This window comes from Glycine soja, chromosome 3 (genome assembly GCF_004193775.1).
Source record: "Glycine soja cultivar W05 chromosome 3, ASM419377v2, whole genome shotgun sequence".
Classification (NCBI taxonomy): Eukaryota; Viridiplantae; Streptophyta; class Magnoliopsida; order Fabales; family Fabaceae; genus Glycine; species Glycine soja.
In genome coordinates this window covers 38270025-38381097 of record NC_041004.1, presented here as the reverse complement: position 1 = coordinate 38381097, position 111073 = coordinate 38270025, and the positions used below count along the sequence as shown (strand labels likewise).

General features: G+C 32.3%; 11 protein-coding genes, 1 long non-coding RNA gene, 1 other non-coding gene and 3 pseudogenes across 14 annotated transcripts; 9 read left to right on the top strand and 7 right to left on the bottom strand.

The window, feature by feature from the left end:
* The first annotated feature begins 8609 nt into the window (after nt 1-8609).
* On the top strand, nt 8610-15637 carry LOC114406830 (RNA demethylase ALKBH10B-like). The gene is made up of 7 exons (XM_028369660.1): nt 8610-9353; nt 12458-12588; nt 12729-12846; nt 13240-13341; nt 13495-13610; nt 13727-13881; nt 14442-15637. The coding sequence occupies exons 1-7, from the start codon at nt 8891-8893 to the stop codon at nt 14917-14919; spliced, it is 1563 nt and encodes a 520-aa protein (XP_028225461.1). The 5' UTR covers nt 8610-8890; the 3' UTR covers nt 14920-15637.
* A 781-nt stretch (nt 15638-16418) lies between these two features.
* LOC114406827 (BSD domain-containing protein C22A12.14c-like) lies at nt 16419-18079 on the bottom strand. The gene has a single exon (XM_028369657.1). The coding sequence runs from the start codon at nt 17902-17904 to the stop codon at nt 16612-16614; it is 1293 nt and encodes a 430-aa protein (XP_028225458.1). The 5' UTR covers nt 17905-18079; the 3' UTR covers nt 16419-16611.
* An 80-nt stretch (nt 18080-18159) lies between these two features.
* LOC114406829 lies at nt 18160-19495 on the top strand (annotated as a pseudogene).
* Nucleotides 19496-20085: 590 nt separating this feature from the next.
* LOC114406828 (protein RESISTANCE TO PHYTOPHTHORA 1, chloroplastic-like) lies at nt 20086-22143 on the bottom strand. Its single transcript, XM_028369659.1, has 4 exons — nt 21684-22143; nt 21305-21515; nt 20668-20837; nt 20086-20588 (listed from the first exon to the last, which is right to left on the bottom strand). Exons 1-4 carry the CDS (start codon nt 21993-21995, stop codon nt 20562-20564), a joined length of 720 nt encoding a protein of 239 aa, XP_028225460.1. The 5' UTR covers nt 21996-22143; the 3' UTR covers nt 20086-20561.
* A 392-nt stretch (nt 22144-22535) lies between these two features.
* Nucleotides 22536-22617, top strand: TRNAS-UGA. Its single transcript has one exon. It is a non-coding gene; the product is annotated as a tRNA-Ser (tRNA).
* Nucleotides 22618-27172: 4555 nt separating this feature from the next.
* Nucleotides 27173-30622, top strand: LOC114406826. Its single transcript, XM_028369656.1, has 4 exons — nt 27173-27926; nt 29649-29856; nt 29953-30082; nt 30203-30622. The coding sequence occupies exons 1-4, from the start codon at nt 27280-27282 to the stop codon at nt 30472-30474; spliced, it is 1257 nt and encodes a 418-aa protein (XP_028225457.1). The 5' UTR covers nt 27173-27279; the 3' UTR covers nt 30475-30622.
* Nucleotides 30623-33149: 2527 nt separating this feature from the next.
* Nucleotides 33150-36694, top strand: LOC114406822 (probable indole-3-acetic acid-amido synthetase GH3.6). Its single transcript, XM_028369654.1, has 3 exons — nt 33150-33644; nt 34810-34923; nt 35012-36694. Exons 1-3 carry the CDS (start codon nt 33364-33366, stop codon nt 36345-36347), a joined length of 1731 nt encoding a protein of 576 aa, XP_028225455.1. The 5' UTR covers nt 33150-33363; the 3' UTR covers nt 36348-36694.
* A 19-nt stretch (nt 36695-36713) lies between these two features.
* Nucleotides 36714-40974, bottom strand: LOC114406825 (annotated as a pseudogene).
* Nucleotides 40975-44591: 3617 nt separating this feature from the next.
* On the bottom strand, nt 44592-49091 carry LOC114406823 (sugar transporter ERD6-like 7). The gene is made up of 18 exons (XM_028369655.1): nt 48752-49091; nt 48475-48537; nt 48079-48168; nt 47918-47977; nt 47762-47827; nt 47587-47652; nt 47359-47434; nt 47149-47213; nt 46966-47058; nt 46766-46846; nt 46351-46435; nt 46104-46147; nt 45952-46014; nt 45779-45838; nt 45644-45697; nt 45486-45545; nt 45058-45172; nt 44592-44905 (listed from the first exon to the last, which is right to left on the bottom strand). The coding sequence occupies exons 1-18, from the start codon at nt 48908-48910 to the stop codon at nt 44790-44792; spliced, it is 1416 nt and encodes a 471-aa protein (XP_028225456.1). The 5' UTR covers nt 48911-49091; the 3' UTR covers nt 44592-44789.
* A 2066-nt stretch (nt 49092-51157) lies between these two features.
* LOC114406821 lies at nt 51158-52680 on the bottom strand (annotated as a pseudogene).
* Nucleotides 52681-57316: 4636 nt separating this feature from the next.
* On the bottom strand, nt 57317-62965 carry LOC114406820 (probable LRR receptor-like serine/threonine-protein kinase RKF3). 2 transcript variants are annotated; one of them, XM_028369653.1, is made up of 3 exons: nt 62772-62965; nt 61779-61809; nt 57317-59360 (listed from the first exon to the last, which is right to left on the bottom strand). In XM_028369653.1, exons 1-3 carry the CDS (start codon nt 62916-62918, stop codon nt 57502-57504), a joined length of 2037 nt encoding a protein of 678 aa, XP_028225454.1. In that variant the 5' UTR covers nt 62919-62965; the 3' UTR covers nt 57317-57501. The 2 variants fall into 2 exon arrangements, 1 of the variants encoding a protein (XP_028225454.1); XR_003665513.1 differs by lacking the exons at nt 61779-61809; nt 62772-62965 and adding an exon at nt 59523-59827 and having other exon boundaries at nt 59267-59360.
* Nucleotides 62966-67879: 4914 nt separating this feature from the next.
* On the top strand, nt 67880-71149 carry LOC114406819 (receptor-like cytosolic serine/threonine-protein kinase RBK2). Its single transcript, XM_028369652.1, has 7 exons — nt 67880-68851; nt 69152-69403; nt 69490-69644; nt 69930-70009; nt 70093-70228; nt 70351-70500; nt 70831-71149. Exons 1-7 carry the CDS (start codon nt 68515-68517, stop codon nt 70936-70938), a joined length of 1218 nt encoding a protein of 405 aa, XP_028225453.1. The 5' UTR covers nt 67880-68514; the 3' UTR covers nt 70939-71149.
* A 2282-nt stretch (nt 71150-73431) lies between these two features.
* On the top strand, nt 73432-79703 carry LOC114406818 (autophagy-related protein 18g-like). The gene is made up of 9 exons (XM_028369651.1): nt 73432-73972; nt 74832-75290; nt 75431-75835; nt 75935-76180; nt 76292-77125; nt 77202-77359; nt 78183-78319; nt 78650-79171; nt 79285-79703. Exons 1-9 carry the CDS (start codon nt 73799-73801, stop codon nt 79287-79289), a joined length of 2940 nt encoding a protein of 979 aa, XP_028225452.1. The 5' UTR covers nt 73432-73798; the 3' UTR covers nt 79290-79703.
* A 6095-nt stretch (nt 79704-85798) lies between these two features.
* Nucleotides 85799-87548, top strand: LOC114406817 (probable LRR receptor-like serine/threonine-protein kinase At4g36180). Its single transcript, XM_028369649.1, has one exon. It carries the CDS (start codon nt 86076-86078, stop codon nt 87252-87254), a length of 1179 nt encoding a protein of 392 aa, XP_028225450.1. The 5' UTR covers nt 85799-86075; the 3' UTR covers nt 87255-87548.
* Nucleotides 87549-91305: 3757 nt separating this feature from the next.
* LOC114406816 (pentatricopeptide repeat-containing protein At2g30780-like) lies at nt 91306-93447 on the top strand. The gene is made up of 2 exons (XM_028369648.1): nt 91306-91756; nt 92214-93447. The coding sequence occupies exons 1-2, from the start codon at nt 91352-91354 to the stop codon at nt 93333-93335; spliced, it is 1527 nt and encodes a 508-aa protein (XP_028225449.1). The 5' UTR covers nt 91306-91351; the 3' UTR covers nt 93336-93447.
* A 9035-nt stretch (nt 93448-102482) lies between these two features.
* On the bottom strand, nt 102483-105238 carry LOC114406815. The gene is made up of 2 exons (XR_003665512.1): nt 105108-105238; nt 102483-102811 (listed from the first exon to the last, which is right to left on the bottom strand). It is a non-coding gene; the product is annotated as an uncharacterized LOC114406815 (long non-coding RNA).
* Nucleotides 105239-111073: the final 5835 nt, after the last annotated feature.

Below are 111073 nucleotides of genomic sequence, written 5' to 3'. Positions count from 1 at the left end.
ATTCAGTTTTAAATAATTTAATAAAATAAATCAAAAAAAAATTTTGTAAAATCACAAACGTATTGTTTGTTCATAAACTATTTTTTCATATTTACTATAGCACACAATAATTATAGATAGATAATAAACAAACTATCCCGAACACGTCCTAGTCAAATTAAAGCTCCTATCTCTTTGCCTATGTTTTGGGGACCAAACTTGTAATAAATCACCGCTTGTTTGACGTTGAAAAATCTAAAATTTAGCGGTCCCAATTGCTTGTGAGTATATTGAGTAATGTTTGGACCTGAATGATGATGAAAAGACTGTTATTCTACAAAAGCATTAATGCACACTATAGAAAGAAGAAAAAATTGATTTGGTGAAACATTTATAAAATTTTATTCATTAAATTTTATTTTAGTACATTAAATTTAAAATATTTTATTTTTAATTTTTTATATTTTTCAATATATTATTTTTATACTTTTTAATTTTTCATCTAAAACATTTAACTGTGAACGGTTTTAAATTTTAAAATAATAATAACTAAAAAATTATTATTATCTTTATTTTATTCTTACAAAAAAATAAACCACCATAATCCTCACTTCTTCATCCTTCAACCTGATTCTCTAACAAAACTAGGTTTCATTTTCTTAGATATGGGTAAAAAATGTGTTCTGTGTCGCTACGCCTCTCTGTCTCCTTAGCACAACAAAACCAACTGATTTGCTCTTGTCTCTCTCTCCTCCGCGCGCGACGCGCCACTACCATTGTCGCGTGTCGTCGTCACCAATCACTTACGCGAACGACCCCTGAACCAACACGGCGTGCAATCTTCTCACAAATCAGATCCTCGACCACCATCGTCATCGCACCACACGCTGCCACCAGATCAGCTCCACGCGACCTCCCACCTACCTCGTCGCCGGTGCACACCACCATCAGCACCCTTCGCGCGGTCGTGCGACTGAACCCCTGCACCATCACCAAAGGGGGAGGGATTGGATTCTAGGATTTGATTTGTTTTGTGGAGAAGTCTTCTTCGAAACATTAGGGGAGGCAGAGTGTGTGGTAATTAATGATTTGGTTACGTGGGGATGCATCAAGGTGGTGGTTTTGGTTTTTGAGATTGAAGGAGGTGGTGGTTGCTAGTGTTTGGGGAAGGAGAAAAGTTAGAGATTCAGTTGTCTTATTTTTTAAAAAATAAAATAAAATAGTAATGGTTCTTAAACGTCATCATTTTAAACTAATTATTTTAAAATTTTAAAAAATAACAGAGTTAAATATTTTAGAAAAAAATTGACAAAAACTATCAAGATAATACATTTGAAAAACATAAAAGATAAAAATAAAATTTTTTAAAACTTAATATATCAAAACAAAATTAAAAACAAATTTAATAGATTAAAAGTCACATTAGTCTTAGCATTTCATAGATAGAGTTTAATGGTAATGTGGTAAATCCACAAAAAAAATAGTAATGTGGTGTAAAAGAATTTACACGGTCAAGTATAAATCAATTAAAAATTATAGCAATGTAATTTTTATAATAATTATTATAAAAATCAATAAATTAATTATTTACCTCAATTCTATAATTATGTTAAAGAGTGTGAGTTTGATAAAAAAATATTATCAAAGATTCCAAGGGTCAAGAAGGTGTAGGGATGACAAAATGGACTAGGCCAATTCGATTTGGCCCGTCGTATCATTGACTCGTCAAAAATAAGATGAGACGACATGACTCACTTAACAGGTTGGACATGCTGATCCATCCCACGTGGGCTAGCAGCCTGACCCACCCATTTACAAAAACTCTTAAAAAATAATTGATAATATAAAGTATTTAAATTAACAAAATAATCTTAAATCAAACAAAGTATTTAAACAAGAGAAAATACTAATAGTTTTTTTGTCATAACTAATAATAATAAGTCTACCAAATAGCTAAATCACAACAAAGAGTCATAAAATATAAAATAATATAAAGTAATTAAATATAAACAAAACTAAAAGACCATTCCTACCTTTTTTATATTTTTCTAGTAGTCTCATATATTAATATGATTATTATTCATAAAGATAATTAATATCGTGGACTGGTAGGTCAATCCACCTGCACCTGACTCTGGCCCTGTGGGTTGGCGGGATGGGTCACGACGACGGGTAAGCCAAGATCTCCACCCCTTCCCGTCAAATTAACAATGGGCTAGCGGGGCAGCCTGCCTATCCTAACCCGTTTTGTCATTCCTATGCAGGTGGATTTTGGATCATTTGGCATTTAAACCTATCATAAAACATTTACATTATCAACCACATTAAAAATTAATTATATAATTTTATGAATTAAAAATAAATAAAAATCTCTAAATTTTTTTGCTCAATTACATAAGCTTTACCTCTCAGACAACTTGTATTATAATAAATATTTTAAAATAATCTTAACTACCTTAACATATCTTAATTACCTCTAAGATTAGGTTGTTATATTTTATTTTAAAAAAAATAGTGATGGTTTTTAGTTTCCATTATTTTAATTTATTTATTTTAAAATTTAAAACACTAATAAAGTTAAATGTTTTGGACAAAAAACTAAAAAAGTATCGAGATGATATATTTGAAAAACATAAAGAAGCAAAATAAAAAAATTTAAATTTAATGTACCAAAATGAAACTAAAATCTAATTTAATGCATCAAAACTAAAACTTAATTACCTTAACATATGTCATGTAATATTGAGTGTACTTACCAAAATCCAGAGTTAACACACGTCAAGGTGAACATGGTTAAAGTGGGCTCCCAGATTTCACACATCGACTTTGAGAGGAACATTTGTTAAGAGGACGGGAGGGAGGACCTCCAAAACAAAGAACTCTAATACTCAAGAAAGTATATGAGTTAGGAGATAAAGTAAGTACATGCTTAAATGTAAGCTCAAATGAGCAATAGAGAGAGATGTGCACATGTGTGTTGCTCGTGTGCTGAAGTTTATGGGATGTGTTGAGGGTTCGATGGAACCTGATATTTATAAGAGTGGAGTGTAGTTGCGGGTCCTTCTTTGTAGGGGCTCTTATAACCTTTGTAGATAATTCTCAGTTTATAGATAATAGCCGATAACTTGTAGATAATGTTAGAGATAAATTGTAGCTTATAGATAAAAGTCAGTAGATAATTGTACCTTGTACATAATGTGTGACTTTGTAAATAATTAACTACTTGCCAATAGACAAGGAAATTAAAATATATTCAAATATTAATAGATTAGAGATAACTTGTCGGTTAGGGAGCCCAACTACTAAGGGTTGAGTGTCCGCGCTCCCATTGCAAGACTGACGTGGAGAGTTAACACGTGTATCAGAGTGTCATGTAGGGGGTCATGTGTATTTTGTGGACCCTAAACAGTACATAAGCCCCAAACCTCTGAGTCAGTTTGCGGGTGAAAGAGATTGTCCAATATTGAAAGAGAGTATCTGATGTTCGAGGTTGTAGTCTTGACAAGTAGAAGGTGACGAGTTTGTCAAGCCCCCAAGCATGGACGAGTGTTCATTCGATGCCGGGTGTGGTAACCCTGATAGGTGAGAGAATTGCAGGTCGATGTGGCTTGTCAAGCCCCGAGCCTGGACAAGTGTTGTCCAGGCTGCTTCTATCAAGTTGTCCGGGATGAACATGTCTTTGGCGTGTCAGGTGAGGGAAGCCTCTAGATTTGACAATTCTGCCCTTTTCTAACCGTTGTTCGATGCACGTGCAATACTTTTGCATATGTGTCACTAAAAAAATGTATAACGCCTTGAAATTTCGCTAACTATAAATTGATGTTTAATTGTAATTATCGTGTTATTTGATTAAATGATTAACTTGAATGAGTTCAGGTGTGGTGTGAATTAGTCATGTGTGATTTGCTTGATGTGGATGTTGAGTTATGTAGAGTTTTATTAAGCTAAGTTGAAATTATGAGACTTCAAATTTTACCTAAACCTATTCCGATAAAATTACTATCCTATATTCATTAATCGTTGGATCGACTTCAAATTCTGATTGTAGGTTCCTAGCACATATCCCTACAGTTTGACCGTTAGGATTTACAAAATACCATTTTTCACCTCTTGCGTAGTGCAAGAAGCGCATTAAGCGCAATTCCAACGCGAGAGAGAATTGCGCTGAGCGCGAATTGTTGCGCTTAGCGCAAGAGGAATTGTGCTCAGTGCGAATTGTTGTGCTTAGTGCAAATCCTAACCCGAGAGAAATTGCGCTTAGTGCCAAAAGTGGAGTCCCGCTTAGTGAGACGAGTTTGCTAAGCGAGATCTAGAGATTTTAAATACATTCTTTAGCGTGAAAAACACAATTTTTCATTTTTTTCTCTCCAAACGCCCACCCAAGCCCTAACACCTCCTCCACTACCACTAGTGGCCACCACTAGCCGTCCCTGCTTGTCGTCAAGCCAACACATCGAGATGAACGTTTTAATCGGAGTGAAATCCTCAAAATCCACCTCAAGAATTCGATGGAGAACAGTCTCTCAATCCTTTTTTTTCATAGATTCTCTAAGGTTATCTTGACTTCTAAACCTTTCTCCTATTTAGTTTGAGCTTCTCTTAGTGTCTCTTGTGTTTTGGATACTGTAATAGGATGTTTTTACGCTTCCTTTGAAAAACCCCTTGAAAATGAGACGTTATAAAAGTTATCTTTTTATAAAATTGATGTTATTTTTGTGATCTTCGTTGAACCCCGTTCACATTGGCGTGATCGAAATTTCAAAATAACGTCTCCTTTTAATAGAATCTGAAACGCCCCATAGCCCTTTATGTTTTGACCGGGGAAATTGACTTTGAATGTTGTTATTAATCTTGTTTTTTAAATCTATTCTAAATTTCCTTCGATTTGGTATATAGAACGTTGTGTTTGGACTGACGAACGCGAACGAGAGAGGTCTCTTAGCGACACAAAGAGGAACTGACGCAGAGCTCATGATAGATGAAGGGACTTTATTATAATTTTATGGCTTTGATACCATAATAGGGGTCAGGGAACCCAATTATGAGAATGTATATTTGCCCTGTGTGTGTTGGTTTTCAAGTAAAATAATGTTTTTGACTAATGAGATGCGATACATTTGTTATTGATAAATGACATTAATGTTTTTATTAAACTTGTGTTGTCTGAAGACTTGGAGAGTGTAAATCTCAGGCATGAACTATATATTATGTATGTGCGGAATGTGATTTACTGATGATATTGTGATTGATGATACTAATTTATATGAGGTAACATTGATGTTTATGATAATGTTGATAGAGAATGATGATGTTATTCAAGATGATATTGATAATAATTGATACGAGATGATATTGGTGTTTATGATAATATTGATATGAGATGATGTTGTTACTGATGATTATGTTGATATGAAATGATATTGTTGTTGTTGATAATGTCATTAAGATGAGATGATGTTGATGTTGAGAATGACATTGAGATGAGTTGATGTTAATGTTGAGAAGGACATTGAAATGAAACAATGTTGATGTTGATAATGACATTGAGATAAGATGTTGTTGATGTTCAAAATTTCATTGTGATGATGTATGTTGTGTATGTACATGGAGGTGCAATGACCATGATGGATATTCCTGGAGAGGAAAATAGAGTGGTTAAAGAGTTTTAAACATCTCTGGAGGTGGATGACTTAGAATCTTTAATTATCTACCGTCAGTGCATTGATGGTGCCCATGTTTCATACTTCATATTACATGGAAATAGTATAAACTTTGTTAGTAAGTACTTATAGCTTCTCATGAGGGAGAATACTTGTACTTGGGGACATGTCACTCGGTTTAGAACTCCCTTGAGACTCAAGCTAATCACCATGGGGGGGAGTTGTCCGTGCACGATAGGATGACCTCGACACTCGTTGCCTAGTTTTCTTAAATGGGAGTGTCGTGTGGACAAACTTAGGTTATTTCTTGATGAATGATACCACATTAAATTTGAGAGTTGATGTCAGATGCATACATCATACTGAGCATGATTGATTGGAATTTTAGATAGATGATGACTACTTGTTGAGTGTATGTTGGACTAAGGGATGTTTGTGTACGATTATGGTATTTGTTAATGTTTTCTTACTAATCATGGTTCTTTGATTTTTGTGTTAATTTCTTTTATAATAAACTCACCCTTGCAATTTTTGTACCGTGTGGTTGGTACATGTGATGATCATGAACCTTCATTCATGGGAGTAGACAGAAAACAATAGAGTATGTGAATTGAGGACGTGATGACGTTAGAATTATTTTGAGAGAAAGTTGTGTTTTGTTAATCAACTTCTCTATAACAGGTTCTATAATTCTTTTTTTTGAATTGAGGATGTAAATCATAGATTTAATTATATGTATGAGCTAATTTACTTTCTGTTATGTGAATGATGTGTACCGAGTTAATATATATATATTCATTGAAGTAATTGTGCATTATTTGGTGAATGTATATCGCAAAAAAATGTACTCTCATTTTTCATAAGCAAATTAACGGAGTTTTCATTTAAAAATTGAAATTTATGCGGTTTAGAGTGGTGATATCATAGTGATGAGATGAGTCATTATAGGGTGGGCACGTACTAGAATCGTGGTGCGTGGGTGAGTGGGGGTGCATCATGGTACGAAAATTTAGGAAACCACTTTCGCTCTCATTAGTTACTGAAAAGTCCGTATCCCTTTTAAATGGAATGGACGTTTGATTTCGAGTCACCTTTACTTTGATCTCTTGCTTCCTTGCCTTCTCCTCACAATCCCTTTTCTTCTTCCTTCATTTTCTTCAATTATTTAAGGTATTTTGCCTTCCACAATGTCTTCATTCTTGTCTAACTCTGCCATCGACATGAGTGGTAGTGATTCTGGGATCTCGATTGAGCAATCCATGATGGACCGAGAGGTCATTTCTATTGGCGGTTCCTTGTTGGAGGATACTCCTTGTGGTGCCTTCAATAGCGAGTTTTCCTTTTTGGAGAGGGTGAGGGCGTCGCGCCATATTGGTAGGGGCACTTCTCGCCCTCGCGGGAGGGTGCGACCTTCCACTACTTCCGATGAGTCTGTCTCGGTTAATGTGATCCTCCTACCTTTTGCTTTTCGGGGTTTGAGGAGAGGTAGTGGTGGTGGAGATGCCAGGGCATCTCCCCGTTTGCAATGTAGCCATAGCACTAGGTCGTCGTCATCCACACCTGTCGTCGTTGGGTGTGAGTGGGTGAAGGACGACATTTTAAAATATAAGTCATCTTTCACCTCTGTTGCTATTCAACACTAGGTGACACAGGCAAGCCCTTAAGACTTTTGCAAGATAGTCATTCAGACTTGCGGGAGTGATGACTTCACTTTCTTGAGAGCGGCGTCGATTAGTTTGCCCTTCTTCTTTATGTATAGGTATCTATTTGAGGTCCTGGGTCTTATTCTCTCCTTGACCACTTTCCAATGTGCTCTGCTTCAGCACTTGTGCCTTTTCTTCAACATCTAACCCAATGTGTCGATCTTCTTGTTTTTCTTCTAAATGAAATTAACTGGCAAGATTGGTTGGGTTTCCTTGAATAGTGTGTCCAAGAAGTTGTTTGAGTTCGAATAAAACGTCTTTTGCCATTTTAAGGACCATTTCTTTAAGGTCCTAGCTACTGATGTCGTGGCTAATGGTTTGCCACTAATTTTCAATAGGGACAAGGAGCTCTGCTTCTATTGGTAATCTTACCATACCAAGTCAAGTCGTTTGATGAGGATCTGTTGACCCTTGTGGAGAAGGTCGACAAAGCTATTTTGGAGTTGTTGTCGGCTTCACTGGACGAGTGGGCCATTTTGTTTTTTCCCTCAACGAGCTCCCCTTCAATGCCTTGGATGGTAAAGTGCTTAATCTTGTCCTCTTTTATGTTTGAGGTCGATGTCAATCGAGACTAACACTTGCTTGTGTTGTTGTTGCTTGTTTTGTAGGTATTGTGGGTGAGTTTGCCTGAAGGCCACTCGTGAAGCAGGTCGGACCTGGGAGTGAGACTGTGCCACCGTCTGCTTCTACTCTTATTCTTGGAGAAAGAGGTCAACCTGCTAGTGAGGTTGGCCTTGTTGTTATTTTTGCTGAGGTCATACCTAGCGCTCATTCCTCTGTTTTGGCAAAGAGGAAGCTTGATGATGGTACTGGGTCGTCTAACTGTAAAAAGTCAAAGACCTCTAGGAAGCTAGATAATGGTGCTGAAGAAAGTGCAACAACTGCTTTAGCCAGTACTGTTGTGATGCCGTTGTTCATTATTGTAGCACATTTGTTGAGTGTCAGTGTGGCAACCACTAGTACTCGTGTGGTGCCCCTCCTTCTTTTACAACTTCAATAATCCCTCCCTCTACTATTTTGGTGACGACATCACCTTCTTCATCTTCTCACCCCGTGTCTCCTTGCATCAATGGGTTAAAAAAAACGAGAATCTTTTAAAAAAAATAAGTTTTGATCATACACTTAAAATAAATAATTGAAATTAAACTTAATTAAAAACTATTAATTATTATCCATATATAGTAAAAAAGAATAATTATCTTTTTAATAGCTTTAACCTTTACGTAGCATTTTAAGCCAGGCACATGAAAGTGTGGTGTGATTGTGCCACGTTACACGGTAGGAAGGTCTCGAGTGTACGGATTTGGCATACAACACAAAAACAGAACAGGAGAGGGACAATAAATCCCACTCCTCTTTAAACCCCCCCTCTCCCCTGCACTGCATCTCATGAGACTCACTCAATTCTTCTTTCTCTAACTAAAAATCAAAACCCTTTCCATTGCAACAATAATAACAAATTATCAAACCCTGTTTTATTTTTCTTCTCTCTCTGTCTTGTATTGTGTTCTGTGTCTGCGTTTGTTTTGAACCATTTTTCCTCAAGCCATGGCGGCTGTCCCAGCATCGCGGACCGATCCACCACCGGCAATGGTGGCGCCGCCGCCGTTGTTGGTCTCCGACTCCTTCGCCAAGGATGCCATTCTCGCCTGGTTCCGCGGCGAGTTCGCCGCCGCCAACGCCATCATCGACTCTCTCTGCGGCCACCTCGCGCACCTCGCCGCTGCATCCTCCGACTACGACGCCACCTTCACCGCCATCCACCGCCGCCGCCTCAACTGGATCCCCGTCATCCAGATGCAGAAGTATCACTCCATCGCCGACGTCACTCTCGAGCTCCGCAGAGTTGCCGAGAAGAAAACGGAGACCGAAGCCGCGAAGAAAAGCGAGAGCAGCTTCGACGAGGAAGGGAAATTGGAGAAGCAAGCGGTGGAGAATGGCGGAAACGACGGTGGTGACGACGATGCCGCGCCAGTGTATGATTCGCCGGACAGTGAAATTACTGATTCAGGTAATAATAATCAATTCCACAGTGATCTCCTCTAATCTTTTTTGTTTTTTTTCTATTCAATTCAGTGCTATTAACACGATTCACCTTCAATTAATCGTCTTTGATATTTTATGATACTCTTTCGCGATTCATCTTCCACCTGTTGCCGGAGACTTAATGGTTTAATGTTTTTTTTTTCATTCTTAAAGCGAGATAGGAGATAACACAGTTTAATTTTTAGATTATTCGAAGTTACTACTTATGTTTTGTTAATCACGAAGGGTGAAAACTTTTTTGTGTCTCTTCATAGGAGCAAACTTTTTGGTTTTCTGCTTTTATATTTCTTTTTCACCACTTTTTCATAAAACAATTATATTTATATCAGGAAAAAAAGTTATTTTCGTTCCCTGCTGTGTGGCGAAGAAAAATAACCAAAGGATATTTGCCTATTTGGCATGAAAATTAGTTTATATATTGAAGTCAATTTTCGGTTGCGCAATGATAGACCGCAGACGTCGTTCAACGTTTTGATGCCCTTATTTTCCAATTAATTTTCAAAATCATCGCCAATAGGGTTTTTTTGTCTCTCTCACTTTTCCCCTCCTTCTTTTTAAAATGTTTTTGTAACTTTTGATTTTCTTGATAAGTAGATGTTATTAAACTAATGTCACGCAGAGAATATGTTTGATAATTTATTTTCATTACATTACCTTTTGATTTTGAATTCTTATTTTTTCATATTAGTTTTATTACATTTTTTCTAGAATTTAATTAAAATACGCGGACAATGTATGATATATCTTTTTTATATGATTCTAAAAATATATCTGATTCTAAAAAAATGTAAAAATATATCTGTTATTTTTTTATCTTATATATAAATATTAAAATTCATCTTAAAAATGACAAAAAATATAAAAATTATTATTAGTATGGTTTCATCATAATTTTCAATTATCATACCGAGTGTTTTAAATATTTTTCTATTAATTAATTCCTTAATTATTTCATTTATTGTAAAAAAATTGACATTTAATGTTTTTTTTGACAAAAAAATAAGAAAATTAATAAATAATTTAATGAGTAACAAGTTTACTAAATTATTCTTATTATTCATCATTTATTCTTTCACATCTCTGAATTGATTCTATTATATTAATAAAATATTTAATACTTTATTGAAAACCTAAGTCCCCAACTAGTATGGAAAAAATACAAGATAAAAAAGAATTGAGATGTCTTACTTTAATACATTCTTTTGGCTTTTTCTTATCATTTTCCTTATTTTCTGAACACGGTCTTGGTACCTTTGGTGTCACGGTTAGTTGGGAGCATGGTGGCAGGGGCGAATACCACAACGTTGATAGGGGGAGACATCTAGAGATGTGTGCATTTTTTAATTCTTATTAGTACTAGAGTCGGCTGAAGTGAACGATACTACGAGCCGGTTGCATAATGATCTTGTTTTGACGTCACGTGAGTGGTTCCATCTAATGGTATCGTACCACGTGCGGGTTCGGGGGCTTGAATGAGTGGGTAGTTGAGCTTTGACATATTAGGTGCTATTACCTATGAAACACCCTGGTGTGGTGTTCAGTGTTGTGGAGTTTCCTTGATGGGGTCCAATTTGGCGGGTCTCTACTCTGTCGACTCATGCTTGGGTGGAGGATCCGATGAATGGACTTCAATTATGGGTTAGGGTGTTAGGATTTAGGAAAATACTCAAAATAGAGAGTACTAATAATGAAAAAGAATAGAAAAGGAAAACAAAACATGTTCTGTTTAGGAGTACTAATAATGCTTCTACAATAATTCCTAGTGCATGATTGCTTATGGACCTGGATCCTTGCGGTCAAAGTTTCCTCCTGTCATCATCTTTTTTTAATACTTTAGCTCCTTGGTTAATCATAATAATTTAATGGTCCTATTTTTGTTGTTGAGAACATTTGATTGAAGAGGCTAGTGAGGGTCCAAACACCAAACTAGTTTGGTTACATGTTTTGAATGTGCATCAAAAGACATTTTTACATTAAAATACATATAAAAAATTAACTATATATTTAAGAAGAGAAATTAAAAAGGTTTTTTTTGGATGAATTTTCTTCTTCTTCTCTAGTGCTGTGAAATGGGAGAGAAGAAGTTTATTATCTGTTTCCTTTGTTTGGATTTTTATAAAATTTAAATAAATTATTTATAACTTAAAAAATTAAAATAATAATAAATATTTTATGTAAAGAAATAAATAATTTTTTGGGTTAAATTCAATTTTTTAGTCAGTATAATATTTTTTATATCATTATTATTTTTTTATACCTTTCTCATTTAAGTGTCATTCACTTTTTTTGTATTTCTATCTATTTAAATAATACTTCTTTTTTATTCAATTTCTATCTTTTTTTTCTCTCTTATTTTTTTTTTGTTTCTTGCATATTTGATTCTTCATCCAAATAAAGTACAAGAGATAGAATGAAATATGTGAGAAAAGATGAATAATGTGACAGAGATAGATAAAAGGATTTATTTTATAAAAAGTAATGTAAGAATTTGTTATACGTGTATTATTACTCTTTTTTTATTTTGTTCCGAAAAGAACAAAGCATGTTTGAGCAGCCGGTTGCGTTCATACCCTTACTGGGGACATGTCATCGTACTTTTGTTTGTTCCAATGGCTCGCCCATTTTGTCACTATTAACCGTACTCTGTGCTTGGGGGGACATTGGTATTGGTTATGCTTGGGGGAGGACTAACGCATGGTTACTTTGTTGGAAGGCGGCAAATGTTTCTCAACAATCACACAGCAAAAACAATTGTTAAATGATGAAATTTCAGTTTATCAATCTTAGCTAATGGTGACCATGACAATGTTTGGTTTATTGCTTACCCTTGTTGAAATATCTCTGCTTCTCTCGGTTAACCATCACTTTACAGGATAACCAAAGGCTTGAAGTTAAACTAACCATGCAACCAAAGATACGTATAATGAATCATAGCTATCAACTATACTGGTGAAAATATATGTTGAATTTGGACTAAAATGTGTTGCACTTTAATATGATAAGTCAATCCATCCCCCCTTTTGGTTGAGTGCTGAAAGTTGCATGGATTTTCTTTGGTCTGGTGTGCAGGATCTCAGGAAATGCAACCCAATGTGATGAACACCAATATATGTTCCAATCATGAAGAATGTGAAGGACGTTCTTCACAGATAAAGCTGACTAAGGGTTTCACAGCAAAGGAGTCCGTGAAGGGGCACATGGCAAGTTCTTTTGTTTACAACCTCAATAGTCAATAAATTGTTTTTAATAAAGAAGCATGGATTCATAGAGCTGGTATCACTAGTTTTTGTAATAAGAAGTAGCTGGATATTGCTGAATGACAGATGATTGCAATTAGCAGGTGAATGTTGTAAAAGGATTAAAGTTGTATGAGGATGTTTTCTCTGAATCAGAAATCTGCAAGCTGACTGATTTTGTGAATGAGATTCATGCTGCTGGCCAGAACGGGGAGCTCTCAGGTAAGTCACCATTAACTCGTTATTTCCTGCACTTTCAATTACTTTATATCATGCTAATTTTTAGGTTTCTAATCATCTCGGTCATCCTCAACCACAATGAAATATGAAGACAGATGGAAGCTGTTTATAGTTTTACTTGGGACTTATACAATGGCAGCAAATTTATTTCAATTTATTTAATAAATCAAGATCAGGTTCTATGTTATCCATAATAATAGGTCGAGAGTTTTTGGACTGATTATTATCTTTCTTAACACAGTTGTGGTTGTATGTCTTCGTTGTAATTTTTTCTTGTTTGTACCAATCACAAGACAGATTTATGCATTTAAAGCAAGTTGTTCTGTTGTATATAGTATTTTACGTTCTAAACTAATCTTCTTGAATAAAATGTAGGTGAAACTTTTATACTATTCAACAAACAGATGAAGGGAAACAAGAGAGAGCTGATTCAGTTGGGTGTTCCGATATTTGGACAGATAAAGGACGATACCAAAAGTAAGAAGAAATTATTAAAAGGAAGATTTGATAATTTGACAGTCTTTCTCCACCTTAACAAAACTGTAATTTGGTTCTTCTAATCTGATATATTAAAAAACAATCTAAATTATAAAGATAGTAATTCGGCTTGTTTTCCTTTTTTGTTTACAGACAACATAGAGCCGATTCCAGCACTTCTTCATGATGTCATTGATCACCTTATTCAATGGAAATTAATTCCAGAGTACAAAAGGCCAAATGGTTGTATAATCAACTTTTTTGAAGAGGTAAACATGTCGTGTTTTCCTAATCACTTTCCTTGTCGTGTATTAGTCTGATCTCTGAAAGGTACTATAAGCATTCATTTCTACAAGGGAGTAACCTACAATTTTATAATTTGTAGGAGGAATTTTCTCAGCCATTCCTGAAACCACCACATTTGGACCAACCTCTATCCACCCTTCTTCTCTCTGAATCAACTATGGCTTTTGGGCGTATCCTTACGAGTGAAAATGATGGGAACTACAAGGGGCCACTCATGCTCTCATTGAAGGAGGGGTATATATTAAACAACTTACACTCTTTAGTGGTGTGGTTCTAATCCACCATTTATTTATTTTTAATATTCTTGTCATATTTCTGGATATCAAGGCAGAATACCTTCAACATTTATTTGACAGCATGTAAATGAATAATAAGCTATGCAACTTTAGAAGTGACACCTAGTTTCAATTTTTGAGAAGTGGCACCTAGTTTTAATATTTTATCATTATCCCTTTAGAAGTCTCCACTCTGATCCCGGAAAAGCTCATTTTTCCACATATATCCCTTTCTCATTCGTATAGTATATTATGTATTTGAAGTGGCTAAGTTCTCCTTCTTGAATAAGTATTAAATTCTACATTAAAGGTCTGAAAGCTTCTGAGATGTTCTTAAGGAATGTTAGATATGGAATTATGGATATAGTGACAGGGGCTGTTCAATATACCCTGATAGGATTGGCATTTAACTCAAGCCTTATTATTATTACTTGTTTTGCATTTCTTCAATTGCTTTCTTTTGGTCCATAACATTGTAGTATTTTACAATACGTGATTAGATGTTGAAACGCAATGCAGGTCTCTTTTAGTGATGAGAGGAAACAGTGCTGACATGGCAAGGTACGTAATGTGTCCATCCCCTAACAGAAGGGTGAGCATCACCTTCTTTAGAGTGAGACCAGACTCCAATCATTGCCAATCACCAACTCCTACCATGACAACTGCGATGACTCTTTGGCACCCAAGCATTTCTAGCCCTTTTACTTTGCCAAAGGGACCTCTAAATGGCTATGAGGCTATGGATATGATGCCCCAATGGGGATTACTTAGTGCTCCAATGGTCATGCTAACTCCTATGCGCCCTATGGCAGTAAATACTCGCAAACTTCCTCGAGGTGGTACTGGGGTTTTCTTGCCTTGGAAGGGAGCATCCAGAAAACATACAAGGCATCTTCCACCGCGCGCTCAAAAAGGACGCCTTATGGAATTACCCTCCCCAGTTGAATCACACATGGGAGAGTCCACTTCTGAACCCAGCATTGCTGTTGAAGGATAGGTATGATTTTAGTCTCAAAGCTGCCATGGGTTTAAAGAGATGTGAATTGCCTCGGTTATTTGATCTGGACTGTGGAGTATTTATTTTGTTGTACAAACGGGCACAGGGATTGTTAGAAGAGTTTGTTAAATTCAATTTTTTTTCTCTCACATTTCCCCTTTAACTTGCTTTTTAGATAGATACCTTAGAATCTAGTATGCACAATAGTTTTTCGTGCGTTCCTATCAGCTTCAGGGATTTGGAGAAGTCTTGCTTCCAAATTTGGAGAATGTGAATTATAAGAATGGTCATTTATATTTTCATTTAGAGGTTTAATTTGAGTCTGCTGTCTGCTGGCTGTTGAAGCTGCTTCAAGACATATGAGTATTAAAAGTGGTTCAGGATATGGAAAGCAATATTAATAGAGAATGGGAGGGGAAGGTAGTAAACATTCCTCCCTTTTGTGTGCATGATCTCTTGATGGATTCTGTTTTTCCTTTTCCTCAGCAGAACACCGGAAAATCAAATCATTATGAGGATGAATGGTTATGATCGTCTACTTAATTTGCCATTATGATATAGGAGGGTTAATCTTTATAGTGAAATATTTTGACTTTATAGACTTGTATAGATAATAAGTACCCATCTCTAATGTATTTATTGTTAATTTGAATTAAAGTAACTTATAATTAATAACAGTTTCTACTGAAATAAAAAGGATTGCTCTAAATGCTTCCGGTGAAGATTTAACTCTGCAGTACTCTTATCCTCGATGGACATTTCAAATTATTTAGCATCTTTCTGAAAGTTCTTACTCAGAATTAATATATTATCTTCTAAAATTTGAAAGAATATATATTTCTGGAGTAAATGAACCCACACTACTAAATCTGCACATCTATATGCTGTATGCATCAGATATATCAGCTATTTTGGTGAATTTTTCTACTATTTGAAGCAATACAATAAAGAAGTATACCATAGCCTCATGTCATTGTAAAAGAAAAGCACTTCAATAGAACAAATAGTTTCGCTAAGACTAATGGTTAAGAAATCAATAAATATAATTTTTTTTATATATTAGAAATCAAGTAGGGATGCATTGATAACATCGTAAGTTATACTATTTTTCCATATCAACTTTCCACATTTGATTTTTTGGGCTAGTTTGTTTAAATTTATTTGTTGAAATCAATACTTATTTTAATAAAATAAATAATTTTATGTTTTTTAGTGTGTTTGTCTACTCTGCTGATTAAAAAATGATTTTTAATTATTTTAAAAAATAAATCTTATCTGTTTTTTTTAAAATATTTATATAAAAAATATTTATTTTAAAATTAATTTTTTAAAATTAAACAAAATAAACCACTATCCATCACGTGAAATGGTTAATGAAACCTCGAAACTACTTAGGTAGTAAATGGGCCAGAGAGTTGAAAGACTTTCCCACGTGAAGGAGCTATTTCCAATTGGTTTCAAAATGCACGGATTTTCTTGAGTCACCATACATTGAAGTGTATCCAAAACATTTGTTAAAAATTAAAGAGAAGGGATATATCAATTAAAATAGTTGTTTTTCATACATTTAAAATGTGTAAGAATGAGACTTCTAAGAAATTTACACAAATATAAAAACAAAAAGAGAATGCTAGTTTCTGTTATGAAAACCACACTTACATGCATAAATCTCATGAAAGTGAAGCTCATATCTCATGCCTTAGCATGTTCATCATCATCTTCAATGTCCCAACTCAAGTCGTCTTCTTCGTCTTGCTCTTGAGCAGCACTGAGGCGCTTCCGCAAATCAACTTTGGTAGGGCTACCCGTCCGAACTTCCTTCTCTTCATCAATTCTACTAAGATTCTCAATTTCATCCCACTCAAGATCCTCCTCCTCTTTCTTGTTCCCCGAGTGCTTATTTGCAACCAACGAATCTTTTCCATCATCAACTTTACTTTCCATTATCACTTTCTTACCAGAATCCACACCAGAATCTTTCCTCTCATCATCTTCATTGATAGTTTTCTTACTACTTCCATCACCCATCTTCTCAACAACCTCTTTGTTCTTGTCAACCTTTGATTCTTCGACACACTCATCTCCCTTGCTTTGCAATAAATCACCTCTCTTTTCTTCCTTAGACCCCTCCTCACCAGACTTATGCATCTCTTCCACATTCAATTTCTTTGTTCCATCACCATGCAACTCAGAATCTCCCTCTTTCCCCTTATTCTCATCCCCATCACCATCATCATCATCATCTTCAACATCCCAACTCAACTCCTCCTCTTCCCTCGACATTCTCCTCACGAGTCTCGCCCTCACATCCTCAGCTTTCTTGAGCCTATAAACTCTATAATAATACCTACACCAAAACGTGTCACGGTCAACAACACTGGGAACAACCCTCTTGAAAACACTCTCCATCGCCTCACTCTCTTTTAAAAAATCCTCAATTTCATCACTCTTCCCTTCCAACGAAAACCCTGATTTCCAATCAGTATACTCATCCGAATCCTCAGGCACTTCGGTGTAGGTGCTAACGTCACCCTGAATTGCACGAACCTGTGCGTCAAACCTATTATAATAGCGCTTCGAATTGAAACTCTTTTTTTCTTCGTTGCCGCCGGGGTTGTTGTTTCTGTTATTATTATCGGAATCGAGATATGATTTGATGTGAGAGGTGCCTTTGACGACTGTGTTTCCGAACTGGTCGATGACGTGGCCCACCGTCTCGAGGGAACCGTGAGCGACCTCAATCTCCTTCTTCAAACCGGTGCCGAATTCCTGCAGGTCGCGACGGTAGGTATCGATGATGGATTCCGATTTCGCGCTTAGGGTTTTCCATAGGCCGCTGAATTCCCACGCGCCGCCGTCGCTGGTGGGGGAATCGGATAGGTGCTCGGAATCGCGACTCGCTTCTTCTTCGTCTTGCGATTCGGTTTGGCGAGCATTGTCGTCGTCGTCGTCGTCGTCGGAGAAAAAGGAGGTGAAGAAATTCATGAGGAATGCAGAGACAGAAAGATTAGAATGTTTTGTGAATTTTTAAACATATGAGATAGGAATCAATCAGGTAGAGTGCGCGTCGTGGAGTAACCAGCAACTAACAAACAGCCCGTAACCGAAGGCTGAGGATAACGCCCAACAACACAAAACTCTGAAACTGATTTTCTGCTTAATATAATTAAAATCTTTTAATATTTTTAAAGAAAAACTTTTAATAATTAATGATTATATAATAATATATAATATAATAGATATAGTACTACTGGCAGAATTACTATTTGTCTCATGCAAAAATGTGTTTAAATAAAAGGGTGCTTTCTGCCCCAATTAAGATGAAATGTGGAAATCCTCTCATTCAGAATTATTATTTATTCATGCTAGAGGCGGAGGACAGCTGCGGATGAGCTAAACATGCGCTGCATTTTCGAGGAAAATGATGTTGTTTGTGTATGTCCAGTTGTGTTGTGTATAATGAAAAGTACGTACTTTGGATGAAGGAAATGACAGTTGATTATTTTCTGGACCTATGTATTTGACACAGGCCGAAGTTTGTGGTTTCCAGCATGATGGCTTACACCTTCAAGCAAGGAGTCGGAAATATGGAAAGGTATGCTTCTGTTTTTCCCACAAAATGTAGTTGCACATTGCATAAAGTTGGAGACAGTAGTAAATGCAAATTTCTTTATGAAATGGGCGTTGTTGCATACAGATATAATAGTACACTTCTTCTAAGTCGCAATTATGTTTTTTTGATTGAGATATGAGGTAGTCCTTTTGAAATGAGGGTAAATATAGTTCTAGTTGCCAGGGTGGTTACATGAATTATATAGATGGCACGTGATATATTCTTGTTGTTTCTTCAGTTTTTTACTATTACTAATGTCTTTCAGTTGTATGGCAGCTTAATAGAGGTCAACTGCTTATAGTCCCACCTTATTTAGTGAAGAGACAAAAACAACATTTCCATCATCTTGAGGAGTTTGGTATTGATTTGATACTTGGCTGTAATGGATTCATATGGGTTGGGGAACATGTTGAAGCCAAAGATGACATGGTAGAAGATCAAGTGAGCCAATCTGATCCACAAGTTTTATTGCCTAATAACATTGTATCAGTCTTGAAGAACAAGAGAAAACTTACACAATATTGGAGACAAGAAATTACATATGCAGAGCTGCTAATGCTGTTAGAGTATTGTCAACCTTAGGCTTCAATATTACATTGGAAATCATCAAGGGAATTATTGATCTAAGCCTATCTATGAATCTTGAAATGCACGATATGCTTGGTTCTGAGTTTTGTGTTCTGGTTGCTGAAAAAGAGGCTGAAAGGAGAAGCTCAAGCAAAAGGAAGCGGTAGATTGTGAAGTGGTGGTGCTTTTTGACCGGACTAGTGTAATTTAGTTTACAATTTACTAAATTGGTGTAACTCCAAAAAGTAAAAATTCCCAAAATAGTGTAAGTCACATTTGAGATAGCAAAGTACAAAAGGGACTTCATATGGATGAAGTAAGGAAATGAATGTTTAAACGAGTTGTACTTGTTGGCTATGACTTTTTTATTTTAAATATATCTACATATTTGATAGAGATAGCTAACTATTTTTTAATTAAAAAAAGGAGAAAGGGTAGTTGTATCTCCCAAATACAATTTTCTTATTTTAAATTTTAGTATATAAATATGATTTGTATTTTAAATTTTAATAGATAAGTATGATTTTGAAAACAGGACTTGCCTAAAATTCAAGCCTCCTTGATGAATTATGCTGCGCAGGAATTTCCATGTTGAGCTTGCAGTTAGGTGTTTCGTAGCTTTCTCAGGTGCAGTGTTTGCATGCCCGTGCAATTTGTTTGGGTTTATCTCTTATATGAGCTTGTCAAAACCCGCTTTTGATGAAATGCATTGCCGGGGAAGTCAACCCAGTAGCATTGCCATGTTGAACTATCTGTTTGGCATTTTGGTGCCTGCTCCATTGCAGTGTTTGTTTTGTTGTGCAATTTTGTTGTATTTGAGAAGATGAGTGAAAGGGATTTGGTTTCCTGGAATGCGATGGTTACTGGATATGCTCGAAATGGCTGTGTATGGCCTTGTTCCTTTTTCATGTCTCTAGTCTTTTGCATTTTCTTTTGGTTGTTCGTTCCTGCTTAGTCATCTTAACCAAATTATGAACCTGACCACAAATAACAACCCTTACTCTTCATTCATCAGATACAAACCAGGATACATCTGTCTTCTAAATTTTAATTTTCGTCCAGTTAAGAAAATACGTTACAGCCATCGAAAATCTCAGTGGTACAAAAATATATGTATCATGACTTCACATTTCATCTTTTGGAGGTTCTTGATTACATTCGGGAATTTCAAATTTCCTGCAACGTGAGACACGGCAATAATACAACATGCTAAACTTTTTAAAGAACCTATAACATTCTCTTCATTTGATGTTTAACGAATGCAACATGGTATCTTGCTCCCCTAGTAGATGCAAAGGCTACTCAAACTTTTAACACAGAAATCACTCATCCATGAGTTGGGGGCCATGAAGTGCTACAAGGAATGTCACATCTCATTGCTGCGTGTTATACAAAATTGAGATCCATGAGAAAGACAAAGCCAACAAGCATTGATAACTTTTACTAACCAAATTTGGGTTCCTTAATCCGTTCTCTGAAGCCATCCAAACTGCAAGAGACACGCTTCAGATTACAAGTTACATGAAAGTAAAGCTAACAGTAAATCTAGACTACTTGAAAGTATGCACCTTCCATGCGTACATTCCCAAGAAGGCTACTACATCTGCGGACCAAACAACAGCAAAGGACTTCCAAAAGAATGGGATTATAACATTGATCAATGGGACGAGGAGAAAAAGATAGTTGAGAGCTTCTTTCTCATTCTTTGAGCAATCTCGAGCTCGTAATGAAGGAATTGCTGCACAAATACAATGGATTGTATCATCATAAATTCTTTTACACTAACTAAAGAACAACTTTGAATTTGACTCTTCTAAAGGGAATAAGAGTAAAATAAGTACATGATAAATCAATTGGTGACATTTCAAGTTTTCAACATTTTATGATTTGTTATGTATCTGTATCTAATACTAACCACTGATTCACTCATTAACAATTAAGATTACTTTGTCCTCTAAGGTGACAAAATCCAACAACAATTAGTATGAACGAACAACTGATAATATTTACATTTGGCTTCAATTTCAAACACAAAACATAAGTTCTGAGAAATACATCATCTTTAAAAGGTTCTGAAAGTTCTCATAACTGATCACCAAACATCCTACACAGAATGGTAAGGGGCAAAGCATGCAGCAGCAAGCAAGTGCTTGTTGTTTCATACAACAATGAATTCAGAACGAAATTGGAAGGTAAAAATCTTACTGAACATCCAAATGGACCACATTCCCATTAATCTCCAAATGTCAGGTTCATCAGAAGGGAATATGAGATTAAAAGACAAAGCTCCTCCCAACAACATTGAAACATACCCTTGAACCTCAAAAACACTGTACAAAACAGTTCCAGGCACTGCAGGGTTTTTTGTAGCCGTGGAAGCCCTTGGTGCAAAGGTAGCAGCAGTCTTCTGAGCAACCTGTCACATAACAAAACAAAAAACATCAAAATCATCATGCAGAGGTTTTAATTTCAAGTAATTCTCTAAGAAAGGATGGATTTTAACGAACTGAGCACTCTTAAAATTAAACTTAGATTGAAATTCAAGGATGATTCAGAAATGGGAAGTTATAAGTTAGAAACCAACCTTTTTAAGTTCTTTGTCAATTGGAGCAGAAAAAGTGGACGTGTTTGTGTTGTCCTCGTTGGTGTTCTCTTCCACTTTATTCTCCTCTGAAAGTTCCTCAACCACCGTTTGCGTGTCTACTTCATCGGAAGTGGCACGTGCGGAGAGCGTGGCCCGAACCGGAGAGTGTGACAAGAAGTTGGTAGCAACTGTGGAATGGAACCTCGGAAGGTTAAGGTTGGTGTTGTTGTTGTGTCGAAGCGGAGAGAGGAAAGAGTAAGGGACCCCACAAAGGTAACGGTTTGTAGAAGGCGGTGAGATTAACGTGTTCATTTTTTTGGATTCTGAAATCAAGTTCTGCAATCGGAAACTGAGAATCGACGACGGTTGAGAAGAAGAAGAAGAAGAAAGATAAGGAATGTGAGGTGGAATTGGAACGAAGCAAAGCAGTGACGTCTAAACGACAACGTCCAGAAACCCGCTTAAACTCTAACGGTCTGAATTTACTTGTTTTACAATAATAAATAAATATAAAATGAAAGGTAAACAACGTGAATTTTTTTTATCATTCTAGTTTTACTCTTCTCTTTCTATTTCATGAATGGTTCCATAAGCAATTTTTGGTAGATAATTGTTTTGAAATGAAGATACCACAACCCAAACTTCAAAAGCTTAATCTCATTGCTTCAAATTCTTCATCTACATTCTACAGTTGGATGATATGTAAAAGAACATTACTAAAGTATGACATTGATATTATTTGCAATAAAAGATACTTAGCTCAATCAAGCTGCAAATGTTATTGTTGTGCAACATTAAACGTAATCCACAATTATTGTTAATATAAGACACGGATTGACATGTAACAATAATGTCGATATGTCCGAGTGGTTAAGGAGACAGACTTGAAATCTGTTGGGCTACGCCCGCGCAGGTTCGAACCCTGCTGTCGACGATTTTATTTTTTTTTAATTTTGTTTTTCAATCAGTTTGATTGAAAAATCGAAGGTGGATTAGGTTAATATATTCATATGCTTCATTTTTCTTCTACCTCTCTTAATTTCTCACCACATTACTTTTTACATACCAAATTCTCTTTCTTTTTTTTCCTCTCGTGCACTCCATTTTTTTAATAGTAACATTCAAGGCTTGTACTTAACAATTTTCTTCATAATAATGATAACAACATCCAACCCTGAAACGCTCTCCAGACTTGCCTTCGGAATGGGACCCATCCAGTACATGTTGTCTGCTAAGAAGGGTTACATATACATATCACCACATTCAGTTTGGGTATTATAAAATGGACCTATTTTATGACAACAATATGGGAAACTTATGATTAAATTTAAGGCTGCAAGGGTGTAAATTTGGGACTATTGAGCACAATTAATAGTATTGGGGCTCTGGCCCTTGTGGAAATGAATTTAGCCTTATGCAATAATGACTCTCTTTGACGACTTTGCATTATTATTGTTTTGAGAGCACTCAACAATTAACATAGATTATAGATATAGTTGTCCTTGATTCGGACATGCTTAGCTAACCTCATGAATGATGTCAACTTAGGGGTGCTCAAGCTCAACTACCAGTCTTGTAGTTTCAGCTCGAGAGAAAAAGGTGAAAATTTAAGCAAATGATAGTGTTCATTTCAGAACAATCATTGAGGCAATGAATGAGTTCTATCTGCCAATGCACGAAATCTCAAAGAATATTTCACCTCTGATTCATGTCATGTTAAAATGGAATTATAATGATGGCTAACTTTCATCGTGGAGCTGATAAAGAAGTGTCCGTTATAGAAATGCTACATTCTTACATTGCATTTGCAAAGGCAAAATGCTGGCGTCATATATTATATATGTAGGACACACCCACTGAACAATACATGCACGTTCCCTAATAATGCATGTTTACCCCAGCTAATTCACATCCTACTGTTATACGCTGTATACCCATTACAGAGATTCTCCCCCGGTTCGTGAGATTATATTAGTTTGGGTAATGATACATGAATCATTTTCTGTTTTAAACATTGTTTAATTTAAATATTTTATCAATCTTGATCATTTTTCTCCATTTCTTTCATCTCATCACATTAGAAATCTTTATGAGAAAAAATCATCCAATCACCACTTATTATATACGATAAGTTTGTTGATTTTTAAAATAATTTTCTTAAAATAATTTAAGTAATAATTTATGATTAGACAGTATAAAACTATTTTATATTGTTATTATATAAAGATTAAACTCTCTTATTACACCTATTTTTTTTCCTTCTTATTTCTCCATGTGTAAGATAACATAATAATATAATGTTTATCAGACATTTTTCAATTATTTTTGCAATTGAAACTAGTAGCTTTGAATAAATTATCTTATCATCAAACACTTCATAAGCTAAAGTCCATGTGTAAAATACGGACTTTTCTTTAATTTATTTATTCATAGTAACAATTACAAGGAGGAATACCTAATAGAATGGAAGAAAGATGCAAAAAGCGTAAGTATTAAAATTCGTTAACATTCAATTGAACATTCATAAAAAAGTTAATTAGGTGACATGATTTTTAACATATAATTTTTTTTACACATTATTAACATATATTAAATATTCTAGTGAAAGGAACTTCCAATGGCCAGACCCGGAACTTTGTTTAAGAATAAAAAGTTTGTCAATATGCCGAGATCTTTCTGAGCTTTGAAGACCAAATTTATGCATTTGGCATCTTATTTGATACGTCAAATCCAGCTAGACCCACATATTAGTTCATAGCATTAAATATACATTACTTTACCTAATCTTCATTTTTAAAACAATGATTTAAGTGGGTGCCATTTGTCGACATTTTGATGCCCCTCTCCTTAAAATCATTCATACTACGTTATTCAGGCAGATAAGTACCTATGAGCCTGTTGAGTGTTGAGCCGCTGATTCGCAATCAACTATTTGTACATTGAGACCCCTGTTCATGTCTTTCTTTTTCAATCTTAATCCCATGCTTGATTTTCTACAGAAAGTGACAGCACGTGATCTATATTACATTTTACATGTTACATGTTGCTGTGCTATAAGTTTACAAACAGACCTTCCTGTGTTAGTTTCATTGATGTCTTATTATGAGTGGTGGTCAAATCCTATATTGTGTGTATCTTTTTATTGTAAAACTAGGACTGCATCTTGATGTAAAGGGGGAGGGGTATCCCTTCTACTTCCATCTTTTAATAAATTTTGCTTTAATTTATCGAAAACAAAGCTCAATATTAGGCTTCAATTAACTATATACAAAAGTCAAACACTTGGATATGAAAATATCTAAAACAATTATCATTAATAGGAGCAAATCACAACGAGATTATTCATCATACTTTATCTTTTAACTGTTGTCTTTTCCCTTGGTATATGGAGCATGTTTACCCTGCAACTATTTGGATACTAGGAATTGTATTGGCAAAGTCAAGAACATCATTAATTAAATTACAGAAGAGATTAATGTCTGGTGACATAAACTAAAACGTAAGAATTCTTTAAAATAAATAAATAAATAAAAACGCAAGAAGCTTATCTTATATATAGTACTAGTATATGATACCCTACATTGCCTAAAAAAAGTATATATGAGACCCTACATTATCTCATTTTTCTTATAGAATCTTCCTAAAGGAAAGGTTAATTATTTTTTTCTTAAAGTATTTCTATATTAATATCACACATGTATTTATAATTACTTATCCAGTTATCCTCTATCCTCTTATGACACAAAGCCAATGTTTGATGTAAAATACTGAAGAACGCAAAGGAAAGGTGATGAGTTGAGGCTAAGGTCCCCTTTCCAACTAAAGTGATGAAGTATTTTATCATAGAAAATCTCACTTGTCGATCACCGGTCCTAATTCTTTTGATTATTTGGAACAATGGTAGGCTCATGGGAGAGGGTACCACAGGTTTCACTTTCACGTGACTTGGTGTTCCAAACAAGAATCTCACTTCCATGGCCATGAGCAGAGTTGTTGGCTCACAGTCATATTATTATTACTTGTTTTTCCTTAATTGGTTTGTTGCATTGTTTCAATCAAACAAGGAAAACTAAAAGAATAAGAGTACTTTTAGCTAAAAGGCAACAACACTAGCTGAGAAATTTTGCATAAGTCACTTACGTGGATGCAACAAATATAACATTATATTCATGATCGATTTGTGCATTTTATATGCATATAAATTATACTATGTTGAAAGTAAACTTGTTTCTCTAGAATGCTAAAGGACACTAGGGTCATTTGCTAAATAAAAACAACTGAAGGTACTCAAGGTAGCCAATTATCTGTTCCGGACCGGAGAAGTTGGGGCCTGACATTGTCAATATGGTATGTTCGAGTCCCACCCATCTTTCATTTTCAGCCAAATAATGTCACCTTTATCCAAAAATAAACTAAACTACTCTGTATCATTAATTATGCATGGAAAAAAAATGTAAAATGAAATAAAATTAAACGGGTGCCAACTGCCAAATGTCACCAACTTATTTCCACGATTCCACTTTGGGGAGATTCTTAATCTTAAGTACTTCATCTGTAAGTTTTACAATGATTCAACAAAATTAGGACATTTTTAGAAACTATTTACTAAAAACACGATTTCTTTAAAATATATTATTAAACTATAACTATTTTGACCGTTGATCGGATTAATTCATCAAATTAACAAGTGAGTTCAATTATATGTAAGTATTTTTTTTAAAAAAAAATAAGACTAAGATTGCATGTGACTTTGTCACATTGAACTCACCAATCAGATTAGTAGATTCATCATTTGATATCCTAAGTTCACATGACATGTCACACAAACTTCTTGTCCAATAAGAAATTTTATGAATTGACAAGCTATCACTTGCAATGAAAAAAAAAAAAAACTCATCTTTGAGAGACATGACAGTGCCTGACAGGTTGTACTAATAGTAGTGGCAAGTTCAGTGCATGCATGTCATATGTTTGACACAGAAAAATGTTGACACTACCAACGGAAAAAAAATAGAAAAAAAATCACTTTAAAAAAACTAAAAAAAGAAAAAAAATGTATTTTCTTTTTATTGGACAAAAGGTTCATGTGATATGTCATGTTGGAGTCTCTTATTAGAATAACAGTTTGTATGCGTATTATTATGATTGCAGAATCTAATATGAAATACACATAGACTCTGAATTTAAACTTACAAAAATAAAAATAAAAATATTGATGTGTCATTAAGCTCACTTGGCAAACCAGTGAGTTAACGAAATCAACCATTTAAATAACTCAATTTGATAAAATGTTAGAGATTAAAATGTATTAAAAATGGTAAGAATAGAGATTACTATAATGTTTTTATATAAAGAAACTAGAAGGCAAATTTTTGTAAGTATATATAAAAAGCAAATGAATAATTAAACCAAATGTTTCCAAACATACCCTTTTAATAATGAGTTTGTAAAAATATCATATTTTGGTAAAATTACCCTCATCTATGTCACAATTGCTCCCAGTAAAAATAAAGAAAAACTTAGGACTAGTCTCTACTCTCTAATATCACACTCACACCCATGCTTTGAAGCACAAGCGAGAGTTGAAAACTCCATCATGCTTAAATTCCTCAACAAGAACCTTCGCCGCCTCAGCTCCCACCTCCGCTGGCCACCACGACATCGTTCCAAGCCCACTCCCAAACCTCCTCCTCCTCCTCCCAAACCAATACGAATCGCAACGTTCAACGCCGCATTCTTCTCCATGGCACCGGTGCTTCCCGAAGCAGACGGAAAAACAACCACCGCCACCACCACCACTTCAGACGACAACAACAACATAGGACGACCACGAAGCATTCTGAAACAGTCCAAGTCTCCGCTGCTGGGGAAGTCGTCGAAGCTGAGAGTGTCCATCAACTTACCCGACAACGAGATTTCGCTGCGCCAAACGAGCTTCTCGGAGCATGAGAGATCGAAATTAGGCTCCTTCGCCGAGGGAAGAATCGAAGAAGGAGGAAAAGAGAGGCAGAGAAGAACGGTGGTTGAAGTTCTGAGAGAGCTAAACGCCGACGTTTTGGGGTTGCAAGACGTGAAAGCGGAGGAAGAGAACGGGATGAAGCCTTTGTCGGATTTGGCGAGTGCTCTGGGAATGAACTACGTCTTCGCTGAAAGCTGGGCTCCTCAATACGGCAACGCCGTTTTGTCTAAGTGGCCCATTAAACGCTGGAAGCTACAGAAAATCTTTGATCACCACGATTACAGGTAATTCATTTATTAATTACCACTTAATTAACATCTATCTATCTCATCAAATCTTAATTATTAATTAATCAAATTTCTTGTTGGAATATTTGCCACTTACTATTACTTTTTACTAATGCTAACAAATATTATGGGTTGACTTGGTTACAGAGAAAACAAAAAACCAGAGATTTGATAATGATAAAATTGATGTTAGATGTCAAATACTCACTAGTTTAGAATAAATTTCGAGAATACTTAAATACCTCTTTCCTTCTTGTATTTGTAAGATCTGATTTCTCTACTTTCTCTCTTTATGCTTATCTCTCTTTGTGTTTGTGTTGTTCTTGCTTTTTTAAAATTATACAATTTTAATGATTTTTAAAATTAAATGTTATTATTAAATATTAATATAATTGTTATGAAGTGTTATTTTTTCATGAGACAACGTAACATAAGGATAACAGAAAAACTAAATTCTTATTTGCAACTGGCGCTGTTGATAAGAAACACGCGTACCAACTGTGATAATAGCTGTATGCACTTAGCAGCGATGCAGAATGTCCTCAACTAAGCTTTTGTGTTGTCTGTCACCCATGTTATGTTATGCATGTATGTTCCTTTGAGATTTGAGATTGACATTTTCCTTCAACATTCTTGTGAACGAATTTATGGATGATGTAGACTGACACCAATTGATTGCTTTATTTATTTACTTACACCGCAATATATATTTAAATGAAGCAATATCAATCTTTACAGCTCTGCCTCTACACAAGACTTTCGCCCTTTAGTAGTATTTTTTACTTCACTTCTTGGGTCTTGTGCAACAAACTTATTTAATTATACTACTGTTTATATTCTGGCCGTTTTAATGCTCGTAGTCTATTTCCTTGGAAAATACAAGGTTTCATTTTAATTTTAATATTTTATTATTCCCATATCGTAAATTTGTTTATTTTATTTTAAATTTTTTTATCTTACCCTTTAATTATCTTTTTTTTTGTGATATCACCCTTTAATTATCTAATTTTGTTTCATCTGTTAACCTAACATCTAACATTTAATTATAGAATATCACCTCAACATAAATGTACTGACACAACATTTTCATTAAATATTGAATGTGAAATTAATAGATAAAACAAAATTACATAATTAAAATAATAAACAATTAAGTTCACAATTTTTTTTTGGAAGAACCAAATTTGTCAAATGACGATAGTAAAAGAATACTAAAATATTTAATCCAAATTATAACCATGCTTCTGCAACAAGTTGCTCCTGTTTTTCTTTTAGGGGCAGAGACGGCATAATAAAATAATTTTATGGTTGGTAAATTTGTACATGTACAATGCAATGTACGTACAAATTTTCATCATTTTGGAATATCTATTGCAGAACTAATGCTGCCGTTTCAAGAAAATAGCTAGATGCCCAATTTGTCTGATCTTGATGGAGAGAATATTATAAAACTGTTCTTACTCAATTTCATAATGATTTGAAGAAAGAAATTTGTCTTACTTTACTGCGAAGGTATTTGTTGCTAATGACCATATGTTAAATAATGATTATGGAAATATTAGTGGAAATCCAGCCTGTGAAAGGTTAAAACTTGAAAACAATTTAGCTAGAATAAATACAATAAAAGGAAATGTCCTTGGAATTTGAGGGTTAGAGAATGACTGAGCAACAAGGGTGAATGTGACAATTAAGCAACAAATTGTAATTTTATGGCAACAGGAATGTTCTGAAGGCCACTATCGATGTACCCCAAGAAGGTGAACTCCACTTTTACTGCACCCACCTTGATTATCTTGATGAGAATTGGAGAATGAAGCAGATAAATGCAATAATTCAATCTAATGATGAGCCACACATTTTAGCTGGAGGCCTTAATTCGCTTGATGAAACAGATTATTCCCAAGACAGATGGACAGATATTGTAAAGGTACATATATCCAGCAGAATCTCAATTTTTTTATGTAAAGGCTTAAAATAAAACAAAAAAATATTAATTTCTATCAATTGGTTCATTTGTATCTAGTACTATGAAGAGATGGGAAAGCCAACACCGAAGGTTGAAGTTATGAAACATCTCAAGAGCAGACACTACACGGATGCTAAGGATTTTTCAGGGGAATGTGAGTCTGTTGTCATGATTGCCAAAGGACAAAGTACAACAACAATCTCTTGACCTTTTTATTTTAATTACGAAAGTTCAATTTAAGCTTCTGGCTTTTGAAATTTCAACTTGTTTTTATACTAAGTTCCCTAAAATTATAAATATTATGCAGGTGTACAAGGGACATGTAAGTATGGAACTAGGGTTGATTACATATTTTCTTCCTCAGATTCTCCATATAAATTCGTTTCTGGATCCTACTTAGTCCTATCTTCCAAAGGGACTTCAGATCATCACATAGTGAAAGTTGATGTGGTAAAAGTAAATAGTAATCCTCAGGAAAATCTGACAAAGAAGCAGGGACAACGAAGACAGAAAGTTGTAAGAATAAAATCAACTCCATCGAAATGTATATGGAAAACACACAATGGAGATATAGATTGAATTCTTTTCTTTCCTCATTTTTTTAATTAATACGACCGAATATACTTTGGAGATGGAGCAGTTAGTTTTTTCCCTACTTCCTAATTGTGTTCTGTATATTCTTCAAAAGAATTACATGAAATAAGTATGAGATATGATAAGTTACACATTTGTTCTTTTAGTTTTTGGGATTTACATGGCTTTTGATTTCTGAGACTCTTGAAATAAGCGTGAGATATGATGAGTTACACATTTGCTTCCGGTGTGAAAAAATCTTAAAGATCGATCATTCTAAAACGGAAAAAGTATTATTGTGTATTTTCCTATCCAACTAGAAGGTTCTAGTGAACAGAGAGAACAATCAAACTCAAAATATTATAAGATGAGAAACTAACAATACATTTTGATACATTCTTTTAAAATACATCCTCTTTTATTAATTGAAATTTCTTTAAAATTACAAAAAAAAAATCGTATTTCATCTTATTTAATGACTTCATGTAATGATTTTGTAATTCTTAAAAAATTTCAACCAAATGAATGTGTGTTATTAACACTGATCTTACAAGACTTATGAAAAATAAAATCACATTCCAAATATTTGAGCTCATTAATTGTTTATAGATATATACCTCGGTGTAATATACATTTAGAGAGAAAAAATAGAATTGAAAAAAATATGAGAATACAATAAATAATATGATATAATAAAAAATAGTTTAATTGTATTTTTGGTCGTTGATATTATAATTATATAATTTTAATCTTTTAGATTTTCATTTAACCACTTGGGTTCTTCATGTATTACAAATATATGTAGTTTTAATCTCTTAAATTTCAATTGCATCAATTAAGTATCTCAATTGTGTGATATTTTTTTCCAAAAAAATTAACTCCAATTAATCACACCATTTCTCTTAATTTGTCACCTACTAAACAAAGGGTAATGAAAATATGAAATGTTTAAAGTGATAAAAAAAAAAAGCCGGAGAATGATGCGGGTTAGAGTAAAAAGAAAACTCCAATCCCAAGAAGTTGGGGCCATCGCGGTTCCTCTCGTGTAAGGATTCACATTTCATTGTTCACTTGAAAATTTGGACAACTTTTTCACCTTTAACTATTTTTTGTTCTGACCGAAAGGAGCTAACACCCACACCTTTGACTAATGTTGTTAGCACGGTAAATTTCTTATAGGAAAAAGGTTTTTTACATCCAAAATATATTTCTCACATTGACAAAAAAAAAATTGAGAAAAATATAAATATAATAGGTAATACGATAAAAATAGAGAAAGAAAAAGAGTTATTGATAAGATGTTTAAAATAAGTGAGGATTATAATATCTTCACTCAATCTCTTACTAGTAATATATATTTACATATGTTTATGCAATGTCATGTTTGTGTACTTAATTTTAGTCGAGAATATATATGTTAAAAAACTACTCTCTTGTTAAATATCGTGACTTCTTCAATTATGTTATATAATTTGTTATGATACTTTTTAATGGAAGGATCAAGTTTTTCGTGAGCAATTCTTAGTAAACTCTTAGTGCAAATTAATTTTATTAATCTAACCGATAAATAAAAAAAAATATTGAATAAATCAAGTCTATAAATTTTTTTATAAAACTTTTAAATTATTTGATACTTCATTAAACTAATTCAACTTAATGTGTAGTAATATACTTTTCAAAAGTTAATATAATTAATTAAATATTGACTGTAATTATGTATATACAAATGTTTAGTTTGCCTACATTTTTGCACGCATGGTCATTAAGTAAATATTAAAATATTAAGTAATTGAATTAATAAAATCGTCAAAAGCATTATTGAAAAAAGTAATTTGATCTCTGATCAATTTTTTTAATATTTTTCTCAAATATTATTACTACTTAAATTTAAGTTAATTTAAAATTGTTACAGTGGCGAATAAAAATTGCTACAATGTTTAAAATAAATATTTTATAATTAATTTAAATATTATGACAATTTTTAATAATTAATATGTTAAACTTAATTATTTAAAAAAATAATTAATGATGTTAATATGACATTGATGATAAAATAATTTTGGATTCATTCGTAACTATAAAAACCTAAAATGAAAATTTTAAATTATAAAAGTTAATAAAAAAAAATCAAGAATTCTATTTGAATTCTTGAATTAAATATATGAGTTGTTATAAACTCTTAAATACTTATTTACTTTCATTTTTATGAATAAAAAATCATAATAAAAAAATATAAAATTGTAATGGATCAAAATTATTATTCCTTCTGTCTCATTGTAATTATCATTTTAAATTATTCTACACTTAAGAAAAACTAATACATAAATAAATATTAATTTTATAAAATTAACCTTATAATTATTAATTATTTTTTTGTTGTTGATCGATGTGGTTAATAATATTATAAGTGAAAAAAATATTATATTAAAAAGATAAAATAATAATTAATTTTGAATACTTTTTTTTTCTTTTAATACGATGATTATTAGGAGACAAAGGAAATAAAATAGTTTGTGGGAAGGGTGATCTAATTTATCATCTTTTTAATTTCTATTCAAGTTTTTAACTTCCAAGTAAGTTATACGTCAGCTTTTAACCTTTTACCGTAACAGTTTGCGTGTATCTTGGCGTGATCCCAGTCAGCAGCACATTGTATAGAAGAACACGACAATAGATATGTGCCATGCTCTTTTCATAGTCAAAACTCGACAAAGGGGAAAAGCAAAACAAACCAAAGCAAGACTCTAGTTTCTTTCTGTCCTGAAAACAACGCGCGGCAACATAATCCCAGAAAAACACAAAGTTCTGATTCTTCATTCTTGTATTTGTATTTCTACTTGCCAATAAAAACTTTGTGATCATTCTCCAACGTGAACCCACCCAACAACAACAACCATGATGACAGACGAGGAATTGTTGCAGAAACTTGAAGACTTAACCAAAAACGCCCAACACCACCACTTGGAGACTCTCCGCTCGATCCTTCTTCACAATGGAATCGTGCACTATCTTCAATCCTTCAAGAAGGGTTCTCTTCTTCATCTTGATCCATCAACTTTCGCACGTGTCGTGCCCTTGTCCACGTATGAGGACTACGTTGACTACATTAACCAGATGGCAGAAGGGAAAGATGACCCTTTTCTCTCCGTTGACCCTCTCCGCTGCTTCTTTTACAGGTACTCACTAAATCCCTCATCTCTCTCAATCTTCGATCGTTCTTTTCCTTGAAAATCACACACCATCATGATTTACCCCCTGATTGTTTGTTTCGCATTGGTCAAACCATCATCATATTTCAAAAAAAAAATATTATCAAAAAATATTAATTATTAATTTATTAATTTTTGTTTATAAAGTGATTGGAGCTCTTAGATTATCCTTCTTTTTTAACCTTCCAACAATACAAATACTTAACTATGGTTATAGACTTTGACATTATTGGAATTTGAGATTTCTCTTCATCTCATAGTATGTTTGATTAAGATTCACTTTTTACAAAATTGATTGATAAATTCACAAGCAACAAAATTTAGCTTTGGATTATTCAAGTTTGGTGGCTTCAACGCCAAACCAAACATACTATCAATCATTGGCTGCATTACATACTGCGCTAGCTAAAGAAAGGTATATCCACAGATATAGATAAATAAGTTATTGGTTTTTTTATTTTTTTGTGTCTTGGACCAGAGTATTCTTCAATGCATTGTTCAAAGATTAATTTCACTCATGATGACCACCACTGATCCTATTTTGTTTTTATTATTGTGTCAATCCTTTAGATTTATCTATTTTTTTATTTGATAAAATATTTCTGTTTTTAATTTTATTTTTTCAACATATTTTTTAGGTCACAATTTTCATTATTAACTGAAATTTACCAATAAGCACAAAAGTGAGCCCACTTGATGTTTAATGAATTTCACTCATTATTTTATAATTTCTAATAAATTTTAATTTGTACCTAAAAGAATAAATTTTAACTAATTATAAATAGTGTGGTAGAAAAAATGTGTTTCAGGATATGTTGGTACTTGGTACTACTTCTCTTTTAAAAAATATCAAATTTTCACTTTATTTCATGATTTGAATAAAAAGTTTTTTTCTTCTTATTTTTCATATTTTCTACACAAACTTTTAAAATAAAAAAAGATGGCATTTTTGTAATTTGTTGTTAAAAATCAAAACAGAAAACGTTTACTCAGAATTTTCTCATGCTGCACACATACATGATATTCCCCGGTCCCCATCAAGCATTTTTTTACACCAACTTTTCTTTTGTTTTGTACGTTTGATGCTTTTGGGAATTTGATTGATAATTGAAATCTTAATTTTCTTCCTCAGCTCGGGAACAAGTTCAAGCACCATGAAACCGAAATTGATCCCTTACTTTGATTCAAGCCTTTCCAAAGCTGCCTCCTTTATTGGTCACCGAGGCAGTGTTGCTGTTCGTCAAAGGTGAATCAATTCAATAAACTTTGATTTCAGCCAAAATTTTCAATGATATTATGTTTGTTTAACAATATGAGTTTCAAAACTCTTGTAGGCTATTTCCTCCAAGGCCAGAAGTGAACAAGATCCTATGGTTTCTCTATGCTGACAACATTACTACCACTAAATGTGGCTTGAAAGTCATGGCTGCATCTACATACCCTTTGCAAAGTGGTAATGCTACCCCTCAACAACTTGCTGCCTTTTCCAGTCCCCTAGAAGTGATTCTTGCCACTAATGTTGAGAATCAAATGTACTGCCACCTTCTATGTGGCCTTAGGAATCTTGACCTTATAGATGGAATTGCAACCCCTTATGCTATAGGCTTGATTAAAGCATTTGGTTTTTTGGAGTCCAAGTGGGAGCAGCTATGTGATGATCTTGACCATGGATTTCCATGTAATGAAATTTCTGAGGGGGCAATGAGGGAAGCTGTGACCAACACACTTGGTGGACCTCAGCCAGAATTGGCAAATAGAATAAGGTTAATCTGTGAAGGTAATAACTGGGGCGGAATTGTGTATAGATTGTGGCCAAACATTCGTTATATTAGGTGTGTTACCACTGGAAGCATGAAGCAGTACTACCAAAAGCTCAAGTATTATGCAGGAGAGGTACCTATTTTAGGAGGAGATTATTTTGCTTCAGAGTGCTGTGTTGGTCTAAATTTAGACATAATGCAACCCCCTGAGACAACACGGTTTGTGATGCTTCCAACTTTTGCCTACTTTGAGTTTCTTCCATTTAACATAAATGAGGACAATGATGCTAGCAAGGAAGCTGTGGACTATAGCAGTGTAGAGGTTGGCAAGATGTATGAAGTGGTTGTTACTACTTACAGAGGATATTACCGATACCGTTTGGGCGATATAGTGAGAGTTGTTGGTTTCTATAATTCATCTCCACTAGTAGAGTATGTGATGAGAGCACCTAAAACTCCTGCTGAGATTGTGACTGAGAAGGACTTGATTTCAGCAGTTGAAAATTTTCAACTTGCACTTAGAGGTGCTATGAGAATTGAGATTGTTGAGTTTGCAAGTTTCTTGGACCAGGAGTCAATGCCGAAGCAGTTGAAGGTATTTGTGGAAGTCCAAGAGGAATCTGATTTTCTGGAGGATAAGCTAGAGGAATCAGTTAGAGTTTTGAGAAGTTGTATCTCCTCTCTTGAGAGTGGGTTGGGAGCTATATACAAGGTGCAGAAGGATAAAGGTCAACTAAGGAGCTTACGGATATTCATCATAAGGCCTGGAGCTTTTGATCAGTTATCAGAATTAGCCATTAAAAATGGAACATCAGCTAGTCAATATAAACCACCCAAGATCATAAGGAATCATGAAGTTGTCAAACTCTTGGAAAAATTAGCCTTTGTGGCAGTATCATTCGATGGCTAATAATACGTAGTGAATGGAATGAATTTCTACCAATACCTCTATCCCCACCCTATGAAATTCAACTCTCCTGAGGAATGCCAATTTCAATCTGATTACATAAAGATACTTGTAATTGAAAGATTAGTTGTTTGGGTGACAACTGACAAGATAATGCGTGTTTTCAAGAAGTCAATGCATTTAGGGAAGCTTTGATATTCTTTATCAAACTGCTGCAAGGGAAAAAAATTACATTTGTTGTTTTGGTGGTTAAGTTTACCTTGTAAATTAATTACTTGTAAACCATATAACTTCAATAAATTTGAGTTCTTATTTTCGAATGCTATAAAATGTTTTTTTTCCTTTGCAGAGCTAAAGTGCAACCACAAATTTTACATTACTCCCTGGTGTATATTTTATGAATCATTGACATTAAGAAAAACCAACGTTAATTATAAATCTTGAGAACAAATTTAATCATCAATACAGAAGAAAACCTACGACAAATAATATGGCTAGTGATGATTCAGTCACGAAACTGCTGTGAGTGCTGTCGGTTTTTTCTTTTTCTTTTTCCACCTTACACTGTTCTGCAGATTACAAAACTCCTGCTTCCTATGAGTTAATGTCTGCTTGTAATTGTTCCAAGCTTTTCCCCTTGGTTTCTGGCACCGCAACAATTATAAATAATATAGCCAGTGCATTAATTGCTGCATAAAGAATGAAGGTACCTGCAAACCATACACAAATGAATTTACTGGTTGCACATTACCGAACTTCAATCTTCTACTATTATTCCCTGGTGGTAAACCAATTAACATGCAATAATGGTGATAATTACACCTTTAAATAAAATAAAACTGAAAACCATGACTTGTATTTATTTACCATAGGAGCTCCAGCTCATGAAGAAGTTGAAAGTATAGGAACATAAACATGCACCAAACCAGTTCACTAATGTGGCCACACTTCCTGCCAGCCCTTTAATATTAACAGGAAATATCTGTAACCAAAGGTAATATTAGAGATAGTTTTACGCCTCTCTTGCTAAAAACAAGTCTTGCTAATTACCTGATTTTGATAGTGATCAGGTTTTATAAGTGGAGAATTTGCTTGTTGATTTTGGCACAAATATCTTGTCCCCAAATTGAGAAAAATAAATGTAAGCGGAGAACCATCATTTGCTTGTTCTTAAGTGCATTTGTAATTATAGAAATTCCATATTGTATGTTTAAGTTGTATCACCTTTCTTATGCTTATCCTAGTGGCATTAAAATTTGAAAGAACAGAAAGGAGGGGAGTAAGTACCTACATCACAACCCATGGAATTGCTCCTATTCCTATTGAAAATGATCCTATGTAGACCTAATATCACCAAAAAATGTCACATGGAGGATGAGTTCACATTTGAGATACATCCAAGAAAACATCTTCAAGAAATAAATAGTAATGGTCACCATACCAGTATGCCCATTACGGCAAGTGCTGGAACTGCCGCAACACCCACCTCGTGAACCTGTTTCACACAAAGATATCACTTTCACATAACTATCAGGATTAAAAACCAGAAGCTATTGCTTATAGGGTTCTCAGTTGGTATGTACCTTGAGATAGAATGCAACTGCTGCAAACATACATCCTACTACCAATCCTGATCCGGATATCTAAAATGAAACCAAGAAAGAACCATTAGATAATTATACACAAAAGGTATCTTCATAAACAAATGAAAGTTTGAACATAAACTGTTTTGTTCTTTGAATTTACTAGAAGTAGGGGCTTCCTGCCAGCTTTATCTATTAAGGCTGCTCCAAGACCTGTAGTCACAATCTGCAAAAGAAAAATCATGATTAGTTGGTTTGGGGAAACAAATATCAGATTTTACAAGAACAACTAGTGATTTAGTTTAAATTAAGAACCTGAAGGCAAGCATATGTTATAGTCCCGATGGTAGGAGAAAATCCTGACATAAGATCCACAAATATTCATTGCCAAAAAATAAAAATTTGAATGCTTCATGAAGTCATAGACTTGGAATGCAGACTTCGAACCAAATGCATTGTTATGATTACAGCCATTCTCATAAGTACGTACCTGCTAGTTCAAAAATACTGCTGGTATAAAAGCAAATTCCATTGATTCCCCCAAACTGCTGGCAGACCATAAGGCCTATTCCAATCTGGTCATTGATATATAAAAATTAGTTATCGTGGCCTTTACGGTGCACTTGTTTGGGTTCATGAAAGATGGAAAGATGAAAATTTTGCATGAAAGTCACTTCAAATTTGCTTGATAAAAAAAAAACACAAGGTAGAAAATAAACTTCCATCATCTTCATTCTTGGTTGAAAATGACTTTTAACTCATTTTATTTTTTGCCCCTATACCAAACCTACCAAAAACATCCTAAAAGAAAGTCGGAGATATTTTAGTTGCATTATCCAAAAGGAAAAAGAAAGCAGCTTTCAATGAAAATTTGGAACGGAGAGAAGTATAGTTACAGTGACTGAGCGCAAATATCTTCTATGAAACAATTCCAGTAGCCTGGATTTTGAGAGCCGCTCCAAAGTAGTAATATAATCCTGTGTAGCAGTGACAGATGCACCCACTTAACCACAGATGCTTTGTCTTTAACATTGCGCTTCGAAACAAAGTCGCAGAATTATATCTAAATCTAACAGTTTAGGAACCTGAATTTCCTCTGCCTCCTCAGATATATCGGCATCTTTGCCACGAAGTATCTGCAGCGCTGCCACAAAATCTTTTTGACGTCCTCTCTTTGCCTACAACCATGGTTTGGTTTTTACTCTATGTTATGAAAACCACTGCGTATTGTCCTCTTATAAAAACATGAACTTGTAAATTAATTTCTTACTAGTCATCTAGGAGACTCCGGAATGAAAAACAGACCGAAAAGCAATACAACAGTGGGAATGAGGCCTGCAATTGCAAACACTAACCCAGTGAGTACTCCAGCAAAGTATCATGTAATTTCTAATTTCATAAATTTTCTGTTCTGAATGCCTATAAGACTATTCCCTTATCGTTGAAACTTAAAATTGGATTCAAATATAGAAGACTCACCAATTATAGCTAAAGCCCTCCATGAAAGTACATTTCCAATTGTGAATGACACTGACACAGCAGCAGTGATCATGAACTGCAAGGGGAAATCAAAAACAAAACTTAGATGTCTTCGTTAACTTTTATTGCATACTGTTTAGTATAGATTTATGTTAAGAATAGTCCCCTTATGAAAGGTAAAAATAAAACAAAAATAGTTATGTCAAGTTATAATCCTTGGAGAAAAGTTATGGCAAAAACATGGTGCAAGTTGTGGTAAGAGCCTCAGAAAAGTAAATAACAAGCCACCCTGCAACACAGAAAGCACTTGACACTCTCATTGCCTGCACATTCCAAAACCAACCTTTTAACTCATTGGATACCTCAAATAAAAATACTATAAACTATTTAATCCCAAACAAGCATCATTATTTCTCTGAACTTACCCCTTTTCGTCCAATAAAATCGGTAATAGGCCCACTTGTTATTGCGCCAACCATCGCACCAAAAGTCAAGAGGATCCAAACAATGAGTACTACATACAATCAATACACGAAAATGCAAAGAAAATTATATCAGATCCAGGGCTAGTTTGCTAGCACAGTCATCAAAATCCAATAAGGGTATATGTTTTATGAGTACATAATAATAATAAGTTTCCATTTGCTACTAAAAAATTTCCCAAACAATTTTCTTTGAAGCCAATTAATCTTTATCGAAAGGTTTCAAATTTTAGATCACTAGCATGTTTTTCAGTTTTAATCAGCTGAGGTTTATACTTTCAAAAAATTGTATTTCTTTCTTGCTAAATATTCCTTATTCCTATCAATCCTTGGTCATATTTATGCTTAATGAAAAACTAGCTGTCAAGGTTCAACTGTTTGTTGAGCATTTTCAATTTATTTTCCATAATTTCACAAATCCTAAAGTGTGAATAACAACAGGCTTACCTCTGCCAAAGACAGACTGAAATCCTTCCTGATAGCATCTTGAGTCGGAGATGAATATCCAGACTGAAAACAGACAAATAATCATTCCACAGAGAAACATATCAGTCAATTAAACTAGCATATTTTCTGTTCTGACTTCTGAGTGTTCTCAGATTTTTTTTCATTTTGTCTTGTACAGCAGGCCTCAAAAAGTGCTTCATTTTGTGGATTTCAACTTTTCAACATCCTCTTTACTGGGAATGAGGAATGTAACTATTTGTGTTACACAGAGTTAAACTATAAACTAAACACTTACACAAGCTCCAAATTCATAAGAACCACACACTGCAACGAATGTAGTAAAGTAAACCATCCATGGATGCCCTTTGCTTGCATAGGCCACCAGTGGCTCTCTGACTCCTTTCTGCATTCCTTCCTCCACATCGTCTTTGATCGCCATGTTCACTTCAATGCGTAATTACTAGTTCCTTGATATGTATAATATTGATGGTGTATGCATAGTAAAAAAATAAAAATAAACCAAACGCAAAAAGCATGCTGTTATGGAAACGCGGGAACTTATTAATATGTTTTACTTTTTAGTATTTTGCAAATAGAGAAATATCTGTCTTTATAGCGTGGGTTTGGTTTACTGTTGAAAGACCCCTAAATGGCAGTTGAATCAAAAGCTCTGAATTTCAACTTCTCACAGAACGTGCATTGGAAATGAGTACCCGTTCAATCCTAACATTTTTTTTAATTATATTTTATCCATAAATATTAATTATTAGTTTGATAATAGAAGGGATCAAATCGGCAAACATTTCTCATCTTGCCTTGTTTCTTAACCATCCAACCAATGAAATTTGATTATATTTGAGAAAACTAATTAAAAATTAAAAAAATTAACTTATTAAATTATAAGTATTTGGTAAAATTAATTGTTAAAATAATTAAAAAGTGTAAAATAATTTAAAAACAATAAAACATAATTTATGAAGAAAATATAAAAAGTTAAAATCTAGCGTTTTAAAAAAATATTATTTTAAGTAGTGTTTCAAAAAATACTAGAAATTACTTTAAAAATTGTTTACCGAATAGTTAAATGAATTTTTCAACTAATAAAAAAAGTTAAAAACTACTTAAAATATTTTGTCAAACATAACACTTATATCTTTATGTTCAACCTAATATTAAACCAAATACACACAGTATATCTTTTGTCTTTGATTTATATAAATGTGTAATACTTTTTATTTTTTGTTGAATATATAAATGTGACATGAGATTCTTATTTTTATAAATAAATGAACAAAAGATTTTTTTTTTCTTTCGTGAAGGACAAGAACTATTACATTTTTATAAGACAAAAAAAGACAATTTAGCCTTTGGACTACAAACAAACGCTATCTTAAAATATATTTAACCCAAAGTTGAATTACAGCAAGTAGAGCAAGTGGTATAGCACACAAAGCTGGCACTTATATGGCAGTATTATCTTAAACAACTCAATCTAGATCTCATGTTTTTGGATGGACGTGGGAGTAGCACTTACCGATCAAACTTATGGACACAACAATGAACAAAGTTCATTGTAAAATAATTTGGAAAATAATATCTTAAAGATGTATCTGTCTATTGGGAAAATAATTGCGTAAGCGTCTTCAACTTCCTATTTATCTCTAAGGCTTGGTGACTGAAAGAGGCTATGCCTTACCAAATAAACTCCATCCGTTCATGAGAAGTAAATATGGAATGCCCCAAATATCAATCCATGACAAGTGTTGTTGCGACGTGACTGTGAATTAAGGTTCGGCAAGTGATAATTTAAAACCAAAATTTTTGCGTTTCCCCATCGGTGTCACTATTCACTACTGAAAATTTCAAACGTTTTTTTAGTAAACCACGTAGGACACCCCATGTGACAAGTGCAGGATGACATGTGTATCAGTCAACATGAACTAAAACGAAAATGAATTACATCTCGGATTGTAACCCGATCCTCAAGCCTTAGCCTTTACGTACATTATACTTAAGGTTCGAGGGTTGTGTATCCTCAAGCTGTAATTGATCCGGTTGTTTCGATGAACATTTATCGGATTCGATCATATTCAGAGTATGGAACACACAATAAGGTCGATATGGGTGCAATCGTGTATCATATTGATATGTCATAATGACTCAATCCTTGAATATTGGTGAGGATGTGAGTAGTAGGTTAGGTTAAAAAGGTCATCACCTTGATGTAATAGGTAGATTAAACAATATATTTTACTTGAATGTTTCAAATTAGGTCCCTTCCACCTACGAGGAAACCTATGATAGGAAATCATCATTTGGATCTTTGAAATTATAGTGCAGTGTCATGTTATTTTTTAAAATTAACAAAATTAAAAAAATGACTTTAGTCACTTCCATTATCTTCTCTCTTCAAATTAATGAAATTAGAAAAATGACTTTAGTCACTTCAATTTCATGGACATGCAGACATTGACCAAGCTTTCTCTTACCACCAACCATGGCTACCCGATTCTTGTTCCTTCTCATATCCTACTATGCCCTTACTTAAACCAAAGGAGATGACATGAGCTTTGCGAGCTCACCATAGTACCGTGAGACATTGGGTTTAGAGAAGAAAGAAAAGATTAGTCATTTCAAGTTCTTATTAAATAAGTACAAATGATATCTAACATGATACTAAATGAGTCTGTATGATAGAATGCATGGAAGAGAGAACAAAGTGGAGAAGAAAAGCTTAGAGTAACTAGACATAATGTCTAACAACAAAGGCATTGTTACACACTATTTTCCATGTAAGACTTTTTCCCAAACCAGATTAGCAAATATGAAGATAGTAGCATTTTTTTTACCGACCATGATACTGGTATGTCCGTATTTAGTTGTTCTGCCGAAAGCAACAACAAATCTGTTGGGTAATCAATTGGGTAATCAATTCTCTCACAAATAAAATGATCCGTACTCACAAAGGATCATGAGAACACAACAAAAATTATACCGAAAAAAATAATAACAAATACAAGAATTTAACGTACTCCGACACCTCTTGTCTACGTCCACATAACTGTTTCAAAAATATTTTCATTATCACAAAAATGATTACAAGATTGTAACTCACCCCAAATAGTATATCACTCTACAAACCCAAGTATTCTATTCAATGGTTACAAGAAATAATAACACTCTCACACAAAGATACATATCTCTCAACAAAGTGATTTTGTTTTACCATCTTTGTTCTTACACATTCTCTCTTCATGTGTTATTTCTCCATTAATTCTCTTCTCTATTTATAGTAAAAATTGTCACCAACTATAATAAATCTATCCTCTTGAAAATTGAAAAAAAAATAACTTTCAATGCATCCATTTAAATAAACTTCATCTAATAAAATGCAATATTTCACTTTGCATTTAAGTTACATAAATCTTAGTGATAAAAATTTAATTTCCAATATAGATACACCTTATATTTTGGCTTGAAACTCTACAAAATCTTCGTCAGACATTGTAAGCACGCACAAAATGAATATTTTTCTTCCAACACAGTTTATTCTATATCCAATCATTCATCAAAATTCAAATCCTAGACCACTTAATTAAGAAACACAACACTACCACTTGTATCAACTATTCTTGGAAAAGACAATAACATTTGTTATTCTGCCAAAACACCCAAAATCACTAGTCCCAACAAGTTACTTTCAATACGCCTAAACTTGATTTTATTTCTTCCCAGTGGCACACTTCACAAGGTTTAAGAAGTCGGGAAAAAGCTAGGATAGGAACTTGCATGCATGATGAATCTAATGCTAGGATAGGAATCGAAATTTTCATGGACATCCAAACTTCAAGCCTAAAAGCACCCACGCTTTTTGCTCATAATGCCCATTGTGACAGTATCATTCGATGGTTAATAATATGTAATAAGTGAATGGAATGAATTTCTATCAATAATTATATCCCCATCCTCTGTCTACTGAGAATTATGGATTACATAATGATACGAGTAATTGAAAATTTAGTTTTGGATGACAAGTTTATGCAAGTTTTCAAAAGGTTAATAAACACTGCATTTAGGAAAGCTTGATGATATTCTTTATCAGACTGCTATAAGGAAGAGAAAAAAAGCATTCTACATTAATTGTTGTGGTGGTTAAGTTTACCTTGTAAATTAATTACTTGTAAGCCATATCATTTCAATAATTTTGACCTCTTATTGTTTAACGCAAGTATTTTTTTTTTTTTTCTTTACGGAGCTAAAATGCAACTGCAAATTTTAAATTAATGACTGGAGTATACTTCATGAATCATTGACATTTAAGACAACCAATGTAAATTATTAACCTTGAGAAAAAAATTCAATCAACAGTACACAAGCAAACCTACGACAAATAATGTGGCTAGTGATGATTTAATCACCGTAGACTGTTCTGCAAATCACAAAACTCCTGCTTCCTATGAGTTAATGTCTGCTTGTAATTGTTCCAAGCTTTTACCCTTGGTTTCTGGCACCGCAACAATTATAAATAATATAGCCAGTGCATTAATTGCAGCATAAAGGATGAAGGTACCTGCAAATCGTACACAAGAAAATTTACTAGTTATACATGTTTCCTCAACTTCAATCTTTACGATTTATTTCCAAGTGGTAAACCAATTATCGTATAATAGTGACGATCATTACACCCTTAATTGAAATAAAACATGACCTGTATTTATTTACCATAGGAGCTCCAGCTCATGAGGAAGTTGAAAGTATAGGAACATAACCATGCACCAAACCAGTTAGTTAATGTGGCCACACTTCCTGCTAGCCCTTTAACATTGACAGGAAATATCTGTAACACCAAAGGTAACATTTGAGTGAGTTTTATGTCTCTTCGCAAGCTAAAAATAAGTCTTGCTGATTCTGATAACAGAGATCGGATTTTATAAGTGGCGAATTTTTAAGTTGATTCTGGCTATTAACACACGACTAGCTTCTCCCCAATTCAAGAAAATAAGTGTAATTACAGCAGGGGGATCAACAATGTGCAATTTTTATTCTAGAAATTCCATATAGTATATGTTTAACTAATTTGCATCTCTTCACTTTTGCTTATCTTAGTGAAATTAAGACTTGAAAGAAGAGAAAGGAGGGGAGGTAAGTACCTCAGACATCACAACCCATGGAATTGCTCCCATTCCTATTGAAAATGATCCTATGTAGACCTAATATCGCCAAAAAAATGTCACATGGAAGATGAGTTTACATTTGAGACACATCCAAGAAAACATCATCAAGAAAGAAATAGTAATGGCCACCATACCAGTATGCCTGTTACGGCAAGCGCTGGGACTGCCTCAACACCCACCTCGTGAACCTATTTCACATAAGGATATCACTTTCACATAATTATCAGGATTAAAAACCGGAAGCTATAGGGTTCCCAGTTGGGATGTACCTTGAGATAGAATGCAACTGCTGCAAATATACATCCTGCGACTAATCCAGATCCAGATAACTAAAATGAAACCAAGAAAGAACAAAAAGAATATTACTATTAATTATTCACAAAAGGGATCTTCATAAACTAATGAAAGTTTGTAGATAAACTGTTTTGTGCTTTGGACTTGCCAGAAGTAAGGGCTTCCTGCCAGCTTTATCTATGAAGGCTGCTCCAAGACCTGTGATCACAATCTGCAAAAGAAAAAATCAAGATGAGTTGGTTTGGGGAAAACAAGTATCAGATCTTACAAAAAACTAGTGACTAAGTTAAAATTAAGAACCTGAAGGCAAGCATATGTTATAGTCCCAATGGTCGGAGAAAATCCTGACATAAAATCCACAAATATTCATTGCCAAAAAAATAAAAATTTGAATGCTTCATGAGGTTTATTCAATTTTACAAGCATACTTTCAATGGGAAGTGTGGCATTGAGTTATAGGTTATATGAAAATGGTGACAGAGACTTGGAATGCTGACTTTGAACCAAATGCACTATTATGATTACAACAATTCTCATAAGTATATACCTGCTTGTTCAAAAATACTGCTGGCATAAAAGCAAATTCCATTGATTCCCCCAAACTGCTGGCAGACCATAAGGCCTATTCCAATCTGGCCATCGATATATAAATATTAGTTAGCTGTTGGTCTTTACCGTGCACTTGCTTGGGTTCATGAAAAATGAAAAGATGAAAATTTTGAAAGAAAGCCACTTCAGATTTGCTTGATACAACAAAAACACAAGAAAGTGGAGAAACTAAACTGTCAATCATCTTCATTCTTGGTTGAAAATCATTTTTAATTCATTTTATTTTTCACCCCTATACTTAGTCTACCAAAAACATCCTTAAAGAAAGTGAAGTGATATTTTAATGGCATTATCCAAAAGGAGAAAGAAAGCAGATTTCAATAATATTTTGGAACGGAGAGAGGTATAGTTACAGTGACTGAGCGCAAATATCTTCTATGAAATAATTCCAGCAGACTGGATTTTGGGAGCTGCTCCAAACTAGTTATATAATCCTGTGTGGCAGTGATAAATACACCAACTTAATCACAGTATCTTAAGAATGGTGTCTTAAACATTGAGCTTCACGGCAAAGTCACAGAATTATATCTAAAACTAACAACAGTACGGGCACCTGAATTTCCTCTGCCTCCTCAGATATATCAGCATCTTTGCCACGAAGTATTTGCAGTGCTGCCACAAAATCTTTTTTATGTCCTCTCTTTGCCTGCAATAATTGTTTGGTACTTATGATGTTATGCAAACTGCTGCATATTGTCCTTTTACTAACACATGAACATGTAAATTAATTTCTTACCAGCCATCTAGGAGACTCCGGAATGAAAAACAGACCCAAAAGCAACACAGCAGTGGGAACGAGACCTGCAATTGCAAACACTTACCTAGTAAGTACTCTAGCAAAGTATCATTAAATTTCTAATTTCATAAAATTTTCAGATCTGACTGCCAGTAAGGCTATACCCTTGTTTTTGAAACATGAAATTGGATTCAAATACAAAAGACTCACCAATTATAGCTAAAGCCCTCCATGAAAGTACATTTCCAATTATGAATGACACAGACACAGCAGTAACTATCATGAACTGCAAGGAGAAATAAAAAAAAAAGACTTAGATGTCTTTGTTACCATTACTGCATACTGTTTAGTACAGATTAAATCAGTTTACTGTAAAGACATGCACACACACTTATATACGGACTCCAATGATTTACAATAATTGTTTAAGAAATCTACCTGATTTAAGGTAGTCAGTGCCCCTCGGAGTTCTTTTGGTGCAATTTCTGCTACAAAGACAGGAACCTTGTACAATCCATCACATATATGGTCAATTTATAATAATTCTAACATGTAAGTGTCTGAAATGAAACGTTGTCAATTAAGTAGTATTTGGGTGAGTAGAACTACAAACCACATATGAAAAAACTCCCATTCCATATCCTGTTGCTAACCTCCCAATGTCCAAAGGCACTGGACCCTGTACAAAAGAGAAAAAGTTGTTAGGTTATATCCTTGGAGTTGGAGAACAGTTATGGCAAAAACATGACACAAGTTTTGTGGTAAGAACCTCAGAAAAATAAATAACAAGCCACCCTGCGACACAGAAAGCACTTGACACTCTCATTGCCTGCATATATTCCAAAATCAAATTTTCTCACCTTGGATACCCCAAATAAAAATAACTAACAAGTTACTCGCAAAAAACTATTATAATTTCTCTAAACTTACCCCTTTACGTCCAATAAAATCAGCAAGAGGTCCACTTGTTATTGCACCAACCATTGCACCAAAAGTCAAGATGGATCCAAACAAGGAGTACTGCATACAATCAATACACCAAAAAGCAAAGAAAATAAGATCAAATCCAGGTCTAGTCTATCTTTCTGTTAAAGATTTTGGATCATCAACATACTTTTTTTCAGTTATAATCAGCTAGCTTTATACTGTCTGAAAATTATACTTATTTCTTGTTAAATAATCCTTATTCTTACCAATCCTTGGCCGTCGTTAAGCTTACTGAAAGACTAGCCACCACGGTTCAACTGTTAGTTTACCATTTTCAAATTTCAATTTATTTCCCATGATTTCACTAATCCTAAGGTATGAATAACTACAGCCTTATACCTCTGCCAAAGACAGACTGAGATCCTTCCTGATAGCATCTTGGGTGGGAGATGAATATCCAGCCTGAAAACAGAATAATAATCATTTCACAGAGGGACATATCAGTTAATTAAATTAGCACATTTCTGCTCTCAGATTTCTTTTTCATTTTCTTGTACAAAAAGTCCCAATAAGTGCTTCCATTTTGGATTTCAACTTTACAACATCCTCTTTACTGGGAATGAGGAATGTAACGTACTTATGTTACACAAAGTTCAACTATAAACTAAACACTTACACAGGCCCCAAATTCATAAGAGCCACACACTGCAATAAATGTACTGAAGTAAACCATCCATGGATGCCCTTTGTTTGCATGGTGATTCTGTTCCCCCACAACAAGTGGCTCTCTGATTCCTTTCTGTGTGCGATCCTCCACATCTTCTTTGATTGCCATGTTCAGTTCTATGCGTTATCAGTTACTAGTTCAATTCCTTGGTTTATGTAATATTGATATGGTGTATGTATAGTAGAAAAAAACGAACTAAACGCAAGTAAGCATGCTGTTATGGAAGCAAGTGAACTTTTTTCCTCTTATAAACATGAGGTATAAATGTTACTGCTACAGCTAGAAGTGTCCCACACAAAACTGGCACTTATATGGCGTTATTATCTACAATTGGCGCAACCAGAATCTAGATCGCATGTTATTGGATGGATGTGGGAGTAGCACTTAGCCGTCAAACTTATGGACACAATAGTGTACTGAGTTCATTATCAAAATTTGGAAAATTGTGTCCTGGCATTATACTATCTGTCTTGGAACAATAATTGCGTTAGAGTCTTCAACTTCCTATTTATCTCCAAGGTTTGCTGACGGTGAAAGAGGATATAACTAGCGCCATGAACTCCATTCATTCATGAGAGGTAAAAAATGTCTCAATCTCAATTCATGATGACAAGTCTTGAATTACGGTTCGGCGTGTTATAATTTTGACTAAACTTTGAACCCGTGGGTTGCACAGCTTTTTTAAATTATACATATATATATATATATATATATATATATATATATATATATATATATATATATATATATAATTTTTTATATATTTTGTGTTATGTTAAATATAATTATATTATTAATGAGAAAATTAATTAATTATACTTTTAATTGAGTTAATTTTAACTTAAAAATTAAGTATATTAAAATTTATTGTAATTTTTTTTCATTCAAATAATAATGATGTAATATCTTTTGAAAATAAATGTGTATAAATTAAATTATTCGTTTTAAATATTTTTAGTAGTGAAATAAATATATAAATAGTAAAATTTAAAAAAAATATTATATTTTTAATGAACACATATTCTCTTTGAATTTATTAAGTCTATTAAATTTTATTATCATTTATTTTTCTCCAAGTAATAATATTAATATAATACCAATATGAAATATAAAAGTTAAAGAATAATAAATATAATATATATATATATATATATATAATATTTATTTAAATTTGAGTGTATATTTATGATAAAAATTTATATTTTTTAATTTGTCAAAATAGTATAAATTCTATTAAAAAGATATGCTCATTAATTAGTTTTTAAACTATAATTTTACTTATTTTGAATATATTATTTTTGTGTAATATTTTTAAAATTTTGAAATTTAAATTAATTAATCTCACTATGACTTAATATAAAATGAATAATCTCGATTTAATAATTATTATTATTTATTTATTCTTAATTTTAGTTTTATTTTCATTGCTTACTATTTTTTAAAAGTTATTTATAAAAATAATTATATGTTTCAAACTTTAAATATTATTATTTACATATTTATTAACTTATTAAAGATGTGATCAATTATTTATATTCATTACTAATCTTTAATATTTTATTAACTATTATATTTTATTGTTTCTTTGTAATAATAATTATATTGTTACATACGTTGGTTATTTTAAATTAATGATATTTAATTGATGTTTATAATCTTTTATGGTCCAAATGCATAAGGATACTAAGTCATAGATTCTTATGAGTGACCTTTACAAATAACTATTGTATTATTATTATTATTGTTATTATTATTGTGTACTATTTACTATCATTTAAATTATTTATTATAAGTTTTAACATATATTTCAAAACTAAAAATATTATTATTAAATTGATTGTGTTAATGATTATTATTAAATTATTTGCACTGATAAAATGTATTTTAAAGAAAATAAATTAGTCAATGATAGTTAAAAATTATCATTCATATCATTTGACAATTGATTTAAATAGGAAAAATAAAATTTTGTAATGAAATTATTCAAAATATGATTGATAAAAAATAAAAATCGTCACAATAATAAAATTTGTTCATATCTTGTTGAACAAATATAATATATAAGTAAGATTTCTAATACAATAATTATAGAAGAAAAATCATAAAACATATATAAAAAAAATCTTAATAATAATTAAAACTTATAATAACATAACACTAAAATGAAGAAAAAAAATAAAAATGATTCTTGCAAAGAAAAAAGAAAAAATAATAAAAGATAAAAAAAAGATAATTCATATAAAAACTTTATAATAAAAACATGAAATTTATTCAAATATTTATTTTATTTCACAAAAAATATTTAAAGAAACAATTAAAACTAAAATCAAAATACAAATATAAAAAACACTAAAAAAATGCTACTAGTCAATTGAAGACATTCTAATGTCTCCAATTTCTATCTGTGCTAACAGTGACCCCAAGCTTCCTTTGTTAAAATAGGAAGTGTGGTGAGGTGACTTTACAATGTTTGTGCTGCTAACCAGTTGGATCAGCTCTGCAGTCTCTAGTTACTAGCGACGGATTTCTCATCAATATCAGTCCTCCCAGCAATACAAGAGATTGGCTGTTCCACTTCTTCTGTCTCAAGCATTTTAACACCCTGATCCATTGTTGGCCTAGCATATAACTGTGGATGACAACATTGTACAACAACCAACACATACTTCTCAAGAACTTCTGTTGGACCAAGTTCTGGCATACCATCTTCAATAACATCCAAAGTTTCACCATACCTAACCAATGACCAAGCAAGGTCAGTGAGTGCAGAGGGTTGACCATCATTTTCCACATGAAGAGCCTTTTTCCCACTGAAGAGCTCGAGAAGCACAACACCAAAACTGAACACGTCACTTCTATCTGTCAACTGTCCATACAAAGCATACTCAGGAGCAACATAGCCCTTAGTTCCAGCCACTCCAGTGCTCATATGAGTCATTCCCTCGGGATTAAACTTCGCTAGCCCGAAATCCGCAACCTTGGCTTCAAAATTGTGATCCAGAAGAATGTTACTAGCTTTAATATCCCTATGGATTATGGAAGGTTGAGCTCCATAGTGCAAATAAGCCAAGCCCTTAGCAGTCCCTAGAGCAATCTATTGACGAATTGGCCAACTAAGTTTCTTCTTAGCAGAACCAAACAAATGATCATAAAGACTCCCATTTTCCATCAAATCAGTGACAATAATCCTCTGGTGACCCTCTAAATTAGTTGTGACAGTACAATAACCTCTGAGGGCAACAAGGTTGACATGCCTAACACTTGCAATTACCTCCACTTCATGAGTGAAGCTAGCATCCCCAGCAACAGAACAATTCTTAAACCTTTTCAATGCAACTTGAGTCCCATCAAAAAGTACCCCTTTATAAACATTCCCATAACCCCCTTTCCCAATTATGTTGTCACCAGCAAAACTGCTAGTAGCCTTTTTAATCTCATCAAAAGTGAACCTAATCAAAGTGGTATTCTGGTTCATAAGAGGAAGAAGAGAGGTTGCAAGAGGAGCGAATGTCGTATTGGTTGATTGAAGATTGGAGAGTGTTCCAGTACGAGAAGGAATAATTCGAAGGAGGGAAGAATAAACCGGTGCGGCGGAGGTAATCGGATTGGAGAATACGAATGGCTCGGAGGATGTAATGGCAGCGCGTGGCGGAGGAGGGTTGTGAAGGGAGGAGGGTGGTGTTGAGGGGACATGATGATGGGACAGAGAGGGAGAGGGTTGGGGAAGTGAGGAAGATGGTGACAAGGAACGCGAAGAGTGGCATTTGGAGTTTTTGTTTGTGACTGTGATCTAACAAAAGATTTGTAATTTGAGAGCATGGTATGATTAATGTTGTTAATTTGCTGTTTGTTGCTTTTGTTGTATGATGAGGTTGTTGTTGTTAAATTTGTTAAGAATATGGTTTTTTCTTTGTAACTCCTTTTGTCACACCAAAAGAAGAAAATTTGAGACCACTGACACTTTCCGGGAACTCAACCTTACCTAAGCTCGGTTAGTTACTACTATTGGCTATTAGTCAAACATTGTTTGCTTTTGCCGCTGGTACTATATGAAAATAACTAGTACTCTTTTCCTAGCTTTTTCTGCACACGAATCTAAATGTATTCCTGATTTCTACGCGTATTAATGTCAAAAAAACTCATACATATCTTTGATTTGAATTCGACCAATTTAATGATGACGATACAGTGCGTGTTTTGAAATACCTGTGTTATGTTAAAGTCATTTTTCACGTCTAATGCTTAGAAGTTGTTCAAGCTAGAATTGATGAATTCTGATGAGACATAGAAATTCTCGATAAATGGGCCTCCCAAGTCCATAGTGTGTTTAGATAGTTTTCATAGATAAATAAAAAAATTTAAATGTAACTTTAGCCTTTTATTGTACTCCATTCGTAATTTTAGTTTTTTTTTTAAATAAAAATATTTGATCAGTTTATTTAAAAAAATTATGATTTTAATTTTCATATTTTAAAATAAAAATTTAACTAAAAATTCATAATTTTGATCCTTAAATTTTTTTAAAATATATATAATTTTGATCTAATTTTTAATTTTATTTATGTTTTATTTCTTTTATTTTTTATATTATAATTAATTGAATCATTTTTATGATATCTTAAAAAAATTATTAGGCTTATAAATTAATTGAATCAAAATAAAATTAAAAATTTCACTAAAATTGTACATTTTTTTAAAATAGAAAACTAAAATGAGATTTTTCAAATATACCTCCTCAGTCACATTGTTAAATATACCTCCCTTTTTACTAACATTACCCTTTCCACAACTTGTGTAAGCCACCGTTGTGTTGTGTTCCTATGAACACCACACTTGCATGTTCCTGTCACACTCACACCCATAAATGGACTTGCACTGATCTGATCCACCTGCGTGTTCGTGTTCATCACAGCCATGTATCACCAACAGTCTGGGCGGTGACGAATGTCCGTGAAAGGGAAAGTGATGTTAAATTGAAGACGGACAGCTTCCACCCGGATATATACTGCTTGTACAAGGCATGCAATGATGCAAACAAAACAATGCCAAACTGCCCAAATACATGTAATTATCTAGTATACTACATGCTTTCATTACAAGACCGAAGCGCTGAACAATCAGGAGCTATGTCTTATCGTAATTGACTCAAAGAATAGTCGTGAAAAACAATAGCAGAGAACGAGGACCGCCATGGAAACGTTAGGAAGAATAGTCAAGTAGTAAATGTAAAATTTTTAAGGGTTTAATAGATGATAATTATAGGAAATAAATAGATCCTCAAATCTACGCTTCTCACAAATAATAAATAAACAAATAATGTTCTATAAGGTTTTTCTTCTATGTACTTTAATTTCTTTAAAAGAGAAGATAAATAAGATTTTATTACATTTGTGATGATTAAAGATTAGAAAGAATATTATATTACATTAATAGATATTAAACCATTTTATAACTACTACTTTTAGTAGTTATCTCTCTTATTTAATCTAATTATAATTTAATTCCTAAATATTAATTATTTATTTATTAGTCTTTTTCATTAGTCATGTCTCACGGCGGTATGAGAAAACAACCACCGAATATTTTTCTTACTTTCTACCACTAACTTTTATGCAGCCGTTTTTGAATGACTTAGTCGCATGCCAATTAGCAAAGGCAAGGTCATAGGAACACCGTGACCCTTTCACTTAAAACTGAATACCTTTCTGGAAGTTGCATATGTCAGTGGGTGTGGTGTTAATGCGAAACACAATGAAACCCTACCCAAAAATGTTAGATTAGCCAATTTCACAGCTGTAATATTTGGTTTTACATATGTAAACCCTTTACCAAATTGGAACATATCATCCTAGCCATGCACCCAACGCTGACATATGTAGTACCTGCTCATGTTGGAAGTATAGGTCAGTGCCGTCAATCCACAATTGAGAATTGGTCAATCAATTTGTCTTCAACTTATAGCATGATTTTGGTTATCCACGTTAGATGCTAACTTTCATCTACCCATTCAATTGTGGAGCTAGTTCCCATGATTTTATCCACTAGCCTAAGATTCTACTGATTCGCTTACCTAAGAGCTGAACTATAATATTTAATCGAACAACTTATTTGTTGATAACACAAATTAATTCATCCAATCAACCTTCCACTTATAATGAAAGTATAATTTGTTTTCAAATTACCATGAAGAACCTCCATTCATTTCAAGTACACGTTTAATTAAGTTTACTTGAGAAAATATTAAAGCAAATTCCTTCTTTTTTCTAATTCCTTGGAAGAGTTTTTTTTATAAAAAAAAAATAACTCCTTAAATATATAAAATCATTGAATCAATTAAAGTTTTTTTTATAAAAAAAGACAAAGGTCGAAATTCCAAATCCCCTGTAAAAGGACAGCATATCTTCCAAAGTGAGGTTGAAGACCCTACATTGTTTTGTTTTGTGAGGTTGAAAATACCTTCATGAAATTCTCTCTGCTGTTAAATAAAGGAAGGAGATTCTGTGTCAATCAGTAGAAGGATAGGATTGCACATTACTTAATCGTTGTCAATTTGTTAGGTATATAATATGCTAATTTTTTTTTTATGTTTGATCCGCAAATCCCCTTTGAAAATTGTTAGAGATTGATTTTGGCACAAAAAGAATGCAAATTTTATTTTTAAAGTGAACAAGTAAAAAGTAAATTTATTTTTAATTTTATTTATATTAAGTCATAATTTAAATTTTAACTAACAATAATTATAATTCTCTTAAAAACTATAACTATATTTGTAGAGCTAAACAGATCACACAGACACAACGATACCATTAATAGTAGCTGCATCAGATTGATAATTGAATCTTTTCTTTTTTATTTAATCTGTATAGCCTCACCCGACTACTTTGTTGTTATCGTCAATTACGCCATATAACACCCATTAAAGCTCCACTTATTAAGAAGCTTTTGAGTAATTTATTACATTCAGCCAATTGCCTTATACTGTCCAACAAAGAATGCATTAATTTATATGAGCACCACCTTATAATCCTAATATTTAAACAGTGGAATCTGTATATTTGTCTCTGATTGCCAGCTGTGGAGTATGATGTTGTCTCTGATTGCTTTATGATGTTGTCCAATAAATAAAACAAAAGCCAGTTGGGCCAGTTTATCAAGAAATAGAATAATCCACCCAAGCATCAATATAAAGTATTAACCGATAAATTTCCTTGTTTACACTTTATATTTTTTTTTGCTTTTCGAGTAAATATCCAATTCCATTAACTTATAGTAGTAGTATTTCATTATTACAGTTTATAAAGTTTGAAAAATAAAATAGCAAAGATTATATATTTTGCTTGTCTCTCTATCTGTAGCAAATCGATATCCACAGTTGACATTGAAAGGAAACTTGTACCAACAGCGAATCTAGCGTCAACTATGTTAAGAGTAACTAATTGCTTACCTTGTTTCTAAAACAAGTAACGTATATATTGGGTGTTTGGAAATTATTCAACAAATAGTTTTCTAAGTACGTCCAATTGCAAAAAAAACGTGGAAGTAAAAATTACTAACTTCAATCAACACTTCTCTAAAAGAAACTTCAATCAACATTTGATTTTTCAAGTCAAAATGCCACTTTGAAACAAGCACGCATGTAATGTAAGAAAAACTTTTTCAAAAGAAAAAATAGATCCCATTTCAACTTATTACTACTATTTTATATGAAAACTGCTGCATAAAGATAAGCATTAAGCAAGACATCGACAATCAAAATACTCTACTGCCATTGAATAATGAATATACATCATTTCACACTTTTTTTTTATTACGCTACTTTTCCGTCATAAATCCTAATCTTTTATCCTTTATTCATCATTATTTAAAAATATTTTCGTCTATAGCTGTGAGGTAGGGAAATACGCCGCATACCATGGTCCTGAGATTCCCCTTCCCACCTGTGTAGAAAGAATATCCCTTCTGTTTCAATACTATATAGTATATATGATTTAGTCCTTAATATTTTATTTTTCACATTGGAACAAGATAACCTCCCCAGTCCCCACTTCAAGAGCATCATTGGGTAACAACAATAATGGCACCTCCTTATTAGAACCACTAACACCAACAAGAAGCCAGAACTTGCATTGTCTTTAGTTAATTTTCACACACTTCGCGCTACATTCATGAATCAAGGGCTATAATGTTTTAATGTTTTATTAATTTTGGAAGAAATGGAAAATAAAATTAACGATAGAGCTTGACCTTTCTTTCACTGTCTAACTGTGGTAATCGGAAAAAAAAAACATGAAAAAATGCTAACTTTGAATCAGAAAAATGATGAAACCCGAGGAAAGGCGTGGAATCACCCTATAGAAAAAGTATAAACCCACAAGATGAAAATCAAAAGGGTCTTCGGTGCCAGGTGTGGCTTAGTTAGAAGAACAAGAACCTGTATCCGAGAATTGAGGAAGTTCTTCAACATGTTAAAGTTCATCTCGTGTGTCTTCAGGTTCAATCTGTGAGGGCTATTCGAGAGCAAGAGGAAGGCATTGTCCATATTCCTTTATAAACTCTAAAAAGAATCAAATTGTGTACACCTTTTTTCCCTTTACAACACAATCTTTAAAAAAAAAAATACAAATACAATCTAAAATCTGAATGTATAAAAAAATCATGCCTACACCAGCCAGTGGAAAAACAATACAATTTCCCCAATTTCAATCCGTGGTCACAGTCTCAGCCACCGAACTTCCTTCTTCTTCTTCCTCCTTAGTATTAGATTTGCGTCGAGCTTGTAATGTATATGCTTGATAACCAGTAGGACTACAGAGCTGACCCGAGTTACTCAGAGCAGATTTCTCAATATCAAGCCTCCCAGCAATAAAAGGAATTGGCCTTTCCATCAAAGAGGGCACAGATTCATCAGTCTCAAGCATCTTAACAACCTGATCCATTGTAGGCCTAGCATATAGCTGAGGATGAGAACACAATACAGCAACCAACACATACTTCTCAAGAACTTCTGGTGGACCAGGTTCTGGAATACCATCTTCAACAACATCCAAAGCACTACCATTCCTAACCAACGACCAAGCAAAGTCAGTGAGTGCGGCGGGTTGGCCATCATCATCGGTTTGAAGTGCCTTTCTCCCACTCAGGAGCTCAAGAAGCACAACACCGAAGCTGAACACATCACTCCTCTCTGTCAATTGTCCATACAAAGCATACTCAGGAGCAACATATCCCATAGTCCCAGCCACTCTAGTACTCATGTGAGTCATCCCCTCAGGGTTGAACTTTGCCAACCCGAAATCCGCAACCTTGGCTTCAAAATTGTGGTCCAGAAGAATGTTACTAGCCTTAATATCCCTATGGATGATGGAAGGTTGAGCTCCATAGTGCAAATAAGCCAACCCCCTAGCGGTCCCTAGAGCAATCTTTTGACGAATTGGCCAAGTGAGATTCTTCTTAGCAGAACCGAATAAATGATCATAAAGACTCCCGTTTTCCATCAAATCAGTGACAATAATCCTCTGGTGACCTTCCAAATTGGTCGTAGCAGTACAATAGCCTCTTAGGGTAACAAGATTCACATGCCTCACACTCGCAATAACCTCAACCTCGTGAGTGAAGCTAGCATCCCCAGCAACAGAACAATTCTTAAACCTTTTAAAAGCAACTTGGCTACCATCCAATAACATCCCTTTATAAACATTCCCATAACCCCCACTTCCAATAATGTTATCCCTGGAGAAGTTCCTGGTAGCCTTTTTAATTTCATCAAAACTGAACCTAATCAAAGTGGTACTCTGGTTAATTGAATCCAAGCCAGAACCCAAACCTAACTCAGATATTCCAGCACCCTTCCTTTTCTCAACCTCTAGCCTCTTCTTGAATCTTAAATAAGCCCAAAGGGAAGCAAACACAGACAAAGAAACCACACAGAAAACGGAAACAACCGCAATAACAATAGTTCTTCGTCGCTTACCACCGGAGCCGGAAGAGGAAAAATCGAGACCGAAGAGGCACTTGGAGGTACCGGGATCGGTGACACCGTACTGATCAGAGAGAGAAGCGGCGTAGATTTGAGTATAGGCTCTGCAGTCGGTGACGTTACCTTGGGTTGTTCCGGTTAAGTAGGAAAGCATGCTGGAGAGCTTGGTGGTGCAGAGGGCGCAGGGGGCGTTGTTCTCGAGGGGTTGGTTGCAGTCATCTTGGACGGGTTGGATAGCGTTGCGGGGAACAATGTCTTCGAATTGTTGTTTTGTGGTGATGTTCATGCAGCCCTGGGAGATCCACTCGGTTCTGAAGCCGCAGGAGGAGCGGATGTCGGAGATGCTGGGGTCGGCCTCGTTGATGAAGGACTGAAAGGTGTTCCAGCAGGACTCCGAGGTGTTTAGCGGCGGAACGAAGAGGCTGCTGCGACGGAGGTAGTCGGCCTGGAGGAGGTGGAGGGCTTGCAGGATGTAGTGGCACTTTGTTCCCGAGTCGAACGACGGCCGCCGCCCGCCGCTCACCACGCGGAGGACGGTTATGTTCAGGGGACATGGGAGGGTGTTGTTTGCGGCCAGGGAAGCTGGTGGGAAAATATTCAAGGTTAGGAGAAAAACAACGTAAAAGATGTAGAAATAATAGAAAGGGAGGGACATGGACAACATTATTCAAGAATTCTAAATGATGTTTGTTTTAAAGATATTAATGTGACGAAGTAGGAGAGAAGAGAGGGGTTGGCGATGACCTCTTGCGTTTGAGCATGTGGGAGTAGATGGAAATGGAGAGAGCTTTGCATTGACTTATCTGGTGGAGTCAGTTAAGTTCCTGAGTTGAGGTTGTTGGTTGTTCAAACTTGATCGGCTAACTAATCACTTTAAAGAGTTTTTTATTTTTATTTTAATATCTAAGAGATTAAATTGTTTAACAAAATTAATTGCGATCAACATTTCATTTTGTTGATGTTGTTTTTTTATGCCTCATCAGCAAGAAGCTTCCGAAATTAAACTAGCCTAAGGAGGCTTGAATTGTAGAAAAACGAATAAATTTATTTTGTATATTTGATGCTCCTTTGCGGTAGATCTCAGATTCCTAACAAGCTGAAGCGGGGACACTGTACACTCGTGGAAAATAATAGAGCGTGGTTATAGCAGGGAATTATTCACCAAATAAAACGTAATAACAAACAGGGAATGGGCTTTAAATGACCCACCCACCCAATTTATGGTGGCCTAGTGAACACAAATTCTTGTCTTGTTTATTCGGACTTCGGAGATATTAGAGAAGACCCTCACTTCTTTAATGAAAATTCACACATGATAGATTTTTTGGTTATTAAATAAATAATTTAAACCTGATAGACTGACCTAAATAATCTAACAAAAATACTTGTACAGTATGATGGTTAGGTTACAATTTTAAAATTAAAAAAAAAATAACTTTTGAGTCAACAATGAATCAGGCCAGTTTCAAATCCGACATTATCTTCATTAATTGTTCATTATACTAGTAATTATTAATTTATCCTTTTTTAGTTTACATCATTGATTATTAATATTTTTAAACCAAACTTCCATATATTAAAATCATGTAATCATTAATTGATTTAATTATCTATTTAGTTCTTGTAGTTTCTAAACTTATCCAATTTAACCATATAGTTAATAAGTGATTTTTTTAACTCATGTCGTTTATCTTTTAATTCTCAATAGGCCCCTATGTTAAAATTGTTTAACACCATTTTTGTATAAGTGAATTTTTAATTGGGAGGGAACTCAATAGTTTTAAGCGTGCAAAAGAAGGAAGTTCACTCACAACTCTCACTTGCATGTAGAACGCTCAAGTGTGTTTTCGCATTACACGGCACCTCGCACCGCACCTGCTTTCATCCTCTTTTAAACGACATGGATCAACGCTTGGTTGCAACAAATCGCAATGAATTTTAATTCCTAACAATAGACGACAGTGGCCGAGAGGGAGATGAATTGAAAATGCAAAGGGAGTTTTGCGGTGCAGTGCAGAGACAGTTTTGACAAGGTCGATTAATGGTGTTAAACAATTTTAACGGTAGAGACCTATTGAAAATTAGAAGGTAAACTACGTGGACTAAAAAAACCACTTATTAACTATAGACTAAATTGGATAAGTTTGAAAACTATAAAAATTAAATGGGTAATTAAACCTCATTAATTTTAAATCTTTTAATATAAATTAATTTGATTTCTTAATATTAACTATTTAATAAATGGCTTATATTATACATCATCTTTAACCTTTTTCTAACGCATCCAAAAAAAATGTACACACATTTGACTTAGTCTACTTTTTGCGCTCCTTCTTTCTTTCTTTCTGTCCTTTGTCTTGTGTGAGGGGTAGGTTATATGATAATTGTTACTGATGGACTTGACAACCCATTATTCCAAGTTCAGATGGCAGGTGTTTAAAATCGAATTAAGTTGTTCTATTTTAGTTTGATTCGATTTTTAGTATCTATTATTTACATCAAATTGAAGTTTTATATATTTACATTACTTTTTCATTTATACATCTAGTTATTTTCTTTAACTTGCTGCTTAATCAATTGGAAGGTGGAATTGAAGCATTCTCTCCGTGAAGGTAATCAGTGCGCGGATGCCTTAGCCAAGAGGGTGGCCATGTCCGAGGAGCTTGTTGTTTTGGAACTTCTGCCGCCAGAGTTAGTTGTCTCCTTTTTTAGGTTTTAATCTACCAAAAAGAAATATTTTCCTTAACTAAATTACATCTTTTGTAAATGTCATTTTTATAAGTTTGTTAGAACTTAAGTGACTATTAAATTTTTTACATTATATTGACTTATTTTATTAGTTTTTAAATTAAAAATAATTCTAAAATATATATAAAAATAAATTAAAACTAAAAAAACAATAACCTAAGCAGAACTGAAATACCAACATCCTATTCTTTTTATTTATTTGTAATAATTATATCAGAATATAAAAAATTTTACAACAACTAACTCACTTACATTGTTGATGAAGAGTTATACTCCATGATACCTACATAAAGAAAGTATAAGCAAATAAATAAATTGTATGTAAAATATTATTGTACTGGTTAACAAAATTAAACTTTTAACTCTATGTATATATTTAACATAAATTCTTCTATCAGATTTTTAATTTTTTATGATACAAAAAATATTTAAAAAAAAATTAAAAATAAACTAATATTTTAAGTTCATGTCAATTTAGGGATTCCACATACAAAAAAAATTAGGGATTCGACAGGAAAAAAAATATCATTGTTATTTTTTATCTCAGTTAAAAATTTAATATATTTCTCCCGTTTTGCAATCCCTTCCTCCCCTGAAACAAACAACTATTTACGGATATTACTTAAGCTTGTTAATTAATCCGAATGTCCTTATCTCAAACACTAGCGTGGACAACAACCATAATATTTAAAAAAAAAAAACATAATCCAATCCGCAGGTAGGTAGGCCCTAAAGAAATGTATTTCTTAATGGTTGCTTTTGGATACGCTTATTTTATCAACCATGAAAACAAAATGACAAATAGTAATTTTGGAGGTGGAAGTTTTGTAACTAGGTAACGAACAACAAACAAACGACAACTTCATAATGTTGAATGGAGGAAACAGATGTGGTTTTATTTTTTCTATTTTTTTTAGGTATTGTCTAAGGTGAAACATCTAGAAAGTGCTCCACGGGTGAGGAACAAAAAGATTACATGTAATAACAGGTTACTTGTCGGGAAAAAATAATAAAAAATTAAAACACAAAACATTAATAAAATAAAAAGATAAAATTATATTATAATTGAGAAATGGTACAAGTTTAACAAGTATTAGGTTTAAGGTAAAAAAAAAAAAGGAAGACTTGTTTAATCCGTAATTTATTTTAATAATTTTGAATTTTTTCTGATAATAAAAAAATCCATTTTTGTATTTTGTAATTTATCATCTAATTGAAGGACAAACTAATCTTTTCCTTTTTCACCTTTGTCCATTCACCGGCTCTCGATCGTCGATTGCATAACCACCATGTGCTTTCCTCTTCTGCTTTCTCTGACCACTTGCTGTCACAACCACCATACCCTCTTTCTCCTTTCTTCACCAACGAAATCACAAACGGAGACAACTCCATGAAAACAAGAACCAGGATGTTCGAACAAAAAGAAGAATAAACACAAAAGCTACCATTATTATTGTACATATGTAAGCAAGAAACTCACTTCAAGTATTTGTTGTTTTCACAAAACCATTTAATTCCATTACAATATAGTGTTGAGTTAAAAGATATTTATGTCTTAAAGATGAATCAAGACTCCTAATTATTTTTATTATATGCAAATAAATACAAATGATAAAAATTGTATCTAGTATGCTATCAAATCATGATCTATATCTATGTTTATACGTCTGAAGTTTCAAACGATGCATTCATAAGACGATCTAGTATAACATTTATGACCTTTATTTAATACTTTATGTTTTGGATTCTTTCATATAGAAAACATTCTCTTAGGATTTGTCAAAATCCTATGAAAAATAAATGAAGTTCACATTCTAGAAGACACTAATCCTCCTCGCCAAAAGGCGCTCTATTGGTACAAACCTATTATGATGAAAGAAATGACTTCTCTGTTAGAGTACAAGACACACTAACCTACTATCAACATGGACTTTGCATGAAGAAGGGACATGCATAACAGACTCAAGACTTCAAACGAAGACCAAAGTGAAGAATTCAACTGTTGTGAAACAACGAATACTTGGAGATAAAGGCTATATATAATATACGCTTTGAAGAAAAAAGACACGAATCAACTACGCGGTCTTATTCTTTCATTCTTTCTTGTAAAGCTTTCTGTAAATTTTTGTAAAGATACTAAGCTCTCAAAATACCTTTTATACCTTGAGAGAAAATACTAAAAGTGTTGAGTGATATATTCGTCTAGAAGAGGATCACATATTTAGTCAATGTGCAATCTTCCAACAAATCTTGTTGATTTGTTTAGAGCCAATAGTCATTTGATAGGACAAAGAATATTGGGTTTAAATCAAGTTTGGGATAGAGCTTGCAAGTGTAAGAGTTAAAAGTGACAATGAACAATACTTGTAATGTTGATAAGTTAGTGAAAACTTAGTGGTCGCCCAGAAATAGATGTAATATTGGATTTGAGACTAACCAATATAATTCTTTGTGTGGTTATGTATATTGCTAGGACATAGAGTAATTGAGCAAACATAAGACATTAAAAAAAAAACTGAAAAGCATAACAACATGTTTAAACAAAGGTTGCTAGCATCCGCAACACTTAGACTTCTTTGATTGTCACCTTCATTATGGAGATCTAGATTTTGAAAATGTGTTTTAAAGAACTGGGTTTTTAAGATCTGTCTTCAAAGGCATTGTGAGATCTAAGCACTATGAAAATTTTGTATATCTGGGTTTTGTAGATCTACAAAACAAAGATCCACCCACAGATAGTGTCAGATAGAGGAGATCCACTCACAGAAGTTGTCGAAGACGTTGGCCAAGGAGATCCACCTGTACAAACACATAGGGAGGAGCAGATCTCAGATCTAGGTGAAGCTCATTATTGTTGTTGCATTTTTCATGCACTTCCACCATACATTCATCATCATCCCACCGCTAGCAAATACAAAGAATGTGTTGAGTGAGGAGAAAGCAAAGAGTTCTCGAAGAGCAACTCAACAACGATCCCACATTAGGAAAGAAAGAAGTTGTTGTTGTTGATGGAGAAGAAGGTGTCGTCGTTGGAGAAAGAAAGTTGACGGACTAGATCTTAAAAAAATGCAAAAAGAAAATAAACAAGAAAAAGGCTTTGGTTTAAAAAAAACTTTTAATAGTTATATTATTTTAAAATTATTTTTTAATGATTTAATATTTTTTTTATTTTCTCCCGATTTGTAACCATCAATTGTCGGTTATATGTAGTGCTGCTCCACTGGTGGTCCACATTTTTGAGACTTCACCTTAGACAACACCATTTTTTTAAGCTTAAATATTTTTTCTTTTTAAGTTGATTTTTCTAAATTTAATTCTCACAAATAATGTTTTTTCATTCTCGTTCTTGTAAAAAAATTTATTCATTTTTATTCTTTATAAGTTTTTGTTTTTTTTTTTTAATTTCAACTCATTTAAGATTTCAAGTTTTCATTTATAGTCACATAAGTTCATGCTTAACATTATCAAAATTGAAAAAAAAAACACAAACTTTCAAAAACTAGAAATTAACAAAATATCTTGTAGCGACAAAAATTAAAAAATTTAAATTTATAAGGATCAAAAAAGAATAATTTTTTTTACAAATAGTCATATTCATAATTGAAAGTGTGAGTCACTGACAAATTAATCTTTAAAAGATGAAAATTTAAATTTAGTTATTGAACATGCAAAAAGTATGATAAATTAGTCATATGAATAATTTAATGACAAATTGGTTCCTAAATTTTACAACTTATTGTCATATTGGATCCTCAAAAAAATATAAATTATTGTCAAATTGGTTTATAATCATTACAACTTAATGATAAAATGGTCTTAAAATTTAAGAACAGAACTAATTTGTTGCATATTTTTTACATTCAAAAATTAAATTTATATTTTTCGTCTTTTATAAAACAATTTGTTATCCCATAATACTTTTAGGAACAAATTTGACTATTTATTCTTTTTTTACATTGGATGTAGCTTATGGGTGTCCAAAGGAGTACAGAAAAATTTAGAACTTTTCTCATTGACAATGGCAATGAAAATCTTTTTTAGTTTGAATTTCTCTATTTATAAAAACAAAGCTACTATATGTTTTTATTTTATTCTAATATTTTCAAATACTTATAAAAATATTTTTACTAATTTCTATACAAATTTAAAAATGAAATTAAATGAAATGAAAAACAAAGGAAATATTTTTGTGTTAAAATAAAATGAAAAATAGAAAACATTTTATTAAACTAAAGAATACAAATAAAAACATATGGCCATTTTTTCTTGGGTATTTGACATCCTCACACGCAGTTGTGGTATAGTCACAAAGTGGAATAAACTAAAATCACTGTATTCTTTTATCTTAAATAAATATTTATAAGTTAAATCCTAAAATTAAAAATATTGCTTATTAGAAAAAATAATTTAACAGTATTTGATAGCAGTACAATCAATACTTATATAATCTCTAACAATCACCTAAATATTTTTAATAAATAAAACTTATTAACTTTTTAAGTTTTGACTTGACAAAACATATATATATATATATATATATATATATATATATATATATTATTTTGTATAATGATGTTAAATTGTTTATACTTTGTTATTATATTTTTAACTAAATTTAAATCAACTTCAACTAACGTAATTTTTTACGTTTAAAATTAGTTGTTGGATATAAAGAAAAATGTCAATATCATACAACAATTAGTTGTTAAGATTTTATATAAACAATTAAAAATACTTACCCAATTAAAATGTCAAATCCAAATTAGAAAAAAAAAATTGACAAAATGGTTCAACTATATATCGTTATATCAGATAATTTGTTCAAGGACTAGTTACTTTTAGTCTTGTTTTCTATGTTATTTTTATACTCAAATTTTTAATTATCTTAAATATCAATAGAACAAACAATATTATCTTGTGATGGTACATATCTTGCATGGTGAATTCTGCTTGGATCATTTAAACATATGGTTTATGGGTGCACTAGTTAAATGACCGGGTATCATAGATAAACACGACATTGAACCGGTGTTCAACAGTGTTGAAGAAAGTTCTTAAAATTGCAGAATAGTCTTTTAAATTTTTGTTGAGACACGTGATGATGGATGCTGCACATCAGTCAGTGTAATCGAGATCCCAATTTATGGCTTTTATTTTTATCCAGTTTTTTCAAACTATCCACGCCTTCAAATATCAATGTTTTAATTTTATCTCTGTTTTGCTTTTGCTTTTCTTTAATACTATTTTGAAATTAAATTTATCATGAAAATATAAAAGTTAATTAATTAATCATATGTTGAAGCCTCCAAAAGTCCCTAAACATTCAGAAAAAATGTGAAGGAAACCAAATCGAATCAAAGGTCATTCACACAATGGATTATATTTGAGCTTCCAACAAGATGTGCACTACAAGATAGAGTGAGTGGAAATTATCGATGGTAGAGGGTTGGGAAAATTTTCTTGAACATTCCTCAAACGAGCCTGAAATGATTGAGTGCATGTGATAAAAAAACAAAAGTACAACATTAGTACTCATGGATAGAATTGGTTGGTTGGTAATTCATAGTGGAGTGGTTTCAGTGGTGATGTTCACTTGCATGTCTATATCTTTGATGCAAAGAGGATCACAAGATCATGGTGGCTCAAAAGGAAAATGTGACTAAAACTTAGTATTTCATACTCCCAAATTTGTCCAAATTTGTTTTGTAAATTGATCCAAAAATTATAGATTTATATGAGGACTAAAGTACAAATTGTAATACTAATTAGATTGAACCAAAAAATCTTTGATGCTGACATGTTTTTCACTTTTCACCGTACGCATAGGACATTCAACACATCTTGATGAATGAAGCCAAGGGTGAGTCAGCAACAAGCCGAATAGCCCCAATAAAACACCATGTTTTTACGTGCCCATAATCAAGGGGAGACCACAGACACAAAACAGAGCCTTTCTCTGACCAAAGAAGCTAGTAGCACCGTGACAAGCAGTTAAGGCCATCTTTAGTTCACTTTTATCTCTTCGTCCTCGAGAATTCAAATAATAACAAGAGACATTCCAATAAATTTATATACTAATATAAATATTTGCAATAGAAAGAAAGTGTTAAATAAAATTTTAAAAAACTAAAGTTATAGAAATACTACTATCATCACATAATAATAATAATAGTTTCTTTTCTTAGTCTCTCCGTTAATAGACAATGATCCGCAATTATAACTTTATAAAGCCAACATAAAAGTCTCACAAGTAATGTCATTACCAATTCTTATCAAGTTATCATCCAATTGTTCTCTTTTGCGTGAATGGGTCATAAAAAATCGTTTAAACAATTTTAAACTAGAAAGCGACATTGCGAGAAGCTTGTTGCTTGTTGAATGGAGAAGGCTAAGTAATAACTAACGGTTGATGTCTTCATCTCTGTTCACGCTTCTGTCTGTCTCCTGGTCTTCCACCCCTCTCAGTTACAACTTACAAGTGCTACAAGTCTCAAGAAAAGAAAGATAGAAAAAAAAAGCATTAATGAAAATAAATACTATGAGTTTTGCCTTTATGGCATTCCAGCTACCACACTTTTACTTGCAGCATGCAATGTTTGATTAAATTTTCTGTCGTCCTTGCTGTGGATTGATTTCACTTTGTGGGTAACTGCGATGTTTGTGTTGCCATGTGATTTCAGTGCACCTGTTCCGATACATTCGTTGTTGCGTTGCTTTCACTTATCCCTCGGGTTTCGTTCATTCTTACACTCAGCGAAGTAGTCTTAATTTTTTATAAATTGTTTTCTAGCAAAATTATGTAGACACCTCCGTTAGCTTAAGTTAACTTCTACAACCGTTCCCCACAATGCCCTTCAAATTCTTCCTCATCATCTTATCCACTATGTGTTCCCTGCTTCATCAAGTTTCACACTTTCGTGTTGGATTTGGATTTGGATTTGGATTTGTAATTTGTTCTCTTTAGTTTTGTGGGTCTCCAAAAAAAAAAATGAAGGACGAGGTGGATTCCCCTTTTGGTGTTCTTGAGGACTATTTCAACTTCAAGAGTTCAGAATCAGAAACAAGCTCTTCCAAAGAACCAAGTACTATTGTGGATTCTGATAAGTTAAAACCAGGTTCTAGGTGGAATGCGTTTCTTCAATTGTTGAGGGTCAAATCGAAGCCAATAGCTACATTGCATCCTCTTAGTGTCCTCAAGCTTTCAAGAAGAATGAGCAGTAGCATGAGGGAGACTGTAATAGATGCAGATTCGTCCTTGCATAGGTCACCCTGGAAGATCTTCACTCACCATGAGATACAAATTGCAACCAATTACTTCATCCAAGGTATGCAATATACGTCAGGATTACATTTCTTACCATAAGTTAGATAATTTTACATCACTAAATAGTTTATGAATGGAAAGTGTAAAAGGTTTTCATACTCTTGTTCAATCACAAAGATTTAATCATAAAATGTTTTAAGTTTTTTTTTTTCATATTATTCAATCACAAACTAAGAGGATAACAAATTTATTGACTTTTATAAAAACTATTGTAAAAGTCATATCCATATTGATTGAAGTAAATTTTTTTTAATAGTGGAATAATATAGAAATTAAATTCATTTTACATTGGCTGGTGCAGAAAATTGTATTGGAAAGGGTGGTTATGCTGAGGTTTACAAAGGGTGTTTGCCAAATGGTCAGCTGGTAGCGATTAAAATGCTGACACGTGGAACAGAAAACGAAACTATAGGTGACTTCTTATCAGAACTTGGTATAATGGCTCATGTAAACCACTCCAACACTGCCAAGTTAGTTGGCTATGGGGTGGAGGGAGGAATGTATCTAGTGCTTGAGTTGTCTGAAAAAGGGTGCTTAGCTTCAATGCTTAATGGTAGGGTCCATTTTTCATTTCTATTGAGCCAATTTTTTTACCATTGCAGTTAATTATATTGTTCTTAATTTCTTCACTGATGTTAGGTTCCAAGGAGAAACTACCATGGTCTTTTAGGCAGAAAATAGCATTAGGAACAGCTAAGGGTATAATGTATCTTCATGAAGGTTGTCAGAGAAGAATTATCCATAGAGATATAACAGCGGCAAATATCTTGCTTACTGAGAACTTTGAGCCGCAGGTATGGATACGCCTTTGGATTCTTTTGTACAAATATGATTCTGTGATTGATCACCACATATTCAGGCTTTTTGGCATTTTTTATGGTTCGTAAAGACAAACAATTTCTTTGGATCCCTGGATTTGTTAGGACATGAAATCATTAAACCTGTCTCTTTTCCCGTTTATACTCCAATACCCTCAAATGAATTGCACTGTTTTTTAACGCGTAAGTGGACATTATTTCTACATAATGTTTTTTTAAGAATAAATTAGAATTTGAAACGTTGAGATTTTATTTTGGCAGATTTGTGATTTCGGGCTAGCAAAATGGCTACCAGAAAATTGGACCCATCACATTGTTTCAAAAATTGAAGGGACTTTTGGGTTTGTATTGTCAACTTAAATGATTACGTGATGTATATTTTTGTAACTTCGAATTAACTCAAGTTTCAATTATGACTGTGCAGTTATCTTACTCCTGAATACTTGCTTCATGGGATAGTGGATGAAAAAACAGATGTATTTGCGTTTGGTGTAGTGCTATTAGAATTAGTCACAGGGAGACGAGCACTTGATCATTCACAACAAAGCCTTGTTTTGTGGGTATGTTGTGCAATTCAACAAAATAAATAAATAAATAAAAATTAAAAATACATGTTTGAACGTCTAATTATGAAAGATAATAATAGGGTAATTTCTTATTTATCTAATACTTTTTTTTTCAGGCAAAACCTTTGCTGAAAAAGAATTGTATTAGGGAGCTGATTGATCCTTCATTAGCCGATGATTTTGACTGTCGGCAGATTAAAATTATGCTCTTGGCAGCTTCTTTATGCATTCAACAATCCTCTATTCGTCGCCCCTCTATGAAACAGGCAAGTTCTCTTGTTCTTCTAAAATTTCAACTAAACGTAGTTTTCACTTTGAAATTTGCCTTTTCTTATTCTATTTATGACCTGATTAATTGTTTTACCTTGTTTTCCTTCATGAATCTGTGGCATATATTGAATGTTGTATAATGCTTATATCTTCCATACCAGTTTCTATTTTTACCGTGGTGCAAATTTAGAAATTTTGATGAGTTTCTTTTTTCCAAAAATGTTAGTAAATCACTTTTTAATTTGGCCTCTATGTATGCAAATAAAATAAGGGGTCTCTGTTTAATTGTAACAGTTCATGATTTGGCAATTGACCTATTGGTGCAGGTTGTACAACTTTTGAATGGTAACCTTAGCTGCTTTAAGTTCACGAAGAAATCTCAACATCCATTGTTCCGAAAAGTCTTTCAAGAAGAGCTTCTTGACGCTGATTAATTGAAAGAAACATAAATCATACGAGTAACAGCAACACTAAATTGTGATGATTGAATGATGATGGTGATGTATCTAATCCTTTTCAATTTTACATTTTCCCCCAAAAGGAAAAAAGTTCTTTTCCCCCCATACGTCATTGAAAGAATTGGAGTTTCTAAATGTAGAAATTGCCCATAACAAATCGAATATATTGTAGTTTATGAAACACAAATTGTCTCTCAAACAATGCTCATAATAGATTCTTGTAAAGAAGTCAAATACTTAGATTATTAATTACTTGAAAGAAAGAAAGAAATATATTCTTTTCTATCAATTCTCATCCACATTTTTTATTAGGGCAAACTATTAATCTTCTTCAAAACATGTGAGATTTTTTTTGTAAAAAAAATATTTCGTGAAAAAAGTTATGTACAATTTTATTTTAAGAGATATCAGTTTTATTACGAAGATTTTTTTTATGCAAAAGTTTGATTACGAAGAAAAAGAAAAAAAAAGAAAAGTGAACTCTCACCTTTTTTTTTTTGTTAATCCGCGAACTCTCAACTTACTATTTGAAAATATGAGTCAATTAAGATTTCTGATTTTATAAAACTATTATTTTAATTCCTAATTTTGTAAAATAATATTTAGCCATTTACTCTACTCCTCTTATCATATTTTTTGTTCATTAAAGAATAAAAAATAAAATTTTACAAAGGTGGTGATTAAAAATGAAAATTTTATAAAATTACACTAAAGCTTCGTTTGATTTGCCAAAAAAAAAAATGATGCAACCAAATACAATTGTTCCACTTTGATTTAAAAAGTTATTATGGGATAAAGATGGACATCACAAAAATACAATTCCTTAGTTGTAAAACGATTGAGGAAGAGAAGCGAAGTGGGAGAGAATCAGAGTTGCAATGTGAGAAATAAAACATGAATTAGAAGTCATGCATTTTTTAGTTGGGATTGTAATCTGACTATTAAATTTAATCTGAGAATTATAATTAGTTGTTCTTGTATAATTAATTATTTTTAGTAAGAGTGTTTATGATTTGGATTGGATTGCAGAACAAAATAATTTGATTCTATCACTTTGATTTTTTAATTAATTATCCAATCGATTTTATTCAATTTAAAATAATTTGGATTGTATCAATTTTTAATTTTAATGTTACTTTTTAAAAATAATTAAATAAAAAGTAAGATATATGATAAATAAAATAAAAATAATTTAAAATATTAAATATTTTTTATATATTATTATATAACTAATAATAGTATAAATTATTAAATATTAATCATATAAAAAAATTACACAATTTGATAATTATACTCAATGCATCTTAAGTCAAATATCTTAACTCAAAAATTTAGTAATAAATTATTTTTAATTAAATATATTTTGTATAAATAGTTATAAATTATGTGATAATTTTATAAATATATAAAAAATAAAAACATAAGTGATATTATAAATTGAATATATATATATATATATATATATATATAATAATTCATATGTAAATATTCAAATTAGTAAAAAAAATTAAATTTAAATTGAATCAATTTCTAAATTTAAATATGAAATCCAATCTAATCTAATAAAAAAAATTGGCTTTAAAAATTTTAAATCCGTTCAGTCTTTTATTTATTCAGTTTTTAATACTGTGAATTGATTTTTTCAGTTCCCAATTGAATAGTTTATGAACATTTTTGTTTTTTTTTTGCAAGAACACCCCTAATTCTTAGGAGTTGCTCATTTGCATATTTGTTGAGGAGGCACATGATACTTATTGTGGTAGTACATAAAATAATTTGGAACAAAAAGTATGTAATAATTTAAGTCATTATTTTTTTACTGAATTAATTTAAGTCATTATTTTCACGCCATAAAATAAATATAATTAAAAGTATATAAGTAATTACTTTTTCGCTGTTACAAAAAGTGATTTCCTTTTCTATGAATATTATAAAAAAAATAATTATGTTTTTAATTGAAAATATAATACTATTGATTTTAAATAAGACTTTTTTTTGGTAAATATTAGAAACAAGATAGATAATATCTGAAAAGTTCAAGTTATTTATCACATGAACCATAATCATAATGTCGCTACTGTTCATTTGTTAGTTATTTAATATTACCATGTACTTTAATAATAATAAAAAAGTGAAACACGATCTTAAATTTAACCAAGTTGGAAGTAAAGTACGAAAATTTATTCGAAACTCATTTCTGGTAGTTTTTTGTTGTTTTTTTACATAAATAAACAAATTCAGTTGACAGAAAAAATAAAAGCTTTATTCATGTAGTCACATTATTTAAACCTTACAAGTAAACTTAAACTAGTAAACAATATTAAGTTTATTTCAACCAAACTAAAGATTTTTGCTTAAAAAAACAAAACAGAGAAAGTCGTGTGCAGCACAATCTTTGTTTTTTGTTTTTAATTTTATTTTTTAATTTGCGTGCTTAGATTAGAGTGTTGTGCAATGCAAGCCCAATCCATTATTTTCATCACCCTATCTTTCGTTGAAAAAAATACCCAGAGGAAGAAAGAACTGGAAGAAGAAGAGATAAAAGGCAAAAAACTGCGGAGTCAGCCATGGACGATAGAGAGAGAAAGCGATAAGCGACGTGGGTAGTTTAAGTTCGATATAAACGGAGAAAATCGCTAGAGAGAAACTTCGACATCAGAATCAGGAGCTGATAAGAAAGTTTCAACTCAAACCGAGTGAGAGGAGTCTTCGATCGCGTTCGCAATCGGATGATATTTCGTTCCTTTTCTGATCGGAAATGTTTGTTTCCGCCGGAGGAGGAGAAAGTGGACGCAGCTGAGCGTGGCGGTGTCGAGCGAGAAGAAGATTATTTACCATGAAAAAAGGAAAGGGGAAGAACAACGGCTTATTGCCCAATTCGTTGAGGATTATCTCTCTGTGCCTCAAAACTGTGTCCACCAATGCCACCACCGTTGCTTCCACCGTGCGCTCCGCCGGTGCCTCCGTCGCCGCTTCTATTTCGTCTTCTTCTGAGGATCACAAAGATCAGGTACTGCTCCCGTTCCGCCCTAGACTCGATGAACTTTTCCTCGTTTGCGTGTGTTTGGTACCAATTATTAATATCTATGTATATATATATATAAACATATTTGTTGGTGCTTATTGAATATTAACTCTCTGAGGATTCTAGTTTTCTTGTTGGTAATTGCAACGACCTAGAGCCAAATATATATTTGCTTCGTACTTTTGACGTTAGGCAAATGTGTTATTGCACCTCCTCTTGTATTAGCTCTATAAATATAAATGCCTTAATTTAGACTGAAGATATTATAATTTGCACTGAGGTTTTGTGTTTGTCTAATAAAAGTGCACACTGAGTTGGCTTTACTAATTTGTTAGTTGATGTAGAATAGCCGTCTGCGAGGAAACTGTATGGAAAAAAATCAACCTTGAATTTTGCACCTTCAGTTTTTTTTTATTATTATTATATAACTGATTCCCGTGGACTATATTTGTTACTCAATCGTTTTTCGGGATTCTGGGACTTGAAAGCTATCGTAAGGGATGTTAATTTAATAATTACTCCCAATGATTTGAAGCTACTAGATATGGAATCTGTATAATTTACCAAACTTTACACATTGGAATTTATACGAGTTTTAAAGTCTCTGTATAAATTGGTTTTGTTGCAGATCTTGCTTTATTACTTACTAGCTTTGACTTGTCTATAGATCTCCCAACATTTTGCACACTAACTGCTTTGCAATTTGGCTAATTTTCCATTGTCCAGTTAAAATTATTTTTATGATGATTAGACTTTCTTCTTTGACCTTTATATTACATGAGCTAATGTATCCAATATCACATCCTAGTAATTATAATTTTACCTTTTACGACTTGGTGGATAGGTAACCTGGGCTGGTTTTGATACACTGGAGCTTGATCCAGCTAACTTAAAACGTGTTCTTCTACTTGGTTATCTGAATGGATTTCAAGTTCTTGATGTTGAGGATGCCTCTGGCTTCCGTGAACTGGTCTCAAAGCGCGATGGTCCAGTTTCTTTTTTACAGATGCAGCCTTTCCCAGTAGGTTGTGATGGCCAGGAGGGATTCAGGAAGTCGCACCCTTTACTGTTGGTGGTTTCCGGGGATGACACTAGCAATGCAAACCAGAACAGTACCAGTTTGAGTGGTTTAGGAAGGGATGGTAACTTTGAGACTCAACCGGGGAACAATGTCAACTCTTCAACAGTTGTTCGGTTTTACTCCTTGAAGTCTCACTGTTATGTTCATGTTCTGAGGTTCCGTTCAACTGTATGTATGATCAGATGCAGCTCAAGGATAGTAGCGGTTGGTCTTGCCACACAAGTATGCAGTTTCTCCAGTGTCTTGTAGAATTTTTTTAATATCTATATTAGAGCTGTCAGATAAAGATAATACAATCTATTTGACTTAGCTTTTTCGTGTAATGTATACGATGACTGATGCATTTTCTATTACTTTTGCAGATATACTGCTTTGATGCTGTGACTCTTGAGAATAAGTTCAGTGTTCTCACTTATCCTGTTTCTCAATTCGCTGGACAAGGAACAACTGGTGTTAATGTTGGTTATGGTCCAATGGCTGTGGGTCCAAGGTGGTTGGCATATGCTTCTAACAACCCCCTGCCCTCTAATTTAGGTTGCTTAAGCCCACAAAACTTCAGTGATTCTCCAGGAATTAGTCCATCAACTTCTCCAAGCAGTGGTAGTTTAGTGGCTCGTTATGCAGTGGAGTCCAGCAGACATTTAGCTGCCGGAATAATCAAATACTGTCAAGAGCTGCTTCCTGATGGTTCCTCTTCTCCCATACAATCAAATTCAGGTGTGAAAGTCAATAGGGTTACAGGAATTGATGCAGATAATGCAGGAATGGTTGGTATTGTTTCATCATGCCTGAACTGATTGATATTTGTGGGTTTTTTATGAGATGTTAATCTCCAATATGTTCTTGTGTCATATGGTTGATTGCAGGTAGTCATTAAGGATTTTGTTTCCAGAAGTATCATATCACAATTCAAAGCTCACACTAGTCCTATATCTGCACTATGTTTTGACCCTAGTGGGACCCTTCTTGTCACTGCATCAGTCTATGGGAATAACATTAATATATTTCGGATAATGCCGTCATTCACATGCAAGAGTTCAGGCATTCCAAGCTCCAATTGGAACTCTTCTCATGTGCATCTTTATAAACTTCATCGTGGAATAACACCAGCTGTCAGTACATCTTAGTCCTGATTGATTTATGTTACTTGTTTTTCAAGTATGATATTCCTTTTATAGCTTGCCTTCATATCCTTTTGATATTTTTTTCTTCTTATCTGCCAGATGATTCAGGACATTTGTTTCAGTAATTTTAGTCAGTGGATTGCAATTGTCTCATCCAAGGGTACTTGTCATCTTTTTGTTTTGTCACCCTTTGGGGGTGATACTGGTTTTCGAATTATTAGTTCTCAGGGTGAAGAACCGTTCCTACTCCCTGTTTTTTCTCTGCCTTGGTGGTATACTCCAGCTTCCATTTCTTATCAGCAATCTCTGCCTCCCCCAGCACCTGTTGTCCTTTCTGTGGCTAGCCGGATAAAATATAGTAGTTTTGGATGGCTTAATACTGTTCACAATTCTTCTGCAAATGTGACAGGAAAAGTTTTTGTGCCATCTGGTGCCATTGCTGCCATCTTTCATAATTCCTTATCTCACTCGCAACAGCTTGTTAACTCAAAGGCAAAACCCTTAGAACATATATTGGTTTATACACCTTCAGGTCATGTAGTTCAACATGAACTTCTGGCATCTGTTGGTTTAGGAACAACTGATAATGGTTTGAGAAACCAGTCAACTTCACTCTTGCATATGCAAGAGGATGAGTTCAGAGTCAAAGTCGAACCTATTCAATGGTGGGATGTATGTAGAAGGTCAGAATGGCCAGAAAGAGGGGATACTTGCTGCAATACCTTTGATAGACAAGGAGGTATTGAGAGAGTTCAAGAGAAAATAAGTTATAGTGATGTCCATGGATTGAATTTTTTGGGCACAAGAGATAGGGCAGGGGAAAAGATGGTAAGATCTTCTAATGAGAATATGCACGACAGGTTTCATTGGTATCTGTCTAATGCGGAGGTGCAAAGGAATTTTGGAAGGTTACCCATATGGCAAAAGTCTAAGGTATTATTTATTGTGCCAAGTTCTGATTTTCATATACAGGGCTATGAATTTGTAGTTAACAATTTTGCTTCTTCAGATTTGTTGCTATTCAATGAGTTGTGCGGGAGCTAGTTTCAGTGCTACTGGGGAGTTTGAAATTGAAAAGGTCCCTGTTAATGAAGTTGAAATAAAGCGGAAGGAGCTGCTTCCTGTTTTTGACCATTTTCATAGCATCAGATCAAGCGGGAATGAGAGGTAGTGACTATTTTCTTTTTCATTCCTTGCAGATTTTGCAATGTCTGGTGTCAATGCTTTGGTCTCCCTTTAATTCTTGATTCACTAATTTTGGTCTCCCTATTTTTTTTCCATAGGTTTAGTTCCTAAATTTTTAAAAATCCATAATTTTGGTCTAATGCTTAATTTTGCATATGTTGACAGTTTAATTTAATGGTTGACTAATGATGTGTCAATACTGTGATGAGGTGGAAATTAACATTTAACTATTAAAAAATAATTAATAAATTAAAGTGTAAAAAATAAAAAATAAATAAACATATGCAAAATAGATGATTGAACCGAAATTTCAAATTTTCTAAAATTTGGGAACTAAAATTGTGGGAAAAAAAAATAGAGGGATCAAAATCGTGGATCAGGAATTAATGGAGGACAAAGAAAACAAAACGAATGCCAATATTGTGATCAGGAATTTGATAATCACAGATCTTTTCTTTTTGGTTTTGTCTGTGTTGAGTCTGGGTTTCAAAGTCAAATATAATTTGATTTGTACATGCACGCCCGTTAGAAGAAAAGGACAAAGAAAAAGAAATGAATGCCAATATTATAATATGTTGTGAATGTATGCATTTTGCTGCAATACTCAATTTGTCATCCATATTTTAAGTATCTGCTGCTTGCATTTAGTTGACGAATTGGAGGGATTTACGTGGATCTGACCAATTGTGTAATGTATAGCACAATGCATACATTATCCTAAAGGAACTGTTTTTCGTTTGTATGTGCTCATCAATGATCTTATTTTGTGGTCATGCTAATTACTTAATATTGGCGTTTGATTCAGAGGCCTTTCTGGGGAAAGATATTTAAGCCCTATATCTCCTGTTCACAATCAAGCTGATGACAAGGAAACTGTTGATGTAACAGTTATTTGTCATTCAAAGCCAGCATCACTGAGTTCCACTGAAAGCTCCGAAGGAGGTAAGAAGCTAGTTTACTGAAAAAATATATTCCAGCCAATTAGTTTTGTAACTTTTGTGAAGCAAAGGATGATATCATTAATGACCCATTGGAGTTGTGCAAGAATATAGATATACATTTTCATAATATTACATTATTACTATTTTTTCTTCATTCAATGGAATGCTTGATGAACAGTTGAGTACTACACATTCCACACCATTTAAGTAATTTCTTATATTTTGCAACCACCTACATTCTCTGTTAAGTCTATTTTTAGTTTTCTTTTTTGAATTTCATGTGGTATTGTGGCAACCTCCCATTGATATGATATTTACTAATTTACTCTAGGTTCATCAAGAAGAATTGAAAATCTGCTTGACTTGGATCAAGTTGCTTCTAGTTATCAAATACTTGGTGAGATATGCCTGGAAAGAACGGGGACAATCAACGTTGAGCCTGCTCTACAAAACCAGATTGTGATGAGTCCATCATGTCTGTCTGGAAACTTGAAACAGGTTGATTTTAACGCTGACCATATTGCCAATCCTATATTACAAGGGAGAAATATAACTTCTGAAGGAAGAGATTCTATAGGTGTTGGGATCAGTGAGAACTCGGCATTGGTCCCAGAACATGATTCACACGAGACTGAATTTGTGGAAGTAGCCTTAACAAAGCAAAATGAAGATGTTGGGATATCTTTCAAGGATGGCCACTGCAAAACACAGGAGCCTGATGAAAGTGACGTGTTAACTGAAGTTGTAACTGATGATGTTGACAGCAGCAGTAGCCACCATGAAAGAGAGCAACTGGAGGAAGATGAGGAGAATGATGAAATGCTTGGTGGCATATTTGCCTTTTCCGAAGAAGGTAAAAATATAAGGCCGCGTCTATTTTTCTAAATCTTGTGATTGATTTGTTGGTATCATCATATTATCATCTATTAGTCTATTGCCAATTAATTAATTTTACACGTACTTTAGGTTGATTGCGACGATCGAAGAATAAGTCACAGCATCTATGAAGTCACCTCGTCATCTGTGCTGTCTGGAATCATAGCTAGGTTATAAAAAATCAATGTAAATATTGTGAATAAGAAAATGGCATATGAGCAAAAATTTAGTTGATTTGTTGCTGGATTGTGTGCGGTCTCCGTGGGACTCTCACCCTTGTACATTATGCAGATGGAAATTCACGTATTCATGGGCTTGCAAACTTTGAGCCCTATAGTGTGGAAAGTTGTTGGTAAAGGTATTTTGAGCTTGCATTCGCAGCCGTAAGCTGATCATTTATCAATGAAAATACGAATCAGGCATGAAATTCCCCTCAAGTTGTGTAACATTTTTATTTGAATTTGGCAAGAAGAAATGAAAAAATGTAAAAGCTGAATTGATAGTGTTCATCGATGCCTCTCCCTCCCTTCATTCTTGCAGATGCTGTGTGATGAGTAATTATGTTAATGAGTGGAGAGAACTGTCTCTCTAAACTTTGCTGCCGTTCCTTTCATTGGAAAAAAAACATGGGAAGTGCGATTGTTATTATTATTGGAAGAGCAATGAGAGACCAGAGTAAAATATAGGATGAGAAAATGGACAGCATGCTCGTGGGGGGTGGGATTAGGATTTATTTTATTTGATTTCGGATCCCTAGAGAGTGGGCACTAGACCCAAATGAACGGGAATCAACATTTCATGTGTAAGCCTAAATCTTTTCTTCGATTCTTATAAGATTTACATTGTTACGGTCCGATTTCAGACATCATTAAATTTGAGGAATTTACTTCTTTTTTTTTTAAAAAAAAAAAAGAAACGTTAAAATAATTCGTGGTATTATATTTTTAAATTTCATCTTAATACGTTATTCATGTTAGAGGTGTTGAGATTAGTTTAATTTAGTCTTTATTCATCGTGAAGTTTCGAGAAGATTGAAAATTTACCTGAATTAGACTTGATTAAGATTATATGAAACACAATCAACTTAGCTTGACTTATTGATATAAAATATATAAATTTTAAATTTAGGTGTACTTGGCAAATTTAGTTTGTAAGCTAGTTGAAACTTAGAAGCTAAAAACTTAAAAAAAAAAACTTATAAATTAGTTCATTTAATGTTAGTTCATAAATACAAAATGGAATAAAAGTGATACAGTAGACAAATATTTTCTAAAATGAAAAAGGAATAAAAAGAAATTTCAAATAAATAACTGAAAATAAAAAAGCTAGTAATTTATAAGTTAAAAGCTAGTTGAACACGGTTGAAATAAAAAACTTAAAGTTAGCAAAATAAAGTTATGTATAAAAAAAATCCAAACATTTTCTTGTGTAGCAAAATGAATAAGCTGCTAATTCATTTTCTTGTGTTATTTTCTATTTATAAAAAAGTTTATTCTGAAAAACAAATTTAAACGAAATGAATTAAATTAATTCAAATTTGTTTGATTTATTTATTTATTTATTTTAGTTTAAATTCAAATCAAATCAATTACAATAAGTTTTTTTCTTATTTTTTTTCTTTTTAACTCAAAAATACTTAATCCCTCGATAATGTTTTTATATTAAAATTTATTTATTTTAGATTCATATCTATTTTTTTTTATCATATTTTAGATAAAGAAATATATAAGATATTTTTTTGTAGAATGAGATATATAAAGTTATAGTTGTTAAAAAGTGTGTATTAATTAAGAATATGAATACCTAAAACTTATTTGTTTTTAAAATCTTTGAAGTGTAAAGAATTTTTTACTTTATAATAATATAAAATTCAAACTTTTATGTAAAACATGAAAGGTGGGAAAATAAATTTAACAAAATACAATAATTTTTTAATTTAATTTAATAATCCAAACCAAATCAACGCAATGTTAATTGATATTTTTTTTAAAAAAAGAAGGGAAACTGGAAAGCTCACAACTCATAATCAATATTTAAAACCCACGAGGGTACAGTGTTGAGAGTTGGTTTAATTTAAATTGACTGATTATTTTAAAAATTCAACTAAATTAATCTAATTAAATATGTTAAATTTAATTTTTTTTTATTTAGCCTAAAATTCCAAAGAAGACCAACCCTTCAGCCTTAACTTCCACAACAAAAAGGGAAAGAACATTGCATAATTTAGGACACTAAAATTGGAGAGACAAAACCAAAAGCAAGCATGTTGACAATCACCCAGGAATCCACGTGTCACGTGTGCCTTTCTCTCTTTCATTGGCTGAACAAAAACATACATGACACAAACAACAACATTTTCATTTCCCTTTCAGTTTCAACTCAAACCCCTTCCAATTCCAAACTCATAGGTTGTATTCCCTCTCAAATTGAACTAAAGCACTAAACCAAACTATCATGGATGTGAGTCAGTTGCAGAGGAAGCACCGTGACCATCAAACCGCTATGCTTCGCGAGGTTTCTTTCTGTTCTGTATTTTCTTGGGGAATGAATATGTCCCACTCCATCCACAAAATTAAATAAATCCTTTTTTTTAATTTATAATTTTTTTTATGTCTTCGTGCTATCTTTATTAATCATCAGTTGGTTGAATAAGTACGTAAATTGTTATAAATCCCTTAATATATGATTTGATTCTCATGAATAAAAAAAATCATACAATCAAAAGTTTGATCACTTTGATGGCTACAATTTACTATTTCAATTTCAAACTTTCATTCTTTTTTTCAATTTTTTCTTTCTTGCGGATAACTTGGATAGTTGGGACTTGGTTACTTAATTATGAATGGAGGGTAATGTTTTCTACTTTTCTTGTTGTTGGGGTGTAGGGATTTCTGGAAGATCAGTTCAATCAGCTTCAGAAACTGCAAGATGAGAGTAGTCCATATTTTGTGATGGAGGTTGTGACCATGTTCTTTGGTGATTCTGAGAAACTTCTAAATAGCATCGCACTAGTTCTGTGAGTATATATTCTCTGTGTCTAAGGGGTAGGACTGCTTTTATTGTAATAGAATATATTATATGTGAATGAAATAGGTTAAAGGGAATGTTAATTATTCTGTATGACCTATGTAGGGAACAAAAACCTATGGATTTCAAAAGTGTAGATTCTCATGTCCAGTTCAAGGGAATCTAGTATTGATTTTTTCCTTTATGTTTTTTATTGTTCATGTGTTGCACTAGCTAGCCAGAAGATATATATGCTGGGAGAAAATTGTATTATTTTGTGACTTTATTTGATTAACAGTGTTGGTGCTGCGAGAGTTAAAGATGTCTGCTCTAACTTCTCAAATATCTGTGAGGCTCAGAACCAGGAAGGGTGAGTTGTGCAAAGTGAAAACTCATTTTCTATTACGTTGTCTCCCATTCCCTTCTTGAGCATGCACTTCATTGCCTTAAAATGTGTTTATCGTATCCTGTGAAATGTGAATTAGTATTTTGGTTACTGCTTGCTTGGATTACTAAATGTGTTCTACGATCCGGAAGTCAATCCTGGGCACAACACAATAGGACTTTTCTTGTAATTAGTTAATTTATGAAGCACTTGAAATTGTATCCAGAAATTAATTTTGAATAAAACATTGAAAATGCTACAAGTACAAAATACATCTTAAATTGGTCTGGTGGTATGTTTTTTCAGTTTACTCAGTTCAGAATTTTCTTAATATGATTCAGAACTATCTAATAGTAATTTCTTTATATTTACGTGTTTCTTCATGCTCCTTCTTTGTCTATGAGAACATTTATATTTTATAATGGATAGTTGTTTGTATAAGTTGATTATCATATTTTTGTGGGTTTTATAATTTTATATAAATTTAAATATTTTAAATTAAAACTCATTTCAATGTTAAAGTTATTAAAGTGAGTGTTTAAATTAATTTTATAGGTCCTAATATATTATTTATGATATAATATTATTAAGAAATGATTGCTTACATGAGTAACTCAACGTCATATGTTTCGGTGAAAAATAAACTTAAACAACATTACTTAAAATTCAATAATTTATGTAAGCATGCCATTGGAGATGCTACCAGCCTGTTTCCTCCATCACCGTATCTCATGAACAATAGAGCTGGTAATGAATTTGATGACCATAAATAATTATGAGGCTAGTGAACAGTGATACAATTTGTAATTGTTTTGCGTATTCGTGAAAATACTTGCATATGACGTAATGGGCTCAAGTAGCAAAAAGATCCACTTAGAGTAATACACTTAATAGCAATGATTTCCGATAATCCTTTTACAGTTTTTTTTTTAAGAATATGCTATAGCTTTTATTTTGCTAAGGACGTGTTCAACCTCCTTTGTATCGGGAGATTTTAAATGTATTTTAAAAAATTAAACCAATCAATTCTCACCGTATAATAATATTAACTTATGTTTAAGAGATTCAAAAATAAATGAAATAAAATAATTATAATTAATTTTTTTCATTAATTAAACAATCATGAATCGTCGTCGTCTTTAAATTCATTTTAAGTCTCAATAAACGTTAAGTTGGCCATTAGTATGAGGCTACTTAACAATCAATCCAATTTGGAATTATTTTGCGTAATCGTGAATAAAAAAACCTTGCATTTGACGTAATATAGGCTCGTGTGGCAAAATTATTCATGGTAAAGTAATAGGCTAAAAGCAAGGATCAATTACGCTCGTTCAGTTGCTTGGGACTCCTTACGATTTTGAAAGGAAATTACACCAAAAGCATTCAATCATCAGATTGAAAGGAAAACCAAGAATTAATTGTGCATAGAGTCCTTTTTTTTGTGTGTACTTTGTGCATAGAGTCTAGTTACATACATAAGTCAAATTGAACTTAATTAAGAGCATTTTTATTGCTGAAAGATTGAAACGGTTGCCTATATCTTCTCTTAGGTCGGCCAATTTTTTTCGTTAATTTGAATCACGTACACAAACAGTATTGCTAGCTCGTAGTATGAACCATGTCTCCTAAAAAAAAAAAAAAGAAGCTCGTAGTATGAATGAAACAGTATCTTAATTAATTTTTCTTATATATCCCTCATGCTTTATCATCGCAGTGTAAAATAAGGGTGTAACAGAGCCCTAATACTATGAGTATTATTGGTAAAAAAAATATTTCTTTTATTGCTGACATGCCAATCAGTGGTGGATGAAAATATGACTTGATTTTAGCATAGCATTTGAGTTTGACCCAAGTAAAATTAAAAGAGCTAAAAAATTTAGCTGTAAGAAAATGGCAAGAAAGAAATGAACAACTCAGGGGAAAGGAATAAGCTTTCCCATAAGCGGGGCACATGCATGATGAAAATCTGATTCTGTTTTGTTGACTCACAATCTTCCTCTCGAAGAAAGAGAATTGAGCCACATACCCACTCTACTAGACAGTAATTGGTGAAAAGCAGAATATGGGAATTGCGAAACAAGCTTTGGAGCATGCATATATCTTGAATTGAACGCAATTGACTATGAGTCCTGTTAGCACTGAGTTAGTTTGAGCTTCCTCCTGTGTCCTTTCATCCAAAAGAGAGAATGTGTGTGTTGTTTCTCTTATAGTACTACGTAATAAGAAGATGAAAAAAGTATAGTGGCTAATTGTTTGCTCCCTTGCTATTTTTTTACCCCCTACACGTGTAAATAATTCGCAATAAAGCCCGGAACATATTAGTTACAACATTTTGTTTTTTTGCTTATGTATGAGAGACTAATTAATGATGCTAGACATTTATGTAGACCCAAGGGAGATTACGCTGTTATGTGCAAGTATTGTATAAGTTACAGTAATAAAAGAAGGGAAAATGTTTGGTAACATCAAAACGGAAAAATAAATTTGTTTTTGAATGCATCTTTTTAAATACGTGTGTGTATATATATATATATATATATAATAGCGTAACATTTAAATGTAAGGCAACGTGTACTTAAATAAGGAAATTGTAGTACAGTGTGTATGAATAGCCTTCATTAATTGAAGGTACCCTTCATTCATTGAAAGCATTGAACCGTGATCATTGATCACCACATTCTTTGAAGAAACTGGAACGCATTTATTTCTGTGATGAGATTTTTGCTATCCAGCGAAACAGGACACAGATACCCTTGCATGTCACAAGAAGCATGTGAGTATGAGCTCGACAAAGCCATGGCCTTCAGCATGAACTCAACTTAATCCCACCCAGATCACTTTACCATGAACTGCTTAGCTGTCACCCTAAGACCGTGACCCAACAATAGCTCCTTCAAAAAAATAAACAATTATTAAAGTTTACATTTTACAACCAAAATAATAAGAATAAGAATATCTAACGTGTCACATGTAGAAGAAAGAAAAAAAATTAACGTGTCAGCCGTTTAACTAGTTAACCAACAACATTGTCAGCAGTGTTTCCCACCTAAAACGTACAGTTGGAGCCTTGGAGTCCAGGTAGGATCGGACAACCGTTTAACACGAACCTGAAGCAAAGTCCAAAGCAAGAAAGAATGACAAAATTAGCGTGCACTGTGCAATTAAGAAATAGTATTATGGGCAAAGGAGATATTATAGATAGAGAAAGAAAGAAAGAAAGTGGGTATTGTAATGTTGTGGCAGTGATTGTAGTAGTAGTATATGCAAAGAAAGCCTAAATGATGAAAAGGTTGCAAAGGCAACATTGAAGGCAACAAAAGCAACACAGATTCAGCAAGGAATTGCTTCTCCTCCAAGCCAGCTATATCCAGTTTTCCGCCATTAAAACGTTCACACGATTTCTCACGAGAAAACCATCCAGCTCTAAAAAGCAACCCTCCCATTTTCCTATAAAAACCCATCGCCACCGCTTTTTTCTCTCTAAGTTCCAATGGACGACGTCGTAGCTTTCTGCACTTTGCTTTTCGTTTGCTTCCTCCATTCCGTGAGAGGGATTTTAGACCCCAACGATTTCCTCGCTCTGCAATCCATTCGGAAATCCCTTCACGACGTTCCCGGTTCCAATTTCTTCTCCTCGTGGGACTTCACCGCCGACCCCTGCAACTTCGCCGGCGTTTTCTGCGCCGACGACAAAGTCATCGCACTCAACCTCGGCGATCCGAGAGCCGGTTCGCCCGGTCTGACCGGAAAACTAGACCCTTCCATTTCCAAACTCTCCGCTCTCGCCGACTTCACCGTCGTTCCAGGAAGAATCTACGGTCCTCTCCCTCAGTCTCTCTCTCAGTTGAAAAACCTCCGCTTCCTCGGCGTCAGCAGGAACTTCATCTCCGGCGAGATTCCTGCAGGTCTAGGTCAGCTCCGGAACCTCAGGACAATCGATCTCAGCTACAACCAACTCTCCGGAGCAATTCCTCCGTCCATCGGAAAAATGCCGCAGCTAACAAACCTATTCCTCTGCCACAACCGTCTCTCTGGTTCGGTTCCTTCATTCGCTTCGGCTTATTCCCTGACCCATCTTGAACTCAAACACAACATTCTCTCCGGTTCGCTCGCACAGGATTCTCTCCCTGCTTCCCTACAGTACCTCTCTTTATCATGGAACCGGTTCACTGGACCGGTCGACGGGCTCTTAACCCGGCTCAACCGGCTTAACTTCCTGGACCTTAGTTTAAACCAGTTCACAGGCCCAATCCCGGCCCAAATATTCACATTCCCTCTCACAAACCTCCAACTCGAAAGAAACCAGTTCTCCGGTCCAATCCAACCGTTTAACGAGGTGATGATCCAGACCGTTGATCTCAGCTACAACCGGTTATCCGGTGAGGTGTCGCCCATGCTAGCGAACGTGCAGAATCTGTACCTGAACAACAACGGGTTCACGGGGCAGGTACCGGGCAGCTTCGTGGAGCGGTTGTTAGCGGCGGGCATTCAGATACTGTATTTGCAGCACAATTTTCTGACCGGAATCGCGATAAGCCCGACGGCGGAGATTCCGGTGAGCAGCACCCTGTGTTTGCAGTATAACTGCATGGTGCCGCCGGTTCAGACGGCGTGCCCCTTCAACGCTGGCAGAAGAAAAATAAGGCCACCTCAGCAGTGTAACCGCTAAAGGCTAAACTGAAGCTTGGTACAGTTCAGTTCCATTATACTACATTCAATTCACACCACTTTCGCCTTTTAGAACAAATTCATATATATTATAGATTACAATATTTATCTTTCTTTTTTCACCCCTTTCACTCATTTTTTTTTATGGTATAAATAAGAGGATTGTGAATACTTACTTGCAAGAGCGTAGCGCAGACCGGAGAGGCTATAGGTTACAATAATCCGTGTAATATTAATAATTATTAATTAATGTAATATATTCGTTTACAAATAAAAATTGTTTATCATTGTGTAATCCCACGTTATTTTATTTTTCTAGTTATATTATTTGAACATTACATTTTCTATGCCGATTCCCTAACTTAACAAGCTCTATATTCGCTTGACGTTCAAGGTAAAACTCAAAAGTTCGTAATTTAGGTTTAGGATGGTTTGTTACATTTTTTTTCTTAAGAGAATCAGTTTCTTTAAAAAACATTTTTTTCATGGGCTTAAACATCTTGATAAATGATCAATTTTTTTATTTAACCTCTATTAGAGAACCTTCAGTTTAGCTTAAGTAAAAGTATTTTTAGCACGACATAAACATAACACTTTTTAGTGGCCCTTGGGTCAAATTTTTAAATTTAAGACTCATGGGCTAATTCTAACCCATGGAATCTTGTAGACTTATTGGCCTTGTGAGTTGTGAGCTTTTTCTATGTGGACCTTTTGATCCTATGAACTTCTCTTTCATTAGCCCACACGAGCTTGGAGCAAGTGCGGGGGATAAGCTTACCCATTTTAACGGCTTAACTGAGAAAATGAGTCGTTTCTTTTAAATAAAAATATTTTTATAATTATAACTAAAACATAAATTGTTTTATATATATTTTTAATTGTAACCAACTGACCCTAGTACATTTTACCATTTTATCTTATACCTCTATTTGTTTCATGAAGGTGGGATATAGCTAATTCTGACCGTTGTAACTACAAAAACACAACAAAGCCATATTGTACAGGCTTTTTTACTGTTCATAGTACTGGTTGTAGTCAATTTGGTCGACATTACCGTCATTTTTCATGCAAAATTGTTTACATTCCATGTTTTGTTAGTTTTCCTTTTTAGAACAACAACTTTATATTGTTTGGATAAAGAATTTTAAATGAGAAAAGTAATTTATTAGAGAATTTAAATTTCTGTAATTTAGAATTCATTGTTTGGATGTTTTTTATGAACAATTTAAAATTTTGAAATTTTAAAACAAAATTTTAAACAATTAAGAATCTGGAATTTCAATTTCCTTTTAAAATGTGAGAAAGTCTAAACTCCTAAAATATCGATTGAGTGTGAGCATAGAGGAATATATATATATATATATATATATATATATATATATATATATATATATATATATAACTAGTACACCAATTATATTTTTTCTTTTTTTTCATTCATTTTTTTATTCTCATAGTTTTAATTTTTTTTTATCTAAACACAAAATTTTAAAAATAAAAAAATTTCAATGAAATATTTGAAATTCTTAAAATTTAAATTTTTTTAAAATTTAAAATTTTTTCATCCAAACTCACTCTTAGGTCAATTATGACTTTTCGGACAGTAGGCGCCCAAGACTTTTTGGTGTCAGTATGCCTCGTGTAGAAATCCTCGCATGTAAAAAAAGAGGAAGAAACAAGTTTTATTATGCAAAGTTCGACCTTGGTAAATTACGGAATTCATCATGTTAATTATTTATTTACATGTACTCGTTATTGTTAGACGAAATTCAAATCCCTTTTGAGTGACAAAGAAAGAAGGTTTGGAAATCAGCAGCTATCACACACGTTGTTGAAAAAAAAAATATTTTTAACAAACCCGATAAGTTTTTTCTTTCTTTATTTATTTTTTGTCAAAGGGGGTTAGATTAAAAGCTATTAAGACCGTGTTAGGTTACCAAAATGTTGGGGGAGAAAAAACAACAGATAAGACTTAATGGCCTACATATTAACCACAGTCCACAACTATCCCTGATCTGTAAGTAGTTACAACAGATAAGGCATGTTTTCTAGTCTTCGAAAACTTTAGAAAGATCAATAGTCCATCTTAATTCTGAACTACATTCTCAGATCATATATTTATGAAATAATTTTCAAATTGACTATCTATTACCAAGAGTTCGACAAGAGAAAATGTTGAAAGATAAATTTAAGTAAAACAAATCAATTTCTCCGCATCAAAAGTAGAAAATGAATCTTAATTTTAAGCTTGTTACACAAGAAGCAACTCAATAGGATAATTCAACTTGAAATTATGTAATTAAAAGCCATTTTCAACTTGGTTTATGGGTTTGGTTTATGTCCCACATGGTTATTTCGTTATATTTTACTCCATTTTTAATATATTTAGGGTGTGTTGTAGATGATTTGTAGGTTCAGGGTGCCATTCTTGTTAGAATGCCTCAACACGCCCATCATTTATAAAAATAAAATAAAAAATAAAAACACCTCCATTTTGCAGCTTGAACAATTTTGTGTTTGTATTTGGAATGGCAACATTAGATGCCAACCTCCACCATTCATGTTTTTTAACGTATATTTTTTAGCAATAATTTATATCGTGATGTAATGTTATTTTTAAGTAGGTTTAATTTGTTTTTTATAGTTTCATCATTTGTATATTTTAACCCCTATAGGTTTAAAGTAGTTTTTTTAGTCCATATAATTTATATTTTAATTCTTTCATGTAATTTAAAAGTGATTTTTTAATTCCTATACTTTATATTTTAATTCACTTTTAGTCTTTACCATCAAAATATGAGTAATATTATTAATTATAATTAACTATAAAAATATTAACAAATAATTCCTAACTAATTTATCGCAAGATAATTTGTAATAAAAAAAATAATTAATAATTTATAACTAATTTGTAGCTATTTTTTTTTGTAATAAGGACTAAAAGGTAATTAAAATACAAATGATATGGACTAAAAAATTACTTTCAAACTATAGGGATTAAAATAGAATAAAAATACAAATTATAAAGACTAAATAAACCACTTTTAAATAATATGAACTAAAAAAGAATTAAAATATAAATTATAGGATACTGAAAAATCACTTTCAAACTATAGGGACTAAAAGGTACAAATAGTAAAACTATAAGAACTAAATGAGTAATTTAATCTTTTAAGTATTAATATTTTTTTGAGAAAATATTAAAACATAATTTAAAAATAAAGATGAAAAGATAGATTAAAATAAATAAGAGATTAAAAAAAGTACCTAGAAATACTATTGTCAAAGAAAAAACTCTTAAAAATACTTTTATCAAAGAGTAACTCCTAAATACACCTTCATTCAAAATGTTATAGTTTTCTTATATAAAAACATAATTTATATGTTGAAAAATATTTATATTCATTTATTATAAATTTTAATTATGTAAAAAAATATTTATATTCTTATATATTCCACAAACTAAAATACTAATTAAATAATAAAGCCTTATAAAGGTTAACAAAATTGTCTCAATGTGCAAATAGGATTAGATTTTGAATAGGAATTTTTTTATGAAACAATAATAAATTTTATTTTTTTAAATTTATAGTTTATAATAGAAAATAATTATGATGATATATTAATATAAAATAAATTATACTATTACCTAATAAAAATAAAAAATGATTATTGTAAAAAATAATACAATTACATAGCACTTGTTGTTTGGTTAACAGTTTAAAGTACACATACTATTTTCCCATCACTTATTATAATCATCCTCTTCCATAAAATAAAATAAAAAAATAATCATCATGTATAAAAGACCAGGTTTGGTAAAAAAAAAAAAAAATCTATAAAAGAGGAGGAATCATCTTCTAGGGTGTTTGGTTGTTTTATGTTATATAATAGGGATTTTTTTTTATCCGAGAATATGGACAGTTTACATGTCCCAACAATCTACATTTCTTAAGTGGTTTTAGAACTGCTTTCATTTGCAAAATTGTGTTAAGTGTGATATAATGGGACATGGGCTGAAAAAGCCCAAGCCCAAAGATAAGTATAGGCCTGCATAGTAGTGCGTTAAACCCTAAACAACAATTTGAGCAATCGAGAATGAAGCGAGTGTGTAGATTCTCTTCTGACGCAACAACGCGAGCAGCTCTGTTGTTGCTCATGCAATCCCATCATAATTTCCATGGATTCTCAAACCCCAAAACCACTTTCTCTCCCTCCTTCGCCACCGCCCTATCTCATCATCGCAATGTTCATACCGTCCCAAACATATACTCTGACATCACTCCCTTGTTCACCGCCAAGTCTTGCTCTTCGCCGAAACAGGATCTCATCAACAAGGTCACGATTCTCAAAAACGAGCTCATTAGAGATTCCTGCGACTCTGCTAGGGTTCAGACCATTTTGGACGATAGTTTCGACACTTTGTTTCGGCGTCACCCCAATGGATCTGCGTTACTCAAGCTTATGAATCAATTGAATTCAAATCCTTCCCTTGCCCTCCAGGTTCAGTTTTTATCAACTCAATTTTAAAATTGTGTTTTTTGGGTTTTTGCTTTTTGCTTCCTAATTGCATAATAATAATAATAGTAATAATAATTATAATAATAGGTTATCTATTGACAGTGTAAATGTTGAAAACGTTGCTATTTTGTTTTTGTCTTTTATCAACTCAAATTATAAATTATCTATTGCTTCCTAATATCTTTGGTTTCTTTTAGTTTCTCTGTATTATGATATTAAAAATGTTGCCATTTTGTTTTTTTTTCTTCTGTTTGATTTTCGATCAATCCAGTTTTGTTCAGTTAATAGTGGTTCACTGAACCTTACGTTATTGCAAAAAACAAATGAATAAAACCAGTTTTAATGGTTTGGTTTTGTTTTTTGTTGGTGTCGTAAATCAGAGTTTGTGGGATTTGAAAGTGACCCTCTTTCTTTTTGGATTGTGTTGTTTAACATTCAGGTGTTTAGTTGGAGAAGAAAGAGATCGAATGCTGAAAACCCTATGGATGCGTATGAGTACTCAAAGGGTATAAAAGCTGCAGGTAGATCTGGGAATGTTGATTTAGCTGTTAAGCTCTTTAAGGAGGCTGCTGTCAAAGGTATCAAGACGACCGGCACTTACAATGCGCTTATGGGTGCTTTTATGTTCAATGGTCTTCCTGATAACTGTCAGTCTTTGTTTTGTGATTTGAAGAGGGATCTGACTTGCGATCCTTCTATTGCCACGTACAATATTCTTCTATCTGTTTATGGTAGGCTGATGCTCGTTGATCACATGGAAGCAACATTCAGTGAGATACAAAGGTTAAACCTCGCCATGAACATCTGCACTTACAATCACTTGATTGCTGGATATATCACGGCTTGGATGTGGGATGATATGGAAAAGGTGTTTCAAATGCTGAAGTTGAGCTCTGTTGAGCCTAACATGAAAACCCACCTTCTAATGCTTCGTGGGTATGCAAATTCGGGTAATCTTGAAAAGATGGAAGAGATGTATTCCTTTATAAGGGATCATGTTAATATAAAGGAAATTTCATTAATCAGATGTATGATATGTGCCTATTGTAGAAGTTCTCATGCAGATAGACTTAAGAAGATAGAGTTATTGTTGAAGTTTATTCCACAAAAAGAGTACAGGCCATGGTTAAATGTTTTGTTGATTAAACTCTATGCCAAGGAAGACTGGTTAGCGAAAATGGAGAATGCTATAAATGAGGCATTTGAGCATGGGACTTCTATAACAACCAAGGGTATTTTGAGACGCATAATTGCAACTTATTATCGATGTAATGCAGTAGAAAAGCTAGAAAATTTTGTGAGACGTGCGGAAATCTCTGGGTGGAGTATCTGCCGATCCTTATATCATTGTAAGCTAGTCATGTATGGGTCACAGATGACCTTACTCGAAATGCATAATGTCCTTGAAGAGATGGAAAATGTCAAGCTTAAATGCTCAAAGAAAACATTATGGATAATGTACAAAGCTTACATGAGCCGTGGCCAGATTTCCATGGTTTTAAAAACATTGGGACAAATGTTCAAGCATGGATATGAAGTTCCTTTGAGTGCATTTCCATAATGAAACTAGGGAGAGGCTCGTGCCGCTGATACTCCTATTTGAGTATTAAAAAGTTGTAATAATTAATGTTGAATTACATGTAGATAATAAAATATGATTTTAACGTGTTAAATTGTTAATATTATATGTTATTTGAAATAAAAGAAAGGATTTACAATAAAAATATGAGTATCAAATGATTACATGAAACATTAAGAGGCAGAAAAAAGATAACTACATAATTGATTGGTTAACAAACAAATATTAGGAAAAGATATTAGTGTTAGCCCATGTCTTCAAATAACTTAAGTACAAATAAAAAAATATAAGTCAACGAAATAAGTTCATAATTAATCAGAGCAAATCATATACTGTTTCGTCAAAATTAAAAAGAAATAGAAAAATTGTTTCATACCCAAAGGTATAAACATTTTTTTTTCTTTTTTATTGAATTCCCTCCATCATAAATTAAAGAAAACAATACACACAAAAATTACAGTGTATAAACATTTCGTCCACGTTTAATCAGCAATAAAAATTCATAATGCTAAACATTCACTTTTTTTTATCAATAGTGTTAAAATTCATTATAAAATGGATGAAAATTTAGTTTGTTTGGATGATATTAATGTTTGAGTATTGGAAGAAAAAAACACATCAAGTTAATTCAAAAATATGGGTTGCTTAGATGATCTCGTGTCCAATATTAGGTTGATTAAGTTAATTCAAAGTTAATTATTTATGCAAAAGTTATTTATTTTAATATTTTTATATGCTGCTAGTAAATTTCATTAATTAAGATGCTAAATATTTTAGCTCAATAATGATCTATAGTAAATTTTAGATAAAGAAGATTTGCAGTATTTAGTGTTATGATTAATATTTATTTATATCTTAAAAATATATTATACATGCAATTGAAATTATTTAATAAACTTGTAAATGGTTTAAAATTGATTAAAAGTTGTATATTCAATCTATTTAACAAGAATAAGGCATTAAAATATAATTGGTTGGTTCAACAGTATGAGTTATTATAAATCTTCTTATATTCTTTTTAAATCCTAAAGATAAAACAAAATAAAAAAAGAAGTAACTTCATAAAAAAACTTATGTGACTTCTTTTCTATCACATGAAAATAATTAGGATGAAAATAATGAGTCTCAATTGTCAAATAAAATAAAAAGCTAAAATTAAATGTCTATTATCTTTATTATCTTTCTTTTTAAATTTCTATACTCATGCATTTAAAGAATAGTGCATGTCACGATTTTCCTAGTATTGACGGAGGTCGTGAAATTAATATATGCACATTATTATTTTTATCATATTTTTATTATGATATACTGATTTAATTTGAAAATTATGATTATTTTCATATGCTAACAAAAAATTTAAAATTCATTGTTAAGCACCTATTAATTTAAAATGAAAACTAACAAAAATATACATAAAATATGCTTGTTAAGTAAATGTTAATAAATTGACAATGATTATGGCAAAATCAAACATAATATTGAAGTTGATTTTAATAATATGTTAAAATTGATAGTGTAATATTTAAAATTGATTGTTAAGTAACTACTGATTAGGAATAGAATAATTCAACGTCAAAATTATGATTATTTTGATATCCTAACAAAATATGTTTGAAAATTATGATTATTTCCATATTCTAACAGAATATTTAAAATTGATTGTTAAGTACCTATTAATTTGAAATGAAAATTAACAAAAATATGAATAAAATATGCTTATTAATTAAACGTTAATAAATTGACAACAATTACAGAAAAACAAAATACAAAATTGAAGTTGGTTTTAATAATATGTTAAAATTGATATTAATATTGAAGGGCCTTGTTTGTTTGTATATTATAGATGATGACAGCTTTTGTATCTTTGCGTGCCCCATTGAAAACCTACCCCTCGATATTTGTCATGGAAGAATTGAGTAAAAGCTATATACATATTATTTCTAACGTTTTGTTTCATTTTTAGTTTTATAAAATATGTTTTTAAATATTTTGAACTGAAGCGTGCTCATTACTTCAACAAAAGGTCTTTTCAATTTACTAATCCAAATTGTGTTTCATTACTAATATTAAAAATGTGTTTATTTTGAGGATACAAAGTTTTAATAACTCAGTATAATATAATATCATTTATTATGTACTAAAATTGAATCATTGTGGTCAACATATATATATGTAAAAAAAATAAATTTGATTCTCTTGTTCTTTTGTTACATATGATTGTTTGACAAATTGCATGAAGCATAATGACCACACTGTTACAAACCACTAAATTATCCTAACCCAAAAATGTTAAGAAATTTTAAAGATAATCCAATATCCTTTTGTATACACATCGAAATGGATATGAAAAAGATTGAATAACACAAAAGATGTTTCATGTATCGTAACTCATGTCATTCTAAAAACAAATACTCTTATTGTTTGTAATTTTAATTCTTAATCAAAACAATAATAATTTAAACATTATGTTATATTGTTTGTAATTCTATTCTATTTCATGTTGATTTAATCTCTTTTTTAGTTCAATTGAAGTTGTGGGTTAAATATAAATTTAATTAAAAACAAATTAACATATATTTTTTATATAAGGATTGAGATAATTTTATAAAAAATAAGGAAATCCACTCTAGAAAAGTGAATAAACAAAAAAGATACAATTAAAAAAATGCTAAAAAGGAAAATTAAATATTTTAAAAATAAAATAAATATACAATTAAAAAAGCAACAAATTAAAAAATAATGATTATAAAAATGAAAAAAAAACATATTGAGAAATCAGTACATGGCTCACTGATTTCTCAATGTTAACAAAAAAAAACCACCTTTGTGAAATCAGGTTGCCCAAGCCAATTTCTCATAATTAACAATTGTATCACTTGAATAAATAATTTTGTCCTCGTAATATTTGGGTAAAAAACTCACACCAGAGGTCCTACCAAAAGGTGTTTGTACACTGATTTGCATAATTGAATTGGTAGTAGTTTTCAGCTTGATTTTTCATTTGAGATTTTACTTCTTTTAGTTTTCTCTTGGTTCGGACAACATGGAAATTTGATAAATTATTTATTTTTTAGACTCCTTCAACACTATTGTATGTACCATTCTTACTTATAAATATTTTTTAATGTTCTTCGTACATATTTGTTATTTGCTCGATTCTTCTTTAAATTAGATTTAATACGTAGACAAAAAATATAGATTTTTATGATTAAGTTTCCTTCATCTATTCTTTCGGTCTTTCAATTTCCTTCTTGGTATTGATTGTCTGCTGCTATGCTTTGCTCTGTTTTTCTTTTTTTGGTGTGGTTAAATCACTGTTTAATTAGTTCGGTTTAATTTCGTGAATACCCCTGCATCTAGAGGGCTTTATTGCATAATGAAGTTTCTTCATTTAAGGAGTCCTATTTTATCCTCCTAATTTGAGTTAGTTTGGTTTAATTCTACTCACTGTAATTGCATTTTCTGCTATAATTTTTGGACGTTTTGATACGTGTCTGTGGATTGGACTGAACCCTTTGGAAATCTTCTGCAATATATTAATGTTAGGCATTTAAAATATAATTTCTGCATTTAAAATATAATTTCTAATACCAGTAAGTGCAGGCATTGAGAGCTTTTCCCAGTGGGTGATGTGTCTTTAGGTCAAGTGTCTAGATTTGGAACTTATATTTGTTTATGGTGATTGTTGTTCTAATTTTCTTCTACTATGAATTCTGGACATTGGGAATATAGGCATCATATGGCTACTTGTTTGACTATTTTCTGCCGTTATGTTGTTAATCATTATGGATTGAAACATTCTAACTGATGTACACTATCCATTTAAAGAAGTATTAGAAAAGGAAAAAAAGTAAGAACGGGTATTTTAAAATAAAATATAGTTCTAAAGCCTAAAGGCATCAAAATAACTGGGAGCAGATAACTCTATGTTGTTTAGCAAATTGTAAACAATGAAATACATGGCCTGCAAACTATAATTATTAAATTACAACTTTAAATTGTTAAAATAAAGTAATATAAAAATTTCTTCATCAATCAAATGGGGTTATCATCACTCTAATTTTGCTGTTTTCTGATTATCAGCTCTCATACACGTTAAGTAGAATGCTATCCCATCACCGGAGTCAACTAATTTTCTGTCAAGAATTCCTTCTATTGCTACAGCTGAATGCAAAAATGCAACGCAAACAAATATATTGAACCTTTACACCACCAAAAAAAGGACGAAAGCACAAAAAGGAGAAGATGGTTGAGGAACACAAAAAAAATTAAGATTTTGTGATGCGAGAACTCAAAAAACAAAATAAAGGCAGAACACCCAAAAAAATTTAAGCTTTTGGGTTGTGAAAAATCAAAAAACAAAAAAAAAAGTTACCCAATGATACAGATATAAACTTAAAATGCAATGCAAGGTGTAGAAGGCTCAAGAACACAAAAAAATTTAAGCTTTTTGTAGTGCGGGAACTCAGGAAACAAAATAAAGGGAGAACACCCAAAAAAATTAAAGCTTTTGTCTTGCGAAAAAAGTGGGTATAGGAAAGAATGAACACGTTCGAGAAGGCTGACGAAGACTAAAAAACAAAGAAAACGAACCTGTACTTATGGAGTTTTCAGATAAAAATTGCAACTATAGTGTGCTCTTCCACCTTCTCTGCATGCAATAGACACTTACCCATGGCTTCTTACTGCTTGTAGAAAACATTTTGATTCCTTAAATGAAAAACATCAAGAAATCCATTATACCCCAAAAACGAAAATGAAAAAATTATTAAAAAAATATGAAATAGTTGTAACAAATCTACAATGCGTGAGAGATATCATATATCGACACATCTATGATAAAAATCGCAACTTTGGTGTGTTTATGAACAACTACTCATGGAGTTAAACCTTAAAGTAAAGAAACAAAGAAAATGAACCTATACTCATGGAGTTTTGAGATAAAAATCACAACTTTGGTGTATTTATGAACCGTTACTCATGGAAGGGAAGACATACCCACAAAGGTCAGGATAACAAAAAAAAGTCACAAAATAAAAAACGCATATAGAAGTTAAGACATAGAGAAGAGAAGACGTACCCCGAGAATGCATAATGCACTTCAGTCACATTGGAGTCACATTTGAGATAAAAATCGCAGCTTTGGTGTGTTTTTCAACAACTACTCATAGAGTTAAACTGTAAAGTAAAGAAACAAAGAAAACAAATTTGTACTCATGGAGTTTTGAGATAAAAATCGCAGCTTTGGTGTGTCTATAAATCGCAACTCATGGAGTTAAACCGTAAAGTAAAGGAACAAACGAAAAAAACCTATACTCATGGAGTTTTGAGATAAAAATCACAAATTTGGTGTGTTTATGAACAACTACTCATGGAGTTAAACCGTAAAGTAAAAAAATAAAGAAAAAAAACTTGTATTCATGGAGTTTTGAGATAAAGATCGCAACTTTGATGTTTTTATGAATCGCTACTCATGGAAGGGAAGACATTCCCACAAAGGTCAACAGAACAAAAAAAGCCACAAAATAAAAAACGCATACAGAAGGAAAGACATACCCACAAATGAAAAAAAAAAAAAAAGCATAGAGAAGGGAAGACGTACCCTGAAAATGCACAATGTACTTTAGTCACATTGGAGCCGCATTTGAGATAAAAATTGCAGCTTTGGTGTGTTTATGAACAACTACTCATGAAGTTAAACCATAAAGTAAAGAAACAAAGAAAACAAACCCGTACTCATGGAGTTTTGAAATAAAAATTGCAGCTTTGGTGTAAAAGAGAAAAAAGGGCAATATATCCGGGTTTGACAGTAAAAATGAGCAATAAGGAAGTAGAAAGGAAGTACCTTGTAGAGGAAACACACCTTCTACCATTGTAGTTCAAGAGAGAGAAAGAGATGAAGAAAAAGAAGAAGAAGAAGAAGAAGTGAGAAGTGAGAGAAAGAGGTCAGCGCACAAATGAAAAAAAAACATAGAGAAGGAAAAACGTATTTGTGTTTCTTGGGCGGAAATGAGGATTGTTGTAAGGGCGACACGTCACACAGAAATGTCAGTTGACATCGTCAGGGTCTTGTTTGTATATAGAAGATAGATAAATATATTCTCCGAGGTGCACATGATGTTTCAAATGATATTGTTGATCCCAAGTCTAAAAGTAGAACTAGAAAAACTTCTAACTAGCTCAGACACAGATGTTTCATCCACTTGAAAAGATTTTAAACTCCTCATTCCAGGTTCTACCATTTGAGTTGTATATGGAACATTTCCACAGTTTTCTCACACCCACAAGAAGCTGAATTATGGTGAATTGTTTCTGTAACAAGAATAAATTGACATTAACATTTTTGTTCAAGAAAAAAAAAGTTTAAAATAGCTCAAATGCTAATATAAAAATTTAATAGTTGGGAAACATGTAAATTATTTGTGAATTAGTGGGTCAAGTAAGTATGGATTTTTTTCGCTCCCTTTGAATTGACTCAGCTAACCTTCTTAATGCAGATCACTTTGCATTTTACTCTATTCGGGAAAGAGAACATAGACATAGATGTCATTGAAATACTGAAATTGCTCCGGAGACAAATTGATTCTGTAGGTTCTCTTTCCTGATTGTATAGTTCACATTTTCTGCAGTGCTCTTTATACGCATTTATATACATGGCATTGAAAAACAAAATAACTCTGACAAGTTACACATTGTATGCTCTTTTAGCCTTTTGCATTATGTTATTGCTAAAGCACATTTCATGAAAGAATCCCCAAAATTCCCTCTGCCTCTATAAAGGGTACTGATATCTTGAATGAACATAGTGGTGATTGAGACATTTAGTTAAAAAGCATGATTTGGATTTCTGCTGCCACTTTAAATAAGTAGAGAGTAGACCAAGTTCTCTTATACATTTTGTATGCTAGTTGAACTATGTTGGTAATTGAAATACTGAAATTGCTCCGGAGACAAATTGATTCTGTAGGTTCTCTTTCCTGATTGTATAGTTCACATTTTCTGCAGTGCTATTTATACGCATTTATATACATGGCATTGAAAAACAAAATAACTCTGACAAGTTACACATTGTATGCTCTTTTAGCCTTTTGCATTATGTTATTGCTAAAGCACATTTCATGAAAGAATCCCCAAAATTCCCTCTGCCTCTATAAAGGGTACTGATATCTTGAATGAACATAGTGGTGATTGAGACATTTAGTTAAAAAGCATGATTTGGATTTCTGCTGCCACTTTAAATAAGTAGAGAGTAGACCAAGTTCTCTTATACATTTTGTATGCTAGTTGAACTATGTTGGTAACAAAGAACTTTGTTTCATCATTCATTGGGAGCATGAAGGAATTGTTGTTTCCTTGTGTAAGATGATGTGATATTTTTATCATGCATGAAAGACACAAGCATGTCTCTTTTATTGCTCATTGACCTTAAAGTATTGGGGTTTACTATTGCACACTCAGAATTTATTAGACAGTATGCAGCTGTATAAAATCATCTTTTGTTTTTTGTATTTTTATCTGTTTAGATAATTGTTTTGGGAAGATACCAAAGTGTATATTGGTTATGGCTCGAGAAGAGATCAAAGCACAAGGTAGAGAAGATCTTTTGATCTTTTGAAATGGAATTCAGATCTTTGACCTCAAGGTTAGATACTTCAATAATACGGCCGATCCTGAAACCCAAGCTAAAGTAGCGCAACAGGATTGCCCAATTTTTTGAAGGGTGTTTAAGCCTTAAGGCGTGGTAATCGGTAAATAATGCAGGATTTGGAGCTTGAAACTAGGGCTGCAGCCTCTACCTGTTATGCACACTTCCGTGAAAAGTTGACATTGGATAGATCTTAGCTTGTAGTCAAAATGTGTTAAGTTAGAAAAGTAAAATTCGGCTAATTCAGTGTTAGCAGTTGCAATAATTTTTATTGATATTTGTATCATATTGATTTTGCCTAGTTATGTTGATCGTATATCTATCAACATGTTTGTAGTATGTTGTGTGTTTTTCCTAATGTCCGCGTGATGGTGTTTATCAATAGATCATCGGTAGGTTCTTTATTTTGTATTGATGCTTTGTTTTCTTCAAGTCTTGTATTGATGCGTCTTAAAAGAAAGAAACCATTGATTCGGCCGATGCACTCTAAAGTTAATCAAATAAATGAAAAGAGAGAATGTTTTTTAGAAATATGTATTAATCTTTAAAGGTTATGAGCAATAACTGATATTGTCTCCATTTTTATCTGACACCTAAATTGTTACATTTAATAATTTGGTTTCTACAACCGTTTGAGACATGTATCTAGAAGATCAACTAAAGGTTAATTTGTTTAAACTTACAAGAAGAAATTTAAAAAAAAAAACAAGCGTATTCTATGTAAGTGTATTTTTAAGTAGATAGGATTTATTTCTAAAAAAACAGAAAACTGTTTAGAAGATTGACTGTGAAAAGAGCTTGAGAAGTAGACAACAGCAGTGACTCCATCCCCTGCAATTACATTCTAATAAATAAAAAAACCTTCAACTAATAATCATTTCCATATCAATACGCTTCAATAACAACACTAAAATATCGAAGTGGCTACTCCAAAACGGAGTCAAAACACACAACAGCTGCTAACAATACAAAAGTTTAATTTTATTGCGTGTGGATACATATAGAGAGAATAAAAAAGAGTGTTTTGAACTCCAAGTATATAATGAAAAAGTGAATCAGATAAAATGAAAACTCACAATCACTTTTTTTTTTATCAATAAACCTTAATTGTTAGTATTATTAGTTGAGGGATTCAAACCTATGATCTTTTTCTTTTTTTTCCCCTTTACCATTAGATCAACTTTATATCTCCATGCAATCACCTTTCTTAGAACATAGAAACACCCTTCCCCAAAATACAGATAATCAAACCCCATCTCTAATGATATCAACAATAAAAACCCAACCTTCCATGCATTGTAACACTACAATGCATCTATTTAACACTACTCAAAACAAGGAAAAAAAATGCCATCAGCACATAGCTTAATGTCCTTCTCCAAACCTTCCGATATGACACTATCCACCTTCACCAAAACGTTTTTCTGATATGACTATTTTTTAAACTTGATAGATTGAGACAAAACTCTAATTTACAGTATATATAAATTAAGATAAAAGATTTATAAGGAAATGTATAAACTAAAAAAAAATCATTTAGTATGCTTTAACATATCTTAATATACAATAATGATGCAATAATACATCTTTCAAATCTTATTTAGAATATAAATTTTAGAACCGTCCATATCTATCCTATTGATCTGAAGTTCAGACCCCTGGATCCTGCTGAACCAGCCAACCAGGTTTCTTTCCTTTGCTTGTAAGTTGTAACTTCCTAAAGTTTGAGGTTGGTATGAAGACTCAGATCCTCGTGCATCCTGATAGGGGAGGATGAGGAAAACCAGCCTTGTCTTTCCATCACCGTCTAAGCCTGAGTTCAGAGAGCATGCAGAACAGAACTAACAGTATAAGGAACACTCTAGGTGGTACTTTAAGACACCTATTGACTTCGGTCTTATCAATAAAATTAAGACAGCTTCTTTTTTATTTGAGAAAATACAAATGGAATTCAAATTAATAAAAAGTGCAAAGTTAATCATAGTCGCAGATTATGAAGTTCACAAAAAAATATGTTGCCCATTAGATCATCAAGTACCCTAAACATAAAGGCAAAAAATATTCTTCCAATTGAATTAGAAACTAGATCGGTTTGTAAATAGAAAGAGACTAAACTTCAAAACAAAATTGATAAATCGAAATTCATATTGGCAAATGGTTTCATAATTTGTCGTATACTTAGCAATAATTTTGATATGAATAATTCCCAAGCTACTTTGCATACAATCAGGGTGTTTGGATTGATGGTAAGGAATCAAAAATCATAGAGTCCCACCAAGATTTCCCACAACACTAGAGAGTAGTTTTAAGGTTACCATGATTTTACACCGCGGTTCCAAACACGTTGAATATAAAATCTTGATAACCACATTCAATCATAAACCTCTTGGGTGACAATAAGAAAATTAATTAATTATTTATTCCTCCAATTAGAAGAAGGCTTTCCTTGTAAATTCCTATCTAACTAGGGGTGGAAACAAGTTAGGTCAATGAGATCAGGCTTTAACGGGTCTGAGCTTGACCTACATAATAATTACTAAGTCTGAACCTATCCAATATCATAATTACTAAATTTGAGTCTAACCTACATCATAATTTCCAAAGTCTAAGTCAGGCCTATTTACTTATTACAGACCTTTCTTTTTTAAGCCTTAGTTTGACCTATTTAAAAGTTTGTTTACGTGACCTATTCTGTATAAGGGCTTATAAACAAGCCAATAGGCCTAACTAGGCCAACGAGTCTAAACAGGTCAATAAGCCTAAATGGACCTATATATAATTATATATTATTAATTTATTATATAAATAGGTCAGCCTGTGAGGTTTAATAGACTTTTTTTAAAGCCTAAAGTTTGACCTTTTTAGTTAAAAAGACTTTTTAAAAAGCCTAAGTCTACCCTTTATAATAAATAGGTTAGGCCAGGCTAAGCCTTTCACGGGCCAAGCCGCAGGCACCCAATGGGTCACTTGACCTATTTTCACTCATATATTTGACAACAATAAGTACATCCTTTAACACCGAGATTCTCAATCACGGTACTTAAATCAAACCAAGCTAGTTCACTATCTTTTTTTCTAAAGAATAATTTGTCATTTTGTCCAACTCAGATAGGATCCTCAACCATAGATAAGGATCCAACAATGAAAAGTTTAGTCCATTTTTTTTTTACACCCAGTTAACCCAAAATTGATATGTGAAAATTAATTGTCTCTACATAATCGGATACTAAAGCAATGGACCCATTTAACACCACCAAATGTCAGCCATGTTAAACTCATATGTTGAATTAATGAATGTTCTAATTTCAACCATGTCTGACGGCATAGGTGTTGTAAGAAACACCTCATTCCTCAAGTCAAATGACACCAAACAATCTCCGGGTGCACTTTCACCCAGCCAATGGCACATTCCATTCATGTACACTTGGAAACCTACAATTTCATGAAAAGATTGAGGCACGTGGACATCAAGTTTACTCAAGTGTTACTTCTTAGCCTATATATCTCCCACAAATCGCGAAAATCTTCCCATGACAAATCTTCCCTCGATATACCTCGCCTATCAACAATAAAATCATCCGGAACTTCAAAAAATGTTACATGACGAATCACTTTATAGTCATCTATAACATGGTCATAACTCAATCCATGTAGATGAATCGCAGGTTTCACAAAAGGTGGTACAGACTCAATGGGGCTAGGAGGAATGACCTTGAATTGCTTGGTTGTTGGATTCCACAATACAACATGTGTTCCACTCTTGATAAAAAGGGTGCCATTAATACTACCAGAACCCAACATCTGAATGTAATTGGGATTTTCTTAAAATGGAGGTGGTCGATCTAATTTGACCTTATTCTCAAACCTTTCACCGGAAATCCAATACGATACAGAATATGAATCATCCGACACAAATGGTTCAAGGTGTTGTAAGAGGACAGATGTTTCATTATAATCGTAAGAACAACAATAGTTAAATATAAAATTGTAGGGTTTTCAAACAAAAGCCTCCATGATTTGCAACAACATCCAAATGGCTTCAAAGATTTTAGAGGCAGTTTTGACATAATTGAGAAAGCAAGATCGTCAGGAATATTTTGGTTGCTTACCTTTGCCTTTTCATTTCTTGGAGTCACTCCCACATCCACAGATTTTTCCAGTTAACACGAGTTTGGAAATGAAATTGAGTAAACCCAAAACCCACTCGAGCGTCCTTTTGCAAATGTAAAACAACTGTTATACTCACAGGATTTATAAAAACAAAATAATCATCTCAATTATTCAATTAAAAAATGTTATCTAAACAATGATCATAAAAGATTTTTATATTATTTTTATATATTTTTATTTAAAGCTTTCTTCAATATTCTTGTACATATCTTTATTTATCTCATCATTTTTAGTATTCAATAATTAATAGTTAAATTTTTACTTTGTCAATTTGTTTGTAATTTATCTTTTTTCTTAAATGTTTTTCTTTATTTAAAAAATAAATAAATATGTCAATAAAATTTTTTAATCTAAAAGAAAGGTCTATTAAAAAAAAAAACAAGGCATATCTAATATTTAATATTTAATCATAAAATTTAATATTATCATCCAATTACAAAAATGACTTTTAATATTATTATTCTAAAAGTAAACAAACTTACTATATATCTGAGATCATCATTATTATGCAAAAGTACATTACCCGATCACTGCATAATTATTTTTTATTTAGGACATTTAGTATTGATGATAAATATTCTCATATAAGTTTCTTAAAAATAAAATAATAACATAGTATTTTTATCACAAAATTTAAGGTTGTATCTTTCTTAACTTAAATAATTTATTTTATATTTTTTTTAAGAAAATAGAAATTTGGAAAAAATATTAAAAATCGGGATGGCTATTTTTATAAAAATATGAAAAGAAATTAAGACTTAACTTTACGGATTATATATATATAAAAAATATAATACACGGGATGAATATTTATTATAAAAGTAAGTAGAAACAATTACTTTGAATTCATGAAAATAATTTTTTTACTAAATATTTTTGTCCAATCCAAATTAAAAAAATGATACATAATTAGTATACATAAAAAATTTAAACCAACATAATCATTATTATTTTCTTTTAAAAAAACCTTAATTACAAAATTTGTATCCTTATTTCATCTATTTGAGCACATCACTCTCCTATTTTTTAATTCACTATTTGAATCTTTCTATATTTCAAAATTCATTATCTTAGATCTTCAAATGAATGACACACTCTTTTACTATTATACTCACATGATCATTTGAAAATTTGATACAAAATATAATATTATATAAGTTTTATGTAAAAATAGTTTAAAATTCAAATTTGATTCTTTTTTAATTTATTATATTTTTATAATTTTATATATTATCTTTTAAAAGATAATATATAAGATTGAACTTTATTTCTGTATAAACTAAAATATGTATACTTATATAAGTTTTATTTTAATTTTATATATTATATTTTTATAATCTTATGTATTTTTATCATATTATTTAAAACTTATTTTATACATGCAGTAAATATATAATATAAATTTTATCTTTAATGTATAATTTTTTATATAAATTATAATTTCATAAAATCATAGTATTTTATTATTTTTTTAAATATTTATATATATGATTTAATGAAAATAATTTTTTATTTATATTAAAATATTCTTATTATTTGTTATAATAGTATTCTTATTTAAATTTAAATTTATTTAATTAGGTACGTAATTTTTTAAAGAATTAAATTATATAGTAAAGATACATAAATAAATAAAATAACAATATTTTCTAATTTTTAAAATATTTATGTATATGATTTATTGACATTATTATTTTTATCTACATTACAATAAATAATATGAATATCTTAATACAAATAAAAAAAATATTATCATTAAATCACAAACATTATCTTAAAAGATAAATATAATATATAAAATAAAAATAAAACTTTTCTAAATGTACATATTATAATTTATGTGAAAATATAATTTAATGTTATATACTATATTTTAAAAGATAATATATAAGATTATAAAAATATAATAAATTAAAAAAGAATAAAATTTGAATTTTAAACTATTTTTACATAAAACTTATATTAATATTATATTTTTTACCAAATATATAATGGTAAAAGTATGTCTTTCTTGCTTGAAGGATCATGATTTTAATTTTTCATTAAGCATTAAAATATAGGACTAAAATAATATATTGTTAAATACAGGAAAATTCAAATATAAATTAAAATTCAAATAGTGAATTAAAAAGATAGGGAAGCCTCAATAAAATTGGAGTCTAAAATTAATTTTTAAACAAATTATTATTTTTTTTTATTATCTTCTCACTTAATAAATTATTCATGAATTTTTATTTTACCGGGAAAAAATTTAATTTTCTTTTATACATTGATATGTATATATCAATATATTAAAATAAAAATTATATATTGAATATAACACATAAGAAAAAATATTTATTTCTTATAAAAGCAATTAAAAGTATCAACTTAATTTATATGAATGAATAATTTATCTGAAATCATATTAATATTTAATTTATTGTGATGAAATTATATTTTTATTATAATAATTTTAATTTAAATATATTTTCTATGACTTTCTCTTTCCTGGTTTTTTTTTATGAACATGGAAAGTATAAAAAAAATATAACAAATGGGGATGAATATTTCTCATAAATGTATAAAGAGAAATTTAGGTTTAGCTTGTCATATAAAATATAACATGCGGGGATTAGCATTTTTTTTATAATAATAAGTAGCGAAATTTACACTAAATTTACGAGGATAAAAATTTTTACTAAAGATTTTTGCGCAATTAAAGTTAGATTTTTTTTACTTAATTAATATATATTTAATCATATAAAAAATAAAATTAGTTCAACATGATTACTATTATTTTTCCATCCAAAATTAGTGTCTAAGATTTATTTTTAAGCAAATAACTATTCATTTATTTTGTTATCTTCTCACTTAAATAAAATAAATTATTCGTGATTTTTTCTACTTGGACAAATTTTCATTTTCTTTTAGACATTGATATGTATATTGTAATATATTAAAATAAAAATTATATATAAAATATAACACAATGTGTGATGAATTTTTTTTATAAAAAAATAAGTAAAAATATTATTCACTTAATTCACTGGATAAACAATTTAGCTGAAGTCATGCTAATATCTAAATTATTATGAAAAAATGTAAAATTATATTTTATTATAATAATTCAAATTTAAATATATTTTAAATTTTTTTAATGTTTTATTTTACAAAGTGAAAAAAAAAGTTAATGGGGTTTGTCTTGAATAGTGTGCCTGAGTTATTAAAAAAAATTACACTGTTTTTAATTTTTATGGATAAAAAACTGAAAATGAATATTTTTTTTATGAAAGTGCGAAGAGAAAAATATAACAAACTACATTACAGATAACATAAAATCCTAATAAAAAATTTAAAATGTTTTTTTATTCCTTGTAACACACAGGTCAATGTCTAGAGAAGATATATATAACTTTTCCTATGAAATGAAACACTATGCTATTTCATAATTTTGATGTCACATTTGATTTGAATGTTTATTTTTGTTTTTATTTTTTAAAAATAATTTTTATTTTTAAATTTTCAATATTTATAAAACATATATCAAGAAGGAATACTTTAAGATATTATCACATTTTTACTTCTTCAGATTGAAAACGTTATTTATCATTTTCATGTTTAGGCCTATTTTTTAAAATTATTTTCAAATTTAAAATATTTTAAACAAACATATTTTCACTATTATTTTCTGTTTTATTTAAAAATTAAAACAAGAAACACTTTAACCAGTATCACCTAATAACATGAAATAAAGCATGAATGCTAGCCAAGGATAATTCATTTTTCATTAATTATATCGGAAAATTGTGTGTATTATCGTATTGGAGAAACAGAAAGCGGCTGAGGTGTCGATCTATATTTTTACTCTACCAACTTTTGTTTATTTTATTTTGTCCCCAAAGATTCATTATATTCTCATCAATTAGATCAATTTTATTAACATACAATTTAACAAACACAATCAGTTCAGGACCCAAACTAAGAGATGCCATTGACTACCCCCTGCCTTAAATATATTTAAGACGAAAAAAAACTCAAAGATAGTGAAAGCCACCACCCTGAAATCAATTTCTTCCTTTCTTTATTTTTTATATTTTTTTGTCGAAGCCTGTGGATTTTCTTTCTTTTTTTTTTTCTTTTTGTCGAAGTCTATGAATTAGTATTATAGTATTGCTTCTTGCCAGGGTGTTAACTTGGTTTGGCTTGGTCAGCTGACCTACATCTACAATCACTCAAAGCCTATAAGCAGTATTATATATATTGGGAATATTTTGTTTTATCATTGTCGTCCAAAGTTCATTAATAATATTTAGGAAGTTCGTGTCACATTTCCAAAGTCACACTTTGAAAATGTAATAAGGAGATCTATATGTTTAAGCTGTTCAAAGGATAACCCTATCTAAAGCAATTTTTAATAATAATCGTTTTAGCACCAAAACATTGACCCTAACCCTTGGTGGAGCAACTAGGACTTACAAGGTGCATGCCTATGTATACAACACAATATTTGAAATTACCAAAATCGTTTCCAGTTGTCGACTGCGTACTATAATATGTATCCCATCTTAGAAGTATAGAAAACCACTCTTTTGACTTTTGTTAAATCAAAGATAAAAGTCATCATGAATTTCTCATTCTACTGAATCGAGTCTCGACACATAATCACAGATAAATGGATTTTAACCATTGAGAATCATACTTTGTAAACCTTTTCAAATCAACAGAGGTTGAGATAAATGCATAATGGAGAGTTAATTTCTTATATAGAGTGATTAGTAGATCTCGTTTAAAGAAATGCTAACGTTTAATATCCAACTATAACTTAAGAATGAGTACATGAGAAATTAACAAAAATGAAATCTTCCTTGACAATGTCAAAAGCAAGTAGGATTAAAGTTTATTATACCCTGCAAAATTAATTTTGGAATAAATTAATTCTATTTGAGCTGGTTTTGTTCTCTTTTAGCACCTTTTTTGTTCTTTTAAAAAACTTTAAACCCAAAATTTTATTTTAAAAATAAATAAATTTCCTTATCATTTAAGCTTAGAGACGTAATTCGTACTATGGGTTAAAGTATAACTAAATAAAATTGGACACTAATGACACACACCTGAATAGAAGAATCATCATCATAATGTTGTGAACGCGCAAACTACAAGCAATGACTTGTTTTAATTTTAATATTGTAGTATTAAAAAGCAAGGGACCGACCAAACAAATGATGTTTTGTGTCCGTAATCCCCCAATAAACAAAACTCATGTGTTGACAATGACTCCTTCCTCTGTCGTCGCATTTGAGAATATTTTCAGGGACATAAACAGCTAATTAACCAAGGACAGTTCACAATAAGAAATGAAATAAGCAAGATAATAATCAGCACAAAATGGGTGAAAAATCATACTTACATAATCAAACCCTAAATTCTATATATTTCTGTGTATGTGTGTATTTAAAATATGGTGTAGGAAAAGTCCATAAAAGACAGGGTTCAATGTCCTTGTCCAAGCTTAGCTGTTCCCTACCACTTAGTGACCATTAAACACTTTAAAGCAATCCCAACAGGTTTAATTTTTTATAATTTAGACTTTTATGGGTTCGTGGGTTCCAAAAAGTGGTCCCCTAAGAATACATCCAAAAATCCCAACCACTAGAAAAATGGGTTCCCCCCCGTCAAAACAATGCCAAATTCCCGTATTTGCTGTTTTCCCAAGCTCCAAACAGACCTGATAGAACAGGCTATAAGGAGATGACAAGAATTAATCAGACTGATGTTGAAAGATAAAGAAAATTTAATGATTCAAACTCCTGCCAATCATTCTTCGCGTGAAAGCTTTTCTTGTCCTTTTGGTGGATGTGGTTAGGCTTCTCACGCACTTAGGATTAAGGTTTCTTTCTTTTGAGAAGAAAGAGAATGAAAAAAT

Bases quoted from the DNA above. Each gene is read 5' to 3' on its own strand.
- LOC114406830 (XM_028369660.1), top strand. From the start codon at position 8,891: ATGGCGGCTGTCCCAGCATCGCGGACCGATCCACCACCGGCAATGGTG. The intron at 12,589-12,728 runs GCAAGTTCTTTT...TGCAATTAGCAG, and splicing joins AGTCCGTGAAGGGGCACATG to GTGAATGTTGTAAAAGGATT. The intron at 13,882-14,441 runs GTATATATTAAA...AACGCAATGCAG, and splicing joins ATGCTCTCATTGAAGGAGGG to GTCTCTTTTAGTGATGAGAG.
- LOC114406822 (XM_028369654.1), top strand. From the start codon at position 33,364: ATGATGACAGACGAGGAATTGTTGCAGAAACTTGAAGACTTAACCAAA. The intron at 33,645-34,809 runs GTACTCACTAAA...TTTCTTCCTCAG, and splicing joins CTCCGCTGCTTCTTTTACAG to CTCGGGAACAAGTTCAAGCA. The intron at 34,924-35,011 runs GTGAATCAATTC...AAACTCTTGTAG, and splicing joins AGTGTTGCTGTTCGTCAAAG to GCTATTTCCTCCAAGGCCAG.
- LOC114406827 (XM_028369657.1), bottom strand. From the start codon at position 17,904: ATGAATTTCTTCACCTCCTTTTTCTCCGACGACGACGACGACGACGAC.
- LOC114406816 (XM_028369648.1), top strand. From the start codon at position 91,352: ATGAAGCGAGTGTGTAGATTCTCTTCTGACGCAACAACGCGAGCAGCT. The intron at 91,757-92,213 runs GTTCAGTTTTTA...TTTAACATTCAG, and splicing joins ATCCTTCCCTTGCCCTCCAG to GTGTTTAGTTGGAGAAGAAA.
- LOC114406819 (XM_028369652.1), top strand. From the start codon at position 68,515: ATGAAGGACGAGGTGGATTCCCCTTTTGGTGTTCTTGAGGACTATTTC. The intron at 70,229-70,350 runs GTATGTTGTGCA...TTTTTTTTTCAG, and splicing joins AACAAAGCCTTGTTTTGTGG to GCAAAACCTTTGCTGAAAAA. The intron at 70,501-70,830 runs GCAAGTTCTCTT...CTATTGGTGCAG, and splicing joins GTCGCCCCTCTATGAAACAG to GTTGTACAACTTTTGAATGG.
- LOC114406820 (XM_028369653.1), bottom strand. From the start codon at position 62,918: ATGGAGTTGTCTCCGTTTGTGATTTCGTTGGTGAAGAAAGGAGAAAGA. The intron at 61,810-62,771 runs GTGAAAAAGGAA...TTCTTTATGTAG, and splicing joins GAGCCGGTGAATGGACAAAG to GTATCATGGAGTATAACTCT. The intron at 59,361-61,778 runs GTAAGTGAGTTA...TTTTCCCACCAG, and splicing joins TATAACTCTTCATCAACAAT to CTTCCCTGGCCGCAAACAAC.
- LOC114406817 (XM_028369649.1), top strand. From the start codon at position 86,076: ATGGACGACGTCGTAGCTTTCTGCACTTTGCTTTTCGTTTGCTTCCTC.
- LOC114406818 (XM_028369651.1), top strand. From the start codon at position 73,799: ATGAAAAAAGGAAAGGGGAAGAACAACGGCTTATTGCCCAATTCGTTG. The intron at 75,291-75,430 runs GTATGCAGTTTC...TTACTTTTGCAG, and splicing joins CGGTTGGTCTTGCCACACAA to ATATACTGCTTTGATGCTGT. The intron at 76,181-76,291 runs GTCAGTACATCT...CTTATCTGCCAG, and splicing joins ATCGTGGAATAACACCAGCT to ATGATTCAGGACATTTGTTT.
- LOC114406826 (XM_028369656.1), top strand. From the start codon at position 27,280: ATGCTTAAATTCCTCAACAAGAACCTTCGCCGCCTCAGCTCCCACCTC. The intron at 27,927-29,648 runs GTAATTCATTTA...TTATGGCAACAG, and splicing joins TTTGATCACCACGATTACAG to GAATGTTCTGAAGGCCACTA. The intron at 29,857-29,952 runs GTACATATATCC...ATTTGTATCTAG, and splicing joins GATGGACAGATATTGTAAAG to TACTATGAAGAGATGGGAAA.
- LOC114406823 (XM_028369655.1), bottom strand. From the start codon at position 48,910: ATGGCAATCAAAGAAGATGTGGAGGATCGCACACAGAAAGGAATCAGA. The intron at 47,828-47,917 runs GTTCTTACCACA...TCTTTTGTACAG, and splicing joins TTGTTATTTATTTTTCTGAG to GGTCCAGTGCCTTTGGACAT. The intron at 45,698-45,778 runs GTACATCCCAAC...TATGTGAAATAG, and splicing joins CAGTTGCATTCTATCTCAAG to GTTCACGAGGTGGGTGTTGA.
- LOC114406828 (XM_028369659.1), bottom strand. From the start codon at position 21,995: ATGAACACGTTAATCTCACCGCCTTCTACAAACCGTTACCTTTGTGGG. The intron at 21,516-21,683 runs GTTGGTTTCTAA...GTTATGTGACAG, and splicing joins TTGACAAAGAACTTAAAAAG to GTTGCTCAGAAGACTGCTGC. The intron at 20,589-20,667 runs GTGCATACTTTC...TGTCTCTTGCAG, and splicing joins TGGGAATGTACGCATGGAAG to TTTGGATGGCTTCAGAGAAC.